Below are 108,484 nucleotides of genomic sequence, written 5' to 3'. Positions count from 1 at the left end.
GTCAGGGGAGAGAGAGGGGGCGAGGACGGGGTGCAGGGTGGGGTCAGGGGTCAGGAAGGGGCAGAGAGGGGGCCGGGACAAGGTCCAGGGAGGGGTCAGGGGTCGGGAGGAGAGAGAGAGGGGACGAGGACAAGGTCCAGGGTGGGGTCAGGGGTCGGAAGGGGAGAGAGAGGGGGCGAGGACAAGGTCCAGGGTGGGGTCAGGGGTCGGAAGGGGAGAGAGAGGGGGCGAGGACGGGGTGCAGGGTGGGTTCAGGGGTCGGGAGGGGAGAGAGGGGGCCAAGGACAAGGTCCAGGGAGGGGTCAGGGGTCGGGAGGAGAGAGAGAGGGGACGAGGACAAGGTCCAGGGTGGGGTCAGGGGTCGGAAGGGGAGAGAGAGGGGGCGAGGACAAGGTCCAGGGTGGGGTCAGGGGTCGGGAGGGGAGAGAGAGGGGGCGAGGACGGGGTGCAGGGTGGGGTCAGGGGTCAGGAAGGGGCAGAGAGGGGGCCGGGACAAGGTGCGGGCGGGGTGAGCGGGCGGGAGGGGCCGGGGGTCGCGGCCGGATTACGGCCCCCGGGTGGGGGGTCCCGGCTCCCTCGTTCTGCCCGCCGTGCGCGGCGCCTTCCCCCCCGGGGCCGGAGGGGTCGGCACTGACCTGCCAGGCGGTCCTTGGCGAGGCGGCGGGGGCCGTCCATCCAGGGGCAGGCCGGGCCGGGGCCGGGTGCGGATCCCGCGGCGGGGGCGGCCAGGGGCCGGTGGGCGGGCACGCGGATGACGCCCCCGGGCCCCGCGCCGGGCGGGGCGCTCAGCGGGCAGGCGGGGCCGCAGGCCGGGGGGCGGCCGAAGGCGGGGGGCCCCCCGCCGCCCCCGAGGATGCGGTCGATGCCGAAGGGGATGGGCCGGGGGGGAGGCCCGGCGGGGCGGCCCGGCCCCTCCGGGGGGTCCATGGGCGGGGGGCGTCGGGCCGCTGTCGGCGGGGCTCTCGGCGGGGCGGGGGGCGCATCCCGCGGCCCGGACCCCCGGACGCCCCCTCCCCCGGGCCGAGCGGGGGGCAGCAGCTGGGCCGGCCGGGGCTCGCACGGACACTGACCGCTGCCCGCGGGGGGCGGGGGGGGGGCGGGGCCGCCACACTCACACTGGCACGGACACGCCGGGGGAGGGGCGACGACGCCCCGCAGGAGCCGCCCCACCGTCTAGCACAGGGCAGCGGCCCGCAGGACCGCCCGGGCGTCGCCCTCCGCCACTGCCGATAGTCTTATCGATTATCACCCCCGCGGGCCAGACCCCGCCACCCCCCCCCCCCCATCGTGGCCACGGCCCCACCGGGCCTCTCGCCCCGCCCCAGCGTCCAGCGCAGCGCCGGACCCCAAGTGAGCGCCTCGCACACGCCCTCCGCAGCTGTTGCCGTTCTTCTGGCCGTCGCTGCCCGGCTCCCTGCTGGCTTTTGGGCTCCGTCTCCCCCGTCGTGGGCGGGGAGGGCGTGCGTGGACTTGCCGGGCGCTTAGTACGGCGCCCCAAACCCCGGCCGAGCTCGATACGTAGGATGGGACCATCGGGATGATGATTATTCGGGATCGGGCCCTCCCCTTCCCTGCACAGCGCTTATGGAAGCATCGTCTCGTTGCAGTTCTCTCTCTCTCTCTCTCTCTCTCTCTCGGCGTCTCTTTATTTCTTTCGACGTCCGTCCCCCCGCCGCCCCCGCCCCGGTCCTCGACGCTCAGTACGGTGCTCTGCCCTGGCTCGAGGCTCACCATCACGCCTCTCGTCAGGGCGATCCGCCCCAGCGCTTGGCACGGTGTCCGCCGCCGCGATCATTGTCGCCACCGTCCTTATCGTCTGATCGGCCTTACCGGGGGAGGCCCAAAATGAAGGCCCGGACCCGTTGTCTTTAGCTATTATTTGGGCCGGCGCCGCCCGCTCCTCGGTTTGTGGCCTGTCCCCCCCCACCCCCCTCCCCTTTTCATCCCGCGACCCTCCGGGCCGGCAGGTGCCCCACCGTAAAGGGGGAGCCCCATCGCCGATCGCGACATCACGATATATATATATATATGTCGATGGGTGCATCGCGTCGGGTGGCGGGGTCCCCCACCCCAAACCCACCCATCGCCCCACCCTTCCCCCTTTTTCTTTCGCTGGCACCTAATAAGCGCTCACTCTGTGCCGGACACTGTCCTAAACGCTGGGGCGGGTCCGAGCCGAGGGGGTCGGACCCGATCCCTGTCCCCCGTGGGGCTCCCACGCTCCGTCCCCATCTTCCAGAGGAGGGAAAGGAGGCCCAGAAGACTGAGGCGAGTCGCCCCAGGTCGCCCAGCAGGCCGGGGGAGGAGGTGGGATTAGAACCCAGAGCCTGCAGATCCCCCCCCCCCCAACTCGTCCCCAAGGTCAGATCAGGGGAGACCCTCCCCCGTCTCCCCATACACACACACACGACACCCCTCGTTCCTAAAGTGGCGGTCAACCTCCTGTCCTGGCGGGGAGGGGGGGAGGGACCGGGGGCGGCCCCTTGGGGGGAGGGGTCGCTTAGTACAGTGCTCTGCACATAGTAAGCGCTCGATAAATACGATTGAATGAATGAGGGTCCGGGGGCGGCCCTGAAATGGGGGAGGGTCCGGGCCCGGAGTGGGGAAGGGTCCGGTCCTGGGGTGGGGGAGGGTCCTGGTCCGGTCCCGGGGTAGGGGAAGGTCCTGGTCCGGTCCCGGGGTGGAGGAGGGTCGGGTTCTGGGGTGGGGGAGGGTCCTGGTCCGGTCCCGGGGTGAGGGAGGGTCCGGTCCCGGGGTGGGGGAGGGTCCTGGTCCGGTCCTAGGGGGTGGGGGCAGGTCTGTGTCGCGGTGCCCTCCCCCCCTCCTGCCGGCCTGTCTGTCCGTCCCGGGCCGGCCCTGGGCCTCCGTAATGGCATTAGCGGCGCCGGTTGGCATCGGCGGGGGCCCCGCCGCCCCCCGGGCACTGCGCCTCACCGCCCCCCACCCCGGCCCCCGGCCCAGCCCGGGCTCCCGAGACCCCGGAGACCCCCGGCCTCCGCCCCTCGAGGGAAACCCCGGCCGGGGGCGGGGGGAGGAAAGGGTCCTCGGTAGCCCCCCGGGGGGCTCGGGGGCCACCCGAGATGGCAGGGGGCGAGCCCAGGGCCTGGGTGGGCCCCTCGGGCTGCCGGGACTAGCGGGGGGCGCCGGAGCTGGGGATGCGACCCCTCGGTGGGCCCCTGGGTGGGTGGGCGGGCATCAAACCTAAATGCGTGTGTGCGGCCGTGGGTGGGCATCACTGCCCGGGGGTCGGGGGAACCGTCGGCGGGGCTACGGGTGAGTGGCTCCGTGGCCAGTTGGGCATTTCCATGGGTGACTGTTTAGGGCAGGTGAGGCTCCCCGTGGACGGGGGTGAGGGTAGAGGGCTGTGGGTGGGTGTCCAGAAAACTGGAGTTTTCCTGGGGAGCCTCTGTGTGTGTCCCTGTGTGTGTCTGGGCCCAGCTGGGTGGTCCTGTGTGTGCCCATGGCGGGGAGCTGTGCCCTACCCGGCTCCCCGGCCTAAAATGTGCCCTTCCACCCGGGGGAGCGGGCCTTTGGGGCAGCGAGTGCCCGGGCCCGTCTCCGGTGGGCGTGCAGGTGCCCGCACCCCTCTGTGGGCAGGACGGAGGGCCCTGCCGGTCGGGGGGTGAGGGGCTCCCCTGTGGGAGTTGGGGAGAGGGCCGGATAGTCTGGGCAGAAGGACCCCCCCCACCCCCAGTTGTGCAGGGCCCTCCCTGCCTCCCCTTCCCCCCCCCCCAGCCCTGCCCCTCACCCACCCACCCACCCACCCATCCTGTCCCCTCCCCCAGCCCCTAGCAGCTTCTGCTTTGCATTAGGCCCGGCCAGGTCCAGGCCGGCGCCACTGATTAAATCACTGGCCCCATTAGCCCCGGATAAGCGGGGGGGAGGGGGTGCTGGGGGGGGGGGGGGGACCGGGGGCGGGGGGACGGGGGAAGGGCGCACGACCCCCCCCTCCCACCCCCTCGCCCACCCCTCTATTCTCAGGGAGCCGGCAAGGGGGGGGGAGGCGGTTCGGGGGCAGACCCCAGTGCCAACCAGGGGGCTGTGGACCGGAGGGGCGGGGGGGTTATGGCATTAGTAGTATTATTATTATCGCTATTATTATTAATCCCGGCTCTCCCACTCGTCTGCCGGGAAAGTCGCTTGGCCGCCCTGCGCCTCGGAGAGCAGCACGTCTGCGCGCTGTGCGCGTCCAGGCCGGGGGACGCGCAGGCCTTAGCCCGCCCGTCCCCCGCGTGTACCGGCGGGGACCCCCGGCGTGGTTTCTTTCTCGTGGGTTCGCCGGGAGAGCCCCGGCCTGGGAGTCGGAAGGACCTGGGTTCTAATCCCAACTCCTCCCTCCGTCTGCCGGGTGACCTCGGGGGAGTCGCTGCGCTCCTCCGGGCCTCAGTTACCCCATCCGCCAAATGGGGCTGAGGACCGCGGGGCCCGTGTGGGACGGGGACCGTCTCCGACCCCATCGTCTTCTATCCCTCGCCGGCGCCTAGTACGGTGCCCGGCCCCGAGTAAATGCTTGCCGTTATTATTATGTGCAGAGCGACGAATCAATCGGAGGCATTTATGGAGCACTTACTGTGTCCCGGGCAGTCGATCAAACGGAAATATTTATTGGGCACTTACCCTGGGCAGAGCGACCGATCGATCGGTGGCATTTATTGAGCTCTTACTCCGTGCGGAGCAATTACTCAGTGCTATCTATTGAGTGCTCACTCTGTGCTGACCAGTCAATCGATGGATGGTATCTATCGAGTGCGCACTCTGTGCAGACCCACCGATCGATGGATGGCATTTATCGAGTACTTACTATGTACAGAGGAATTAACGGTATTTACCGAATGCTCGCTTATGTGCAGAGCTATCAATCAGTGGCATTTATGGAGGGCTTACCACGTGCAGAGCACCGTACTAAGCGCTTGGGAGAGGACGACGAAACAGAGTTGGCGGACGCGGTCCCTGCCCGCAACGAGCTTGCAGTCTCGAGGGGGAGGCGGACAGTGCTATAGGTAAATAATTTATAATCTCCAATGTAAAGATTAAAGCGCTTACTATGTGCCAGGCACTGTACTAAACCCTCGGGGGGGAGAGGGGGGGAAATACAATCAAATCGGGTTGGACACGGTCCCAGCCAAGCGCAGTGGGGTTGGGAGCGGGGCGAATGTCAAATGTCCAGAGGTCACGGGTCGAAGCGCAGAGATGACCATTTTTGTATATATATCTACAATTAAAGATGTAATAATAATAATTTTGGTATCTGTTAAGCACTCACTATGTGCCAAGCGCTAAGATATGCACATAAGTGCTGTGGGTATGCGGGGCAGGTGAGGCCTCGGGTTGGAATCGCGTCCCCAGGGAGCCTTCCCCGCGCTATTTCCCCTGCCTGTCCGTCAATAAATTAATCGATGGCATTTCATTCATTTATTCAGCCGTTCATTCAGCCGGATTTACTGAGCGGTCGCTGCGGGCCGACCACTGCGCTCAGCGCGCAAGAAAGACCCGGGACATTTCCCTGCCCTCGGTGAATTTAGAGTCCAGAGGCGGGGAGACCGATCAATAAAATGACAGAGAAATCAAATGACAGATGTGGATCTCCAGCGATGTGGGGCTGGGACCCGGGGGGAGGAGCGGAGGGGGCGGGTCGCAGAAGGGCAAGGGGAGCAGAGGGAGAGGGGGGCTCGATCTGGGAAGGCCTCCCGGAGGAGGTGAGCTCTCCGGAGGGCCCGGAAGAGGGTTAGTTTGGCGGAGGTGAGGAGGGAGGCCGTGCCAGGTCAGCGGTAGGACGGGCGCCAGCGACGCGAGGCGGTGCCGAGTGCTCGGGCGAGGACGGTAGAACAGAGTGGGTAGACGCGTTCCTTGCCCACGACGAGCTTGCCGTCTAATGCGGGAGACAGACATTAAGAGAAATAGAAGCAGCCTGGCCCAGCGGACGGAGCCCGGGCCTGGGAGTCAGAAGGTCCTGGGTTCTGATCCCCGCTCTGCCACGTGCCACACCTTGGACCAGTCGCTTCACTTCCCCTGGGCCTCAGTTCCCCCGTCTGTAAAATGGGGATGAAGACCGGGAGCCCCGTGGAGGGGCAGGGACGGTGTCCAACCCCATTTGATCGTATTCCCCCCCCCACCCGAGGTTCAGTACAGCGCTTAACACGTATCACGGCTGTTGTTATCGAATAAATGAATCAAGGCTACGTATTAAGTGCCGTGGGACTGAGGGAGGGCCGAATGAAGGGCGCAAATGCAAAGGAAAAGGGGAAGGCAGAAGGGAGCGGGAAAAGAGGGAACGAGGGCTTCGGCTGGGAAGGAGAAGCCGGGTGGTCGAGTGGGTAGAGCGCAGGACCTGGGTTCTGATCCCGGCTCTGCCACCTGACTGCTGGGTGACCGGGGGGCAGTCGCTTCACTTCTCTGGGCCTCAGGCGCCTCCTCCGGAAAATCGGGCCGAGGACTGCGAGCAGCACAGGGGACGGGGACTGTGCCCAGCCCGATCATCTCGCCTCCACCCCAGGGCTTGGCACAGTGCCTGGCACCCAGTCAGTGCTTTAACATGCACCGTTAAATTTAAAAAAAGTGCTTTCAATAAGGTTTTGCCCTCTCCCAAGTGCTTAATATAGTGCTGTGCACGTAGTAAGCGCTCAATAAATGCTAGCTTCTCTGTGCCTCAGTGACCTCATCTGTAAAATGGGGATGAAGACCGTGAGCCCCTCGTGGGACAACCTGATGACCTTGGAACGCCCCCAGAGCTTAGAACAGGGCTCGGCACACAGTAAGCGCTTAACAAATACCATCCTCATTATTATTCTTATCACCCCAGGGCTTAGAAGAATGCTTGGCACATAATAAGCGCTTCACAAATACCATCATCATCATGACCGCCGATTGACTGCAGGCTTGTTGTGTCGAACTCTCCCAGGCGCTCAGCTCATCTCCGGACTGTGAGCTCGTTCATTCGATTGTATTTATGGAGCGCTTACTGGGTGCAGGGCACCGTACTAAGCGCTCGGAAGCTCACCGTGGGCAGGCAGCGTGCCTGTTTATTGTTTCATTGTCCCAAGCGCTTAGTTCGGTGCTCCGCACGCAGTAAAGCGCTCAATAAATGCGACCGAATGAACGATTGAGTGGACAGAGTAAGCACGCGATAGACCCCACTGATTGATTGATTTCCATGATTTAATTTAACGTCCATCTCCCCCTCTGGACCGTAAGCGCGCCGTGGGCGGGGAACGTGTCTACCAAGTCTGCCGTGAGGGACTCTCCCAACCGCTCGGTCCAGTGCTCGGCACCCGGTAAGCGCTCAATAAATACGATCGATGGATAGATTGATTGATTGTCTCTGCGTAGGCGGTCGGCACCCTCGCGACTGTCTCCTTGGGCGACACGCTGCGGGACGCACCCCTCCGTGGACGGGGAGAGGATAGGGTAGGATAGGATCGGGCATGGACCTGAGGGACCCGGGTGCTAATCCTGTCTGCTGTTTGACCCTGGGCACGTCACTTCACCTCTCTGGGCCTCAGTTACCTCATCTGTAAAATGGGAATCGAGACTGTGAGCCCCACCTGAGACCGGGAGTGTGTCCAACCTGAATTGCTTGTATCCAGCCCAGTTCTTAGTACAGTGCCTGGCGCAAACTAGGGGCTTAATAAATGCGGTAATTATATTATTATTGTTACTATTGTCATTATTAACAGTGCTTGACACATAGTAAGCGCTTAACGAATACCAGAATTATATTATTCTTATTTTTCCCAGTGCCTGACACATAGTAAGCGCTTAACGGATACCACTCGGGGAGAAGCAGCGTGGCCCGGTGGCTAGAGCTTGGGGCTGGGAGCCAGAAGGACCTGGGTTTCAATGCCACCTCTGCCCCTTGTCTGCCGGGTGACCTTGGGCAAGTCCCTTCCCTTCTCTGGGCCTCCGTTCCCTCATCTGTGAAATGGGGATGAAGACTGGGAGCCCCACGTGGGACAGGGACTGGATCCAAACCGATTTGCCTGTATCCACCAGGGCGCTCAGTACAGTGCCCGGCCCGTACTAAGCGCGGGACCAGTAGCATAACAGAGAGGCAGCGGGGCTTAGTGGCAAGAGCCCGGGCTTGGGAGTCGGAGGTCGTGGGTTCGAATCCCGCCTCCGCCGCTTGTCTGCCGTGTGAACTTGGGCAAGCCACTTCACTTCTCTGGGCCTCAGTCACCTCATCTGTCAAATGGGGATGAAGACTGCGAGCCCCACGTGGGACAACCTGCTGACCTTGTCTCTGCCCCCGCGCTTAGTACGGTGCCCGGCCCATAGTAGGCGCTGGACCAGAGGCAGCGTGGCCTAGTGGAAAGAGCCGGGGCATGGGAGTCAGAGGTCCTGGGTTCTAATCCCGGCCCCGCCGCTTGTCTGCTGCGTGACCTTGGGCAAGTCACTTCACTTCTCTGTGCCTCAGTTACCTCGTCTTTAAAAATGGGGATTAAAAAGTGTGAGCCCCACGTGGGACAATCTGATGACCCTCTATCTACCCCAGAGCTTAAAACGGTGCTCTGCACATAGTAAACACTTAACCAATGCCATCATCATTATCCTTATTACTATTAAGCAGTGTGGCTTAGTGGCAAGATTAGGGGCTTGGGAGTCAGAGGTCATGGGTTCTAATCCCGCCGCCGCCACTTGTCCGCTGTGTGACCTTGGGCAAGCCACTTCACTTCTGTGGGCCTCAGTTCCCTCATCTGTCAAATGGGGATGAAGACAGGGAGCCCCACGTGGGACATCTTCTCATCTTCCCTCCCAAACCCGGTCCTCTCCCAGACTTCCCTATCACCGTGGATGGCACGACCGTCCTTCCCGTCTCTCGGGCCCGCGATCTCGGTGTCATCCTTGACTCGTCCCTCTCGTTCACCCCACGCATCCTATCCGTTACCGAGACCTGCCGGTTTCACCTCTACGATATCGCCAAGATCCGCCCTTTCCTCTCCACCCAAACGGCTACCTTACTGTTACGGGCTCTCGTTATATCCCGGCTAGACTACCGTGTCGGCCTTCTCTCTGACCTCCCTTCCTCCTCTCTCACCCCGCTCCGGTCTATTCTTCACTCCGCCGCCCGGCTCATCTTCCCGCAGAAACGACCTGGGCACGTCACTCCCCTTCTTAAACAACTCCAGTGGTTGCCTGTCGACCTCCGCTCCAAACAAAAACTCCTCACTCTAGGCTTCGAGGCTCTCCGTCACCTCACCCCTTCCTTCCTCTCCTCCCTTCTCTCTTTCCACCGCCCACCCCGCACGCTCCGCTCCTCCGCCGCCCGCCTCCTCGCCGTCCCTCGGTCTCGCCCGTCCGGCCGTCGACCCCCGGGCCGCGTCCTCCCGCGGTCCCGGAACGCCCTCCCTCCTCACCTCCGCCAAACTGATTCCCTTCCCCTCTTCGAAACCCTACTTAAAACTCACCTCCTCCGAGAGGCCTTCCCAGACTGACCTCCCCTTCTCCCTCTAGTCCCTCTACCACCCCCCCTTCACCTCTCCGCAGCTAAACCCTCTTTTCCCCCCATTTCCCTCTGCTCCTCCCCGTCTCCCTTCCCATCCCCTCAGCACCGTACTCGTCTGCTCAACTGTATATATTTTCATTACCCTATTTATTTTGTTAATTTTGTTAATGAAATGTACATCGCCTTGATTCTATTTAGTCGCCACTGTTTTTACGAGATATTCTTCCCCTTGACTCTATTTATCGCTATTGTTCTCGTCTGTCCGTCTCCCCCGATTAAACCGTAAACCCGTCAAACGGCAGGGACCGTCTCTATCTGTTGCCGACTTGTTCATTCCAAGCGCTTAGTACAGTGCTTTGCACATAGTAAGCACTCAATAAATACTATTGAATGAATGAATGAATGACAACCTGCTGACCCTGTATCTCCCCCAGCGCTTAGAACAGTGCTCGGCACATAGTGAGCGCTTAACAAATACCCACATGATGATGATGATTATTATTCATTGGGCCTCAGTGACCTCATCTGTCAAATGGGGATGAAGACGGGGCGCCCCACGGGGGACAACCTGCTGACCCTGTATTTCCCCCAGCGCTTAGAACAGTGCTCGGCACATAGTCAGTGCTTAGCAAATACCCACGTGATGATGATTATTATTATTCCTCTGGGCCTCAGTTCCCTCATCTGTCAAATGGGGATGAAGACGGGGCGCCCCACGGGGGACAACCTGCTTACCTTGTATCTCCCCCAGCGCTTAGAACAGTGCTCGGCACATAGTGAGCGCTTAACAAATACCAACATTATCATTATTATTATTCATTGGGCCTCAGTGACCTCATCTGACAAATGGGGATGAAGACGGGGAGCCCCACGGGGGACAACCTGCTGACCCTGTATCTCCCCCAGCGCTTAGAACAGTGCTCGGCCCATAGTCAGTGCTTAGCAAATACCCGCATGATGATGATTATTATTATTCCTCTGGGCCTCAGTTCCCTCATCTGTCAAATGGGGATGAAGGCGGGGAGCCCCAGGGGGGGCAACCTGCTGACCTTGTGTTGCCCCCAGCGCTTAGAGCAGTGCTTGGCACGGGGCAAGCGCTTAAGAAATCATGTATCAGACCTCATTATCATGTACTGTTTTATTAATTTTATGATTATGATCGTTATTATTTATTCTCCTTCTTCAGGCCACGGACGTGCACGGGGGGAGAGGAGGAGCGTGGCAGGTGAGAAGCGGGGGGGCGGGGCCGGAGGGGGGCGGGGGCGCCTCGACCAATCAGCGGCGCCCGTCGCCCCCGTTGCCTGGCGACGGGCCCCGCCCCCCGCAGGCGGCACCGGAAGTGGCCGGCGGAGCTCGCCCTTTTAAGATGGCGTCTCCTCAGGGGGGTCCGATGGCCATCGCCATGCGGCTGCGGAACCAGCTGCAGTCGGTGTACAAGATGGACCCCCTGCGGAACGAGGTGCGGGGCCCCGCGGGCCGAGCGGACCGGGGACGGGGCGGCGGCGGGAGCGGCGGCGGCCACCGGCCGGGGCTGAGGGCGACGGGGCGGGGAGGCCCGGCCGGGCGGCCCGGTGCGCCTGCGCCGAGGGCGGGGCCGCCGCGCATGCGTCCGGGCGGGCGGGGGCCGGGCGCGAGGGCGGGGCCGCGGCGCATGCGCCCGGCGGGCAGCACGTGCGCCCCGTCGACGCCCGGCGGAGGGTCCTCACCGCCCCGCGCCGGCCGCAGGAGGAAGTCCGCGTGAAGATCAAGGACCTCAACGAGCACATCGTCTGCTGCCTCTGCGCCGGCTACTTCGTCGACGCCACCACCATCACGGAGTGTCTCCACACCTGTGAGTGCGCGCGACGCCCCCGCCGAAATCCCGACCTGCAGTACCGGCGGCCGGCCGCCAGGTGGCGCTGCCGCCTAGACCCCGCCCCGCCCCCCGGGGGGGGGGGGGGCGTTCAAGGCTAATCATGATCCCACCGAGTCCACGTGAGACACATAAAAATGCCATATAATCGACATAAATAAACTATATAAAAGGCAATAGCATTGAGTAACGCGGCAGCGGCGCGGCTCAGTGGAAAGAGCCCGGGCTGTGGAGTCGGTGGTCATGGGTTCGAATCCCGGCCCTGCCACCTGTCAGCCGGGGGACTGTGGGCAGGTCACTTCACTGGGCCTCGGTTCCCTCATCTGTAAAATGGGGATGAAGACTGCGAGCCCCACGTGGGACGAGCTTTCATTCATTCATGCATTCAATAGCATTTACTGAGCGCTTACTCTGTGCAGAGCAGTGTACTAAGCGCTTGGGATGAACAAGTCGGCAACAGATAGAGACAGTCCCTGCCGTTTGACGGGTTTACGGTCTAATCGGAGGAGACGGACAGACAAGAACCTGACTGACAGACAAGAACCTGATTCCCCGGTGTCCACCCCAGCGCTTAGAACAGTGCTCGGCACACAGTAAGCGCTTAACAGATACCCACATTATTCATGCTAATTATAATAGTGCACACAATATACGTAATAATGCAATATAATACAGGTCCATTACGTGAAATAATACGTAATGGCATTGAGGAACGCTAATGATAAGAGCGCTAAAGTAGTACACGTAATAATGATCTATTTGTATCGTTTTTGTCCGTCTCCCCTGATTAGACCGTGAGCCCGTCAGTGGGCAGGGATGGTCTCTATCTGTGTCCGAATTGTCCATTGCAAGCGCTTCGTACGGTGCTCTGCACATAGTAAGCGCTCGATAAATAGTACACATTATAATAATAATAATGAGGATGATGGTGTTGGGTAAGCGCTTACTATGTGCAGAGCACTCTTCTAAGGGCTGGGGGAGATGCAGGGTCATCAGGTGGTCCCACGAGGGGCTCACAGTCTTCATCCCCATTTTCAGATGAGGGAACTGAGGCCCAGAGAAGTGAAGAGACTCGCCCAAGATCCCACAGCAGAGTCAGGATTAGTAGCTATAACCTCTGACTCCCAAGCCCGGGCTCTTTCCACCAAGCCACGCTGCTTCTCATGATATGGATGATAATATGATATAAATAAGTAATATAAAATATGTCATGGCATCGAATAATGCTAATTCTAATAATGCTATAATACACGTAATATGCATGATGCAATATAATAAAATATGTGATATAAAAACGATACCAAATAATATGTAATGATAGCATTGAATAGTGCTATTTCTAGTAGTGCTGTAATAGAAAACGCGATATACATGGTGGTGTCATATAATAATACAGTATAAGTAATATAAATAATATAAAATGATACATAATAGCATTGAGTAATGCTGATCATAATAGTGCTATAATGTATAATATACTGCGTGTCATACAATAATATGCAAGTAATATAAACATATAGGAAATCACATAAATGATGTAATACATAATAGCCTTTTGTAATGGTAGAATATATATGGTGTGTAGTATGAATATATCAAAATAAGTAACATTAATATGTAGTGGCCTTGAATAATGCTGATGATAATGTTATAACATGTCATAATGTTGGTATTCGTTAAGTGCTTACTGTGTGGTAAGTACTGTTCTAAGTGCTGAGGTAGATACAATATCTACCCCAATATCATGTCTACTATATGATATGTAGTGTAATATAAATACATGAAAACAAATATAAATAATATGATCATATGAAATAGCATCGAATGATGCTAATTATAATAACCCAGATAATACTGGAATCTATTAAGCAGTCTCTGTGGGCCAAACACTGTTCTAAACACCGGGGTAGAAACAAAGTAGTCACGTTGTCCCGCGTGGGGCTCCCGGTCTTTCATCGACTGTGATACGCCTCAGTGAATTAATCCCCACTTTGCAGATGAGGGAACTGAGGCACAGAGAGTACTGTAGTAATCATGGTATTTGCTAAGCGGTTACTGTGTCCCAGATGAGAGGCAGCGTGGCTTAGTGGGAAGAGGCCAGGTTTGGGAGTCAGAGGACTTGGGTTCTGATCCCGGCTCCGCCCATTGTCTGCTGTGTAACCTTGGGTAAAACCCCTCAACTTCTCTGTGCCTCGGTTCCCTCATCTGTCAAATGGGGATGAAGACTGTGAGCCCCACGTGGGACAACCTGATCACCTTGTGTAATAATGTTGGTGTTCGTTAAGCGCTTACTATGTGCAGAGCACCGTTCTAAGCACTGGGGTAGATACAGGGTCATCAGGTTGTCCCACGTGAGGCTCACGCTCTTCATCCCCATTTTACAGATGAGGGAACTGAGGCCCAGAGAAGTGAAGTGACTCGCCCACAGTCACACAGCTGACAAGCCACAGAGCCGGGATTCGAACCCATGACCTCTGACTCCCGAGTCCGGGCTCTTTCCACTGAGCCACGCTGCTTCTCACTTGTATCTACTCTAGCGCTTAGAACAGTGCTTGACGCATAGCGAGCACTTAACAAATACCATTATTATTATTGCCTCATACCTACCCCAGTGTTTAGAACAGTGATTGGCATATAGTGAGCACTTCACAAATAGCATAATAAAAATAATAATAATGGACACTGTACTAAGCACCGGGGTGGATACAAACAAATTGGACACAGACCTTATCCCATGAAGGGCTCAGAGTCTTAATCCCGAATTGACAGATGGGGTAACTGAGGCACTTAAGTGACTTGCCCAAGGCCACCCAGCAGACAAGTGGTGGGATTAGAACCCGTGACCTTCTGACTCCGAGGCCCGGGCTTTGTCCGTTCGCTGCACTGTCACATTGGTGACAGGTGTAACTCTCTCCTCCTCCCCCACCTTCATCTCTGGCAATCAGCGGTGTGTATCCAACACTTACTGTGTGCAGAGCACTGTACTAAGTGCTTGGGAGAGTGCAGTATAAGAGTTGGTACCCTCGTTCCCAGCCCCCAAGGAGCTTAGTCTAGAGGAGTAGACAGACATTTAAATAAATCGTGGGAATCAGTCAGTGGTATTTATTGACCACTTATGGTGTGCAGAGGCCTGTACTAAGCGTTTGGGAGAGTACAGTATAACCGGCACCTTCCCTGCCCACAAGGAGCTTATAGTCCAGAGGGAGAGACAGACACGGATGTCAATAAATTATGGATGTGTACAAAAGCGCCTTAAGATCCAAGCTTGACACCTTCTCCTTTCTCTCTGTCTTTCTCTGTCTCTCTGTCTCTCTCTTTCTTTCCCTTCCCCCTCTCCTCCCCGAACCGCCCCCAGTCTGCAAGAGCTGCATCGTTAAATATCTCCAGACCAGCAAGTACTGTCCCATGTGCAACATCAAAATCCACGAGACTCAGCCGCTGCTCAACCTCAAGCTGGACCGGGTCATGCAGGACATCGTGTACAAACTGGTGCCCGGCTTGCAGGACAGTAAGTGGGGGCCCCCTCCTCTCCTCCTCCCAGGCGACAGGAGCGGGTGGTAGGCGGGCCTGGGACCCAAGGAGAGGGCAGGGCTGGGGCCTCCTAGAAACTCTCTTCTCCGTTCCCCAGGTGAGGAGAAGCGAATCCGTGAGTTTTACCAGTCCCGAGGCCTGGACCGGGTCACTCAGCCCAGCGGAGAAGGTATTTGGGGGGAGCCGGGTGGGGGGCGAGCAGCCTCTCGGCTAGTCTTGACCGAGCACTGACCGTGTGCAGAGCGCTGGACTGAGCGCCGGAGAAAGGCCGCTGGAGCGGACGCGGTCCCCGCGCGCGCGCGCGGCGAGTTCTCCGTGGAGAGGGCAGGTGTCCGGTGGGCGCGGAAGGGTGACGACCCCGACCCCGTGTGTCCGTTCCTTGTCCACTGTGTCTTCCCCAGAGCCCGTGGCCGGCAGCTTGGGTCTGCCCTACAGCACCTTCGACCACTCCCGGGCCCACTACTACCGTTACGATGAGCAGCTGAGCTTGTGTCTGGAGAGGTTGAGGTACGGGGGAGGGGACGGGGCGGGGGTCTTGGTCTGCAGACCCCCGGTGGTCCGGGGAGCGGGGCGACACCCGTCCGGGGAAGGAGGGAGCGCTCGGGGGGCCCGGGCCCCCCCCCCCCCCCACTCCCATCTCAGTCTCACTCCTCTCGCCCCCAGCTCCGGCAAAGAGAAGAATCGAACCGTCCTGCAGGTGAGGAGTCGGGGCCGGAGAGTCGCCGGGCGGTCCTGGGCGAGCGCTCGCCGGGCGCTGAGCGGTGGCCCGAGCTGTCTTTTTAGGGCATCAAGCGCGGTGTCGTCCTAAGGGCTGGGGTGGATCCGGGGCCGACGCCGTCCCTGTCCCACGCGGGGCTCCCGGTCTTAACCCCCGTCCCACAGAGGCGAGGACCGGGGCCCCGAGACTCGCCCAGGGTCACCACGGTCGTCCTGCCGCCCGGGCCCTACCCGTTAGGCCGCGCTGCTTGTCTTTCTCCGCCCCCCGCCGCTCGTGTAACGCTCCTCTCCACCCCCGTCGCAGCACAAGTTTGTCCGATGCTCCGTGCGGGCTCAGGTTCGGCAGCTTCGCAGCGTCCTGTGTCACCGGCTCACCCTCAGTCCCCAGCACGTGAGTCCTTGGGGCCGGGGGGTGGTCCCAGGCGCCCCGTCCCCCAGCCCACCCTCGCTAACGCGGTCGCCTCCACCTCCCCCTGCCCCCCCCCCCCCCCCCCCCGAGCAGGTCCAGCTCCTCTTCGACAACGAGGTCCTCCCTGACCACATGACCATGAAGCAGATCTGGCTGTCGCGCTGGTACGGGAAGGTGAGTAGGGGGCGGCCCGAGCGGGGAGAGGGAAGAGGTGGGGGTGGGCCCAGAGACGACACGTCCCATCTCTCTTCTTCTCCCCTCCCAGCCAGCACCCTTGCTCCTACACTACAGTGTGAAAGAGAAGAGGAGGTAGAAGAGGAGGCTGTTTTGCGTTGCGTTGCGTTGCGTTTTCCCCCCCCACCGCCTTCCCTCCCACCCCTACCGAACAGGGTGCCAGATATTTATGCAGCAGAGCAAACCCGCCGTGTTATTTTTAAAATAAAAACAGGTAAACCAGGGTTCCGACAGTTCGACGTGTTTGTCCCTCTCCCTTCCTTGCCTAACCCAACGGACTCCACTCCGTCCTCGCTCAACCTGTTAGCGTGTTCCACTCCCAGGGAGAGGCTCTTGCTAATTAACGGGGCGGGGGGGGGGGGGGGGGCCGGGAGTTGTCTGGGGTTTTTTCCCCCAGTTTTTTGTTGTTGTTGTTCTTTAAGATTATTTGTTTAATACCCACTGTGGGCCAGGCGCTCTACGAAAGGCTGGAGTAGATACAAGGTAAGGCAGAGCGGACCCTAGTCCCTGTCCCACGTGGGGCTCATGGTCTTCATCCCCGGTTTCCAGATGAGGCAAGTGAGGCACAGAGCAAGGACTTGCCCGAGGTCACCCAGCTGACAAGCGGCGGAGCCGGGATTAGAACCTGGGTCCAGGTCCTCCTGACTCCCAAGCCCGGGCCGTATCCACTAGGCTTTGCTGCTTCTCGATCTGCTTGGTTCAGCTCGTACTGTTTTTGCCTCCCCTGTACCTATTTTTAGTGTCTTTCTCCCTCTACAAGAGGGTGGTGATCGTGTCCACTCCCTCTTTCATGGTCCCAAGAGTTTAGTGCAGTGCTCGGCACAGAGTGAGGGCTCAAATATTGGTGTTCGTTGGTTTGTCAGACTTCCCCCAATTTTCCTAGTACCTCCTCCCCTCTCCACCGCCCCCTCACTGTCTGTCTCCTGATTCCACGCTGGCTTTGATGACGTCTCCCGCCTTTTAAAAATAGTACTTAGGCGCTTACGCTGTGCCAAGCACTGTCCTAAGCACGAGGGTAGAGACAAACGAATCAGGTGGGACACAGTCCCCTTCCCACGTGGGAATCACAGTCTTCATCCCCGTTTCTCGGATGAGATCACTTAGTACGGTACCTGCACAGAGTAGGGCTTAACAAATGCCACAGTTGTTCTGAGTTGGTAGATAAACTCCCTGCCCCCAAGGAGCTTAGAGGGTGGAGGGCCAGGTTTTAGTCAATCACTGGTGTTTACCGAGCGCGCCCTCTGTGCAGAGCACTGTCCGGAGCGCGCGGGAGAATCCAGCAACAGAATAAGCAGACAGGCTCCGTGCCCGTAATGAGCTGACAGACTAGAAATGGTGGTATGAAGCCCTCAGAGAAACATAAAAGGTCAATGCCAGGGCCCAGAGTTCAGGGAAAGACCCCGCCTTGGACTTCCCGGTTGCCAGGCGCACGTTGGGCCCCTGGAGAACACAAGCCGTGTTCTGCAAGACACACACACACACACACACCGACACGCATGTTGACGCCGCCCAGCAGTTCCTCGGGTGCCCTTCTCCAAATTGTCTCACCTCCCTTCCACGGTCAGTCGGGGTTAGGGGGTGGGTTCATTCACTGGGGGATTTACTGAGCGCTTACTGTGTGCGGAGCGCTCTACTGAGCAGGGGGGAGAGCGCAGCAACGAACGGACACGTTCCCTGCGCACGAGTTGATCTCTGCGCCTCGGTCTCCCCATCGTCCCCTCCCCCCGGCTGCCGCGCCCGCCCAGCCTCGTGCAGCTGTCCCGTCCGTCAGCCCTGGGACAGCTGCCCCTGCCCGTGACATGCGCCGGCCGCGGGGGCCGGAGAAACCACGGGGAGGGAGATTCCCCGGGGGGGAGACCCCGGCCCCAGCCGCCGTCACGGTCTTGGCCGGATTAGAGGAGGGGGGCGGAGGGCGGCGGCGGCTCCGAGGCTCGATGAAGCCGTCAGGACCCCGGCCCTGTCAGCGAGGCCACCCCCCTCCCTTATCCCTCCCCCACTTTGGAGTTGCGGTCACGCCCCCTCCCTACCCGGGAGAACCCCCTCCTGTCTGTGTGTGTCTCTCCTTCACACGCACACATTCATGTCAACACGCACCAGTCTTTCTTCCCGCCCGGTTCAGGTCTGGGAGAGTAGAATTAAGAAGCAGCAGCGTGGCCTAGCGGGTGGAGCACGGACCAGGGCGTCAGAAGGTCAAGGGTTCTAATCCCCGCCCTGCCACTGGTCTGCTGTGTCATACTGGGCGAGTCACTTCACTTCTCCCGCCCTCAGAAGTGCCTCATCTGTAAAATGAGGATTGAGACGGTCAGCCCCATATGGGACAGGGACTGTGTCCAATCCGATTTGCTTGTGTTCACCCCAGGGCTTAGGACGGTGCCTGGCAACTAGTGAACTCTCTAACAAATACCAGTAATTATTATTATTAGAGCCGGAGCCTGGGAGGCAGAAGGGCCTGGCTTCTGATCCCAGCTCCGTCTCTTGTCTGCTGGGTGCCCTTGGGCCGGTCACTTGACTTCTCTGGGCCCCAGTGACCTCATCTGTAAAATGGGGATGAAGAGTGTGGGACAGGGATTGCGTCCAACCCGATGAGCTTGTCTCTACCCCCAGGGCTTAGCACAGTGCCTGGCATGTAGTAAATGCTTAACAAATACCGTAATTTTTTTTTTTTTTTTAATGGGAGTTCTGGACACGCACCCACACCTGCCCCGTAGACTCTCTTCCAATCAGTGGCGCTTACTGAGCGCTCACTTTGTGCAGAGCACTGTAGTCGGCTCTTGAGAGAGTCCAATACAACAGAGGAGGTGGAAACGGTCCCTGATGGTTTATGGTCAATCCATGGTATTTGTTGAGTACTCATCTGGGGCAGAAATCTGTACTGAGTGCTCCAGAGAATCCCCTACCAAGTTGGGAGACACAATTCCTGCCCACAACGAGCTTCCAATCCACCCCTCCCTGGGGCTCCTTTTGGGGGGTCCGTTCTCAGGCTGGGTGAGGGGTCGAAACTTTCGGGCCCGAGGGAGGGGGCGGTGGCGAAGGAGGAAGGCGGGTTGAGGGTGGCAGATCCAGGGGTGTTGGGGAAGCCCACCCACCTACCCCCTTCCTCCTAGACTCAAGTGGGGGGATCCCCACCCCTCCAAGTTCCCACAGAGGTGGCAAATTCCCCTTTGTGGTCTCCGCCTGGTCCCTGCCTCCCGCTAGCCCTGGGGGTCGCCCGGTCTTGGGTTGGGCAGGAGGCGCCTTTGCCAGGGATTCCGATCCCACCCTCCCAGCCTGCCCCCTCCCCAACCTCCCGGTCCAGCCCTCGACTCCCACCCTTCGCCCGCAGCCCCCCCCCCCACCCCGTCTCCACTCCCGAGGGGCTTCGGTCGCTCTTCGGGGCGCCCCGTGCTAATGGGGGAGGGGGCGGGCCCTGTGGTCAGCAGGGGAGGGGCCGGCGGCCAGAAAGCAGGCTGTGGGGGGGCGGGAGGTCCCGGCCCGGGCCCCCGTTTCCCGTGCGGGTCGTTAATCACCATGCCCCCGCTCGGGTTCCTGCAGGGGGCCCGGGGGGGAATCGGATCTGAGGGTCGTCCGGCCGGGAGACCCCCGTTACCGTCCGTCTGTCCGTCCTTCCGTTCCCAGCTTAGCCACGCGCTTCTCCGACCCGCCGCCCCCCACTCCGAGACTGGCCTTCTGTCCACCCTTCCGTCCCTCCATCCTTCCTTCCACCCGCCCGTCCATCCCTGCTCAAGGCCCAGTCTGCCCTGAGTGCAGGCCTGTGAGCGTGCGAGTCGGCCGTGGCTTTTTAGGACTTCTCCTGGGAGACTAGGCCGTGCCTCCGGCCCTCAAGTGACCAGTCCGTTCCGATGGGGGCGGAGGGGCAGGAGGGCGCAGCGCCCCGGCCTCCTGGGCTTGGGGTCAGCCCCGTCGCAGCCGTCGCCCCTCCTTGGGGGTGGCCGAGGGGCGAGGCGGGGGTTCTTGATGGACACAGAGAGCCCAGGCCTGGGGGACGGGGAGGGATCGAAGAAGCTGACCTCCCCGGGCAGCACCCCCAGCCCGAGACCCTGCCTTCAGCCCCTTACTAGGGTTAGGGCTTGGGCTACGGTAAGGGTTGAAGGTTAAAGGTTAGAGTTGGGGTAAGGGCTAGGGTTAAGGCTAGGGTTCGGGTCAGGGTGAGGATTAGGGAGAACCGGGATAGGAACGGTCTCGTCCGGGATGTCGGCACTGGCTCCCGGCTGACCTCTTCTCCGAAAAGCCGCCCGGGCCGCTGGTTTGCCTCGTCCTGCTCTCGCCCAGCAGTCGGGGTGCGAGAGGAAAGGGCGGGAAGAGGAGAGACACAGAGACGGGGGACCGGAGGAGAGACGGAGACCCTGAGAGGTAAGGAGAGGCCGGCGTAGAGAGGCGGGGACGGGGAGAGACAGGTGGGGAGGACAGAGATCCGACAGAGACGGGGAGAAAGAGACTTTGAGAGGCGGAGAAGGGGAGGACAGAGACAGGAGAGGGATGGGGAGGAAGAGAAATTGTGAGGCAGAGATGGAGGGGAAGGACAGAGACGCACATGGAGAGATGGGGACGGAGAGACTCGGGGATGAGGAGAGGCAGAGATGCAGAAGTAGGAGGACAAAGGCAGAGGTCATTTTCACATAAAAATGAGGGTGAGGGCAGAAAACTAGTTTCTAGGGACCAGTGAGAAAAGGAGAGAGAGACAGAGCCCTAAACCCACCTTTGTCTTCCTTTCCTCTCTTCCCTTTTTTTAAAATGGTATTTATTAAGCACTTGCCATGTGCCAGGTACTGTACTAAGCTCTGGGGGGAGAGGCCCCCAGTTAATCCGTTTGGGACACAGTCCACATCCCACTTGGGGCTCACAGGCTCCATCCACATTTTACAGATGAGGCACAGAGAGGAGAAGTCACATGCCCAAGGTCACCCAGCACACAAGTGGGAAAGCCAGGATTAGAACCCAGGTCCTTCTGACTCCCAGAACCGGGCTCTATCCACTAGGCCACACTACTTTTATTTCCCTCCCTCTCTCAAGGGCAAGGGTCCTTTTACTTGGCTTTGCTCCCTTTATTCACCCCTCCTTCAGCCCCACAACACTAGTCAGTCAATCAGTGGCCGTTATTGAGGATTGACTCTATGCAGGGCACTGTGCTAAACACTTGGGAGAGTCCAATACAGCAGAATTAGCGAACACATTCCCTGCATATAAGGAGCTGTGTTTGCCATTGTGAAAGGAGTCCTGTTCCTGAATCAGGGTCTCTCAGTGGCTCTGGTTCTTGTTTTAGATTTAAAACTTTTGTGTGTCTGTGTGTGTTGCTCTGATTGTCAGGGGGTTTCACTGTTATTACTTTGTGTGTGTGTGTCGTTAAATTCTCCATTCCGGGGTTCCACATTCCCCTGAAATTATTGTCATCGGGCCCTTTCCTCTTCCTTGATTGTAATGTTTCGTCCGCCTCCCTGGCTCAGCAACGTTGCACAGATACCCTTCTCATCAGCTCGTCCTCATCCTCTTCGTGAGGATAAAAAAAGAGGGGAGGAGAGAGAGAGAAAGAAACAAAAAAAACAACAGGAGGGAGAAAGAGACGGGGAGAGGGAGAGAAAGATGGAGAGAGGGTGAAGCGAGAAATAAGAAAAATAAGGAGAAATGAGAGACGAAAAATAGGGGAGAGAGAAATGAGAAGAATAAGAGGGGAGGGAGAGGGAAATAGGAGAAAAATAGGGAGAGAGAAGAGAGGAAAAGCGGGGGACGATTGCTAACTGTAAAAACGGAGATGGAGAAAACAGGGAGAAATGGGTGGGAAGGTCGCCGCTGCAGCCCTCCTTCATCTAAGCCCGTCCTTTCCCACTTTTCCCCCTTCTTTTCTTTCTCTGGGTCTCTCTCTTTTTCTCACTCTCCCTTTTTCCCTTTCTCTCCTTTTGTCATTCTCTTTCATTCTCCCATTTCCTATTTCTGTCTTTTTCTCTTTCTCCCTTTTTCTATTTCTCATTGTCTTTCTCTCTCTTTTTTTTTCTTTCCTTCTCTCCGTCTTTCTGTGTGTGTCTGTGTCTCTCTCCCTCTTCCCTTCCCGGAGTTGGGATTCCGAGACAAAAGGTGAGAGAAGGAGCTCCGTCTTGGCTCCCGGAGGGCCGGGAGGGGGGCGTCCAGGTCGGGGTGTCCGGGGGGGGGGGTGGCTATTGTCTGGACGTCTTCCCCCCCCTCCAGCCAGACGGGGTCGAGCAGGGGCGGCGGCTCCTGAGGGGGGGGTGGAATTTCACGGCAACGAAATCCGCGTTGCCCCGGGGCGGCGGCGCCAGTCTGGGGGCTCAGAGGTCCCGGGTCATTCCGGGGGTCCCCGGGGAGGGGGTGGGGGGCGACCCCTCCCTTAGGCCCATCGGGACCCCCGCCCTTCTTGCCCCTAGGCGACCCCTCTTCGGTACTACGCGGGGAGGATTGATTTTTGTGTGTGTGTGGTATTGGTTAAGCGCCTCCTGTGTGCCAGGCACTGTCCTAAGCGCTGAGGCAGAGCCAGTCGGGTTGGACACAGTCCCCGGCCCACATGGCGCTGGCAGGTCTCCATCCCCATTTTCCAGAGGAGGGAACTGAGGCCCAGAAAAGCGCCGGACCCCCCACCCCCCCGAGAAGGGGCGGATCAGGATTAGAACCCAGGCCCCGGCTCGCTCCCCTAGGACCCGCCTCTCTGCGTGGACCTGGGTGGGAAACTGAGGACATGCGGAAACGTAGAGTGCTGTTCTTTGGGGGCCTGGGGGACCACCGAACCGGGTTCGTTGTGGGTAGAGAAGGTGTCTTGCGATTCTCTCGGATTAGAATAATCCTAACGGCATTTGCTGAGCGCTTACTAAGTGCCAAGCACTGTTCTGAGCGCTGGGTCCTCTCCCAACTGTTTGGTACAGTCCTCTGCAAACAATAGGTGCTCCGTATCGTAAACTCGTGTGGGCAGGGTGCACGTCTACCAAGCCCGGCGTGGGCAGGCGGGATCGTCTCGCTTTATTCCCTAACCGTCCTTTCCGAGCGCTCAGTACAGTGCTCTGCGCACAGTGAGCGCTCGATCAATGCGACCGGATGAACGAACTCCCACCGTTCTCTGCACCCAGTGGATGCTCCTCACTGTAAATCCGTTTTGGGTGAGGAGCGTGGTCTTCCAACTCTATTGTATTTATCCCCTCCCGACCGCTTAGTACAGTGCTCTGCACACAATGGATGTTTTAGGCTGTAAACTCGCCCTGGGCCGGGGGCGTCTACCAACTCTCTCGTGTGGCCCACTCCCGCACTAAGCGGCTCTGGCCTGTAAACTCCTAGCCAGTCTCCCAAGCGCTTAGCCTAGTGCTCGGCCCAGAGGAAGCGCTCAGTAAGTAACCGCCGATGGGTCGCCTGGGGGCAGCTAAGGGGGGGTCGGGGGGGGGGGGAATGTGCGTATACCCGGGAATCGTTGTGTGAGTCCGGGGCTGTGCAGCCGAGCGTGTATGTGTGCGTTTGTGCCCTCGAGTCCGCAAGTGTGCATTTGTGCGGGCCATTTATTTATCCGTAGCCGTGCCCCGTCTCCCCCTCCGGTCTGCCGGCTCGTCTGCTAATTCGGTCGTGTCGTGCGTTTAGTGCAGTGTCCCGTCATTCATTCCGTGGTATTTATGGAGCAAAACCTCGACTAAGCGCTTGGGAGAGCGCAATAGATCCACAGGCAGACGCATGCCCCGCCCGCGACGAACTCGCAGTCTAGAGGGGGAGACAGACGTTAATATCGATCCGCGATCAATCAGAAGATCAATAAATAGATGACAGATCGATACGTAAGTGCCGTGGGAGAATTCCTCTCTTATGGAAGGCCACCTCCTCCCAGAGGCCTTCCCTGACTCGGCCCCCCCTTTCCCCCTCTCCCTTCCGCGTCGCCCTGACTCGCCCCTTTCGCTTTGCCATCCGTTTTACTGAGCGCTTTTTCTCGAGTTTTCCTGGGTGATTTGCTGAGCGCCGACTGCGTGCGGAGCACCGGGCTAAGCGCCGGGGAGAGGACGTCGCGACAGTAAGCGGGCACGGTCCCCGCCCACAGTCTAGAGGAGGGGGGAGGCGGACATCCCCGCGAAGAAATAGAAATGAAGAGATCCGTATGGGCGTGGGCTCACCCTCTGGTCTTTTTATTGTTGTCCTGTGCTCTCCCAAGCGCTCACTACAGTGCTCTGCACAATATCACCAGCTCCCTTCCCCTCTTCAAAGCCCTACGGAGGGCTCACCTCCTCCAGGAGGCCTTCCCAGGCTGAGCCCTCCCTCCCCCTCTGCCCTTCCTCCCCATCGCCCCGACCCCCTCCCTCCGCTCTACCCCCCTCCCCACAGCACTTGTGTCTATTTCTGTATATTATCTAGGATTCTATTAATTTTATTAACCATGTGTCCCCTCTCTAGGATTCTATTGATCTCTTTTGACGGCAGTGAGGCCTGTCTACTGGTTTCGTTTTGTTTTATTGTCCGGCTCCCCGCTTCCAGACCCTGAGCCCCTCGTTGGGTAGGGACGGTCTCTATCCGTTGCCCCATTGTCCTTTCCAAGCGTTTCGTCCGGTGTTCCGCACCCAGTAAGCGCTCCAACAACCCGATGCCATGAAAACGATCCAACGAAAAGGAAAGGGAAGCCAGGGAGGGCGACGCTGAAGGGAGTGGGAGAAGAGGAATGTATTATTATTATTATTTTTGGAGGGGGGAGGATCCGGAATTTCGTTGGGAATTTGTAAGAACGGGGTTTCGGACCCCGAAACGGCGCGGTCCCTCCGTCTGTGTGTCTGCGTGGCTGTCTGTGATTCCGGCCTCGGCCTTGAAATAATCTTCTTTTTTCCCCCCCCCCCCCCCCCCCCGCCTCCGTTTCCGCGGGCCTCTCGTTTGCCCCCGCCCCGAGGCCCCGGGCGGCGATTTCGGTCGCGACAGACGAGGGCCCGGCCCGGTCCCGACAGAGAGGTAAGTGTCGCCCCCCCCCCCCCGCCCCGACCTCAAACCGTGGGTTCGTTCGATTCCTCAACCGTGGGCGGGAGCCTTCACTCGGGCTGTCCTATTTACTGAGCGCTTACCGTGGGCGCAACCCCGGACTAAGCGCTCGGAACAATAGAACGGACAGAGGCCTCGCCCCCCGGCCAGGTTGTCGTCTAGACGGGGCCATAAATTTCGAGAAATACCAAGCCTAAGAGGGCGATGAGTAAAGTCCGGCCGAGGCAGAAGACCCAGACACACACCTATACACACGCACAATCGGTGATATTCGTTGAGCACCCACTATGGGCAGAGGACTGTACTAAGCGCTTGGGGGAGTCCAACGGAACGATAGAGCGGACCCATTCCCTGCCCGCAGCGACCGCACCCGCAACGAGCCTCACAGCGAGAAAACGAGCACACAAACACACACGCAATCGTATTTATTGAGCGGCAGGGCACTGGACTAGGCGCTGGGGAGCGTCCAGCAGAACAATAGAAGAGACCCATCCCCTGCCCACAACAACCAACCGCGCCTGCAACGAGCCACACAACGCGGGGACGAGCACACACACAAATATTCATTCAATAGTACTGACTGAGCGCTTACTGCGTGCAGAGCACTGGACTAAGCGCTCGGAATGAACAGGTCGGCAACAAATACCCAGACGCGGTCAGTCGGTCGTATTTATTGAGCGCTTACTGGGTGGCAGGGCCCCGGCCTCAGCCCTGGGAAGAGTCCAACAGAACAGACCGGCGCTTAGGACAGCGCTTCGCACGTAGTGAGCGCCTAACAAACACCATCCTTATCAGCAAGGGAACAGACGCATCGTCTCAATCGTAATTATTGAGCGTTTACTGGGTGCAGAGCACTCTGCCAAGCGCTCGGGACGTGCGCTTCATTCCCTGCCCACGACGATCCCACACGGGCACCCATTTCGTATTTATTGAGCGCTTATTGGGCGGCAGGGCACCGGACTAACCGTTGGGGAGAGCCCAACGGAACAATAGAACGGACACATCCCCGGCCCCTCACAACCCCGCACACAACACACGCAGACGCCGGCGGTCCGTCCTCTGTACTGAGCGCTTAGTGGGCGGCGGGGGCCCGGCCTGACGGCTTGGGCGAGTCCAACGGGACCCAACGAGCGCGCCCACACACGTATAGGCCCAGAATCTCTCTCCCCATCTAGGGCTACTATTTAATACTATCGTATTTCTGTCTCCCACCCAGGCTCCCAGACGTCTGCGGTGCGGGGGGACACCAGCTCAGCCCCGATTCCGCCGTGGGACGCTGTTGCCGGGGGAGGGGGGCGAAGGGGAAGACGACCCCCCCCCCCCCCCCGACCCCCAGCCCCAGTGCGAGGAGGAGAGGGGTCCTGTCCGGTCCTGCGTGGAGGTCAGGTCGGCGGCTCCTGGGGGCGGGGACTCGGGGGTCCCTTCCTCGGGGCTGGGTGTAACCCCAGCCTCCCTGCGCCTCATCAGCCTCCCTAATCCCTGCCAGCCGCCGCCCGGGCGACTTTGGGGCCGCGGACCGGCCCGGACCGAGCCCAGGGTCCTGGCACGGCCCCCTGCCCCCCTCCGAGCTGGCACAGCTGGCCACCTTCTTCGCGACGCTGCGGCACAGCTGGGCCTCCCTCCCTCCCTGGCCCAGCCGGGGCTTCTCCTCCCAGTCCCCGGCCCAGCCGGCCTCCTCCTCCTCCTCTTCTGCTTGCCCGGCCCAGCTGCCCCTCCCGGCCTTGGCAGAGCTGCCCGCCCCCTCCCTGGCCCGGTGCCCGTCCGTGCCCTCGCTGACCGGTCCGTCCCTTCCCTTTCCTCCCGGCTCCCGCCTCCGGGCTGCCAACTTGCAGAAAGCCTCCGGAGGCCCAGCGGGTCCTTCTCCGTCTCCAGCGGGTGGAGAATTCCCAGGGTGGGGGTCTTCGGGCGGGGTGGGGGTGGGGGGGGAACCACCCTTCCCGACCCTGGGGGGGTCTGGGGGGGGTCTCTCCCGCCCCGTCCGAGGCGCGCCATCCCCGCCCCCCCGGGGGTCTCCACTTCGGGCCGGGGGGCTTCCGTCGGGGGAGGAGAGGAGCGGGAGGGAGGGGAAGAAGGGGCGGGGGCAGAGGGGAAAGAAAGGGAGGGAGACAGGAGAGGGGAAGGGGAGGCCGAGGAGGGAGAGGGGAAGGAGGGGAGGCCGAAAGAGAGGGGAAAGAAAGGGAGGGAAAGAGGGCAGGGGAAGGGGACCTAAGTCGGGGAGAAGGGAGAGGGCAAGGGGAAGGAGAGAGAAGAAGCCAAGGGGAGACCAGAGCGGGGGAGAGGGGAGAGGGGAAGGGGAGGGGAAGGGGAGACCGAGGGGTGGGGAGAAGGGAAAGGGGAGGCCAAGGGGGGAGAAGGAAGAGGGGGAAGGGAAGGGGAGGCCAAGGGCAGGAGAAAGGCGGGAAGAGAAGGGGAGCGGGGGGAAGGCGAAGGAAAGGGGGGGATGATGATGATGATGATGGGGAGGAGGGGGAGATGATAGGGGAGGAGGGCGAAGGGAAGAGGAGGGAGAGCTGAGCGGGGAGGGGGGAAGGGAAGGGAAGGGGCAAGGGGGGGAGGGGCCCAGGGCAGGGGGAGGGCCAGGCCCGAGCCCCCGCCCCCCAGGCCCCCCAGGCCCCCCAGGCGCCCCCGGCCCCCCGCGCTGTCCCCATCTGGCCTTCCCGCCCCGCCACCCCTGGAGGCTGGGGGTCCGCTGGCTGCTCACCGTCCGGGGGTCACTGTCCGGCGGGTGACCGTCCGGCGGGTGGGCGGGTTGGCTCCCCCGGGGGTCCGGGGCCTAGGGCCCCCTCGGTCCGGACAGAAGGATTGGGGCCCCCCGGGCCCCCCGGCCCCCGTCACCATGAGCCGCCTTCCCGGCCCTGCCCACCGGCCGCCGACCCCCGCCGCCGCCGCCGCCGCCGCCGCCGCCACGGCCCCCGGAAAGCCGCTGACCCCCTTCGGCATCGCCGACATCCTGGGCCGGACCCCCGCCCCCCGGACGGGCCCCCGGACGGGCCCCCGGACGGGCCCCCGGACGGGCCCCGCCTCGCCCCTCTGCGCCCTGGAGGAGCTGGCCACCAAGACCTTCCGAGGGATCGAGGGCGGCGCGCTGCACGACGGCCCAGGTACCGGGGGGGGCGTCTCCCCCAGCTCCCTTTCCGCTCCAACCCCCCGCCCCGGCCCTGTCCCCTTCCCTCCCCACTGCCCGGAGCCCCCCAGAAGGGACCTGCGGGCCGGTCCCGGCTGACCGGCCCGGGGCCCCGCCGGACAGGGCGGCCCCCCGGTTTTTGCTTCGGTTTCATGACGGCGATGAGGGGGGTGGTACCGGTGGAGCGCTCACTACGTCCCAGGGGCACCCTACTGGCATCCGTTCAGCTGAATAGCCCTCCGTCCCGCCGGACATCCGAGGGCCTTGGCTAAAAAAAAAAAAATTCTTTGGAACCACGACGAGGATGAGGTGAAGGTGTTTGTGGAGCGCTCGCCCCGTCCCAGGGCCGCTCTAGCGGTATCTGTTCGGCTGAGTTATCCCTCGGTCCCGCCGGACACCCGACCACCTTTGTTCAAAAATCATCTTTCGAACCGTAATGAGGAGGGTATTTGTTGAGCGCTCACTACGTCCCAGGCACCGTAGTGGTATGTCCTGAGCTGACTATCCCTCGGGCCCGCCGGACGCTAGAGCAGCTTTTTTGAAAAATACTTTTGCACCACGATGATGCACGATGATGATGGGGGTCCGTTGAGCGCTCACTACGTCCCAGGGGCACCCTACGGGTGTCTCTTAAATGGAATATCCCTCATTCCCGCCGGACATCTGAGCGGCTTTTTTCAAGAAATTCTTTCGATCCGTGAGGAGGATGGTATTCGATGAGCGCTTACTGCGTGCCAGGGATCACTGTACTGGTAGCCGGTAAGGGGGACAGCCCTCAGTCCCGGCGGACATTTGAGCGGCTTTCTAAAAGAAATGTCTTTTGAACCATAATGATGATGAAGGTGCCCGCTGAGCGCTTACTACGTCCCAGGCACTGTAGCGGTACGTACTTAGCTGAATATCCCTCAGCCCCGCCGGACACCGGAGCACCGTTTTGAAAGGAATTCTTTTAAACCACGAGGAGGGTGGTATTTGTTGAGCGCTCACTACGTCCCAGGGGCGCCGCGTCGGTTTCTGTTCAGCTTTGAGTATCCCCGCGTCCCGCCAGAAATCTGAGCGGCCTTTGTTAAAAATCCTCTCAAAATGATGATGCCGGTGGTATTTGTTAAGCGCTCACTACGTACTAAGCGCTGGGGTCGATCGAAGCTAATCGGGTCGGACCCCCCCACCCCCGGTCACCGCCCCCCCCCCCCCCGACCCTGGGGGTCGCAGACTTCGGCCCCATTTTAGGGATGAGGGAACCGAGGCCCGGAGAAGTGAAATGACTGGCCCGAGGTCACCTCGTCGATGACCGAGGTCGGGGGGGGGGAAGACGACGGTCATATCGCCACGGCCGAGGCCGACCGGGAGGGGAGGGGACACCGTCGTCGCGACCGGGGCGTCCCCCCCAGTCCCGCCACCCCACGTCAGCCCGTTGCGTCTGCTGCCCAAGTGTCCTTTCCAAGCGCTCCGCACGCAGTAGGCGCTCAAGGAATACCATAGAGTGAAGGTTTCTTGCTGTCTTGGCGCCTAGTACAGTGCTGCGCACCCGGTAAGCGCTCAGTAAATACGACTGAATGAAGGCAAGGACGGTCGGATGGACTCCCAGGCCGGGACCCCGTTGAGGCCCGGCCCAGATTAAGTTTTAGTTGAAGTTTAGGCCCAATCGCAGCCGTCCCCCCCAACCCCCAAACTGCGACATTTGTTTCACCGCCCCCCGCGGGGCCGTTTGTCCCGAGAGCCGGGGGGGCGGGGGGGGGGGGGGGGAGGTGGGCGAGTCCTCCCTCGATCCCGTCTGCCCCTTATGGGCCCCCTTATTAGCCGTCGTCAATCAGAGGTCTCCACAGAGGGGGGATGGGTGCGCAGCCCTGGGCTAAGCGCTTGGGAGAGTCGGCTGGAGGCCGCCCTGCTCCTTGTGGGCTTGGAATGGGTCTGTTGTTCTATTGGACTCTCCCAAGCGCTCACCACAGTGCCCCGCACCCAGTAAATAGGACCGAGTGAACGGACGAATACCGTTCCGCCGTTCCCCGCTCCTCGTGACCAAGGGAACGCGGCTACCCACACTGTTATACCGTCCTCTCCCGAACGCTCGGCACAGTGCTCCGCACACAGTTAGCGCTCAGTAAACAGGATGGACCGAATGAAGGAACCAATACCGTTCCAGTTGCCTGCTCCCTGTGGCCTTCCCGCGCCGTTATACTCTTCGCTCCCAAGCGCTCAGTAGGGTGCCCTGCACCCAGTAAGCCCGGGGCCCGGGAGTCGGGAGGTCCTGGGTTCTAACCGGGGCTCCACCACTTCTCAGCCACGTGGCCTCGGCCAAGTCACTTCTCTGGACTTGAGTTCCCTCACCCGGAAAACGGGGGTTGAGACGGTGAGCCCCACGTGGCCCGGGGACTGGGCCCAACCCGCTTGGCTCGCATCCACTTGAGCGCTCAGTACGGTGCCTGGCCCACGGTAAGCGCCAAACAGATAAATACCACAATTATTATCAGCGATAAGGTCCCGACACCCCGGTGGGGAGAGCGTGATCCCCACCCCGTCCGGACGGACGACGGTCTCTGTTATCTGGCAAATCCCAGGACCCCCGGGGTGGGTGGTCCGGGGTCCCCTGGCTCCTCCGGGTCGATCGGCCAACTGTATCGATCGAGCGCCGAGTGCAGAGGACTGTCCTGAGCGCACGGGACAAGGGCACGGGAGATACTCGCCCTGGGCCCGACGAGCTCAGGGTCTAGAGGCAGCGTGGCCCGGTGGCGGGAGCACGGGCCCGGGAGCCAGAGGACCTGGGCCTTCCGACCCCGGCTCCGCCGCCGCGTGACCCCGGGCAGGTGGCTTGGCTCCCCTGGGCCTCGGTCGCCTCCTCTGTAAAATGGGGAGGAAGACCACCACCCAGGGACTCCGCGTCCGGATCTCGTCTACCCCGGCGCCGGCCCTCAGCCTCCGAGGGGGAGAGAGCGCGGTGGGGGGCGAGGGGGAGGCGGCCCCGGCCCCGAGGACCCTCCCCCTCCACCGGCCCGCCGCCGGGCTCTGTCCTTGTCCCCGCAGGCCGGGCCCCGCCGAACGGGCCGGGCGCCCGCCCGGCGTCGAAGAAGAGGAGGAAGACGCGCACGGCGTTCACGGCGCAGCAGGTGGTGGAGCTGGAGCGCCGCTTCGTCTTCCAGAAGTACCTGGCGCCGGCGGAGCGGGACCGGCTGGCCGCCCGGCTGGGCCTGGCCCACGCCCAGGTCATCACCTGGTTCCAGAACCGGCGGGCCAAGCTCAAACGCGACCTGGACGAGGCCAGGGCCGACGTGGCCTCCCTGGGCCGCCTCGCCCTGGCCGGCGGGGGGGCCGGGCCCCAGGGGACCCCCGGCCCCGACCTCTCGGACGAGGAGATCCGGGTGGACGACTGAAGCCCCCCACGGCCCCCTTCGCCTCCTCCCCACGACCCCGGCGGGAGCCCAGCCCGCCGCGGGCTCCCCCGGCCCCGGAGACCCGGGCGGACGGCCGGGGGAGCCCGGCCCGGCCGGCCCTGGCGGGCCCTGACGCCCCCCGCCTCCTCTCCCCCTCGCGGGGACCCCCGACCCCCTGGACCGGGAGATCCGGGCGGACGGCCCAAGGACCCTTCCCCGGGCCTCGGCGGCGGCGAGGCCTCCCGGACCAGGAGATGCTGGCGGGCGACCCAAGGACCCTCCCCCGACACCCCCGGTGGACACCTCCGCCCTCTCCCCCCCCCCCCGGCCCCCCGACGCGGGGCCTCAGAGGACGTTGCCGGGGTGGGGGGGCGAGGAGGGGGCCGCGTCCGTCCACCCCCGACCAATAAAGCGGAGCGCCTCGCCTCGCCCGGGCCCCCGCCGGCTCATTCCGGGACCGCGGGAGGGAACTGGCGACGCCGGGGGGGGGGGGGAGGGGGGCTTTCCTCTTCGCCCCCTCCCCAAATGGAGACCCCCCCCCAACAAGCCGGCTCCGCGGGGGGTCGCCCCATTTGTCACTAGGCCCGGGCGGGGGACACGATGTGCCTTTGATCTGCCGCCCCCCCACCCCCCTGCCCGCCGGCGGATTTAGTAGCTACGTGCAAGGTGAGACCCCCCCCCCCCGCCCCACCCCCTCCCCCCACCTCCCGCGGGGACCCACACAAGAGAAGCTGGGCCGGGGACGGACCCTCCCCCTCCCCGGCCACAGAGACGGACCCCCCCTACCCCCGGCCCGGAGGAGGGGGGTCGCGGGGCGGACCACGAGCCCTGATTTCCCGGGGCCGGGGGAGAAGCCCCCTCCCCGCTGGCTCCTGCCACCTCAAACGGCAACCCCCAGGGTTCATTTAGCTGGGGTGAATGAACGGGGGCCCCCGGGGAAGAGGTTTGGGGGGTGGGGGGCGCTAAGGACGACCCCCACCCCCATAGGGCTGCAAGGTACGCGTCCCCCGGGGGCCCCGGCCAGGGCAGCGGGCCCGCGCCCCCGCCCAGGACCGGACCCGGCCCACCGCCGCGCGGGTTTTTCCTTCACGGTATTTGTTGAGTGCTCGCTACTACTACAACCGCTAAGATTTCGGGTCTTTGTTGCGCGCCGGGGGGGGGATTCGAGCCGATGGGGTGGGACCGCCCCCTCCCCGTCCCCCGTGGGGCTCACGGTCTTCATCCCCATTTTACAGACGAGGCCGCTGCAGGCCCTGAAAAGGGAAGTGACCCACCCAAGGTCACACCGCAGACAGGTGGCGGTCCCGGGGTCGGATCCCACACCTTTCCGACTCCCAGGCCGGGGCTCCGTCCACCGGGCCACGGGCCAGGTACCGTATCACACGCCCGGGTGGATACGGGTGCGTCGGGTCGGACGCAGCCCCCGCCCCACGGGGGGGCTCGCCGTCTGCCGGGTGCCCTCGGGGGAGCCGTTTCCACTCTCCGGTTCTCGGTCACCCCGTCGGTAAAATGGGGATCGAGGCCGGGGGCCCCGTGGGGGACGGGGACTCCGTCCGACCCGATTAGCCTGGACCCACCCCGGCGCTTAGAACGGTGCTCGGCGCGTACCCGCCGCTTAACGGACGGCGCGGGATTCGCCGCCACTCGGCGGACGAGGTCACCGAGGCCCGGGGGGGCGGGCCCCGGTCGCCGGGCAGACGCGCGGCCGGGGTCCGAGTTCAACTGTTTTATTGAGTTCTTAGGTGTGGAGCTTCCCTAAGCCCCTCCCTGCCGGAGGTGGAACTGACGGCCGGGGAGAGTCGGTCCCAGCCTGAGGTAGTATAAAGTGTCACCGTTTCAGGCTCCACGACGGCGGTGGAGGTGGAGGAGAGAGGAGGGAGGGGGCGGCGCCGGTTGTGGGTGCGGGTCACCGTCAGGACCGGAAGCGGGGCGGGGGGAGGGGGCCCCGAGGCCCCCGGCCAGGCCCCGGGGCCGGGGGGCCGGCGGGAGGCAGGATTCGGTCCGGGAACCAGCGGGAGGGTCCGGCGGCTCCGGGGGAGGCCAGTCTAGAGGAGGGGGTCCCTGGCGGGGGGGGGGGGGGGGAGACGGGGAGAGAGGGGCGGCTCAGCGTCGGCCCCGAGGAACCCAACCCCCGCCCCCCCGGACCCGAGCGAGCGGCGGAGCGCCGTACCGAGCGAGCGGCGGCCCGCCGTCGCGGCGGGAGCCGGGGCCTGCGCGTCGGCGGGTCACGGGTTCTAATCCCGCCGCCGGTCCGCCGGGCCACCCCGCGCCACTCGCTTCCCTCCTCTGGGGCCCCGGCGACCTCATCTGGAAAACGGGGGTGGGGACGGTGACCCCCGCGCCGGGGGACGGGGACCGCGTCCGACCCGACTTGCTCGTATCCGCCCCGCTGCTTGGTGCGGTGTCCGGCGCGCTTTGTAAATACGGCCGCTGTTATTATTTATTGAGCGCTCACTAGGTGCGGGGCACCGCAGTCAGCTCTCAGGAGTGGACGATACGACAGAGTCGGGGGACACGTTCCCCGCCCGCGGCAAAGGCAGGGGCGGGGGGGCGGTCAGTCTCCTCTGGATCGGAAGCTGGTGGTGGGCGGGGAACGTGCCGGCCCACTCCGTCGACCCGTCCTCCCCCAGGCCCGGTGCTCTACGCGCAGTGAGTGCTCAAAAAATACCCCTGAGTGATTGCTCGGTCCAGCGCTCCGCGCATAGTAAGCACTCAGTATATCCCGTTGACGGACTGCTTCGGTACAGTGCTCGGCACGTGGGAATCGACTGCTTACTACAGTGCTCTGCCCAGGAACCGACTGCTCGGGACCGCGCGCCGCACGTAGTAAGCGTTCAATAAATACCCCCGATCGCTCGGTGCGGTGCTCTGCGCGCGGTAAGTGTTCGATAAACCCCACCGACCGTTGAGGCCGGTGCTCCGCGCGGCGTCAACGCTCGATGGATATCACCGACCGACCGACCGCTCAGTCCAGCGCTCCGCGCACACCGAGCGCTCCGTAAATGCCGCCGACCGACCGCTCGGTCCGGCGCTCCGCCACGACCAGCGAACGATCGGGGGTGGCGACCCGTCTCTGCCCACCTCCCCCCCAGGCCTGTAAGCTCCTTGCCGGGCGGTCTCCCCGCGCGTTCCCGTCCCCAGTGCTCCGCACGGCGCTCCGCCCCGGGGGAGGCGCCCGACGGGGACTCCGGAGCGAGGGGCCGGACTACCTGACGATCCAAAGTCCCAAGGGTGGCGCCGAGCCAGGAACTGCGAGATGGAAGAGGTGGGGCTGGAAGAGGAGGTGAGGGGAGGGGGGACGGGGGACACCGAGGCAGTCAGAGGAGGAGGAGCCGGAGCCCCTCCCCACCCCCCTACTCCACCCAGTTCCTGACGCGGGGGGGTGGGTGGGGGTCGCCCCCCTCCCCCCATAAACAGCGGGCCCGGGAGTCGGAAAGGCCTGGGTTCTGACCCCGGCTCCGCACCCCCCCCCACCCCGTCTGCTGCACTGTCTCGGGCAGAGCACTTCCCGTCAAATGAAAAACGACGATCACGGCGATAATGATGGGCGTCAGGCGCTTACTACGTGCCAGGCCCCGTACTAAGCGCCGGGGTGGATACCAGCCAAGCGGGTTGGACGCAGTCCCGGTCCCCTGGAGGGGGCTCATCTGTAAGGGGGGGGGGGGATCATCTTCCCGATGAGGGAACTGAGGCCCGGAGAGGTGAAGCGACCCGGCCAGGGTCGCAGGGCAGACGAGCGGCGGGGCCGGGACGAGAACCCGGGACCTCGCGCCTCCCGGGCCCGGGCTCCGCCCGCTACGCGGCCCTGCCTCTCGGGGCCTCGGGGGGGCCCCGTGCGTACAGCGGGGAGGGAGGCGGCGAGACCTACGCGGAACGGGGACCGTACTGACCCGGCACTAGCCCGGCCGGCCCTCGGTACGGTGCCCGGTGGATAGCCGGCGCCCGACGGGTACCGCGGAAACCGCCCCGGCCCGCCCAAACTCTCACCTGGCCGCCGAGGGCAGCAGCTGCGGGGGCTGGGGACCCAGGAGCCCCCTCCCCTCGGCCGAGGGGCCGGCGAGCGGGCCGGCCCCGTCGTGGGCCGGGGGCGCGGGCCAGAGGAGGGGGCCGGGCCGGGCCCGGGGGGGCGGGGGTCGCCGCTGGGGGAGCGGGAGGGGCAGGGGAGGGGCAGCCGCGGGAAGGGCAGGAGGCTGGGGCTGTGGGGCGGGGGCGGGAAGCGGGGGGGCCCCGAGGGGCGGGCGGGGGCGGGGGAGACCGGGCGGGACGGCGTCGGGCCTCGGCCCCCCGCCCCGGGCCGCCCCCGCCTCGGCCGGGGGCGGGGCCGCGGGCCGGGCCGGGGGCGCCGCGGGGGCGGGCGCCGGGGTCCGGGCGGACGGCCGATCCTGCACTGCTCCTGCGGGGGCGAGCGGGCGGGCGTCACCCTCGGGCCGGGCCCGGCCCGGCGCCCCCCCCGCCCGGCCCCGGCCCCGGCCCCGGCCCCGGCCCCCCCGGGGCCCCCGGGACTCACCAGGGCGAGCTCCAGGTGGCAGAGCTGCAGTTCCCTGGCCGCGTCCGGCTCCGACCCCTCGACGAGCAGAGCTTCCCGGAAGGCCGCGGCCGCCTCCCCGTAGCGCTGGCGGGGGGCGGAGGGGCGCGGCTGGGGGCTCCTCCGGGGCCCCCCGAAACCTCCCCCTGCCCGCCCCCGGGCGGCCCCGCCCTCCCCCGCCCCGGGCCCGCCGTACCTACCCTCAGCCCCCTCAGGGCCTTGCCGAGGCGGAAGAGGCCGCGGGGCCAGCGGGGCCGGAGGGCCAGGGCGATGCGGGCGTCCCCCAGGGCCCAGCCCAACTGGCCCAGCCGCTCGTGGCAGAAGGAACGGTTCCCGAACAGCCTGGGCGCGAGAGGGCGGCGGGGTCAGGGGCCGGGCCGGCCCCCCGCGCCCCCCCGAACCCGGACCGGCCTCGGGCACCTGGGATCTTTGGGGTTGAGGGCGATGGCCTGGGTGAGGAGCAGCACCGCCTCGTGGTACAGGCCCCTCTGGGCGGCCGCGGTTCCCAGCTCTGCGGAGGGACGGGGAGGACGAGGAAGGGGAGGAGGAGGGAGGGGAGGAGAGCACTGCGCGGGAGGGAAACCGAGGCCCCCTCCCACCTCGCCCGGCTGCCCTCCTGCCCCGACCCAGCCCACTCGCTCGGCTCCTCTCACGCCGATCTTCTCGCCGGGCCTCCATCCCGTCCACCTCGCCACCGGCCCCGGCCCGCGTCCCGCCTCTGGCCTGGAGCGCCCTCCCTCCTCGGACCGGTCCCCTCCCCCGAAGCCTTCCCCAAGGCCCGTCTCCTCCGAGAAGCCTTCCCTGACTGAGCCCTCCTTCCCTCTTTCGCCCGGACTCGCTCCCTCTGTTCGTCCCCCGGCTCCCGGCCCCACGCCACTTAACGCTCCTATCTCTCATTTGCCGAATTGGACTAATGCCCGCCCCCGCCCTCCAGGCCTCGGAGGTCACTGCCGGCGGGGAAACGCGGGTCCCTATTGTTCCGCCGTCCTCTCCCGAGGGCTCATTCCAGCGCTCTGCACCGGTAAGCGCCCGATAAATCGGACCGAGTGGGAGGGGATGTCCGCGGGGTGGCCGTCACTCACCCGCCAGCTCCAGGCTGCGCTTCAGGGCGGCCGCCGGCACCCCCGGGGCCGCCGGACACCGGACGCGTCCCGGCGTCGCCTCCCGGATCCCCGAGGTCTCTTCCGTCCCCGGGGCCGCCGGACACCAGACGCGTCCCGGGGTCGCCTCCCGGGCCCCCGGAACCTCGGCCGTCCCCGGGGCCGCCTGACGTCGGACACGTCCCGGGGTCACCCCCCGAGCCCCCGAAACCTCCTCCGCCCCGCCCCCGGCCCGATGGTCTCCGGGGTCGCCCCCGGGGCCCCCGAGACCTCGCCCATCTCCCGGACCCCCGAAACCCCTTCCGCCCCCGCCCCCCCCCCCCCCCCCCGGCAGATCGTCCCCCCGGCGGTCCCGCCCCGTGGCTCCCCCCGGACCCAGCTGACCTCGGGCCACGGGGTCCGGCTCCCGGGGCCGGGGTCCCGACTCCCCGGGGCCGCCTCGGGGCCCGGGCCTCGCTCTCGCCGGGCGGTGGGGGGCCGCTCCCCGACCTTGCGCCGGGCCTGAGACACGAACGTGCTGAGCAGGTCCAGCTCCTCCTCCTGGGGACGGGGCCGAGACAGAGGGGAGACGGGGCTGAGGCAGAGAAGCGGCGCGGCCCGGCGGGTGGAACCCGGGCCCGGGAGCCGGAAGGGCCCGGGTTCCAATCCCGGCTCCGCCACTCGTCTGCCGGGTGACCCGGGGCGGGCCGCCCTGCTTCTCTGGGCCTCGGTTCCCTCATCTGCAAAGCGGGGATGAAGACCGTGAGCCCCACGGGGGACGGGGGCACGGCACCCCACCTGACGGTCGCGAATCTCCCCCTGCGCTTACTGCGGTGCCCGGCACGTAGTAAGTGCTCGACGGGTACCGCGGAAAAGAAAAGCGTCGCTTCACTTCTCTGGGCCTCCGTCACCTCATCTGCAAAGTGGGGGCGAAGACCGTGAGCCCCGTGTGGAACGGGGACGCTGCGTCCACCCCGACGATCCTCCGACGTCCCCCAGCGCTTAGCGCGGTGCTCGCCGCGCGGTAAGCGCTGAACCGAGCCCATTAAAAAAGTCACCTGGCTTCCCTGGGCCTCAGTTTCCTCATCTGCAGGGGGAAGACGGTGGGCCCCGCGTGGGCCCCGGAGCCCGTGTCCACCCCGATTAGCTCGGATCTCCCCCAGCGCTCGGTACGGTGCCTGCCACGCCGTGAGCGCTCGACACACACCACGAGAACACGACACGGTCGGGGGAGCGGAGAGGAAGGAAGGAAGGAAGGAAGGAAGGGGAGGCGGGGGTGGTCCTCACCTCCTCATCTTCCTCCTTGAGGCTCTGGGTCCGGCTGGGAGTCCCCGGCGGGGTCGAGCTGTCTCGTCCCGAGGCCGCTCCCTCGCTCTGGTCGGGTTGCGGGGGGGACGTGGCGGGGTGGGCCAAGCCGGCACCTCCTCCCGCCCCCTCCCCGGCACCCGCCCCTTGGCCCCAGCTCCACTCACCCTCACGCTTCCATCCTCCCTGCTCCCGTCAAGCTTCTCCTGACGCCTCCGCTCCTTCTGTCGCTGCAACGGACCCCCTGCGGGTGAAGCCCCCCGCGGCGCCCCCGCCCCCGCCCCGCCCACCGCCCCGCCCGGACACCTTTTTCTTGGATCGTCTCTTCTCCGCCCGCCGCTTTGCCCGCTCCTCTTCCGCCACCAGTTCCTCCGCCAGGCGGTTAGCCTCCTGGAGGACGCGGTAAGTTGCTTTTTCCTTTTTCGAGGTGTGGGTGAAGCCCCCCCGAGGCGGCGGGGCCCGCGCCGCGGTCGAGCCGAGGTGGGACACCGTCCCCGCCCCTCGCGGGGCCCCCCCGTCTTCACCCTCTAGACCGTGAGCGGGCGGGGAACGTGCCCGTCCGGCGCCGGGCCGTCCTCTCCCGAGCGGTCGGCACGGCCGCCCCGCGCACAGCGGGCGCTCGCTCGGTGCGACGCAACGCCCGACTCCCCCGTTTCCCGGACGAGGGGCCGGGGGGCCCCGAGAAGCGAGGTCGGTGGCCCGGGGGCACGGAGGGGACGAAGCGGGGGAGCCGGGACGGGCGTCGAGGACCGTCCGGCGGCTCCCCGGGCCCGGGCTCTCCCGAACGGGCCGCGCCGGGGCGAGGGGTGACCGGTCGTTACCTCCGCCGACACCTGCACCCTCTGGGGCATCTCCAGCTTCAGCTTCCAGGGGTCGAAGGGGCCGCGGGCGGGCCCGGGGGCGCCGGGGACGGGCCCGGGCCGGGGGCACAGGAACGATTTCCGGAAGCCGCAGAAGGTGCGACGCCCGGGGCCGACCGCCCCCGGGTCCTCCTCCTCCTCCTCCGTCCATCGTGACCCGGCCGGGCCCGGGCCCGGGGGGCCGCGGGGCGGGGGGCCGAAGAAGGGGTGCCCTCCGGCCGCCGGGGACCCCGCGTCCCGCCCCGCGGCCCTCGCGCCCATCTGCGGCGGCCTCCGGCCGGCGGTCTCCACGAGGTGCTCCGACAGGTCGGCCGGCTCCTGGGGAGAGAGGGGGACACGCGCTCCCAATCGCACGACGGCCCTTCGGCCCTCCCCGGGCGCTCGGGACGCTGGCGGGCGCGGAGTCAGCGCACACCCGCCCTTTCTTTATCTCCGCGTCCGTCACTGACCTCTCCACCTGCCATCGATTTATTTCCACATCTGTCACCTCCTTACGTCCTTTTCCGTCTCAGATGTCTACATCTGCCATTTCTTTGTATCTACGTCGGTCGTTTTCATTCAGTCGTACGTATCGAGCGCTTACTGTGTGCAGAGCGCGCTCGGAACGTACAGTCCGGCAACAGATGGGGACCGTCCCTGCCCGGCGACGGGCATTTACTTATGGACCTATCTGTAATTAATCTGTAGACGCCGCTGACGTGTTTCTGTGCCTGTCATCGACTTACGTACCTCTCGGCGATTCATTTATCGGTATACCTGTCCTTTATTTATGTGGGTCACGTCTACGCCTATCGGTAATCTCATCTATTGTCACCGTTAATATTTTCCTATCTCTATCATTTACTAATGTACACATCTGTAGCTCATTTATACGTATACCCGTCAGTGACTTCTATACTTGTCACCTACTTAGGTGCATAGCTGTAATCTAGTCAGTTACATACCTGTCATTCATTTATATATTTGCCATTTACTTATGTACACATCTATTAATACATCTGCCACTTGTGCACGTACCTGTAATTTATTTCTAGATGTCATTTATCTATCAATCTATCATTTACTCCCGTGGGTATCTGTAACTTATTTACATACCTATTATGGATTTATAAGTCTACCATTTACTTCTACACATATCTGTGATTGATTTATTTGCATACCTCTCACTTATTTATATATGTGCCATTTACTTATGTACATATCTGTAACTCACTTATATACCTGTCACTTTTGCCCACAATCTGAAATTTATTTATTTCCATACCTGTCATATCTGTCGTTTGCTTAGGTACCTGTCTGTCACGTATTTATGTGACTGTCACTTATTTCTTTCTGTGCCTGTCATTTACGTGCGCACCTCTCTGTAATTCATTTATTTCCCTAGCGATGATCTATTGCTTGCCATTACCGTCTGTCTCCCCGTCTAGACGGTCAGCTCGCTGTGGGCGGGGAATGGGTCCGTTCCGTCGGACTCGCCCGGGCTCTTCACAGAGCGCTCTGCACACGGTAAGCGCTCGATAAACAGGACTGGACGGACGAATGAATGCCTAACGAATGCCACGGAAAGCAAACGACAGTAACTTCGGTAGGTGTTAGGCGCTGGCTATGGGCCGGGCCCCGCCACTGGGGGGGAGATGCGAGTTTGGACACAGGTTCCACGTGGCGGCTCACCGCCTTCTTCCCCATTTTACGGAGGAGAGGGCTGAGGGCCAGAGAAGTGAAGTGACTCGCCCAGGGGCACCCAGCAGAGCCGGGATCAGAACCCAGGTCCGGGCTCTACCCACTGGGCCACGCTGCTTCTCGAGAAAGAGGAGCCACCCTGGAGTCCGCAGGCTGACTCCTCCAGTCTTCCGTCCAGCTGAGACCCAAGAAGCCTTCCTGAAAACCCATCTCCTCCAAGAGGGAGATAGATAGATATATGTGTATATATATACGCACGTGCACGTAAACATACATATATATATATATATTTGGAGGGGGAATTTGGCTATTACGCGCCGGACGCCACGCTAAGCGCTGGGGGAGATGCGAGCTAGTCGGGTTGGACACGGTCGGCGTCTCTCCCGGGGCTCACGGTCTCCGACCCCACTTTCCAGATGAGGGAACTGAGGCCCAGAGAAGCCAGGTGACTTGTCCAAGGTCACCCGGCAGGCACGCGGCGGAGCCGGGACTAGAACCCGAGTCCTTGTGGCTGTCCGGGCGGGCTCTGTCTGCTGGGCCGCGCCGCTTTCCCAATTCCGGGGTTAAGGATCACCCGCCCCGGCTCAGAGGGGCACCCCCACGGTCCAGCCGAACGGAAGCCGATATTGACTTCCACCTATCTCTCCTTTTTATACTTTTCCTGGGCCCCACCCGCCTCTCTCAAACTAACTGTCCTCTCGCCTCTCCCCTTTGGCCGCCCACGCCGCACCCTTCTCCGGGGTTCCCTCCCTCCCCAGATTTAACGTCCTCCTAAAATTCCACCTCCTCCCGGAAGCCTTCCGCGATCAATCCCCGGCATCCCCCCCCCCCCCCCCCCCCCCCCCCCCGGGGACGATTTCCCAACTTGTTCCAGCTGGGCCGCTCTACCCTCCTCGAGGGCTTTGGTTTCATCCGGTCTGTCTTGGCACCTGCAGTGATCCGTGCCGACCGACCGCTCTCTCCGCGGACGTTTCTAGGTCTGCCTGCTTCTGCGTTTTGCCTCTCCCGGGCACCTCCCGGGTTCTCGACGAAGCCCGCAACCACTGTCGATCAGTCGAGGGAGGGTACCGGGTGAGCGCTTACTCGGTGCGGAGCACTGGGCTCGGGAGAGGCCCGTGGAGCTGGCAGACACGCTCCCCTGCCCGCGGGGAGCTGACGGGCTTGAGGGAGAGGCAGACGTGGGCAAATAAAGACGGAAAGGACAGAGACGGTCCTTGGTGCTGTGGGGCCGAGGGGGGAGTCAACGGAGGGAGCAGAGTCGAGTGCAAGGGGGACCCGGAGGGGCCGGCTACTCGGAGGACTCGGTCCGGCGCTTGGCACCTAGTAAGCGCGCAACAGATTCCATTACTATCGGCAGTAATACCAGGACTATTCTTAACCGGCAGCGGCATGGCCTGCGGGCCGCCTTCAAGCCCTCCACCTCCCCCGTCTGACTAAGAGCTCCTTTCAATCGGGGCTTGTACGTCTGAATTTTTCTCCCCCGGGTCTGCGCCGGGCGCCGTACTGAGCGTGGGGGGTCGACGCGACCCCGCGCGTTTCCGCGCAGTGTCCCCGTCCCGCGTGGGGCTCAGGGTCTTCCCGTTTCCCAGGCGAGGGAACCGAGGCCCAGAGAAGTGACTCGCCCGGGGTCACCCGGCAGACGAGGGGCAGAGTCGGCGGTAGAACCCAGGTCCTCCCGACTGCCAGGCCCGGGCTCGCCAGGCCACGCCGACCGAGAACCTCATCTGTAAAATGGGGCCGGAGGGGCCGCGTCCCGCCCCATTAGCTCGCGTCCCCCCCGACCCCGGCGCTCGGTACAGCGCCCGGCACGTGGCGAGCGCTTAACCGACGCCACGACTGTGATCGCCGCGGGAAGACGGGGCTTCTCGGTAAGCGTGCGTCCTCTACCGTCGGTTCTGCGTTTGGTCCTTTCCCTCCGGCCGTTATTTCCCTTCACCGGGTGGGGCGGCTTCTCTCGGTTCTACTCCCGGCCGGCGGCCGGTAGCGCGTTCAGGAGCACCGTTCGGTCGATACCGGGCGGCGGGGCTCTCGGGGGACCGAATCCCCCGGCCCCCCGTGCTCCGGCCGAGGGTGGAAACGCACGCGATAAGCGAGAGGGGGAGGGGCGGCGTCCGGCCTGGACCTAACCCGCCCTCCACCCCGGGCCTCCCTGTTTTATTTCACCGTGCTCCTTAGGCGGCACAGACGAGACTAGGCTGTGAGCCCGTGGTGGGCAGGGGACGTGCCGGTCGGTGGTTGCGCCGTCCTCTCCCACGTGCTCGGTTCGGTGTTCCGCGCCCAGGAAGCGCTCGGTAGACGCGACCGATCGAAGGGCAGGGAGGGCGCTAAGCGCCGGGGCGGATCCGACGTGATCGGGCGGGTCCCCGTCCCACGTGGGGCTCACCGACCTCATCCCCGCTTTACAGACGAGGGATAGAGGGAAGTGACTCGCCCGAGGCCACGAAGCAAGAGGGGGAGGCAGGATCAGAACCCCGGCCCGGGCTCTAGACCTCGTTGCCCCTCTCGATTCCACTCTCTCGAGCACTCAGTACGGTGCTGGGGACCCCCTCTTTGTCGACCCCAAACCCCAGGGCCAACGGTCGCCTAGGTCAAGGGTGGAAGAAGGGTGCCCGACCCACCCCTCTTTTTGGTTTTCTTTAAATGGTACCTATTACGCACTCGCTCTACGCCAGGCGCCGTACCGAGCGCGGGAGCAGACGGTAATCGTGATAGTATCCGCTAAACCCCACGTGCCCGGCACTGTACCGGTTTCTGGGGTGGACGACGGTAATAACAGTCACTGTGTTTGTTAAGCGCTCACTACGTGCCAGGCGCCGCACTCGGCGCTGGGGGGGGGGGGGGGGATAAAAATAACGGCAGTCGTATTTGCGAAGCTGTACTAAGCCCCGGGGAGACGACGATAACGGGAACCGTGTCCGTCAGGCGGTCGGGGTGGACACGAACAGAGGGGGTCGGACGGGTCCCCGTCCCCCGTGGGACCCACAAATCTTAACGCCCGTTTTAAGGGCGGGGAAACTGAGGCCCAGAGAGGGGAAACGACTGGCCCGGCAGAGAAGCGGTGGAGGGGGGATTAAAACCCACCACCTTCTCACTCCCGGGCCCGGGTTCTGATCCCGATAATGAGGATTTCTGGGGGTGGGGGGCGCCTCTAATTGGCCCAGGACCGTCCTAAGCGCCGGGGCGGATAGACGATAATGTCGGTCTTGGTTAAGCGCTTACTAGGTGCCGAGCACTGTGCCAAGCGCTGGGGGGAGACACGGGAATCGGGGCGTCCCACGTGGGGCTCCCAGTCTTCATCCCCATTTTACAGATGAGGCGACTGAGGCCCAGAGAAGCGACGCGACTCGCCCACAGTCACCCAGCTGACAAGGGGCCGAGCCGGGATTCGAACTCATGACCTCTGACTCCCCAGCCCGGGCCCTTTCCACGGAGCCACGCCGCTTCCGACCGGACTGTGCCCCGTGGGGCTCCCAGGCTCCGTCCCCGTTTTCCAGAGGAGGAAACTGAGGCCCGGGCAGGCTTCGGGGGCCGGCGGGGCTCCGTGGCAAGGGCGCGGCCTGGACGGTCCCAGGGGGTGGGTTCGAATCCCGGCTCCCCACGCCCGTCGGGGTGCGTGACCTGGGGCAGGCCCCTTCGGGCGGCCGCCTTGAATAACCATCAAGGGGGTATCGGATTCGAACCCAGCCCCCCCGCCCCCGGCCCCCGCTCACCCCGCTCCGGCCGCCCCCGACTCTTTCGAACCGGTGACATCTCCCGCCTCCGGGGACCGGAAGCGGAAGTGGCGCCGCACCGGAAGGGGCTCGGCGGCCCCTCCCCCGCCCCCCCGAGGCTGCTTGACCCGGAAGGGCATCCCGCCCGACAACCGCCCCCGGGGCGAGGAGGAGGAGGAGGAGGAGGAGGAGGAAGAAGAAGGGCTGGGCGTTGCCGGGGAAACGGGCTGGGGGCGGGGCCTCCGGAGGCCGAGCGGAAGCGGGCGGGGCGTTGCCAAGGGAACGGATTGGGGGCGGGGCCTCCTGAGGAGAGGAGGAAGTGGGCGGGCGGACGGGGCGTTGCCAAGGGGACGGATTGGGGGCGGGGCCTCCTGAGGAGAGGAGGAAGTGGGCGGGCGGACGGGGCGTTGCCAAGGGGACGGATTGGGGCGGGGCTTCCCGAGGCCACGAGGCAGTGGGCGCGGCTAGTCGCCATTAGCGAAAGGGCGGGGAGTCAGAGCGTTGGCAGGGGAACGGGCTGGGGGCGGGGCCTCCTGAGGAAAGGAGGAAATGGGCGGGCCTATGGGCCAATCGCGAAAGCGGGGGAACAGGGCGTTGCCAAAGGGGACGGAAGGGGGCGGGGCCTCCTGAGAGGAGGAAGTGGCCGGGGCGGACGGGGCGTTGCCAAGGGAACGGATCGGGGCGGGGCCTCCTGAGGAGAGGAGGAAGTGGGCGGGCGGACGGGGCGTTGCCAAGGGAACGGCTCGGGGCGGGGCTTCCCGAGGCCACGAGGCAGTGGGCGCGGCTAGTCGCCATTAGCGAAAGGGCGGGGAGACAGAGCGTTGCCAGGGGAACGGGCTGGGGGCGGGGCCTCCTGAGGCGGGAAGGGAGTGGGCGGGGATATTCGCCATCAGCGAAGGGGCGGGGGACAGGGCGTTGCCAGGGGAACTGACGGGGGGCGGGGCTTCCCGTAGCCAGGAGGAAGTGGGCGGGGCTCGGTGATGGGCAGGGCGGGACTCTATCTGTTCCCGAATTGTCCATTCCAAGCGCTCAGTGCAGTGCTCTGCACACAGCAAGCGCTCAATAATTACGATTGAATGAATGAAGGGGCGTTGCCAGGGAAGCGGGCTGGGGGCGGGGCCTCCCGAGGCCACGAGGAAGCGGGCGGGGTCATCGTCCCGCGCGAGGCGGGGCACGAGCGTTGCCGAGGGAACGGGCGGGGGGCGGGGCCTCCAGGGGTGGGCGGGGCCGGGGAGGGGGCGTCGCCGGGGGGGGGGAACGAGCCGGGGGCGGGGCCTCCTGAGGCAAGGAGGGAATGGGCGGGGCTATGGGCCAATCGCGAAAGGGGGGAGAACGGGGCGTCGCCAAGGGGACGGAAAGGGGCGGGGCCCGCGCGAGGCGAGGCACGAGGGTTGCCAAGGGAACGGGGTGGGGGCGGGGCCACGGGCCGATCGCGTGAGGAGGCATAGGGCGTCGCCATGGGAACGAACTGGGGGCGGGGCCTCCGGCGGCGGCGGCGACAGAGTGGGCGGGGCCGGTCGCCGCGAGGGAAGGTGCGGGGGAGAGCGAGAGAGAGAGCGAGAGAGAGAGAGAGAGAGAGAGAGAGGGGCAGGGCGTTGCCAGGGGAACGGAGGGGGCGGGTCCCGCGCGTTGCCAGGGGAACGGAGCGGGGGGCTAGGGACGGATCACGGCGGAGGCGGGAAGCGGGGCGTTGGCAGGGGCTCGGGGCGGGCGCGGGGCGGGCGGCGGGATGAGCGGCGGGCCCCGGGCGGAGCGTGCGGAGCGGGCGGAGGCCGGGCCCCTGCTGCGGGCGGGGGCTCGGCTGCGGGCCCTGGAGGCGGAGCGCGCCTTGCTGCTGCGGGCCCGCGCCCGCGCCCTCGCCCGCGCCCGCGCCCGCGCCCTCCTGGGGTCGGAGGCCCCCGGACCCCCGCCGCCCCGGCCCGGGGCTGGCGGCTGGTGGCGACGGAGCGGGGGCGGCGGGCGGCCGGGCGGCTGTGGTTGGCGCTGCGGGGGTCGGGGTCGGGGCCGGGGTCGGGGCCGGGGCCGGGCGACACGCTGCGCGCCCTGTGCGCCCAAGAGCGGGCGGCGCCGGGCCGGTGGCCCGAGGGGCTCCCGGGGGCGGCCCGCCCGGCGTCGGGCCCGTACCGGACGCTGCTGTGGTCCGCCTGCACCCGCCGCCTCCGCCGCCTCCTGGGACCCTGGAGGGACCCCGAGGAGGCCGCCGGGCAGCTGAGCGGCGCCGTCCAGAGAGGTGCGAAGCGGGGGGCCGAGCTCGACGCCCCGGCGCTCGACGGGGGCGGGGGGGCCGCCTCCTCGGTGCAGAGGGGCCCGAGGACCTGACCCCCGCCTCGCCCCGCAGCCCCGCTGCCCCCGGAAGGCCAAGCGGCGTTGGAGGGCCTGGTCCGTCGCCTGCGCCGCGGGAGCCAGAGCCGCGCCTGGGACCGAGGTGGCGCGGGCCGGGCCGGGCCGGGGGACGGGACGGGACGGGCCGGGCCGGGGGACGGGCCGCCCCGGGCTGGAGGACCCGGGCCCGACCGCCTCCCCCCCTCCGCTCGCCCCCCCGCAGGGTTCTGCCGGGTCCTGGGGGTCCTCCCGAGGGGACCCCGGCGCCCGGCCGCGGGGCTCCTGCTGCAGCTCTGCGCCCCGCTGCGCTCGGCGCTGGCGGACCGGGCCGCCCCGGGCCGCCCGCGGACCCTCGCCCGACTGCGCTCCACCCTCCAGACGGCCGCCCGCTGGCTCCTGGGGCAGACCCAGCGACACGTCAGCGGCTGGGCCCCGGGCCCCCTCCTGCGGCTGGCCCACCGGGACCTGCCCGTGAGTTCCCGCCCGGCGGGGCGCCGCTCGACGGCGACGGACGGACGGGTGGCGCCGGGCCGAGCGGCCGGAGAGGCCGACGGGCCCGGAGAGGGGCGGGCCGACGCCGGCCGGCCGGGGACGTGGGCCACGCCGGGGGGGGAAGAGAGGGAGAGGGTCGGGCCTCGCGGGTCGGGGTCGGGTTCTATGGACCGGGCGCCCGCCGCGGGCCGGGGACCGGACCGGGCGCCGGGGCGAGGACGGCGGGCCCGACGCGTTCCCCGCCCTCGACGCGCCGAGGGTCTAGCGGGGACGACGGGCGGGGGCCGGCCCGGTCGACGCCTCGTCCGTAAGACGGGGGACCCGGGCCCGGGGAAGTGACCCGGGTCGGAACCCGGGTCCGTCCGTCGTCCCCCGCCGACGGGCCGGCGCGCGGGCTCCGGCCCCTCGGCCCGGCTTCACCGTCCGCGCCCGGCCGCCCCGCAGCTCCTCCTGGCCGAGGCGGAAGCCGTGGCGGCCCTCCTGCGGGGGACGCCCGGCCCAGACCCCGAGGGTCGGCTGACCCGGGACATCCGGACCCTGGTGGGGCGCCTACAGGTGGGCCCCGGGACGGGGGGGGGGGGACGACGGCGGGCGGGGCGGGGGGGGGTGGTCCCGGCCCCGGGGATCCCGCCCGGCCTCCGTGACCTCTCACCCCCGGCGGGCGGGCGGCCCTCCGGGCGGCGGGGGGCCCTCGGGGAGGCCCGGCCGCCCTCGGTGACCCCCCGGCCCGGCTCCCGCGGCGCAGGTCCTCCCGGAAGAGTGGCCGGGCCTCTTCTCCCGCGAGTGCGGCCGGCGGGCAGCCGAGGCCCTACGGGCCCACGTCCCGCGGGGTCCCTCCTGGAGCCTGCGCCTAGGTGATGTCGCCCCCCCCGGTCCCCCGGTCGCCCCCCCGGGGGTCATCCTTCCCCCCCGGCCTCCCGCGTCGCCCCCGCCCCGCTGAAACCCCCCCCCCCCCCGGACGGCTCCGTCCCCCAGGGCCGCCCCGCGGAGCGGGCGAGAGCGTGGACCGGGCGGCCCGGGAGGTCCTGGGCCCGGTCCTGCGGGGGCTCCGCCACCTGCCCGCCCCCGCCCAGAGCGCCCCTTTCAAGCTGGCCCTGACCGCCTTCCTGGGGGCCTGGCTGGACCACGTCCGGAGTCCCCTCAGGTAGGGGGGGAGGCGCGGGGGGGGGGGGGGGGGAGCGGCGGGGGCCGGGCCGGGCGCGCCTGACCGGCCCCCCCTCCCGCTCCCCGCCCTCCCCGACGGCGCAGCGTGCGGCTCAGGCGGGACATCGGGGCCCTGCGGGGGCTCCTGGAGCGGAGCGGGGACCTCCCCCCGGAGCTGGGCCGGGCCCTGCCGGCCCTCGGCCTCCTGCGGGGCCTGGAGGGGGCTCCCGGCCTCGGGCCCGCCCCGCCGTCGCCGTCGCCCCCGCCGCCGGCCGCCGCCCCCGACGACCCCCAGGGAGAGCCGCCCTGCTGCTGTGAGTCCCCGTGCCCTCCTCGCCCCTCGCCCTCCCGCCGGCCCGCCCCGGGGACCCTCAGCCCGTCCGCCGTCCCCCGGCCGAGCCGCCTCCCCACGCGCCCGCCGTCGCCCTTCCTTCCCTCCCTCCCAGGTGCCTGGATCGGGGCGCGGCCTCCCGGCGCGTCTCATCGCGGGCTCCGCACGCCGTCCTCTCCCCGGACGCCGAGGGGCGAGGCCCGGGGACGGACCGGCCCGGGGGCCTACGCCCCGGGGGACCGGCGGCCCGACCGCCACCCGGACCCCGCCCCGCCCCCGCGCCCGGCCGCGCTTCAGAACCGCCTCGCGCTCCGCAGCGATGACGCCGGCGACGACGACGGGCGCGGGATCGGTGCGGTCCATCCAGCGGCGCCGTCGATGGCGCGCCTGCCGCGGGTGGGAGACGAGGAAAGGGGGCGCTTAGTCGGGGAAGGCCCCCGGGAGGAGGCGGGCTCCGACGAGGCAGGGCACGGTCCCGGGCGCTCGGCACCGGACGGCCGAACGGAGTCGCTAGACACCTTCCCCGCCCGCCGGGAGTCGAGGAGACAAGTCGGTACGGGACGGAGGCTCGAGGTCTCCGTCCCGAAACTCGAAATACGGTAACGACGAAAATCACGGCGTCGGTTCGGTGCCTCCCGGGTGCCGGGCGCCGTGCCGAGCGCCGGGGCGGAGGCGGGCCGATGGGGTCGGACGCGGTCCCCGTCCCCCGTGGGGCTCACGGTCTCCGTCCCCATCTTCCGGCCGAGGGAACCGAGGCCCGGACAAGTGAGGCGACTCGCCCGGGGCCGCCCGGCGGGCAAGCGGCGTTCGTTCGAGAGTATTTATCGAGCGCCTGCTAGGTGCAGAGCGCTGGACTGAGCGCTTGGAATGGACAGCGGGGCGACAGATGCAGACGAGCTCGCGGCCTGATGGGGCGGAGCCGGGCTCTAGAGGAGAGGGAGGATGGAGATTTTTTCCCCGGGGGGGGGGGGGGGGCGGGGTCGTCTAGCGGGTGGAGCCCGGTCCCGGGAGTCGCAGGATCCGGGTTCCAGTGCCGGCACCGTCCCGGGTCCGCCCCGTCACCTCCGGGCGAGTCGGCCGGGTTCTCGGGGCCTCGCCCGCCTTGGCCGTCGAGCGAGGGTCGGTCCCCCACCCCTCCGACCTGGGGCGGCGTCTAGCGAGCGCCGACCGCGCGCGGGGCACCGTCCCGGGCGCTCGGGACGGACGGCGTCCGGCTCCGTCAACCCGGATCCGCCCCGGCGGTCGGGCGGAGGATACGAGCCGACGGGGTCGGCGCTTCCCGGATACCCTCGCTCTTGTGGCCGCCGCCATCATGAACAGAGAGCGTCGCTGTTATCGTCGCCGGCGTCGTCGTTTTAAAAATCCCATCGGCCGTATCGAGCGCCCAGCAGAGTGGCCGGCGCCCCGTCAGTACGTCGGGGCGCCGGGGAGGGAGGATCCGGGGAAATGGGGTTCGGCGCTTACCGCGTAGCATCCCCGTTGCGGTTACGGACGGATACCCTTACGATGGTTATTATTTTTAAAAATCCCATCCTCCCTATCGGGCGCTCGGGGAGGATACGAGGAGGTCGGGTTTAAGCGCTTTACGGGTACCATCGCTTTATTCTTAGCATTCGTAGTGACAGATACCGTCCTTCTTATCGTCCTTATCGGCACGAACAAATAAACGCCATTATTTTTAATAACAAATACCGTCATCCTTCCCGAGCGCTCACGACAGCGCCCGGGCACGTGATCGGACGGAGCGCCGGGGAGGATGCCGGGAAACCGGATTTAGCGCTCAACACGGACCGTCGCCGTTATCGTCGTTAATGACAGACGGCATCGCCGTGATCCCTAACCAACACCACCCCGCTTCTCGAGCGCCGGGCACGGCGCCCGGCCCGTCGCGCCGGAGCGGATACGAGGAAATCGGATCGAGCGTCTGACGCCTGCCATCGTTATCGCAGTCAGCACGATTAACGACCTCATCGGTCACCACCACCCTCCTCCTCGAGCGCTCGGTACGGCGCCCGGCCCACCGCGACTACGACGGACCGTCGGGGAGACCGTGAGCCCCACGTGGGACAAGCTGATGCCCCTGCGTCTCCCCCGGCGCTTAGAACAGTGCTCTGCACGTAGTAAGCGCTTAACACGTACCGACATTGTTACAGAAGGCAATCGGACGCCTACCATCATTATCACCCTAATTATCACGATGAATATTATCAGTAAACGCCACCCCCCTCCTCGAGCGCTCGGTACGGCGCCCGGCCCACCGCGACTGCGACGGGGCGTCGGGGAGGATGGCAGGAAAGTGGGTTTAGCGCTGGACAGATGCTATCGTTATCACTGTCGTTATCACTGAGCGATAGCATCCTCCTCGAGCGCTCAGTACAGCGCCCGGCCCACCGCGTCTACGACAGAGCTCGGGGGGGGGGGATCCGAGGAAGTTGGGGCCTTGTCCTCCTCATCGACACCAAACGGCATCCTCGCGGGGGTTACTTTTTTTTTCCTTGCGAGAGCAAACGGCCCCGTCCTCGGGCGGCCAGTACAGTGTCCGGGGGGAGAAGGGGCCCGGGAGGAAATGGGGGGGGAGGGGTGGCCGCGGGCCCCTCCCCCTTCCGGGGCGGGGACTCGTCCGAACGCCCCCCGCCCCGGCTGAGCATGGCCGCGACGTTTCGGGGCGGCGCCTTGAGCCTGCGCTCCGTCCGCCGGATCCTCGTCCGCTTCTGCCCCTTCGGGGACCGCGTGGAGTCCACCAGGTAACCGCTTGACGCCCCCCCCCCCCCCCGGGGCCTGGGTTCGAATCCCGCCGCCGCCGGCCCGCCGGAGGGGAGCCCCACGTGGGACGACCCGATCGCCTCGGACCCCCCCCCCCCCCTTCCCAGCGCTTAGAACAGTGCTCGGCACACGGGAGGCGTCCGAGACGGCGCTCTGCACATAGTAAGCGCTCAGTAAATACTGTCGAACGAGTGTGCGAAGGGCAGGGACCGGCTCCGTCTGGCGCCGATTCGTCCATTCCGAGCGTTTAGTACAGTGCTCTGCACCTGGTGAGCCCCACGTGGGTCAGCCTCGTGACCCCGCCCCCCCCCCCCCCCGGCGCTTAGAACAGGGCCTGGCACGTAGTAGGCGCCTCGGGTAATTACGATGATTAGGGACGAGTAGGCCGTGCCCCAGGCCTCGTTCCCAGCTCTGGGGGGGCGGGGGGGGCCAGACAAGAGGACGGTCGTAACGCTTAGGACAGCGCTCAGCCCCTAGGAAGCGCTTAATACGTACCATCGGGATTACCCGCCGGGAGAAATAGGAGGTGATCGCTTGGACGCCCGGCGCTCGGCGACGATGACGACGATGGTACGTACGAGACGCTCGCCGGAGGAGGAGGAGGACGGTTGCGAGCGCCGGGGGAGATCCGAGGCCATCGGGCCGTCCCACGGCCGGAGAGGTGATCACAACGATAGCGATCGTACCGTCGGTTTCCGTCGAGCGCTCGCCAGGTGCCCGGCGCCCGAGGAGATCCGGGGTCGGCGGCCCGGCCCGCGGCCCGGCCCCGTTCGACGGATGAGGGAACCGAGGAGGCCCGGGGAAGCGAAGGCGACCGGCCCGCGGTCGCCCGGCTGACGGGGGGCAGAGCCGGCACCCGGGGCGTGACGACGAGGGGGTCCGCGGGCCGCTCGCCCGGTGCCCGCCGCCGTTCTGAGCGCCCCGCGGAGAGCCGGGGGCATCGGGCTGTCCCCCGTGGCGCTCCCGGTCTCCGTCCCCGTTTGACAGAGCGGGGTCACCGGGGCTCGGAGAAGGCAGGGGACCGGCCCGAGGTCGCCCAGCAGAGACGGGGCCTGGGTTAGAACCCGGCTCCTCCTGACTGGCGGGCCCCGGCTCTGGTCGCGCGGTCCGCCCGCTCCCCTCCGTCCCGTCCCGTCCCCCCCATCCTTTTCTGTTTTAATTCCATTTGTCGAGCGCTTACCGCGTGCCGGGCACCGCGCTAAGCGCTGGGGGAGACGCGGGGTCGCCCGGACCCACAGAGGGCTTACGGGCTGACTGATGAAAACGGTAACGCTATTCGTTAAGCGCTCACTGTGTGCAGAGCACCGTTCTGAGTGCTGGGGGGACGCGAGGTGATACGGGGTGGGGCTCACGGTCCTCACCCCCGTTTTCCAGAGGAGGTCACCGAGGTCCAGAGAAGTGAGGCGACGCGCCCGGAGTCACGCCGCTGACAGGCGGCGGAGCGGGGATTCGAACCCGCGCCCTCCGACTCCCCAGCCCGGGGCTCTTTCCACCGAGCTCCCTCCAGTGGGAGGGCGGAGTGGTCTGGAACCTCGCTTGAGGGAACCCGAGGCCCGGAGGGGCGACGTCACCCAGCAGACGGGCGGGGGGGGAGCAGAGATTAGAACCCAGGTCCCCGTGACTCCCGGGCCCGGGTTCGACCCGCCAGGCCGCCCTGGCCGCCCCCTTCCCCGCCACGCGTCTGTTTTCTCTGGCGCCTGTGAAGCGTTTACTACGCGCCAGACACTGTACTAAGCCTCGGGGGGCAGGTCCCGGCTGATCGGGGAGCCCCGCCCCCATTCTGCGGCCGAGGAAACTGAGGCACAGGGAAGTGGGGCGGCGTTCACGGGGTCGCAGAGCAGGCAGATGGCGGAGGCAGGGAACCCAGGGGCCTCCGCGCTCGGTGCGGTCGGGCCCTGCTCCTTGGGGCCGGCGCCCACCACTCGTCTTCCTCCCTTCATTCGTTCATTCGGTAGTACTTACTGAGCGCTTACTGTGTGCGGAGCGCTGGACCGAGCGCTTGCAAAGTACAGTTCGGCGACAGGTTCATTCGATGGTATTTATCGAGCGCTCGCTACGTGCACGGCACCGGACTGGGCGCTTGCGAAGTACAGTTCGGCGACAGACTCGTTGGATGGTATTTATCGAGCGCCCGCTACGTGCGGAGCACTGGACCGAGCGCTTGGAAAGTACAATCCGGCGACAGATTCAGTCGGTGGTATTTATCGAGCGCTCACTACGTGCGGGGCACTGGACTGAGCGCTTGGAAACTACAGTTTGGCAACAGATTCGTTGGATGGTAATTATCGAGCGCTCACGACGTGCGGAGCACTGGACCGAGCGCTTGCAAAGTACAGTCCGGAGACAGATTCAGTCGATGGTATTTATCGAGCGCTCACGACGTGCGCGGCGCTGGACTCGGCGCTTGCAAAGTACACTTTGACAAAAGATTCATTCGATAGTATTTATCGAGCGCTCGCTACGTGCACGGCACCGGACTGGGCGCTTGCAAAATACAGTTCGGCGACAGATTCATTCGATGGTATTTATCGAGCGCCCGCTACGTGCGGAGCACTGGACCGAGCGCTTGCAAAGTACAATCCGGCGACAGATTCAGTCGATGGATTTATCGAGCGCTCACGACGTGCGCGGCGCTGGACTCGGCGCTCGCCCAGTACGGTTCGGCAGCAGCTCCCCCGTGTCTCGCTCGCCGGGCGCCGTACCGAGCGCCGGGGCGGGGAGAGGCCCATCGGGTCGAGGGCGGGCTTCCGTCGTCACGCCCGTTTTCCAGGCGAGGTTCCGTGAGGCCCGGGGAGGTGACTTGTCCGGGCTCGCCGGGCGGATGTGGGATCGGAACCCAGGTCGGGGAGGGGTCGCGGGAGCCCCCCCGGAGCCCCTAAACCCCGCGCCCCCCGCCCCCGCCCCCGTTCGGCCCCTCCGGTCTCGCAGGGCCGTGCTGCAGACGCTGAGCGGGGAGAAGGTGCGCGCCTCCAACCTCAACTGCTCCGTCCAGGTGGACGTGAGGCACGACGGCTCCGCGCCCCAGGTGGACGTGCTCTTCGGTGAGTCCTCGGGCCGGAGGATCCGGCGGGCGGTCGGGCGCGTCGAGCCAGTCGCCGGCCCCTATCTGTTGAGCGCCCGCCGGGGTCCCGGGACCCGGCCCGGTCCCGGCGGGCTGACGTGGGAGACGGACGCGACTGGAGGTGGATGAGCGACAGAGCCGGACACGCGTTGGTGCATCCGGTCGTGTTCGTCGAGCTCTTGCTACGTGCCGAGCACTGGGGTGAGCGCTCGCCGTGCGTGGCGCGCCGGGCCTGGCGCCCAGAGGCGGTGAGGGGCCGGCAATCAAGAGGGCGATGCAGAAGGGGGAGGGGGAAGGAGGGCCCAGGAGCGCTTACTTCCCGAGCGCTCGGCGGGTGCGGCGCCCGGGGCTGAGCCCTTGAGAGAGGCCCCCGGCGCAGAGTCGGTAATAATGTTGGTATTTGTTAAGCGCTTACTATGTGCCGAGCACCGCTCTGAGCGCTGGGGTAGACAGAGGGGAATCGGGTCGTCCCACGTGGGGCTCACGGTCTTCATCCCCATTTTACAGATGAGGGAACTGAGGCCCAGAGGAGTGAAGTGACTCGCCCACGGTCCCACAGCCGCCAAGTGGCAGAGCTGGGATTCGAACTCATGAGCCCTGACTCCAAAGCCCGTGCTCTTTCCACTGAGCCACGCTGCTTCCTTCTGCTTCGGGGGGTAGACCCACCCCCCCCGCCCACGGCGCGCTCCCGGTCGAGCAAGGGAGGCGGACGGGCATCTGACGGAGAGGCGGCGAGGCCGCGCGGGCAGAGCCCGGGCTTGGGCGTCGGAGGTCCCGGGTTCTAATCCCGGCGCCGCCACTCGTCGGCCGGGCCGCTCGCTTCGCCTCTCGGGGCCTCGGTTCCCTCATCTGTAAAAGGGGGGTTAAGGCCGTGAGCCCGGGGGGGGGGGGGGGGGCAACCTCACTTCTTCGGGACAGTGCTCGGCACCTAGTGAGCCTTTAGCGAGTACCGTGATTATCATCGCCCTTGCTCGTTTCAATAAATGAGTCGTTTATAACGGATGATTCTTTAAAGGCCTGTACATAAGTCCAGAGGAGGTTGCGGATGATGATAAAATAATAGCATTAAGCGCTTACTAGGTGCCAGGCACCGTACTGAGCCCCGGGGCGGACGCGGGCCAACGGGGTTGGACACGGTCCGCGTCCCACGTGGGTTCACGGTCTCGATCCCCGTCGTACTGGGAGTCGGAGGGCTGGGTTCCGATCCCGGCTCCGCCGCTCGTCGGGCTGGGTTGACCTCGGGCGGGCCGCTTCATCCCCCCCGGGCCTCAGTGACCCCATCCGTCGAACGGGGATGGAGGCTGGGAGCCCCACGGGGGACGGCCCGACGCCCTCGGATCTACCCCCGCGTGTAGATCGGTGCCGGGCGCACGGTCAGTGCGTCCGGTCGTGTTTACGGAGCGCCTGCTGGGTGCAGAGCACTGCGCCGAGCGCTGGGAATGGACGATTCGGCAAGAGAGAGGGACGGGGGAGACGGGCGGCGAAACCGAACACCGCCGTTAATATTATCATTACTGGGAGGTCAGCGCGGCCCGGTGCCCAAGGTCGCCCGGCAGACGGGGGACGGCGGCGGGATTAGGACCCGCCGCCCTCTGGCTCCCGGGCCCGGGCTGTCCCGGCGAGGCCGCGCTGCTTTCCCGCGAGGGGAGAGCGATGCTCTCTGACGCTGTTCCTCGGTGCTCTCCCGCGCAGGGGACGGAGACCGGCTGATCCTGCGCGGTGCCTACCTCACGACCCAGGAGATGCTGCGGGCCCTGGTCGCTCGAATCCGGGCCAAGGAGCGGCCCGAGGCGGACCAGAAGCCGGAAAGGAAGAAGCCGTGAGGCGAGAGGGGGGCCGGGCCCGACGCCGACCCTCCCCACCCCAACCCCCGACCGGCGGGGACGTCCCGGGGGTCGGGGGGCTCCGTCGCCCAGGTTCTGCCCCCCTCCCGCCCCCGGGGGGCCCGATTCCCCCGTCGCCCCTCGAGATAAATAAAGGTCTGCGACCGTGGTCCGGCCCGGGATTTGGACGGTCGCTCGGCGCCGAGTGGGTCCGTTCAGCCGCGTGCGTCGAGCGCTCACCACGCGCCGAGCGCGCTCCCCGGCGGCTCGGAGCGTGCGGCTCGGCGGCAGGGACGGATCCCCGCGAGTTGCGAGGCGGAGCGGCCTCGCGGAAGGAGCGAGGGGCCGCGGGGGTCAGCGGACCTGGGTTCCGAGCCCCGCGCCGCCGCGCGTCTCGCTGTGCGACCCCGGGGCCGGCCGCCGCCCCCTTTCCGGGCCGCGGTCCCCTCGTAAAACGGGGAGGAAGACCGCCAGCCCCGTGTGGGACAGGGACTGGCGTCGGCTCGCGTCCAGCCCGGCGCTCAGGACGGTGTCGGGCACGTAGCGAAGCCTTCCCCGATCCCTTGGAAAACGATTCATCTCGGCTCCACTCCAGCGTGAAGAACAGCGGCACGTAGTAAGCTCTCAACAAGCGCTGTTGAAAAAGAGGAAAAGATCAGTGTGTATCCACCCCGGCGCTCAGTACGGCGACGTCGCTCAGTGGAAGGAGCCTAGGTTGGGGAGTCAGAGGTCACGGGTTCTAATCCCGGCTCCGCCACTTGTCAGCCGTGCGACTTTGGGCGAGTCACCCCGCTTCTCTGGGCCTCACTGACCTCATCTGGGGGTCGGCGGGGATGAAGACGGTGAGCCCCACGTGGGACAACCTGATCGCCTTGCGTCTCCCCCCCCCCAGTGCTTAGAACAGCGCTTGGCACATAATAGTAATGACGGTATCTGTTAAGCGCTTACTGTGTGCTAAACACCGTTCTCAGCGTTGGGGGGGATACAAGGTGATGAGGTTGTCCCACGCGGGGCTCACCGTCTTAATCCTCATTTGACAGATGAGGGAACTGAGGCACAGAGAAGCGACTTGCCCCAAGTCACACCGCTGACGGGCGGCGGAGCCGGGATCGGAACCCGCGACCTCTGACTCCCAAGCCCCGGCTCTTTCCACTCGGCCACGCTGCTTCCCTACGTAGCAAATGCCTAACAGATGCCATTATCATCATTGCAGTGCCTAGCACGGGGCAGGCGCCTAGCAAGTGGCATTAAATAAATGATGTTCCGCCTACTCGGAATTCTTAATTCTGTGTTAGGCTCCTAGTGAGCACTTAATGAGTAGCATTGGCCAAAGAAAGGGTCTCGTATCTACCTCACCACTCGGTACGGTGTCTGGCGCGTAGTAAGCGCCTAACAGATACCATTAAGAAGGTGACGCTCAGTCCATCCCAGCGCTCAGAACTGCGTGTGGTGCGTAGTTGGTCCTGGTTAAAATTAAAATGCGCTCGCATCCATTCCAGCGCATGATACCGATGCCGCCGGCCTGCGCTGAGCGCTGCCTGCGCGCCGAGCGGCGGGGACACACCCGAGGCGACGAGGCCGTCCCGGGAGGGGCTCAGTACAGGCCGGGAGGCGCTCAACCGGCAGCCCGCAAAAGAGACCATCTGCTGGCGTCATTCATGCAATAGTATCTATTGAGCGCCGACGCTGTGCAGAGCACTGTGCTAAGCGCTTGGAATGAACAAGTCGGCAACAGATAGAGACAGTCTCATCGAGGTCACTCAGTCAGTCAGTCATTCATTCAATAGTATTTATTGAGCGCTTACTCTGTGCAGAGCACTGTACTGAGCGCTTGGAATGAACTAGTCGGCAACAGATCCGGTCCCTGCCCTTGGATGGGCTTACAGTCTAATCGGGATAGAGGGACAGACAAGAACAATGGCGATAAATAGAGTCAAGGGGAAGAACGTCTCGTAAAAGCGATGGCGACTAAATAGAATCAGTGGGGCCCGCGGGGGGGGGGGGGGGGGCGGACTACAATTCCCAGCATCCCGCGCGGGGCGGCGCGCGGGGCAGGCCGGGAGAGGGGAGGGAGGGGGGCGCGCGGGGCAGGCCGGGAGAGGGGAGGGAGGGGGGGCGCGCGCGGGGCAGGCTGGGGCGGGGGCGTCGCGGCGCGATGACGTAGAGGGCGCGCGGCGTCGCGGCGGGGGTGACGTAGAGGGCGCGCGCCCCGGCTGCGGGCGGAAGCCGCCCGGGACACGTTGCGGGGAAGCGCGCGAGCGCCCGACTGCGCGCCACCACTCGGTACCGCGCGCCCGCCCCTCCCCCTCCCCCTCCCCCTCCCCCTCCCCCACCCCCGCCCCGTCTCTCCGTCTCTCCGTCTCTCCGTCTCTCTCGGGTGTCTCCCTGGGTCTCTGGGCCTCTCTCTTTATCTCTGCCCGTCTCTCCCCTCGTGTCTCTGCGTCTCTGTCTCGTCCCTGGGGGTCTCTGTCATCTCTGGGTGTCTCTGGGCCTCTCTCGTTATCTCTGCCGGTGTGTCTCCTCGTGTCTCTTTATAATAATGTTGGTATCTGTTGAAGCGCTTACTATGTGCCGAGCACTGTTCTAAGCGCTGGGGGAGACACAGGGGAATCGGGTTGTCCCACGTGGGGCTCACGGTCTTCATCCCCATTTTCCAGATGAGGGAACTGAGGCCCAGAGAAGTGAAGTGACTTGCCCACAGTCACACGGCCGACAAGTGGCAGAGCTGGGATTCGAACCCATGACCTCTGACTCCCCAGCCCGTGCTCTTTCCACTGAGCCACGCTGCTTCTGTCTTTAGCTCTGCCTGTGTCTCTCCTCGTGTCTCTGTGTCTCTCTGTCATCTCTGGGTCTCTCCCTATGTCTCTGGGCCTCTCTCTTTATCTCTGCATGTGTCTCTGCGTCTCTCTGTCATCTCTGGGTGTCTCTTTATCTCTGCATGTCTCTCCCCTTGTGTCTCTGGACATCCTATGTCTCTGTCATCTCTGAGTGTCTCTCTGTGTCTCTGGGCCTCTCCCTTTATCTGCATGTCTCTCTCCTTGTGTCTCTGCATCTCTCGGTCATCTCTGGGTGTCTCCCTATGTCTCTGGGCCTCGGCCTCTCTCTATCTCTGCATGTCTCTCTCCGTATCTCTCTATGTGTCTCCCTATGTCTCTGGGCCTCTCTTTATCTCTGCATGTCTCTCTCCTTGTGTCTCTGCATCTCTCGGTCATCTCTGGGTGTCTCCCTATGTCTCTGGGCCTCGGCTTCTCTCTATCTCTGCATGTCTCTCTCCGTACCTCTCTATGCGTCTCGCTCCTTGTGTCTCTGCATCTCTCTGTCATCTCTGGGTGTCTCCCTATGTCTCTGGGCCTCGGCCTCTATCTCTGCATGTCTCTCTCCTTGTGTCTCTGTGCCTCTCGGTCATCTCTGGGTGTCTCCCTGTGTCTCTGGGCCTCGGCCTCTACCTCTGCATCTCTCTCTCCCCTTGTGTCTCTGTGTCTCTCTCTGGGTGTCTCCCTATGTCTCTGGACCTATCTCTGCATGTCTCTCTCCTTGTGTCTCTGCATCTCCGTCATCTCCGGGTGTCTCTCAATGTCTCTGGGCCTCGGCCCCTCTTTATCTCTGCATCTGTCTCCCTATGTCCCTGGGCCTCGGCGCCTCTTTATCTCTGCACGACTCTCTCCTTGTGTCTCTGCGCCCCTCTATCATCTCTGGGTGTCTCCCTATGTCTCTGGGCTTCTCTGTCTATCTCTGCATCTCCCTCTCTCCTTGTGTCTCTGCATCTCTCTGTCATCTCTGGGTGTCTCCCTATGTCTCTGGGCTCCTCTCTCTATCTCTGCATCTCCTCGTGTCTCTGCACCTCTCCATCTCTGGGTCTATCTCTGCATCTCCTTCTCCTTGTGTCTCTGCGCCTCTCTATCTCTGGGTGTCTCCCCAAGTCTCTGGGCCTCTCTTTATCTCGGCATCTCTCTCCCCTCGTGTCTCTGCGCCTCTCCATCCCTGGGTCTCTCTATCTCTGCGTCTCCCTAGCTGTGTGTCTCTGCGCCCCCCTTATCTCTGGGCCTTGGGGGGGGGTCTGTCTTTATCTCTGTATCTCTCTCCTTGTGTCTCTGCGCCTCTCTGTCATCTCTGGGTGTCTCCCTGTGTCTCTGGGCCTCTCTATCTCTGCATGTCTCTCTCCTTGTGTCTCTGCATCTGTGGGTGTCTCCCTATGTCTCTGGGCCCCTCTCTATCTCTGCATCTCTCTCCTTGTGTCTCTGCACCCCCCATATCTCCGGGCCTCGGGGTCTCCCTTTACCTCTGCGTCTCTCCCTGTATCTCTGGGCCTCGGCGCCTCTCTTGATCTCTGCATCTCTCTCTCCTCGTGTCTCTCTGCCTCTCCGTTTCTCTCGGTGTCTCTGCATCTGTCTCTCTCATCTCCGCCTCTCTCCCTGTGTCTCTGCGCCTCCCTGTATCTCTGGGGGCTCGGGGTCGTCTCTTCTCTCTGCCTCTCTCTCCCCTTGTGTCTCTCGCCTCCCTCTCTGGGTCTCTGCCTCTCCCTACCTCGGTTGTCTCTGCGTGTCCCGGGCCTCCGCTCGCCTCCGCGTCCCTGCCTCTCGTCCCCCGGGCGTCTCTCACGTCTCCGCGTCCGTCCCCCCCCCCCGGCGCGTCCCTCCCACCTCGTCCTCTCCGCTCTGTGTCTCCGCCCAGGATGGGACGCCGCCGGGGCGAGGCCGGGGGGGCCGGGCGGGCGCGGCCCCCGGACCCCGACCGCGAGAAGGAGCCGCCGCCGTCGCCCCCCCGGCCCGAGGAAGGACCCGCGCGGCCGCGGGCCCCGGGGGTCCGGCGGGGGTGGGGGCCGTGGGGCCGGGCGTGGGGCGGCGGCGGCAGGCGGCGGCCCTGGCGCTGGCGCTGGCGCTGGCGCTGCAGCGGCGGCGCGGCCTGGCGCTTGGGCCCTGCGCCGGCAGCGGTGGCAGCGGGCGGTGACCCTCCACCCGGCGCCCCCCGCGCTGCCCCCCGACGCCGCCGACCCCCGCGTCTCCCCCGACCTCTTCTGGGGCACCTACCGGCCCCACGTCCTCTTCGGCATGAAGACGCGCAGCCCCCGCAGCCTCGTCGCAGGTGGGACCCCCTCCCCCCCCCCCCCGCCGGCCCGCCGGCTTTCCCGGTCTCCTCGCCGGCTCCGTCCCCGTCTCCCCGGTGGGTCCCGGCCGGCGTGACCCCGCGCCTCCCCGCAGGGCTGATGTGGCTGGTGCAGGAGCCGGGGGGCGGGTTCGAGCTGCGCCACACGTGCGAGCAGAGCGAGGGCCTGGGCCCCTTCACCTGGGAGCGGCACGACGGGCACACCTTCGGCCGCCAGCTGGTCCGCGACGGGCCGCTGCGCCTCACCACCGAGTTCCTCAAGCGGCCCGGGGGCCGCCACGGAGGCGACTGGAGCTGGCGGGTCACGGTCCGCACGCAGGTGAGCGCCCGCGGCGGCGCCCGGCCGGGCCGGGGGCCGGGGGGCCGGGGGCCGGGGGGCCGGGCCGCCGCCGACCGCCCCCGACCGCCCCGCTCTCCCCTCGGCAGGGCGCGGGGGCCCCGACGCTCCTGTCCCTCTTCTTCTACGTGGCCACCGACGGGCAGGGCCGGCTGCGGCCCGAGCCGGCCGAAGGGGACGGGTCGCGCCCGGCCGGGGTCCGCGGCCGCACCGAGGAGCTGGGGGACTTCTACCTCACGCTGCTGCCCCCGACGGACGCGGAGGGCTCCGGGCCCCGCCACGCCAGGTACTCGGCGCCCGGGGCCGGGTCCCTCCCCGTCCCCCGCCGCGCCCCGCCCCGCGTTCCCCCGCCGCGGCCCCCGGGAGGCTGACGGGGCCCGTGGCTTCTCTCCCCTCCCCGTCCCCGTCCCCGTCCCCGTCCCCGTCCCCGCAGCTACGACGTCTTCTCGGGTCCCAGCCCGGGGCTGCACCTGCTGACGGAGGCGGTGAGGAGCCGGCTGGTCCGCCGGGCGCGGCACCGGCCCCCCGGGGGCCCGGCCCGCCGCTACGTGGGGCTGGCGGGGGGCCCGGCCGGGGAGGGGGGGGGGCCCGGCCCGCGGCCGGCTGCTGGTGCAGCAGGTGACCCTGGCCCCGCCGGCCCGCGTGGAGCTGGCCTTCGAGTCGGGCAGCGCGGCCGAGGGGCGGCGGGGCCGGCTGGCGGGGGCGGCCCTGAGCGAGGGCCTGGCCCGCCGGGAGGCCGCCTTCGAGCGGCGCTTCGAGGCCGCCTTCGGGCTGGCGGCCCGCGGGCTGGGCCCCGCCGAGCGCCACCTGGGCCGGGTGGCCCTCAGCGGGCTGCTGGGCGGCGTGGGCTACTTCCACGGCCCCGGCCTGGTCCTGCCCGACCCCGCCGGGGAGGAGGCCGGGGGGGAGGCCGGGGGGGAGGCCGAGGGGCCCCCGCTGCCCTTCCCGGAGGCGCCCCTGTTCACGGCCACGCCGTCGCGCTCCTTCTTCCCGCGGGGCTTCCTGTGGGACGAGGGCTTCCACCAGCTGCTGGTGCAGCGCTGGGCCCCGCGGCTGAGCCGCCAGGTGCTGGCCCACTGGCTGGGCCTCCTCAACGCCGACGGCTGGATCGGGCGCGAGCAGGCCCTGGGCGACGAGGCCCGGGCCCGGGTGCCCCCCGAGTTCCTGCCCCAGCGGGCCGCCCACGCCAACCCGCCCACCCTCTTCCTGCCCGTGGAGCGCATGCTGGAGGAGGAGGAGGACGACGGCGACGGCGACGGCCGGGAGGGCGGGGACGAGTTCGGGGCGGGGGCCGAGGAGCGGGAGGACTTCCTGCGCCGGGCCTTCCCCCGCCTGCTGGCCTGGTTCTCCTGGCTCAACCGCACGCAGGCCGGCCCGGGGCCCCTGTCCTACCGCTGGCGGGGCCGCGACCCCGCCTCCCGCCGCTTCCTCAACCCCAAGACCCTGCCGTCGGGCCTGGACGACTACCCGCGGGCCTCGCACCCGTCCCCCGAGGAGCGCCACCTGGACCTGCGCTGCTGGCTGGCCCGGGCGGCCGAGGTGCTGGCCCGCCTGCGGGCGGCTGCGGGGCGGGCGAGGCGGCGGGGCTGCGGGCCCTGGCCGCCGCCCTGAGGCGGGAGGACGGGCCCCGCGGCCTGGCCGCCCTGCACTGGGCCGAGGAGCTGGGCGCCTTCGCCGACTTCGGCAACCACACGCCCACGGCGCGGCTGGTCCCGGCCCCGGCCTCGGCCCCGGGCGGGGGCCCCCCGCCGTCCCCGGGGCTGGTGCGGGTGGCGGGGCCCACGCCCCCGCGGCCGCGCTACGTGGACGCCCTGGGCTACGTCAGCCTGTTCCCGCTGCTGCTGCGGCTGCTGGAGCCCGGGTCGGCGCGGCTGGGCCCGCTGCTGGACGCCGTGGAGGACGGGGGCCGCCTCTGGACGCCCTACGGCCTGCGCTCGCTGGCCCCCGCCAGCCCCCTCTACGGCCGGCGCAACACGGAGCACGACCCGCCCTACTGGCGGGGGGCCGTGTGGCTCAACCTCAACTACCTGGCGCTGGGGGCCCTGCGCCACTACGGCGGCCGGGAGGGGCCTCACGCCGCCCGCGCCGCCCGCCTCTACGCCGCCCTGCGCGCCCGCCTGCTGGACAACGTGGCGCGCCAGTACCGGGCCACCGGCTTCCTGTGGGAGCAGTACAGCGACCGCGACGGCCGCGGCCAGGGCTGCCGCCCCTTCCAGGGCTGGACCAGCCTCGTGCTGCTCATCATGGCCGAGGACTACTGACCGCCGCCCCCGGCCCCCCGCCCAGAGCTCCTCTATTTTTCTACAATAAAAGGGGAGGCGGTCCCGTCCCCCCCCCCCGGCCCCGCCGCCCGCTCCCGTGCGCCCGTCTCGGTGTCGGAGTGCGGGGGCGGGACGGGCCCCGGGACTGCGGACCACGGAGGCTGGCTCGTTTCTCTTTAATAAGAAAGCGGAGACTAGAGGGGGTGGGCCGGGCCGGTCCGGGCTCCCCCCGCCCCCCGGGCGGTCGCGGGCCGCGGTCGGCGCCCTCTCGGAGACGGTCCGAAGCCGGAGCGGGCCGGCGGGGCTCGGGCGGCGGCGGCGGCCCCCTCCCGCCCGCGCCGCCTCAGGGCGACGGGGCCAGGGGGCCCGCCTCGGCGGGGTCCGCGTCGGGGGAGGGGCAGGGACAGAGCTCGACGCCCGAGTCTCCGGTGGGGTGGCGGCGGCGGGCGGGCCCGGGGCCCTCGGCGCCCGGGTTCCGGCCGCGGCCCTCGGCCCGGGGCGGCGGGGGGGACGCCCGGTCCCGCCCTCCCTGGCCGTCGCCCCCGCCGCCGCCGGACGGCCCCGAGGCGGGCGAGGGCTCGGGGGCGGTGCGCGGCGAGAGGCGGGGGCCGCAGCCGCGACTCGGCGAGGGGAGGCGGCCGGGGGCGCGGGAGCGGCCGGCGAAGTCGGGGGAGGCCGGGGCCGGGGGGGCCGCGCCGTAGGGCGGGGGCGGGGTGCCCGGCCGCCGCGCCACGTCCTCGTAGGCCGGGAGCTTGCAGGAGGCCAGGAGACCTGCGGCGGGAGGCGCGAGACGGAGGCGGGTCGGTCCGGGGAAGACCTCGGGGGGCCGGCAGGACCCGGGTTCCGATCCCGCCCCCCGTCTCTCGGGCCGGGGGAGAGAAGCGGCGCCGCTCGGCGGACGGGCTCGGGCGTCGGAGGGCTCCGGGCCTTCACTCTGGGGAGCAAGACCGGGAACCCCCCGCCGCCGACCCGGCCCCTCCCCCCGGCGCTCAGCACGGCGCTCGGCCCGCCGTGGGCGCGCTCGCCTCTCGGGGCCCCCGCGACCTCGCGCCGCCCGCCGGGCTCCCCCGCCGCGGGGCACTCACGCAGGTCGAGCAGCGAGGAGGCGGCGGCGGCGGCGGCGGCGGCGGAGGCGCGGCGGGCGCCGTGGTAGACGAGGAGGTTGATCTCGCGCTGGCGCTGCTGCTGCTGGAGGCGCAGCTTGGCCCGGCGATGGCGCGCGGCGCAGCAGCAGCCGAACAGGACCAGGACGGTCCACAGGAGCCAGAACCCTGCGCCGGGGAGGCAAGCAGGCGGGAGGGCGCCGGTGGGCCGGGGCGGCGGGAGCGGGGCGGGCGCGGGGCGCGGCGCGGCGGGGCGGGGCGGGGCGCGGCGGACGGGGGGCACTCACACCACAGCTCGTAGTAGTAGGTGCAGCAGCCGGTCTCCCCGCAGCAGTGTCCGCTCTCGCAGACGTACGGCCGGTCGTCGGCCCCGGCGCACAGCTCCCGGACCTGGCCGCCGGACGACGGACCCGAGGACGCGAGGTGAGGGGCACGCGGCGAAGCGCCCCGGCCGGGACCCACGCGCCGCCCCGGGCCGCCGTCGGCCGCCCTTCCGGGCTCTAAGGTCACCGCGGGCCGGGGTCGCGCCTCCCCTCCCCCCGGGCCTCTCCGCGGCGCTTCGGGCCGTGCTCCGCACCCCGGGGCGGGTCGCTTTTCGACCTCGTCGTGCCCCCCGCGGGGGGCTGCGGGCCGGTCGTCCGGCCTGTCGCGACACCCTTCCCCCCCCCCCCCCGTGGCGATAGCATGTCGCGATAGGCGGGGGAGCTACCTGTCGGTGCGGGGCCGGGCCGGGCCCCTCCATGCCGGCGCCTCCTACGCCTCCGGCCTCCGGCCGCCTCGGCCCGGCCCGGCCCCCTCGTCGTCGTCGTCGGCCCCGGCCTGGGGTCCGGCCCGCTCCTCCGCCATGGTGGCCGCGCCGCCCCGCCGCCCGGCCTCCCCTGCGGCCGCCATGCCCGGGGCCCCGGTCCCCGCCCGGCCCGGCCCAGCCAATCGCCGCCCGCCCGGCCCCGGCGCGCCGCCCCGTTGGCCGCCCCGCCCGTCCGTCACTCGCCCGGCCCCGCCCACCCGCCCCGGACAAAGGCCGCGGTCCCGCCCCGGCCGCCCGCCAATCGGCTGCCCCGCAGGGCGCCGGGCCGCGCCTCATTGGCCGGGACCCCTAGGCAACAGGGGAGGCGGCGGCCCGCCATTGGCTGCCGCCGCGGGGGGCGGGGCTATCCCTCCTTCCGGCAGCGCCCGAATCGAAGCCGAGCCGAGCCCGAGCCCGAGCCGAGGCCGAGGCGAAGCCGAAGCCGAAGCCGAGCCCGAGCCGAGGCGGAGCCGAAGACGAGCCGAGCCCGAGCCCAGGCCGCCAGTTTAATGGGATGGTGTGCGGGGAGGGGACTGGTGCGGACCGGTGGGCGGGCCGGGGCCGGCGCTCCTAGGAGACGACGGCGGGGAGCTGCAGGTTGCGGCGGTAGCACTGGAGGCTGCAGAGGGCCCGGCCCGTGCGGGCGCAGGCGTAGCGGCGGGGGTTGGGGCAGCCGGGCACGGCGCAGCGCGGGGCGGGGGGCGCGGGGGCCGGGGCCCAGGCCGCCGGGGGCCGCGTCCCGGCCGGGAAGGAGAGGCTGGCCCCGCGGGGCCCGCTGCAGTAGCGCACGGAGGGGGCCGGGGCGGGGGCGGGGGCGCGGCCCCCGGGGCCGGGGCGGCGGTGGGGGTGGTCGCCGGCCGCCCGCCGCGGGCCACCCCCCGGCCGCGGGCCCCGGCCGGTCCCGTCTTGGTCAGGGCGCTCGATGGCTGGTTCTTGTGCTCCTCGGCCCGCCGGGCCGCCTGCAGGCGTCGCTTCCGGGCCCGCTCCTCCCGCTTCAGCAGCATCTCCTCCGTCAGCGCCGGGCCCGGCCCCCGCCCGGGCCCCGGGGGACCCCCTCCGGCCCCGGGCGGGGGCGGCCGCGGGGGCGGCGACGCCCGGCTCCGCGCCTTCTGCAGCAGGGCCCTCTGCGGGGCGGGCGGACGTTGGCGCGGGGCCGCCCCGGCGGGTGCCCCGCCGCCCGGCCCGCCGCCGCCTCCCCGCCCCGCTCACCTGCCGGGCGGTGAGGAGCCGCTCGTCGATCTCCTTCTTCAGGTCGCCGTTGTCGTCCAGTTCGCCCTTCTCCAAGGCCTCCAGCCAGCGCTCCTCCTCCTCCTCCTCCTCGCCCCCGGCCAGGCCCCCGGCCAGCTCGCGCAGCGGGGAGGGAGACAGGTTGCTGTCCTCGTCTACGAGACACGAGCGCGTCGTCGGTCCCCTCCTTCCCCGACGCTCGGCGTCCGGGCGCTCTACGGCGCGCCGGACCGGACGCCCGCGGGGCTGGCGGGACGCGGTCCCTCTTGGGCCCCGCGGTCGTCGGCCCCATTTACGGATGAGGGAACTGAGGCACGGAGAAGTGAGGTGACCTGGCCAAGGTCACACAGCAGGCAGATCGGGGATGAGAACCCAGGTCCTTCTGACTCCCGGGCCCGCGCTCTAACCGCCGGGACACGCTCTTTCTCCAGAGATGCCAGCGATTCCACTGTCACGTAGAATTCTTTGAGGTTATTCATTTACCTTAATGTCCGTCTCCCCTTTCTGAACGCCCAGTTCCCTCTGGGCAGGGAAGGTGGCCGCGAAGCCTGTCGTTGGGTCCTCTCTCACACGCTCAGCGCACACTAGGTGCTCAATAAATACCACGCTAGACTGGAAGGTCGAGGAAGGGACGCGTCTACTGACTCTGTTGTACCGGACTCTCCCCAACGCTCGGGACTGGGCTCTGCGCACAGTGGGCGCTCAATAGATACCGGCGATTGACTTGACGGATGGCGGCGGGGGCGGGGAAGGTTGCGAGCGGCGGACCCTACTCCGGGGCCAGGGTGCGGCCCGGTGGAAAGAGCGGGGGCCTGGGAGTTGGAGGACACGGGTTTGGCTGCGCCGCCTGTCTCGATCCCTCGCTGATTAATCGATGAATCGATGGTATTTATTGAGCGATTCCTGGGTGCAGACCGCCGTGTTCAGCGTCGGGAAGGGTACCGTCAAGTGGGTGGAGACGATCCCTGCCTCGGAGGAGTTCGCCATCTAGTAGGGGAGGCGCGGTACGCTCGATCACCTCGAGGAAGCGCGGCAGCGGATAATCGATCCCTCGGGGGTATCTACTGAGTACTTACTACGTCCCCAGCACTGTGCTGAGCATTCGGGAGAGGATGACGGAATCGCAAGACACGTTCCGTCCACGTGTACCGCGTACCTAAGTGCTGTGGGGGTGGGGATCGAACTGCCTGACGGGGGCACGCGATCGAGCGCTTCGACGACGCAGAAGGGAGGGCCGCTAGGGTGGGGGGAATGAGAGGTCAGTCGGGGAAGGCTTCTTGGTGGAGAGAGGATGGGAGGAGGACCGGGACTGTTGCGGGACCTCGGGCGGGTCACTCGACCGCTCTGTGCCTCAGTTTCCTCATCTGTAAAATGGGGATTCGACGCTCCTTCACCCTCCCGCTGAGACCGTGAGCCCCATGTGGGGCGGGGGCTGCGTCCAACCTGAGGACCCTGTATCCCCCCCGGCGCCGAGAGGGGCGCCTCGCCCGTGGCAAGCGCTTAAGCCAGCGCCGCGGCCACGGTTATTACGATCGCCACGTCCCTCACCCAGCCAGGCTCGATACTGCTCAATGGGGACGCCCTCCACGGGCTCGTCGTCGTCCAGGACGTTGAGGGGAGAAGGCGAGCGGGGTCCCCCGGGCATCACTGTGAAGGTGGGCACGCTGTGGAGGACCCAAGCAGACGGAGGAGTCAGGTCGGCCGGGTGTCCTAGCCCTCGGGGCTCCGGGCCGGCCCGCCACCTCTGACCTCTTCCCCAGACCGACCTCTCTCTACGGAGCCTCCTCTCTGCTTCCTACCTGAGTGTTCAGAATGGAAAAACTGCCCCTTACTAGCCCTCTTGGGTCCTTTCTCCTCCTCCTCTCCCACTCCTACTCCTTCTCTTCTTCGCCACCCCCCATCCTCTGTCTCCTCCTCTCCTACCCCTCTCCCCTTCCTCTTTTCCTCACCCCCCCCCCCTTTCTCTCTTCTTCTTCCTCCCCCCTCCATCTCCTCCCTCCTTTTCTCCTCCTCCCCCCTCATCTCCCTTTCCTTCTCCTCTCCTCTTCCCCTTCTCCTCTTCTTCCTCTCTTCCTCCGCCTCCCATCTCCCTTCTCCTCCTCTCCCCCCTTCTCCCTCTTCCTCATCCCCTCTCGCCCTCCTCCTCTCCTTCTACTCTCCCGCTCCTCGTCTCCCTTTCCTCCTCGTCCTCTTCTTCCCTTTCTCTTCCTCCTTTCCCTTCCTGTCCTTCCTCTGCATCTCCTCTCCCTCTCCTTTTCTGCCTCTCATTCTCCTCTCCCTCTCATCTCCCTTCCTCCCCCCTTCTTCCTCCTCTCCTCTCCCTCACTTCCATCTCTCCCCTCTCCTCCTCTTCCCCCTTCTTCTCCTCTTCTTCGTCCGCATCTCCCTCTCCTCCTCCTCCTCCTCCTCCTCGGTGCACCCTTCGGCCTTCCGATACTCTGGCGCCCGCCGCCGCCGGCCTCGGCCCGCCCCGCGGCCCCGGCTCACCTCTTGGTGCCCAGGATCTGCCCTCCCAATTTGATCTTGAGCTTGAGCTGGGGCTTGGCCGGACCGGCCCCCGGCGACGCCACGGGGAAGCCGCGCCCGGGCCCGGCCTCGCCGGCCGCTCCCGCCTCCTCCTGGTGATGCTTCTTCTTGTGCTTCTTCTTGTGCTTCTTGTGCTTCTTCTTGTGGCTGCCGCCGTGGCCGCCGGACTCGGGCTCGTCTGTGGAGGGGCGGGGGTGTGAGGGTGGGGGGGACGGGGGGACGGGGGGACGGGGGGACGGGGGGACGGGGGGACGGGGGGACGGGGGCCTCTCCCGCTTGCCCTGAGCTGCTCCGCCCTGGGGCCTCGACCCCATCCGCCGGTGCTATTTCCCGAGCGCTCCCCGGGTGCGGAGCACTGTTCCAAGCGCTGGGGCGAGTGCAACGGAGTTAGGAGACGCCTTCCCCGGCCCCCGAGGAGCTGGCAGTCCGGAGGGGCGCTCTCTAGGCAATCGATCGGTGCTCTTTACCCAGCGCTTAGTATGTGCCCGACCCCCTCTCCCCCCACCCCCAACCTGCTGCTGGGGCGGGGGCCCCGGAATGAAAGGGAGAGGGGCCGGGGCTCCCACCCTCCTCCTCCTCCTCCTCCCTCCCCTCTTCGCCCTCCCCCTCCCCTTCGTTCGACCTGATGCGTCTACTCCCCGCAAAGCACTGTACTGAGCGCTTGAGAGAGAGCCACGGACCCCTTCCCTGTCCCCGGGGAGCTCGGGGTCTAGGGTGTGACTTCACCCTCCTCCTCCCCTTCCATTCATCCACTCGATCGCCTCGGCCGAGCCCTTGGCGGGGGCAGAGCACTGGACTAAGCGCTGGGGAGAGGCCGATCTCCCAAGAGACGGACCGAAGTCCACGCCCACAAGGGGCTCCGGGCCTAGAGTGCGACTTTGCCCCGCTCCCCGCCCTCCCCGCTTCCCCCCGATCCTGTGTCCGTACCGGGCTGGGGCCCCTCCATGGCCCCGCGGCCTCCGCCGCGTCGCCACAGTTTACTCATGTGTGCGGCGGCGGCGGCGGCGGCAGCAGCAGCGGGAGCAACAGGAGCAGCAGGGAGTGGGACCGGAAATCGTGACGGACGGGGCACTTCCGCTTCCGGCTGAGGCCGCCCCCTCGCCCTCACGCCGGCGTTGGAGGCGGGCGCGGCGGCCATCTTTGTGCGGGGCAGGTGCACCGCCTAAAGCCTTCCCCCGCACAACCCGGGCCGGGCGCTCGGAGGGCCGCCCGCCTCCCTCTCCCTCTCCCTCCCTGGCCCACGCCCAGGGCCTCGGGGACCCCCGGGACCCCCGGGACCCCCGGGACCCCCGTCCCCTCCTCCCCCCAGCCCCGGGGACCCCGCTGGGCCCGCCCCGCTGCCCCCGCGCCGCTCCCTTCACCTAGGAGAAGCAGGGAGGCCTAGCGGCCGCCGGCCGGCCTCACGGGTCTCGGTGCCGATGCCGCCCCCGACGCTTCACAATAACTCATTCGGGAGGATTTAGTGAGCGCTTACTATGTGCACGGCACTGTGCTCGGCGCTCGGAAGGGGCAGTTGGGCGGCAGGGGGAGACCGTCGCTGCCCGAGGAGGGGCTGGCGGTCTAAACGGGGGAGACGGCAAAACTAGAACGAAACCACACGGCATCGTCAAGATCCCTAGAATCAAGGGGACGTGCACCTCACTCGCCATAGAAATAGGGTGATCAATCATATGTAAAGGAGAGCGCGGTGCTGAGGGGAAGGGGGCAGGGCCGAGGGATAATAAGGATGGTAGCGGTGAAGCACTTGGTAAGCGCGCACTTGGTAAGCGCTGGGGTAGATACGAGGTCGTCAGGTTGCCCCCCGTGGGGCTCACAGTCTCCATCCCCGTTTTCCAGAGGAGGGAACTGAGGCACGGAGAGGTGAGGCGACTCGCCCAAGATCACACAGCGGACGACTGACGGAGCCGGGGTCAAAACCCACGACCTCTGGCTCCCAAGCCCGGGCTCTTGCCACCAGGCCACGCTCTCCTATCGGCTGGGTGACTCAGTCCCCTCATCTGGAAAAGGGGGATGAAGACTGGGAGCCCCGCGTGGACCAACCTGATTACCCGTATCTATCCCGGTGCTTAGAACGGTGCTTGGCACATAGTGCGTGCTCGACCAGTACCGTCATTATTATTCTCTGGGCCCCCGGCAATCAATCGTATTTACGGAGCGCTCGCTGTGTGCAGAGCGCTGGCCTAAGCGCCAAGTTCCCTCGCCCGTAAAAGGGGGGGAGGTGAAGGCTGGGAGCCCCACTGAGATAATAATGTTGGTGTTTGTCGAGCGCTTACTACGGGCCGAGCGCCGTTCTAAGCGCTGGGGGAGATATCGGGTTGTCCCTCGTGAGTCTTAATCCCCATTTTCCAGATGAGGTCACTGAGGCCCAGAGAAGTGAAGTGACTTGCCCAAGGTCACCCAGCTGACCGGTGGTAGATCCGGGATTCGAACCCATGTCCTCTGACTCCCAAGTCCGGGCTCTTTCCACCCTGTGATGAAGTGGATGGGGGGCGCAGAGGGTGAGGGGCTCAGGGGGTGGGAGACGAAGTGGATGGGGGGCTCATGGGGGGCGGGGGCAGATGGCGGGGGGCGGGAGACCAGGCGGTCACGGGCGCAGGCGGTGAGGGGCCGAGGGGGTGGGAGATGAAGCGGATGGGGGGGGCGCAGATGGCGAGGGGCACGGGGGGGTAGGAGACAAAGCGGTTGGGGGCGCGGGGGGGGGGCGGAGGACAAAGTGGGTGAGGGTCGCAGGCAGTGAGGGGCAACTTTTACTCATTCGGTCGTATTTATTGAGCGCTTGCCGTGTGCCGAGCGCTGTGCTGAGCGCTTGGGAGAGGACAGGACGACAGTAAACAGGGACATTCCCTGCCCACAGCGAGCCCACAGCCTAGAAGCGGGGAGGCAGACCTGCTTCGAAGCCCATCAAATGAGAGACAGGGACATAGGTGCTGTGGGGCCGGGAGGGGGGATTCTGTCCCAAGGGCAATGCTCTGCGCACCGTGAGCGCTCAGTAAATACCATGGATCGATTGGAGACCGTCACTGTAGACCATCGGCTCGTTGTGGGCAGGGAAGGCGTCTCACCCACTCTGGTCCCAGTGATGATAATCGGAAGAATAACGATGTCGTCTGGTAAGCGCTTACTAGGTGCCAAGCACCGTTCTAAGCGCCGGGGCAGATACAGGGTCACCGGGTTGTCCCGCGCGGGGCTCACGCTTTTAATCCCCATTTCCCGGCTGAGGGAACTGAGGCACGGAGGAGGTAAGTGACCTGCCCAAGCGCTCAGTCCGGTGCTCTGCGCAGAGGAAGCGCTTAATAAATACCAGCGACTGCTTGATTGATCCATCCTAGACCGTCCCGCTAGAGCGGGGTAGATGATCCAAACCAATCAGGTTGGGCACAGTCCCTGTCCCGGTCTTCGCCCTCATTTTGCGGAGGTGGCCACTGAGCCAGAGAAAAGCTCAAGTGGTATTTGTTAAGCGCTTACTTAAGCAGAGCACTGTACTGAGCGCTGGGCGAGGTAGAGGCTAATCGGGTCAGACGCAGACCTGAGGCCCGGAGAGAAACGGCAGTCACGGTCGGGGGCTGTTCGTTAAGCGCTTACTACGCGGCAGGCACCGTACTAAGCGCCGGGCTCGACAGAGGCTAATCGGGTTGGATGCACCACAGAGGCCCAGAGACGAACAATAATAATAATAATAATAATAATAATTGGGGTATTTGCTAAGCGCTCACTCTGTGGCAGGCACCGTACCGAGCGCCGGGCTACACACAGGCCAGGCAGGTTGGGCGCAGAAGCGGGGCCCGGCGAGGTGATCATCGTGGAGGGGCGGGAGGATTTGCTAAGCGCTTACTCGGTGGCAGGCACTGTGCTAAACGCTGGGGTGGAGAGAAGGCTCCCGGCCCCCTTTGGCAGATTAATTCATTAATTAATTAATTAATTCATTCATTCATTCATTCATCCCGCCGGCGGCGAGGCTCAGTGGCAGGAGGCCGGGCTGGGGAGTCGGGGGTGGTGGGTTCTAATCCCGCTCCGCCAGCCGCGCGACTTGGGGCCGGTCGCCGCCGCGTGGCTCGGAGGAAAGAGCCCGGGCTTGGGAGTCGGAGGTCACGGGTTCGAACCCCGGCTCTGCCCCTTAATAATAATAATAATAATAATGTTGGTATCTGCTAAGCGCTCACTAGGTGCCGAGCACCGTTCTAAGCGCCGGGGTGGACACAGGGGAATCAGGTCGTCCCACGGGGGCCCCACGTGGGGCCCATTTGACAGATGGGGGAACTGAGGCCCAGAGAAGCGAAGCGACTCGCCCACGGTCACACAGCCGACAAGTGGCAGAGCCGGGATCCGAACCCATGAGCCCTGACTCCAAAGCCCGTGCTCTTTCCACGGGGCCACGCTGCTTCCCCTGTCAGCTGCGTGACCGTGGGCGAGGGGCTTCACTTCGCTGGGCCTCGGCTACCTCCTCTGTAAATTGGGGTTTAAGACCGTGAGGCTCGGTGGAAAGAGCCCGGGCTTTGGAGTCCGCGGTCGCGGGTTCGGATCCCGGCCCCGCCCCTTGTCGGCCGTGCGACCGTGGGCGAGTCACTTCGCTTCTCCGGGCCCCGGTTCCCTCATCTGGAAAACACGGGGGTTAAAAAGCGTGAGGCCCCACGTGGGGACAGCCGAATTCCCCCGTTTCTCAGGCGAAGGGGGCTCTGCACGGAGTCAGCGCTCAACTCTGCCACTGGGCCTCAGTTCCCCCATCTGTCAAATGGGGATGAAGACCGTGAGCCCCCCGTGGGACGACCTGATTCCCCTGTGTCCACCCCGGCGCTTAGAACGGTGCTCGGCACCTAGTGAGCGCTTAGCAGATACCAACACTATTATCATTAACGAATGAACGACATATTCTGGGGGGCCTCGGTTGGGGACTGGGGGACGAAGACCGAGTCCCACGTGGGACAAGGCGACGACCTCGCCTCCACCCAGCGCTTAGAAACAGGGCAGGGTTGGTATCGGTGTTGTTGCTGAGCGCTGGGTGCGAGGCACTGGGCTAAGCGCTCGGGAGGGACGAGGGGGCGACGGAGGACGGGCCGGCGGGAGCCCCTCCCCCCGACGGGGACAAAGACCCCATTCAGCCATCCCTCTCTCCCTCCCTCCCTCCCTCCATTCGTTCATCCGGCCAAAGTCCCCAGGCCTGCCCCGAGCGGGGCTGGGCCGGGGCTGCGGGGGAGGGGCTGCAGGGGCGGGAGGAGGGGCCGCAGGGCTGCAGGGGCGGGGGCTGCCCCAAACAGGCCTCTCTCCTCCCCAGCGTCCGGGCGGAGCGGCGGGACCGGCCCCGGGGACCCCCCACCCTCCGGCAGCCCGGCCCCACCCACCTTCCCCTCCCCTCCCCTCCGGGGAGGGGGCCGGAGGGAGGGGGTCCCCGTCCCCCACCACCCCCGACCTCCCCCACCCACCCCCTGCCACCGGGGGGCCCGGCCCCTAGGGACGTGGGGGGGGGGGGGTCCCCAGCGGGAAGGGGGTCGGCGGGCCCGGGCCGGACCCCGAAACGGGAGATGCAGGACAGACTCCACATCCTCGAGGACCTGAACATGCTCTACATCCGACAGTTTGCCCTCAGCCTCGAGGTAAAGCCCCCCCCCGCCCTCGTTCCCCTACCCCCAAAGCCCCGGCCCACCTCTCCCGGCCCCCAGAGGGGCGACCGACCCGGCGCTTACCCCGCGCGGGGCGCTGGGCCTGGCCCCCGGACCCCCAGACCCGTCTCCCGCCTCGCCCGCCTCTCCCCGCCCTCTCCATCCATCCGGGGGGCGCGACCCACCCGGCGCCTACTCTGCGCGGGGCGCTGGGCCGAGCCCCCGGGCCCGGGCCGCCTCGCCCCGGGGCCCGCTCGTCCCGGCCGGGGCCGGGGCCGCCGCGGTCCGTCCGTCGACGGGGCGCTCGCCGTGCGCGGAGCGCCGGGCCGGGCCCGCCGGGGGACGGGGCCGGCCTCACGAGGACGACGGCGACGGTGTCGGTGCCGGGCACCGTGCGGAGACCGGATCGATCCCGGGGATGGGTCGTCCCCGCTCGGGATGGAGTCGCTTCGCGCCGTCCCGTCTCCCCCGCCCTCCTCTCGGCCCGGTTCGGTCGATCCGTGGTGTCTGTCGAGAGCGCTGACTACGTGCAGAGCGCCTGGACGGGGTGCCCGGGACGGTCCGACGGAGGCGACGTGGCTTCGGGGCGAGGGCCCCGGGCTCGGGAGGCGGAGGATGTGGGTTCTGATGCCGCCCCCGCCACTTGTCCGCCGTGTGCCCCCGGGGAAGCCGCTTCGCTGCTCCGTGCCTCGGTTCCCCCCCTCTGGAAAATGGGGACGAAGACCGAGAGCCCCACGTGGGCCGGACCCGGTGACCTCGTATCCACCCCGGGGCTCGGGACGGTGCTTGGCACGGGGGAGGCGCTTGACAGATGCCGTCCTTCTTCTTCCTCTCCTTATTTTCGGCGATAGGATCGACAGGCACGTCCCCTGCCCGCAGAAGGGCCGTTAATCCGTCGACGGTAGTGATTGAGCTTACCGGGAAGCGTGGCCTAGCGCACGGAGGCCGGGCGCGGGAGTCGGAAGGTCCTGGGCTCGGATCCCGGCTCCGCCACCCCTCTGCTGCGTGACCTCGGGCGGGTCACGTCGCTTCTCCGGGCCTCAGTTTCCCCATCTGCAAAAGGGGGGGGTCGAGACCCCGAGCCTCACGCGGGACGGGGCCGTAGCCGACCCGATCTGCCCGGGGCCGCCTCAGCGCTCAGTACAGCGCCCGGCGCGTAGTCGGCGCTTAACGATAATAATAATTATTATTATTATTATCGCGGCGTGCGGAACACTATATTGGGAGAGCCCAAGAGCTTACAGTCCAGAGGGACAGTCTGCCGTGAATAGATGGTATTCACTAAGCACTTACCGGGCGCCGAGCGCCGCGCTGAGCGTTGGGGAGAGGCCAGCGGATCAGAGCCGGGAGACGCGTTCCCTCCCGACGAGGAGCCGAGCGTCGGCGCGCGGAAGGCGCCTGATTAATACCGAGATGATTAATTGTTAAGGAGCGGAGAGCGTAGGGGAGCGGAGCCGGCAGCGAAGGTGGAAGGGGGTGGCGTTTACCGGGGAAAAAGAACCCGTTTGCGTTCAGTCATTCCTTCAACGGTGTTTATTGAGCGCTTACTGTGTGCGGAGCACTGTACTGGGCGCTTGGAGCGTACAACTCGGCAACAGTCTGCAGCTCGGCCTGGCGCGAGGAGCCCGGGGCCGGGAGTCGGAGGACCCGGGTTCTGATTTGGGCCGCGCCGCCCGTCTGCCGCGGGACCTCGGGCCAGTCGCGTCACTTCTCCGGGCCTCCGTTCCCTCCTCTGGAAAATGGGCATTCGATCCCCGTTCTCCCTCCTCTTTCGACCGGGAGCCCCAGGCGGGACGGGGACTCCGTCCCACCCGATGCACTCGGGCCTACCGCGGTGCTTGACACGTAGTTAAATACCGAAAAAGAAACCCCGACCAACCCAAGAAAGAGCTGGGGGTTTGTCTCGGGGAGGAACCCGGGCGCCTGTCTTCTGGGTGGAGCGGGAAGCGGCGTGTCTGCTGTGGGAGAGGAGGTTGGGGGATGCTCCCGGGCCGGCGGGGAACACAAGCGGCTGCGTTTATTGAGCGCTTACTGTGTGCGGGGGCACTGTCCTGAGCGCTCGGGGCGGGACGTGTCGTCGTGACCGCGGATTCCGTCGTACTGTCCTCTCCCAAGCGCGGAGTCCGGCGCTCCGCGCGGAGTCCAGGCTTGGTAAATAACGATAATTCAGAATATAATAACGGCATGTCTTAGGCGCTCTCTAGGCCCTGTCCTAAGCGCCGAATGCCATTCGTGGATCGGTCTGCTCCCTCCGCCCCGTCTTCCAGGAAGCCAAGCCCCAGACCCCCGAGGCAGCGTAGTAAGCGCTTTGCAAATCCCATTAAGAGGTCAACGATTTTATTCCCACCGATCTCCCTGACATTTTTTTTTTTGATGGTGTTTGTTAAGCGCTCACTCTCGTCAGTGGTAGCGAGCGCTTCCTGGGCGCAGAGCGTTCTACCGAGCACTTTGTTTCTGGTCTTCGTTAAGCGCTTACTCTGCGCCGGGCACTGCGCTGAGCGCCCGAGTGAAGCACGGGCCGATGGGGGCGGACCCAGCCCCCGTCCCACGTGGGGCTCACGGTCTTCATCCCCATTTTACAGACGAGGGAACCGAGGCTCCGAAAGGCGGAGCGAGCCGCCCGAGGTCACACGGCGGGCGAGCGGCGGAGCGGGGATTAGAACCCGGGTCCACCGACTCCCAGGCCCGGGCCTCTAGTCAGTGGGCCACGCCGCTGCTCACTTGGGGTCACCGACGAGACGACACATTCCCTGTCCGCTGAGAGTCTCGGGGCGGGAGACGGAGAGGAATAGAAATCCGCAGTTTAGAAAATCTGATTTATCGATGCGGACACGCGTGGGGATGGGCTCGACGGCCCAGATCCCTCTCCCCTGCGGTGTAGACCGCAGAAGCGACCGTGTTCTGGGTACTGTAATAACGACAGGGATCTCAAATAATAAACAGAGAAGCGGCGCGGTTGGAGGCCGGGAGTCGGAGGGCCCTGGGTCCCGATCCCGGCCCCGCCGCTCCTCGTCCGCCGTGTGATCTTGGGCAAGTCACTTCACGTCTCTGGGCCTCGGCCGCGTCCCGCTGTGACGTGGGGATTAAGATCGCGAGCCCTCCCGTGGGGCAGTGATTTTTTGTCTAACCTGATTATCCTGTATCTGCCCCAGGGCCCGGCACACAGTGAGCGCTTAGCCCACACCCTAAAGAAACCGAAACAACCCAAAGAAACCAAACAGTTTACAGTCTAGAGGGGGAGATGGGCACATATCTTGAAATGATATTCTCTAAACTGCGTACTGAGATCGATGCCTGAGCGCCTCTCGGGGAAGAGGGCGGGGCGAACAGCAAGCGTCCGAAGGTCGCAGATGCCTTCATTTCGTTCACTGGCGAATTTTTTGGGCGCTCACCGCGTGCGGGGCACTCTCCTAAGCGCTTGGAAAGTACAGCCGGGCAACAGAGAGGGCCGATCCCAACCCGGCGAGGGGCTCCAGGTGTAAAAATGCCACAGAGGGGAGGGGGGGGGCGGCCGGGGAAGAGAGGGGAAGGCCCCCGGGAGGAGGCGTGACCTCAGTAACGGTTCCAAGGCGGAGAGGGCGGCGGGCCCCGGCCGTAGACGGAGGACGGGGCGATTCCGGGACGGGGCAGGACGCGGGAGACGGGTCGGCGGCGAGATGGAGGAGATGGGGGAGTTGGCGCTAGAGGAGCGGAGCGTGCGGGCCGGAGTGGCAGGGCGGGGGTAGAACGCGCCGCCGCTCTCGGCGAACCCGTTCACGCTCCGTGAGGGCTGTCGCTCCGTACTCCCGGGTCCGCCCTGCCCTCGGTCTCCGAGATACGGACCCAGATCCTCACGCCTCACGGGCGAACGCCCGCCTCACCGACGGTGGTATTGGTTGAGCCCGTCAACCAACTAGGCCCGTCAACCAACTAGGTGCCGGGCCCCGTTCTCAGCACCGGGGTAGCTGGGCGCGGTCCCTGCCCGCCGTGGGGCTCACGGCCTTCGTCCCCCTTGGACAGGCGAGGGAACGGAGGCCCGGAGGAGTGAGGTCGCTCGCCCCGGGTCACCCGGCAGGCAGGTGGCCGAGGGGGGATTAGAACCCGTGACCTTCTGATGTGGCGAGCCAGGTTAACAAGAACCACTGCTATTGGACGCTTAGCTCACCGTGGGCCGGGACCCCGTCCCGTGATTCTGTCGTAGTGTCCTCTCCTGCGCGTTTAGTACGGCGCAGCGCACGGAGTGAGCGCTCGATAAATACCACGCGTCGAGCGATCGGACGATCGCGCCCGGTGAGCGCTCAGGGGAGGCCGGGCGGCCTAGTGGGCCGAGCCCCGGCCCGGGAGTCATATGCGTAGGCGCGTGCGTGTGCGGAGCACTGGGCCACGGTGCCTGGCCCACGGCGAGCCCCCGCCAGACACCGTCGCGACGCAACCGCCGCCGACGGCCGGGTCGCTCCGCAGGACACGGAACTGCAGCGGAAGCTGGAGCACGAGATCCGCATGCGGGAGGGGGCCTGCAAACTTCTGGCCGCCTGTTCCCAGCGGGAGCAGAGGCTGGAGGTCACCAAGAACCTTCTGGTCTGCAACGGTCGCATCCTCAGCTACATGGGCGAGCTGCAGCGGCGCAAGGAAGCCCAGGCGCTGGGGAGGACGGCCCGACGGTGAGGAGGCCCCGGCCCGGGGTGGGCCGCGGGGTGGGGGGGGGGGTCCCCCTCCCGTCCCGTCTCTGGTGCCCGGCCCCCCCCCCCCGCCCTCCGACCCCAGCGACCTCGCGCCGTCCGCGACCCCCGGCCGGGAGATCGGGAGAGCCCCGGGGCGGCGAGGTGCCGGGGTCGGGGCACGACGACGACGACTCCTCTCCCCGCAGCCCCTCGGACGCGGGAGCCGTGGAGGAACGCGTCCCCTGCCGGGGCCGAGTCTGCGTGTCCGGTGAGAAGCCCCCGCCGGGGAGGTCTGCCCCGCCGGCCCCTTCCCCGTCGGGGCGACGCCGAAGGGGGCGGGGGATGAGGAAAAGCGGGGCTTAGTCTGGGTCGAGAGGCCTAACGCTGCAGGCTCCCGGGGGAGACCCGGCCCCGGGGTGAGGGTGAGGGCTCCGGCTCCGGGTGGGCAGCGCCACCGCCAGCCAACCGTCGACGGGGGCCGCGGGCAGGGTCCCCGGGGGGAGGGTCGGACCTGTTCTCTGGCCGGCGGGCCCCCCGGGGCCCCCCGCACCGCCGGGCCGGCCGCCCCGAGGGCTCGTCTGCCTCCCCGGCGGGCGCCGGTCCCGTCGCCTCCCGCCGGCTCAGCCCCCCGTCGCCTCCCCGCAGATCTCCGGATCCCCCTCATGTGGAAGGACACGGAGTATTTCCGGAACAAGGGAGGTACGTGCAGGGGGGAGACGGGAGGGGGTGGCGTCGGCGGTTTGGAGGGAGCGGGCCCCGCCTCCCTCCGCCCCTCCGTCCTTCCCTCCGCAGACCCCCGCCGCTGGGCCGTCTTCCTGCTGTTGCGACTGGGCGAGCAGATCCAGGACACGGAGATGGTGCTGGTGGACCGCACCCTCACCGACATCTCCTTCCAGACCAGCGTGCTCTTGTAAGATCCCGCCCGGGGGTCCCCGGCCCCCCCGGTCCGGCGCGGCCCCGGGGCCGGCGCCCGGGGCCTCGCCCGCCGGCTGGGCGGCTCACTTCTCTGGGCCTCGGTTCCCTCATCTGTAAACGGGGGATGAAGACCGTGAGCCCCAGGTGGGACAAGGACGGTGTCCCACCTGATGAGCTCGGACCTCCCCCCCGCGCTTAGCGCGGCGCCCGGCACACGGTCGCCGCTTAACGGACGGCGGGAAGGGCAGCGGGAGGCCCGCGTCCTCCCTCGGGACGGGGGGAGGGCACGACCCGGCAAAGGCAGGAAGTGGGGGCGCGGGAGGGGTCCTCCGGCGGCCCGGGCCTCCCCCCACCCGCCGGGCGCCTCCGCGGCCGTCTCGGTTGGCGGCTGAGGGGTCCCCCGGGGGCCGGGCGGGGGTCCTCCCGTTTGTCCACAGCGCGGAGGCGGGCCCCGACTTCGAGCTGCGGCTGGAGCTCTACGGGGCGTCGGCGGAAGAGGAGGGGGCCCTGTCGGCGGCCCCCCGGCGCCTGGCCACCAGGCTGACCAGCTCCCTGGGCCGCTCCTCGGGGAGGCGCGTCCGGGCGGCCGTGGACGCCGCCGGCGGGGCCGGGGGGGCCGGCCCCGCCCTGCTGCCCGCCCCTGCCGCCGGGTGAGTGTCCGGGGGGAGCCCCGGGGCGCCCCCCCCCCCCCCGCCGTCCCATCGCCCCTCGGAGTCCGGGGGGCGGGGAGGGGCCCGGGCTACGTCCGGGGAGGGTCTCGCGGGCCGTGGGAGCGGCGACCCGTCCCTCCCTCGGCAGGCCGGACGAGATGGCCTCTGTCACTCGGCGGTCGGTCGGTCCAACCCTCTTTATCGAGCGCTCACTGGGCGCGGAGCGCCGGACCGAGCGCTTGGGAGAGGTCGAGGGAACGAGAAACGGACACGTGCCCTGCCCGCGACCAGCCGACGGTCCACGCGGGGAGAGAGACGCGATGAGAAAGCAATAAGAGCACGGCACCGTCCTAAACACCTAGGAGAGTACGCTGCATCAGAGTTGTGCTGTGATGGGGATGAAGCCCGGCAGCCCCACGTGGGACGTAGGCAGCGTCCAGTCTGATCAACTCGTTTCGATTCTGGCAGTCAGTACAGTGTCTGCCCAGAGTGGGCGCTTAACGGATACTGGTTTTTTTTTTAAAAAAAAAAAAGGGCCGGGGAGGGACGCGTGGTCGTCTGACCCCTTAGGCTTCTCTCTGCCTGATGCCTGTTTTGGGGTTTTTTTTTTAAGGTATTTGTTAAGCGCTTACTACGTGCCAGGCAGCGTACTAAGCGCCGGGGGAGATCCCGGCTGATTTCTCTGTTTCTCTGACTTCTCCCCTGCCAGAGGTCCTCGTTACCACCTACTAGCCCAGACCGTCCTTACTCTGGCCGAGGTACAGGACGGGTTTCGCACCCACGACCTGACCCTGACCAGCACCGGTGAGTGGGGATGGGCGGGGGTCTGAATGCGGGGCGGGGGGGGGGGGGGGGGGCGTCCTGAGCAGGCTCACCCCCCACCTCCCCGGCCCCCCTGTCTGCTCTGTGACCTCGGCGAGGTCACCTCGCTTCTCTGGGCCTCAGTTCCCTCATCTGGAAAACGGGAGCTGGGTCCGTCAGCCCCACACGGGACGGGGGGCTGTGCGCGACCCGATTCGCTTGCATCCACCCCGGCGCTTAGCACGGTGCCTGGCGCAGAGTAAGCGCTTGACCGACGCCACCGGTATTATCGTCGCAGTGCTGTGACAGAGGAGGCACTCAGGAATTGCTTTGGAACGTCCGTCTCCTCCTCTAGACGATAAGCTCACTGTCGGCAGGCGGCACGTCTGATAACGACGATGATGACGATGATGGTATCTGTTAGGCGCCTGCTATGGGCCGCGCACCGTTCTGTGCGCTGGGGTAGATGCAGGGTCATCCGGTTGTCTCCCGTGGAGCTCACCGTCTTCATCCCCATTTTCCCGCTGAGGGAACTGAGGCCCAGAGAGGTTAAGCGGCTCGCCCCAGGTGCCTTGTCAGCAGACAAGGGGCGAGGCCGGGATTAGAACCCACGTCCTCCGACTCCCCAGCCCGGGCTCTTTCCCCCGAGCCGCGCTGCTTGTTCCACTGGCGCGGAATTTCCCGAGCGCTTAGTCCGGCGCGCTCTAAGCGCTCGGTAGATACCACCGACGGCTCGATTGACGGTAGCCTGTCCCTGGAGACGGTCAGCTCCTTACGGGCAGGGAGCGGGCTTACCGACTCCGTTCTGTCAGACTCTCCCGAGCGCTCAGAACAGTGCTCCGCACACAGCGAGTGCCGCCGACGGATCGCCGGACCCGAGTCTGTCCCCGGGGACCGTGGGCTCCTGAGGGGCAGGGAGCGTGCCCGCCGATTCGGTTGGATGGGGCTCCCCCCCCGGGCGCTTGGGCCGGTGCCGCGCACACCTAGCAGGCGCTCAGTAAGCAGCCCGAGTCGATCGCTCTCCCGTGTGCGCAGAGGAGAGCCCGGCGTGGCTGCCCTTGTACGGGAGCGTCTGCTGTCGCCTTGCGGCCCAGCCCCTCTGCATGACTCGGCCCACCATGAGCGGCCACGTCACGGTGCAGGTGAGGAGCGGCGGGGGTCGCGGGGCGCCGGAAGGGGAGACCATCGAGGATGCGGGGACCCCGGGGGGCCGGAATCTGCCATCCTTTATGCTATGGGGTAGGACGACGACGAGTTAGGGGCAGGGGACGCGTCTGTTTGGGTTGCGCTGGGCTCTGCCCGTAGCGAGCGCTCGGTAGACACCCCTGCCGCTTAACGGGGTCAGCACCGGCACCGAGGGGACTCGGGGGTCCCCGACGCCTGCCCCGGCGCCACACGGGCTCTCCCCGCGACACGCCGAGCATCCCGTGGCAAGGGAGAAGATCTGGGACGTGGGCGACAGCACGGCGGGCCCTTCTCCGGTTTTGATGACATTCGTTAAGCGGTCACTCTGGGCCCGGCCCTGTACTAAGCGCTGGGGTAGACGCGAGCTCCTCAGGTCGGTCTCAGTCCACGTCCCACGTGAGGCTCGCCGCCTCCATCCCCATTTTACAGACGGGGGAACCGAGGCACAGAGGCGACTCAGCCCCGGTCACGGGGCAGACAGGCGGCAGAGCCGGGATCAGAACCCACGTCCCTCTGACTCCCGGGCCCGGGCTCCACCCGCTCGGCCACGCCGTTTCTGCTCTAGGCGCGGCGTCCTCTCCACTGGGCCGCCGACTCCGTCGGGCCGTACTCTCCCAACCGCTTCGCGCGGTGTGCCGCCCCCAGGAAGCGCCCCGGGAATAGGATCGATCGACTGCTTCTCCGATCGATCGCCGGATTGGGGGCGGGGAGCCAAGCCGGGCTCGGGGGGGGGGGGGGGGGGGGACGGGGACGACACTGGATCTCTGGGGCAGCGGAAGGGTTAGGAGTCGAGGCGATGGGGCCGGCCTACGGATGGAGAGGGAGTGGGTTCTAATCCCGGCTCCGTCTCGTGGCTGCTGGGCGGCCCCGGGCAAGTCACTTCACTTCTCTGGGCCTCGGTTCCCTCATCTGGAAAACGGGGATGAAGACGGGTATCGTACTCCCCCAAGCACCGAGCCGAGTGCCGCGAGGCCCGTCCGCTCGCGTTTTGTCGCCCGTCGCCCCGCCGTCTAGACCGGGAGCCCGTCGTCGGGTAGCGACGGCCCCTCCGGGGCCGCGTCGCACTTTCCAAGCGCTCGGTACGGGGCCGTGCCCGCAGTCAGCGCCCCATAAATACGACGGAAGGAATGAACGTGGGACGGGGACCGTGTCCAACCTCGTTAGCTCCTCGCCACCCCAGCGCCCAGTACGGTGGCTGGGACGCAGCCTAAGGAAAACGACGCGTCGAGGGGCGCGGGGGCCGGGTCGGGGGTGCGGGGTTGGGCGGGGGCCCCCGGGCGACCGGGCCGGGGGGGCTCGTGTCTCCTCTCCCCCCGCCCCCGTCGACCCTGGTTTTCCGCAGCGACAGGGCGGCCAGCGGCGGAGCCGGGGCCGGATGTACGCCGTCCTGCAGGGGACGAGACTCTCCTGTTACCGGCGTCCCGAGGAGGCCGAGGGCGGGGAGGAGCCGGCGCTCACCATTCCCATCAATAAGGTGACCCCCGCCGCCCCACCCCGGCCGTCAGCCCCCCCGCCGCTATTTACCGAGCGCCTCCTCAGTGCGGAGCAGGGACGGGACCGTACGATGGCGTCGGTGAATCCCTGATCCCGGGAGGGCCTCCGTCCTCGTGTCCCGCAGATGACCGCTCTCCCCCCGTCTTCAGAGCCTTACCGAAGGCGCGCCTCCTCCAGGAGGCCCTCCCAGATTAAGCCCCATCTCCCCCCTTCTCCCGCTCCCTTCCGCGACGCCCTGACCTGCTCCCTTCCTTCACCCCCCCCCGCCCGCCTCCCAGGGCCCGACGTCCATATCGGTCATTTTTCATTCTGTACGCTAACGTCGGCCTCCCCTTCTCGACGGCGAGGTCTCCGCCGCGGGCAGGGAACGTGTCCGTTGACATCTCGGGGCCTCTCCCCCGGCGCTCCGTCCGGCGGGCCGCACCTAGCGAGCGCTCCACAGATAGGACGGTTTCTCCACGTCCGCCCCTACCGCCTGGTGCGTCCGCTTCTCTGCGTCTGTCTCCCCCGACTCGGTCTCTCCTCTTCCCCTTCCTTCCGCTCCGCTCGGCGAAGAGAGCGAAGGAGCGCCGGTGAGAATCCATCGGGCTGGGGGGCGGTCGGCGGCGGCGCCGCCGGCTCCGTCCGGTCGTAGTCGTCGAGCGCTTACCCTGTGCCGAGCGCCGGGCGAGAGAGGACGGCCGGGCGAGAGAACGATAAACGGACACGTTGCCCGCCCGCGGCGAGCTTACGGTCTAGACAGATGCCAACCGAGAGAGATAAATGACGGAGAGGGACGCCGGCGGCGTGGGGGCCGAGAGGAGGGAACGGGGAGAGGGGGCAGCGTCGGGGCGACGCAGAAGGGAGCGGGAGGAGAGATGGGGCTCAGTCAGGGGGGCCTCCTGGAGGAGGGGTGCGCGTGGTTATCGCCTGCGGGGTCGGGAGGGGGGCGAGCGCCAGGACCCACCACCCCCACCCGCCAGGATGGCTCTCCGTCCCGCCCTCAGGAGACCCGGATCCGGGCCGGGGAGCGGGCCGGGGGCCCGGGCGGCCCGGCCCGGCTGAGCATCAGCAACCGCTGCGGGGGAGGCGACGTCACCTACGTCCTCTGGGCCGGGGAGGAGGAGGAGGAGGAGGAGGAGGAAGGCCGGGCCGCCCTGCGGCCTTGGATGGAGGCCTTCTGGCAGCTCTTCCACGACATGGGTAGGGCCCGCGGGCCGGGCGGGAGGCGGCGGGGCCGCTCCGTGTCCGCGTGCGGGCGGGGGGGGGAGGCCGGGAGGCGCCCGATTTTACGAGCCCGAGGGGGAGACGGGGGGCAGACGGGGGCGGCCGCTGTAACCCCGGTCCGCCCCCAGGCCAGTGGAAGCAGTGCTGCGACCAGCTGATGAGCATCGAGGCGCCCGCCCCCCGCAAGCCGCCCGTCCCGCTGCCCAAGCAGGGCTCCCTGTACCACGAGATGGGTAAGGGAAGGGGCCCGGCGGGCGCCTACCGGCCGGCCCCCGGAGGCGGCTGAGCTCCGCCTCCCCTCTGCGCCCCCCCCCGGCCCCGTGCCCGTCGCCTGCCCTCACGCCCCCCGACCTCAGCCCGCACCCCGTTCCGCTCCGGGGGGGGGGGGGGGGGCCGCGGCCGAGGCGGAGGGGACCCCGGGGCCCGGCTCACCCCCCCGCCCCCGTCCCGCAGCCATCGAGCCCCTGGACGACATCGCGGCGGTGACGGACATCCTGGCCCAGCGCGAGGGGCCGCGGCGGGCGGACCTCCCCGCGGCCTGGCTGGCGCTGTTGGACCCGGGGGGCCGCCCTCCCCGCGGCTCGTCCCCGGCGCCCCCCGGCTCGGGCCCGCCGGCCTGGGGCCGGCCCCGCACGCTCTCGCTGGACGACGCCACCCGGGGACGCCCCCCGGCCCCCCGCCCGCGGCGTCCCCCGCCTCCTCGCGGGCCGCCCGGCCTCCGCGGGGAACTGGGGCCCGGCCCCTGGCTGCAGTCCCCGGTGTGAGGGGGTTGGGGCGGGGTGGGGGTCCCCGCGATGCTGTCCGGCGGGGGGTGGGGGCGTCACGGGCGGGACCGGCCACCCTCCCGACCCCGGTGGGGCCCGCTGGGCTCCCCGCCTTAACCGGATGTGGCGGGGCCGGGGGCCAGGATGGCGGGCTGCCCGCTTCCCGGCTGGGGTGGGCGATGAAGCGCTGCTTTGAGGCAAAAGGCCGTCGCCACGGCGACCGGGGGCGGGCGGGGGCGCAGGACCCCTTTCCCTGGGAGCGAAACTGGAACGGCCGCTGGCCTTCCCGGCCCTCTCTCCCCCGCACTAACCCGCTCCGCTTGGCCCGGGCGGGAGGGGCCCGGAGGGGCCGCCCCGACGGGGTCGCCCCGTGGGCTGGGGCCGGGCCGCGTCCCCCTCCCCCCCCGCCGGGGGGGCGGGGGCGTCCGCTCATTAAACGACCATTAACCCTAGCACCGCCTCATCGACGTCTCGGCCGGGTCGCCGCGGGCCGGGGGGCCCCCCCGGTCCACCCCCACGGAAGGCCAAGGCCGGGTGCGGAGGAGAGGTTTTATTCCCGGATCGGGGTGGGGGGAGGGACGGGGTGGTCCCGGCCTCGGTAGGGGCGGGGGGGGGGGCGGAGGTCGACCGGTCACCCAGGCGCGAGGCGAGGCGGGGGTCAGTTGGGCCCGTAGAGGAGGATCTCGCCCAGGTCGTAGCCGGCCACGGCGAAGGAGCTTCCCGCGGGGTCGCAGAAGCGGGCGCCGCACACCTGCGTGTCCGTCACACGCTCCGAGTGGCGGTGCCGCACCTGGGGGGGCGGAGGGGAGGGGGGAGCGTCGGGGGGCGTCCACCGCTCGGTCCCCGGGGGCCCCTTCGCCCGCCCCCGCCCCCGGCCTCGCACCTCTATGCCGCCGTCCCGGGTTCGGCTCAGCTGCCAGACGTGCACGAAGGAGTCCTCGGCCCCGGACAGCAGCTGTGTGGGGGGCGGGAGGAGGATGAGGAGGACTGGGGGGGGGGGGGGGGGGATCTGTGCCCGGGGAGGAGGAAGGCTGAGGGCGGGGGGGGGGGGGGGGGGCGGGTCTGACCTTTCCGGCCTCGGGGGCCAGGTCGAGGGCGCAGAGGGCCCGGGCGTGGGCGTCTATCTGGACGCGGAGGGCACCCGTGGCCGCCTCGTAGACGCGGATCTGCCCGTCCCCGAAGCCGGCCGCGACCACGCCCCGCCACAGCCGCACCGACGGGCACGGGCACCTGCGGGAGGGCGGGGGGGTGCTGAGGCGTCCCCCCGCCCCGACCCCGGAGCCGCCGCCCCGTGCCCCTCTCCCTCGTTTGTCCGCAGGGGGGGGGGGGACACACGACCCCAGTCCGGGCGGGGGACCCCGTCCGCCACCCCCCCGGGGCCACACGGCAGACCCCCGGGCTGGAATCCGTGTCAGCAGCTCGAACTCCGGGCCCGCCTTCCAGACGCACAGCTGCCCGTCGTCATCTGCGGTCACCACGTCCTCAGCGCCGCCCTGGGGGGGGGGGGGAGACAGGAGAGGGGGCACCTGGGGTGGGGGGGGGGTCAGCGGCCTTCCCGCCGGACTCCTCAAACTCACCTCCCTCCCGCGTGTACGTCCCCAGAGAGCTCGGCTAGTCTCCATCGGTCAGCGGTATTTATTCTTATCAATCATCGTCACGACGACGGTATCTGTTAAGCGCTTACTATGTGCCAGGCACTGGACTAAGCGTGCGGGTGGACCCGGGCAAAGCGGGGTGGACGCGATCCCTGGCCCACGTGGGGCTCACGGTCTCCCTCCCCCTTTGACCGATGAGGGAAACTGAGGCCCGGAGAGGTGAGGTGACTTGCCCGAGGTCACGGAGCAGACAAGTGGTGGAGCGGGGATGAGGAGCCGTGACCTTCTGACTCGCGGGCCGGCGCTCAGTCCACTGCGCGACGCCGCTTTACTGAGCGCTCCCTGGGCGCCACCAACGCGACGCTCTAAGGGACGCCTCCCCATCCCGCAACCAGCTTACTGCCCGGATGCCCCGCGGTGAGGCGCGTCCGAGGGGGAAGAGGAGGATCCGGCGGGGGGCGGCGGCCCCGGGCCGGGGCAAGGGCCGGGCGGCGGCCAGCGACTGACCTGTCCGGGGCCGGCCTCGGCCGCGACGTCGGTGACCGGGGCCCGGTGCTCCCGGAGCTCCTCGCTCAGCGTGACGTTGGGCCCTCTGGGGGGCACGTCGAACACCAGCACCCGGCCGGACCCCGTCCCTGTGCGCCCGGGGACGCGGGCCCGTCACCGGGGCGGCGCCCCCGGTCGGGTCGCGTATCCGGGAGGACCCCCCCCCCCCCCCCCCGCCACCGGTGCTCCGTCCCTCGCCGCCTCCCCCGGACTCCTTGGCGGGGGACGCTTTTCCGGACGGGTCCCCGGCCCCCTCCTCACCCACGCAGATGAAGTGACCGCAGGCGGCGATTCCTCGGGCAAACGTCGACTGGCCTTCGCAAGCGGGGCGAGAGAGGTGAGTGGGGACCCGCGCTCCCGCCCATTCGCTCATTCACCCTTACCGGGTGCCGAGCGCTGTGCCGAGCGCTCGGAGAGTACAATGCAGCAGGGCAGAGAGACGATCCCCGCCCCCGCGGGGCCGACGGCGTCTCCGAGCCGCCCGTCCCCGCCCTCGACACGCTGTCCGCCGAGGCCGGGCCGCGGCCATTTCGCCCCGGCGCCCCAGGGTACCTGGAGGGCTCTCTCCGGGGTCCAGCGCGTGCCAGTAGACCATGATGGACCCGTCGGTCTCGTAGATCTGGTGGGAGGAAAGGGTCCCGGCAAATCCAGGTGGGAGCGGGAGCCTAAGCCGGGGCGGCCGCCGACGGCCGGGGCGGGAACCGAGACGACCAGGCGGACGGAGCTTCGGGGAGGGGTCGGGGAGGGCGGCGCGACGGCCGAGGCGAAAGGCCAACTTGGGAAGCCCCGGGGTAGGGCGTGGGCCTGGGAGTCGGAGGGTCTGGGTTCTAATTCCGCCTCCGCCACATAAATAATAATAACGGAACCCGTTTAGCCCTCGCTGACGTGCCAAGCACTGCTCTGAGCTCTGGGGCAGATAGAAGGTGATGAGGTCGGACGCGGTTCCTGTCCCCCGTGGGGCTCCCGGACTGAGGAGGAGGGAGTAGGATTCGTCGGCTGTGCCGCCTCGGGCCAATCGCTTCGCCTCCCTGGGCCTCGGGTCCCTCGTCTGTAAAATGGCGATTGAGGCTGTGGGGCGTAGACCCTGCCCATCCTACCCAGCTGGGATGTCCCCCAGCGCTCGGCTCGGTGCCTGGCCCGTAGCTTAACGAATACCCATCGAAAAGCAAAGGAGAGGCAGGGGACGGAGGCGGGAGGCAGCGGCGAACGGGAACCGGGGCCGGGGGGAAAGGGACGGAGGTGCGGCCCGTTCTAGGCGTTCAATCCAGTGCTCTGCACGCGGTAAGCGCTCAACAGGGAGCGTCGAATGCAGAAAAGACTACGTACCTGGATCCCCTTCTGGGACGTCAGCACCAACAACAGCCGGCCGGGCAGGGCACACCAGTCAACCTGGACAGAAATCAGTGCGTTGCCCATCAGTGGGCACGTCTTCACACCTCTACCTCCCCCACCCCGTGCCTCTCTCTCTTCTCTCTCCTACATCTCTTCTTTCTCTTCTCTCTTCCCTCTCACCTCTAATCTCTCCCCTATCTCCACTTACCCGTCTTTTGTCATCCCTCATCTCTCTCCCTGCCTTTGTCTCCGCTCCGCTCTCTTCCGTCTCCTCTATCTCATCTTTCTCTTCCCTCTCCCCTCTCCCTCTCCCCTCCCCTATCTCTCTTTCCTTTCCTCTCGTATAGCTCCACTTTCTCCTCTCTTTTCTTCCCTCGTCTCTCTCCTTCCTCTCCTATATCTCTTTCTCCTCTTCCCTCACCTCTTTCTCTGCTCTCTCCACCTCTTTCCTCTCTTTCTTCTTCTCTCTCCTCTCTCTCCCCCTCCCTCTTTACCTCTCTCTTTCCTCCCCACTCTCTTCTCCATCTCCTCTCCTCTTCCCTCTCACGTCTCCCTCTCCCCACCCCTCCTCCCCGCTTCCTTCCCTTCTCCGAAGGAGGCGTGAGGTCCCTTCCCTTGTGCAGCTCTGCACCTCCAAAATGCACTCTGACCCAACTCCCCCTCTCGCCACCCTCCCGCTTGGGCAGTGCCGGGCGAGCGCGGAGGACGATAGCGTCGTCCCATAAACGATACGGCGATATTGCCGTACGGCACTCTCCCGGAGCGCTCGACGCGGGGCTCTGCCCGCGGTAAGCGCTCACTAAGTGTGACGGACCGATCGAGAAGGAAGCCGGCCCTCGTCTGGTCCTACCCTCCCTTCCAGAGCTGTTTTGACCGGATGAGGAGAGAACTGGTGACAGGCGACAGAGGAAGATGACAGGAAGGTTCAGATTAGGGGAGAGGGACTCCTGCCCCTTTCCCTGTAGACCGTCAGCTCGTTGTGGGCAGGGAATGTGTCCGCTTTTTGTTCTTCTGTCCTCTCCCGAGCGCTCAGTCCAGTGCTCTGCACACAGGAAGCGCTCGGTAAATATGACTGACCAAATGCACGAAAGGGTTGAGGCGCTCCCTCCATCTCCGGCTCCCCTTCCCTCCCCCAGCCCTCTCACTCCTCTCTCTCGCCCCGGAGCTGATCGGCGCGGCCTAGTGTGACCAGCCCAGGCCCGGGAGGGAGTCGGAGGAGCCGGGTCCTGATCCCCGCCCCGCCACGGGCCGGCTGCGCGCCCTCGGGCGAGTCACCCCCCTTCTCCGGGCCTCGGTTCCCTCACCCGGGAAACGGGGATGGGGGCCGGCGGGGACGCGGTCCAGCCCGACGTGCTTGGCTCTCAGCTCGGGTCGGTGCCCGGCACGTGGCACCCCTGCCCACAGCGAGCTTGACTGCGGGCCGGGGGGGAGGGTGGCGGGGAGACCTGTGTGACGAGGGAGGGGCCGAGGCTGACGGCGGCGCCCCCGTCCTTGGCCGTGAGCTGGCGCCGGCACAGGGGCTGCCCGTCGGGGGTGGCGCTGAGCAGCTGGGCGGCGGCGCCGTGCACGACGCCGTAGCAGGTGAGGCCGCGGGCGGGCAGCGCCAGGACGCTCAGGTTGTTGTAGAGCGCCGACGGGCTCCCGGCCAACGCCACCGAGCGCTCCCGGCGGTACATGCTGGGGGCCGCGGGCACGGGGGAGGGGAGGACCGGCCGGACGCCCCCGGACCTCCGGCTGCCTCTCGTCCCCCTTGGCGGCTCGGCCCCGGGCCCCCTCAGACCCCCACCCTCTGCTTCTTCGGCCTCCCTCGACCCTCCACCCACTCGGCTCCCCTCAACTCCCACTCCGCTTCCTTTTGCCACCCGCCTGCCTCTGACCCCCTCGGCCCCGACTCTGCTTCCTTAGCCTCCCCTTGACTCCCCCTTTGCTTCCTCAGCCCCCCCGACCCCCACTTTGCTTCCACAGCCCCCACCTCGACCCCCCCCCCCGACCTCCCACTTTGCTTCCTGAGCCCCCCTCGACCCCCCACTTTGCTTCCTTAGCCCCCCTCGACCCCCTCTTTGCTTCCTGAGCCCCCCTCGACCTCCCACTTTGCTTTCTGAGCCCCCTTCGACCCCCCACTTTGCTTCCTTAGCCCCCCTCGACCCCCTCTTTGCTTCCTGAGCCCCCCTCGACCTCCCACTTTGCTTTCTGAGCCCCCCTCGACCCCCTCCTTGCTTTCTGAGCCCCCCTCGGCCCCCCACTTTGCTTCCTGAGCCCCCCTCGACCTCCCACTTTGCTTTCTGAGCCCCCCTCGACCCCCTCCTTGCTTTCTGAGCCCCCCTCGGCCCCCCACTTTGCTTCCTGAGCCCCCCTCGACCTCCCACTTTGCTTTCTGAGACCCCCTCGACCCCCTCCTTGCTTTCTGAGCCCCCCTCGACCCCCTCTTTGCTTCCTGAGCCCCCCCGACCTCCCCCTTTGCTTTCTGAGCCCCCCTCGACCCCCACTATGCTTCTCCCGCCCCCCCCTTTCGGCTCCCCGTCCGGCTGGGGCCCAGGCCGGGGTCAGAGGTCACGGAGCCCCCCGGCCTGACTCTCCGTCCGGCGTCACCGCATCCGCTGCAGCCATAGAGACGACGCACGCCGGTGACGTCAGCGCGCTGCCCCGGGCCCTCGCCCTCCCCCGCCCGGAGCCCCCGCGCCTGCGCGTTGGGCTCTCGCTCCCTCCCCGCCTCGGCCTGGAATCCCCGCGCATGCGCGTACTTCCTTCGCTCCCTCCCCGTCTCGGCCTGGAATCCCCGCGCCTGCGCGTTCTTCCCTCGCTCCCTGCCGCCTCGGCCTGGATCCCCGCGCATGCGCGTTCTTCCTCTCGCTCCCTCCCCGCCTCGGCCCGGAATCCCCGCGCCTGCGCGTTCTCCCCTCGCTCCCGCCCCGCCTCGGCCTGGAATCCCCGCGCATGCGCGTTCTTCCCTCGCTCCCGCCCCGCCTCGGCCTGGAATGCCCGCGCCTGCGCGTTCTTCCCTCGCTCCCTGCCGCCTCGGCCCGGAATCCCCGCGCATGCGCGTTCTTCCTCTCGCTCCCTCCCCGCCTGGGCCCGGAATCCCCGCGCCTGCGCGTTCTCCCCTCGCTCCCGCCCCGCCTCGGCCTGGAATCCCCGCGCCTGCGCGTTCTTCCCTCGCTCCCGCCCCGCCTCGGCCCGGAATCCCCGCGCCTGCGCGTTCTCCCCTCGCTCCCTCCCCGCTTCGAGCCAGAGCCCCCGCGCCTGCGCGTTGGAACCCTCGCGCCCTCCCCGCCTCGGGCCGGACCCGCCGCGCCTGCGCGTGGGCCCCTCCCCGCCGGCGGCGTCCGTTGCCATGGGAACGGAGCGCGTCGACCGTCGTGACAGGAGCGGGGCGCGGCCATGGCTCACGAAGGCTCGGTGAGCGGGCGGGGGAGCCCCGGGCTCAGGGGTCAAGGCGGGGGTCAAAGGACGGGGCGGTCAGAAGAGCTCGGCGCGGGAGGTGGGATGCAGCGGGTCAGTGTCGGGGGGTCGCTTAATCCTAATCGGGGTGTTGGGTAGGCGCCTCTTCGGGGCCGGGCCCCGTACTGAGCGCCCAAAGCGAGCCGGGCGCCCAGCTCCCCCGGCTCCAGCCCCATTTTCCAGACGAGGGAACTGAGGCCCAGAGAAGGGAAGTGGCCCGCCCAAGGTCGCACGGCACACCCGCCGAGGGGCGGCGGGGTTGGAACCCAGGACCGGCCCAGGCTGCAGCCGCGACGCCACCTGGATAATAATCATAATAATCATCACAGGCGTGATAATGCTCGCCAGCCATTCAGTCAGTCGCCTTTATAATAATAATGGTAGTGATAAGGGTACCGTTCATTCAGTCAGTCGTGTTTATAATAATGATGATAATGATAAGGGTACCATTCGTTCATTCAGTCGTGTGTATAATAATGATAAGAGTACCATTCATTCAGTCGTGTTTATAATAATAATAATGATAGTAGGGATAAGGGTACCGTTCATTCAGTCGTCTTTATAATAATAATAAGGGTAGTGATAAGGGTACCATTCATTCAGTCAGTCGTGTTTATAATAATGATAATAATGATAAGGGTACCATTCGTTCATTCAGTCGTGTGTATAATAATGATAAGAGTACCATTCATTCAGTCGTGTTTATAATAATAATAATGATAGTAGGGATAAGGGTACCATTCATTCAGTCGTCTTTATAATAATAATAATAATAATAATAATAACAATAATAAGGGTAGTGATAAGGGTACCATTCATTCAGTCAGTCGTGTTTATAATAATGATAATAATGATAAGGGTACCATTCGTTCATTCAGACGTGTTTATAATAATGATAAGGGTACCATTCATTCATTCATTCAGTCGTGTTTATAATAATAATGATAGTAGTGATAAGGGTACCATTCATTCAGTCGTGTTTATAATAATGATAATAATAAGGGTATTGATAAGGGTACCATTCATTCAGTCAGTCGTGTTTATAATAATGATAAGGGTACCATTCATTCATTCAGCCGTGTTTATAATAATAGTAGTGATGATAGACCATTCATTCAGTCGTGTTTATAATAATAATAATGATAGTAGTGATAAGGGTACCATTCATTCAGTCGTGTTTATAATAAGAATAATACTCATTCAATAGTATTTATTGAGCGCTTACTATGTGCAGAGCACTGGACTAAGCGCTTGGGATGAACAAGTCGGCAACAGATAGAGACGGTCCCTGCCGTTTGACGAGTAGTGATAAGGGTACCATTCATTCATTCAATCGTGTTTATAATAATAATAGTAGCGATAATGGACTATTCATAATAATAATGATAGTAGTGATAACGGTACCATTCATTCATTCATTCATTCAGTCGGGTTTATAATAATACTAGTGATAATGGTACCATTCATTCATTCAGTCGTGTTTATAATAATAATAATAGTAGTGATAAGGGTACCATTCATTCAGTCAGTCGTGTTTATAATAATAATAACAGTAGTGATAATGGTCTCCAGTCATTCCTTCAGTTCATTCAGGCGCATTTATCACATTTATCGCGCGCTTACTGTGTGCAGAGCACTGGACTAAGCATTTGGGAGGAGACAAGACAACATTAAAGAGACACATTCCCTGCCCACGAGGAGCTTGCATCCCAGTCTGGTACTTTCATTCATTCAGTCGTATTTATTGAGCGCTTACTCTGTGCAGAGCACCGTACTAAGCGCTTGGAATGGACACTTGGGCAACAGAGAGAGACAGTCCCTGCCCAGTGACAGGCTCACAGTCGTCCTTTCATTCGGTTCATTCATTTAATAGTATTTATTGAGCGCCTACTCTGTGCAGAGCACCGTACTAAGCGCTTGGAATGGACACTTCGGCAACAGAGATAATCCCTGCCCGATGACGGGCTCACGGTCTAATCGGGGGAGACAGACGGCAAAACAAAACAGAAGAATTGTGGTCACCTACTTTGAAATATGAAAGACGTCCATATGAACGAAAGTAGACTACATGAATACACACCCTCACGTAGGCATAAATGTGATTTGTTCAGCGCTTAGTATGTACCAAGCACTGTTCTAAGCATTGGGGTAGGTCCAAGTTGATCGGGGGGAGGGGACACAGTCCCTGTCCCCGGTGGAGCTCGCATTCTTAAACCCCATTTTACAGGTGAGGCAACTGAGGCCCACTAAAGTTAAGGGACTTGCCCAAGGTCACACAACAGAGAGGTGGCAGGGCTGGGAGTAATAATAATGCTATGTGTTAAATGCTTACTACGTGACGGGCACTGTACTAAGCGCCGGGGTGGATCCAAGCCAATCAGGTTGGACACAGTCGAGCTCACAGACTCAATCCCCATTCTACAGCCGAGATGACGGCGGCCCAGAGAAGTGAAGCGGCTTGCCCAGGGTCACCCAGTAGACAAGTGGCAGAGGCGGGATTAGAACCCATGACCTTCTGACCCTCAGGCCTGGACCCTATCCACTACGTCACGCTGCTGCTGCTTATGTGCCAGGCACTGTACTAAGCGCTGGGATGCCTACAAAATGGGGTTGAGCCCCCCAGGGGGCTCACAGTCCCAACCCTCATTTGACAGATGAGGTCACAGAGGCCCAGAGAAGTGAAGAGACTTGCCCGGAGTCACCCAGCAGACAAGTGGCAGAGGCCGAGCGGCGGAGCCGGGGTCGGAACCCCTGGACCGAGCGCTCGGGAGGGTCCGGTGGAGCGGAGGTGGCTCACGTTCTCTGCTCTCCTCTCTCCCACAGAGGCTTTCCCGGGACCGGGTGGGGCAGAGCCGCTCCCGGGCGGAGAAGGGGCGGCCTGCGGTGACATCCCTGCCCCACGTGGACGTGGTCCCCGGCCGGCTGAGCGAAGCCGACTGGGTGGGGCTGGTGCAGAAGGAGGAGGGAGAGGATGCCGTGGGCGACCTGTTGGCTCAACTGGTCCAGCGGGTCACCGAGGACGCCTTCCAGGTCTACCTGAGCCGGCAGGTAATCCCGCTGCCCTGTCTCTCCCTCCCTCCCTCTCTGTCTCCCCTTCCCGGTTCCCTCGCTGTGTCCTCCCTCCCCGTCCCCCTCTTTCCTCCCTCCCTGCCTCCCTCCCTGTCTCCCTCTCCCTTCCTGCCTCCCTCCCTCCTCCTCCCTCCATCTCTCTCCGTCCTTCCCTGTCTCCCTCCCTCCATCTATCTCCATGCTCCCTTCCCTGTCTCCCTCTCTCTTCCCGAGTCCCTGTCTGTCTGTCTGTCTCCCTCTCCCTCCCTCCTTCCCTGCCTGAGCTCCTCTTCTCCCTCTACTCCCTCTGCCCCCCCCCTTCACCTCTCCGCAGCTTAACCCTCTTTCCCCCCCATTTCCCTCTGCTCCTCCCCCTCCCCCTTCCCATCCCCTCGGCACCGTACTCGTCCGCTCGACTGTATATATTTGCGTTACCCTATTTATTTTGTTCATGAATTGTACATCGCCTCGATTCTACTTAGTTGCCATTGTTTTTACGAGATCTTCTTCCCCTCGACGCTATTCATCGCCATCGTTCTCGTCCGTCCGTCTCCCCCGATCAGACCGTGAGCCCGTCGGACGGCAGGGACCGTCTCTATCTGTTGCCGACTTGTTCCTTCCAAGCGCTTAGTCCAGTGCTCTGCACATAGTAAGCGCTCAGTAAATACTATTGAATGAATGTCTCCTTCCCTCACTCCTTGTTTTCCTCTCTCTCCCTGTCTCCCTGTCTCCCTCCCTCTCCTTCCATCTCCCTACCTCTTTCCTTGTCTCCCTCCATCCCTGTCTCCCTCCCTCCGTCTCCCTCCTTCCCTCTCTCCTTTCCCTCACTGCTTGTCTCCCTCTGTCTCCCTGTCTCTACCTTCCTGCCTCCTTGTCCCCCTCCTTGTCTCTCTCTCTCCCTCCCCGTCTCCTTCCCCCAATCCCTCCCCCAATCCCTCCCCCCACAGCCCTCAGCCACCCTCCATTTATCTTCTCACCGTGTTGGGGCGGTGGGTCAGCGGGGATACGGGCCACGCCTGGCCCTCCCTGCCCGTCGGGTCTTCAGGAGGTGCCTGCCCAAATCCATCCGGGGATCCCCGCCCTGGGCCCGAGGAGATGACCCGGGCCGCCGGGTTCGGGCTCTTCTTCCCAAGAGGGGCCTGCAGGGAAAGGGGGCTCTGTGGTGGGAGCGGGCCCCCTTCCTCCCCCACGCCCCGTGGCGGGCAGCGGGGGTTCGCCCAAACCCCCGCGGTGCCCCGGGCCGAGCGGTCCGACGCCCGTCCGCCCGCCTCCGCAGTGCGTCCCCTTCACGGTGAGCCAGGCGCAGGAGGCCCTGCTCCAGATGGTCGAGTGGCGCTTCCTGGCCCGGGACGAGGGGGAGACGGCGGTGGACGGCGGGGGGACGGCCGCCCTCGGCCCCGGCTGGGAAGAGGACGAAGAGCCGCGCACCTGTGCCACCGACGCCTGGGCCCAGGGCGCCGTGCCCGTCCTGGCTAGCCCCGGCACGCTCCCGCCGCGGGACCAGGTACCCGGCCCACCGCCCGCGGCCCCCTCAGCCCTCCCGGCCGCAACGGGTCCGACTTTTCACTCACGCGCGCCCGCGCTCTCTTTCTTTTTCACTCTGTATCTCTGTGTTTCTCTCTCTGTCTCTCTGCGTCTTTTTCTCTCTCTCTGTATCTGTGACTTTCTCTCTGCTTCCTCCCTCTCTGCCTCTCTTGGTCTCCGTCCCTGGCAAAGACCCAACGTCTTGGGGAGGCGTGTTGTGTCTGCTGGTCCGAGGGCCTAGCGGACAGAGCCCCGGGCCTGGGAGTCGCAGGACCGGGAGGCTGTGCCGCCCCTTGACTGTTGGGTGACCCCGGGCGAGTCGCTTCACCCCTCCGGGCCTCAGGTCCCTCACCGGCCAGATGAGATTCAAAGCCCGTTCCCTCTCCTTCCTAGACCGCGAGTCCCGTGTGGGGCCCGACGATCCGGTGCCCACCCCAGCGCTCGGTACGGCGCTCGGTCCGTAGAGAGCCTGTGACGGATACCGCAGTTAACGTTATTGCCATCCTCGCCCTCGGGGAGTTGACGGTCCGACGGGGCGGGGGGGGGCGGGGGACACGGGAGCGAGCGCCCCAACCGGGGCACGCTTTCCTTTCTTTTATTTTTTTGAAAGGTACGTGTTAAGCGCTTATTCTGTACCAGGCGCTGTAGCGAACGCTGGGGTAGACACGAGCTAGTCGGGTTGGGCACGGTCCACGTCCCGCCTGGGGCTCGGAGAGCGGATGAGGTGACCGAGGCCCAGCGGAGCACAGCGGTCAGACGGAGGCCGAGCGGCGGAGCCGGGGTCGGAACCCGGGCCCTCCCGACTGCCAGGCCGGGCTGTAACAGCTTGACCGCGCCGCCCCTCCGGCCTCTTTCCCTTCCATCCCCGAGGGTGGCCTCTCCCCGACCGTCCGTCCGTCCCCGTCCTCTCTGTCTCCAGGAGTCCAGGAACGCCGACGGCACGACCCCGGAGACCCCGGACTCGCCCCCGGCTTCCCGGGGACCTCCCGAGACCCCCGGGAGCTCTCCCGCCTCGTCCGGGTCCGACTCCTCCCCCGGGCCCCGGACCCCGCCGGCCGCCGCCCCCCGGCCTCCCCCGGGCCCCGGCGCCCCGGCGGCGCGGGCCCCCCGTTCCGGCGAGAGGCGGTCGGGCGGCCGGCGCCCCCGCGGCCTCGGGGTCCCGGCCCCCTCCCGGGACGCGCCCGCCGGCCCCTCCCAGCCGCGGCCCGGCCCCGGGCCGCCGGGCCCGGGGGACCGCCCCTGGATTTTGGGGGCCCCGCGCCGGCTGGACCCCGCCCGGCTGCCCCGCCACCTGCACCGCCCGCCGGCCGAGGTCCTGGACCCCGACCTCGGGCGGCGGGGACCGGACAGGGGCCCGGCGCGGCCCGGCTCCCCCAAGGCGGCCCCCTCCCGGCCCGGGGTCCCGAGGCCCGGCCCCGACGGCTCCGGCTCCAAGTGGCCGCGGGAGGTGGAGGAGCTGGCGGGGCCGCGGAGCGGGCGGGGGCCGGGCGCCGGGGCCCGGGGGCCCAGGGGCCGGGGGTCCCGGGGCCGGCGGCGGGGGGCGGCCCCGGCCCCCGCGTCCTGGCCCCCCAAGGCCCGCTGCTCTGGAAGCCCAGCGTGCTGCTGCACTCCGTGGAGCTGGCCGACGGCGTGGCCGTCCGGGACCCCAACACGGGCGCCAGGCGCGCCCGCCCCGCCCCGCCCGCCGGCCCCCCCGGCCCGGACCCCCTCCGGTGGCCCGTGCGGCCCCTCGTCCCCCGGCCCCGCCTGTCCGTGGCCCGGCTCCTGGGCGGACCCCCGCCCCAGGTGTGTCCGCTGCCTCCCCTGGCCTTCCCCTTCCAGCCCCTCGGCCCCTCGTGACGACGGGATCCTCCCCCGCCGCCCCCTCCCGTCGCGTCAATAAACCCGAGACTCTTCACCCGTCCACGCGTGTGACCTCCCCTTCCCCCGGGACGGCACCCCGTCCGGTCCCGCCTCCCCCTCGGCCCGCCCGGCGGCACGGGGCGGACCACCCCCTCCCCGTCCCCCGTCCCGCCTCGCCCCGCTCCAGAAACTAGAGAGGCGGTCTTCCCCGCCGCGGGGGACCCCCTCGGGGTCAGAGGGGACGGGCCTCCCACCCCCGGGCCTGCCTCCGAGCGCCCCTCTCCGTGGCCCACGCCTCCCGGAGTGTACACGGAACCGGGCATCGTACGCGTGCGTACACGGGGAGGCAGGCGTCTTTCTGGAACCAGACAGCCCTCCCACACCCGCGGGCTTCTAGAGGGAAGCGGCTTGGTGTCGGGGTTAGGGCCCGGGCCTGGCAGGCAGAAGGTCACGAGGTAGGGATCGTCTCCATCTCTTGCCCAATTGCACTTTCCGAGCGCTCGGTACGGTGCCCTTCCCCGCAGTAAGCGCTCGGCACATCCGGTCGAACGAGTAATCCCGGCTCCACCGCCTGTCGGCTGCGTGGCCGTGGGAGAGTCGCCGCGCTTCCCCGGGCCTCAGTCGCCTCATCTCTAAAATGGGGATCGGGACCGTGAACCCCAAGGGGGACGGGGGCCGCGTCCGACCCGATCCGCTCGTATCCGCCCCCGTGCTCGGTACGGTGCTCGGCACATGGCGAGGGCTTAGCAGATACCACGATCATTATATGAGACCAGACGACACCCCCGCGCGCCCAGCCGCGGGCCACGTGTGCGGAGCCAGGCAACGCGCACGTAATCAGAAGCAGCGTGGCCTAGCGGATAGTCAGAAGGCGACGGGTTCTAATCCCGGCTCCGCCGCCCGTCTGCTGCGTGACCTCGGGCGAGTCGCTTTACCTCTCTGGGCCTCGGTTCCCTCATCCGTAAAACTGGGGATCGAGACCGGGAGCCCCCCGTGGGCCAGGGACCGTGCCCAACCCCGTTTGCCTGGATCCACCCCAGCGCTCAGTACGGCGCCCGGCGCGGAGTAAGCGCTCGACCGGCACCGTCGCCGTCTACAGAGGCTGGCTCGCTCTCCGAGGTGCGATGGGGTCATCTCTGGCCACCCAGTGTCGCCCTCCCGTCACGAGAGTGTGGGTGGACGCAGGGGGAGGGGCGGGACGGGGTGAGCGACCCGCCCCGCCACGCGTCCAGAGGGAGCCGGCCGGACCAGGGCGGCGGGTGACCCCATGGAGCCGTGGCGGGCGTTGAGGCCGGTTGGCCGGGAGGCGGGCCCGCGGCTGCTGCTGGCGCTCTTCGGGCTGTGGTTCTACTTCTGGAGGGGCAGGATTGTCCTCTGGACGGTCAGGTCCCTGCTCCGTCAGCTACGATTCCAGAGGTCCTCGCCTTGGCACCCCAGGACCTGCCCCACCGTGCTGACCGGCATGACCGCCGTGGTCACCGGGGCCAACTCGGGTGAGACGCCGACCGGACGCTGCCTCCTTGCCGCCCGCGCCTCGGTCCCTTTGTCCCTCTTGGGGTGGGGGGGGGGGGGGGCACGGGTCCCGCCGCGCTGACCTCCGTGGAGGGAGGGACGGGGGGGCGGGGCCCGGGGGGACGTCCGGCCGGGCCGCAAGGCGATCCGTCGTCGATCCCGGCCCCGTCACCTGTCTGCCGGGTGACCGTGGGCGAGTCGCTTCGCTTCTCTGGGCCGCCGTCATCTCGTCTGTCGGACGGGAATCGAGACTGTGAGACTCAGGCGGGACGGGGATCGCGTCCCAACTAAGAAGAAGAAGAACATGGTATAGGTGAAGCAGAAATAGCCGGCGAATTCCCCGCTCCTTAATGAGCCGATGGCCCGGAGGGGGACGGTCAGAGGCCCGAGGGGTCAGAGTCCGGTATTTGCGGTCAGTCAGTCATAGAGGGAGCGTTCACCGTGTGCGGGACGGTGCAGCATGTGGTTGGGACAATAGATCGGTAAAAGAGACACGTTCCCCGCCCCCCGGGGCCTTACCAGTGGAGAGGCCCGTAGGAATCCGGGGGGCCCCGGGCTCGGACACCCCGGTCGATCGATCCGTCGACGGATCCATCGGGGAGGGATCTGACAGTGAAGTGGGGTTCGGCCACCGGGAGGACGGCCTCTTCCGAAGCCGGCGAGGGGGGTGTCCGGAGGGGCCTGAGGATGGGGAATCCTCTCCCGGCCCCTCACCGGGAGCCGGCGACTCTCTCCCCCAGGCCTCGGGAAGCAGGTGGCGCTGGAGCTGGTCCGGCGCGGGGCCCGGGTGGTCCTGGCCTGCCGAGACCTGACGCGGGGCCAGGAGGCCCTGGACGACATCCGGGCGGCCACGGGGTGCGGTCCGCAGCGCCTGCTCCTCCGGGAGGTGGACCTCAGCTCCCTGGCCTCCGTCCGAGCCTTCGCCGCCCGCCTCCTGGCCGAGCTGCCTGAGATCCACCTGCTCGTCAACAACGCCGGCATCCCAGGTGCGACGCCGGCCGCTGGTTCCTTCACTCGACGATAACTGCGGTGTCGGGGTTGCGCTTGCTCTGTGCCGAGCGCTGGGGGGGGAAGACGAGGCCATCCGATCGTCCCCCGCGGGGCTCACGGTCCTAATCCCCATTTCACGGATGAGGGAACTGAGGCACAGTTGGGCTGTGGGTGGGCTGCCCGACGTCACGCAGCGGAGCCGGGATTGGAACCCACCGCCTGTGACTCCGGAGCCCGGGCTCTTGCCGCTAAGCCCCGCTGCTTCTCAGATCGGGGCGGACGCCGTCCCCGTCCCACGCGGGGCTCACGTCGATCGATCGTATTGGCTGTTAACGATAACGGTCATGAAAACGATGATGGCTTCTGTTAGGTGTCTCTTAGGTGCCGGGCACTGGACCAAGCACTGGCGTGGATACAGACCAATAATAATAATCGTCACCGTGGTATCCGTTAAGTGCTTGCTGGGCGCCCAGAACTGTACTAGGCGCTGGGGTGGATCCGGGCAAACCGGGTCGGACCCGCGGCCTGCCCCACGAGGGGCTCACGTCAGTCGTATTTATTTTTCTCATCGCTACCAGTGACGGTAACGGTATCTGTTAAGCGCTCGGTATGTGCCCGGCACCGCACTGAGCGCTGGGGCGGATACAAGCGGATCGGGTCGGACGCGGCCCCCGTCCCCGTTTTACAGACGAGGTCTCCGAGGCACGGAGGAGTAGAGTGACCGACCCGAGGTCACGCGGCAGGCGGGTGGCGGAGCCGGGATTGGAACCCGTGACCCGCCCACTCCCAGGCCCGTGCTGAGCGCTCTCTGTGCGCGGAGCCCTGCGCTAAGCACTCGGGAGAGGACACCGCACCGACCCGCAGACCCACTCCCTGCCCACCACGAGCTCACAGTCCAGACCGCCCCCACAGCCCGGACCCCCACCCACGCCTCCCGAGGGCGCGTCGGTCGGTCGTATTTAGTGAGCACTCGGGTGCGGAGCACCGTACCCAGCGCTCGGGAGAGGACAGGAGAACGGAAACAGGCGCATCCCCGGCCCACGACGAGCGGCCACCCGAGAGGGGAGACAGACGGTACTGGAGTTCAATACGTAGTGTAAATAATAGACTGTTAATATAGATAGATGCCCCGCGGGCCTGGGGGCCTCCGATAGCCTGGGGCCCTGGCCCCCGACCCCGCCTCTTTCCCCTCTGATCTGTGTCCGTCCCCCCCGCCGCCCCGCAGGACTCCCGGCCAGGACACCAGATGGTCTGAACGTCACCTTGGCCACTAACTACCTGGGACCATTTCTCCTTACCAACCTGCTGCTGAGTAAGGTCCCCCCCCCCCCGACACCCCATCCTCCCTCCCGGCCCCCTGTCTTCCCCCCGGCCCCCCCATCCGACCCCCCATCCTCCCCCTGACCCCCCCATCCACCCCCCATCCTCCCCCCGACCCCCGTCATCCCCTCTGACCCCCATCCGTCCCTCCGTCCTCCCCCCGATCCCCCATCCGTCCCACCATCCTCTGCCCTGCCCCCCGTCCTCCCGCCAAGCCCCCGTCAGTCCCCCCATCCTCCCCCCGGCCCCATCCGCCCCCCTCCACCTCCCCGACCCCCATCCCTCACCCCTGACCTCCCAACCCCCCCCCCGACCCGTCCCCGCCCTTCCCGCTCCTCCAAACCTCGGAGACGATGCGGGCTCAAGGGTTTGCGTGTAGAAATAGCAGCCGGAACAGTGGGGAGCGTCTGTCTTTTCAGGGCCTCCGCTAAGCGCTTCAGAGGTAGCGGGGACCGTATTGAGCACCGGGATAGATACAGGGTAATGGGATCAGAGGCGACCCCCCCCCCCCCCCCCGTGGGGCGCAGAGCCCGCATCCCAGTTTACGGTTGAAGTGGCCGAGGCCCCCGAGAAGCCGAGTGACTTGCTCGGGGTCACCCGGCGGCAGACGGGATTAGAACCCGGGCCCCTCCGACTCCCGGGCTCTAGCCACTGGGCCGCAGCGCTTCCACCCGACGCGGTGCGCCGTGTCAAGCCTGGGAAAGCCCCCGAGGCCTAGCGGATAAAGGGGATGGGGGCGGCGGGGGGAAGGGGCCCGCGCCGGTCCGTATCTGAATCTCGGTCGTCGCAGAGGGTCTGCAGCGGGCGGGCTCCGCCCGCATCGTCAACGTGGCCTCTTTCCGGCACAAGTTCGGCTTCGTGGACGAGGAGCACCTGAGCCGGGGAGGCGTCCAGCTGACCACCTCGCAGTCCTACGACTGCAGCAAACTGCTTCTGGTCGCTTTCACTGCCGAGCTCGGCCGGCACCTGCAGGGCACAGGTCTGCCCGCCCCCGTCGATCTCCGGTCGGGTTCCCTGCACCCGGTCGGCCCCTGGTATTATTTATTGAGCGCTCGCTGGGTGCGGAGCACTGGACTGAGCGCTCGGGAGAGTCCAGTTCAACCGCATTAGCTGGTACGTTTCCTGCCCGGAAGGAGCTCGATGTCATTTACTGAGCGCTTTCCGTGCGCGGAGCACTGAACCGAGTACTCGGGCGAGTCCAGTACCCCCGAGTTGCTAGTCGTGCTCCCTGCCCCCAGTGGGAAGCGACTTGGCCGAGGTCAAGGGGCGGGTCCCGGGCGGGGCCGGGATTAGAACCCGGGTCCCTCCGATTCCCGGGCTCTATCCACTAGGCAACACTGCTTCCCTTTCGGCTCCAGCCTCTGTCCTCCCTGTGCCGTGGCTTCCGGCAGCCCCCGCCCCAGACGCCCGGCCTTGCTCCTCCTCCCCGTTTCTTCTCTTCTTCCTCCTCCTCCCTTCATCTTCCTCCTCCCTTCTCTTCCTCTTTCTCCTTCCTTCTCTGCCTCCTCTTTCTCCTCCTCCTCCTCGACATCCTTGTCCTCCTCCTCTTCCTCCTCCTCCTCCATTTTTCTCTTCCTCCTCCTCCTCCCTTCCTTCCTTCTTCTCTTCCTCCTCCTCCTCGTCCCGCTCGTGCTCGTCCCCCCGGGTTGTCCGGGCTCGGGCGAGGCGTGCCTCTTCCCACAGGCGTCACGGCAAACTCGGTGGACCCGGGCGTGGTGGTGACCAACATCACAAAAAACCTTTCCAGGACCTGGAGGCTGTCCTTCCAGCTGCTGAGACCCTTATTCAAAGTCAGTATGCCAGACTGCCCCCGACGGGGGGCTCCCGGGGTCCCCCGAGCGGGGGACGGATGGCCTTCCCCCTGCCCCGGGCCTGGGGAAGCCGTCGGGCCCCGGGCGGTGACCGGGCCCCCGGCGTCCCCCACCCCACCGATCCTCCTCCTGTCTCCCCGTGTCCCCCCGACAGAGTCCCGCCCAGGGCGCCCGGAGCATCTTGTACTGCTGCTTGGCCCAGGAGGTCGAGGGGGTGACCGGCAAATACTTCGCCAACGACTGCACCCTGCAGCTGCCCGCCGCCCCCGCCTGCGACCCCGCCCTCGCCCGCAGCATCTGGTCCATCTCCTGCCGCCTGACGGGCCTCGGCCCCACGCCGTCTTGATGGGGCGGTCGCTCGGGCCGCTGGCCGGACCCCTGGGCCCTCCCGGCTCCCCGGCCCGCCCGTCGGACCCCGCCGTGGAGCAGAGCGTGAAAGAAGAGAAACCCCTCTGGAATCGCCCAACCTGGCACCCCCGGCGGGGCAATAAATGATACTAGCAATAATAATTGGGACTCAGCTTGGCTCAGCGGAAGGAGCTCCGCCACTTGTCGGCCGGGTGACTTTGGGCGAGTCACTTCACCTCTCTGGGCCCCAGTTCCCTCATCTGGAAAATGGGGGTGAAGACCGGGAGCCCCGCGTGGGACAGCCTGATAGCCCCGTATCTCCCCCCCCGCCCCCCCGCGCTTAGAACGGTGCTTGGCACAGATACCAGCATCATTACTATTACGATTCTATTTATTAGGCGCTTACTATGCGCCAAGCCCTGTTGTGATGGGTCAGCCGATCGTATTTATTGAGCGCTTCCCCCGTGCAGTCCGCTGTACTAAGCGCGAGGAGGTGGGCCTCCGGGAAGGCTTTAAAGAGAGCGAGAGGCGGCGGCGGACACGGTGGGGGGGGCGGGGGCGTCGCGGACCGGAGGCGGGACGCAGGCGAGAGGTCGGCGGCGAGACGGATGAGACGCAGCGAGGCCGTCGACATTAGAGGGGTGAAGTGCGCGGGCTGGGTTGGAATAAGAGGAGCGAAAGTAGAGACCGGAGCGGGGAGAGACGGGAGGCCGGGAGGTCAGCGAGGAGGCCGATGCGGTCGTCGAGGCGGCGCAGGAGAAGTGCTTGGATTCACGGGGGAGCGGTGGCGATGGAGAGGAAAGGGCGGGTTTTAGCGACGGCGGGAAGCGGGGGGGAGTGACGGGATTTCGTGACGGATGGAATACGTGGGTTGAACGAGAGAGTCGAGGACAACGCCAAGCCGGACGGACGGTGGTGCCGTCCACAGCGATGGGGAGGACGGAGCACCGTGGAAGGATAAGAAGTTCACCTTGGGCCATGTTCAGCGCGAGGTGACGGAGGACATCCACAGAGAGATATCTTGAAGGCCGGAGGAGATCCTGGACCGCGGAGAGGGAGAGAGATCGGGGCTGGAGATGTAGATTTGGGTACTGTACTGTTCGCTCCCAAACGCTTAGTACGGTGCTCTAAACACAGTAAGTACATGGTGCTGCCTCTCCATAAGCTCAGTTCGGCCAGAGAACTGCCGACTCGATTGTGCTCTCCCAGGCGCTCAGTACAGTGCCCTGGACGCAGGAAATACGATGGATTGACGCTGAGCCCGAGGTGGCCAGGGCGCGTGTCTACCGACGATTACACTGGACTCTCCCGAGCGCTCAACGCAGTACGCGGCCTAGCGGCTACAGCCCGGGCCTGGGGGTCAGAGGGCGGTGGGTTCGAATCCCGGCCCCGCCTCACGTCCGCCCCGGGACCCCGGGCAAGCGTCTGGGCCTCGGGTACTTCAACTGTGAAACGGGGACCGAGACTGCGAGCCCCACGTGGGACTCTGGCCGACCCGATATTCCCGTGACCGCCCCGGCGCTTAGTACAGTGCCGGGCACAGGGGAAGCGCCCAAGTGCCACGATTCTTCATTCGATCGTATTTATCGAGCGCTTTCTGGGTGCAGGGCGAACTATTAAAGGCTCGGAAAGTATTCGTTCATTCATTCCGGAGGATTTATTGAGCCCTTACTATGTGCAGAGCACTGGACTAAGCGCTCCGAAGGCACAGGTCGGCAACGAGTACCATTCAGCAACAAATGGACAATCCCTGCCCAACAACGGGCTCACAGTCTAGTGACTGTTATTTATATAATATACATATATATGTATATATATGTATATATCCATCCACTCGTATTTATTGAGTGCTGATTATGTGCAGAGCCCTGTGCTAAGCGCTT

At 66.4% G+C, this 108,484-nt stretch overlaps 14 protein-coding genes and 2 long non-coding RNA genes across 20 annotated transcripts in view; 9 read left to right on the top strand and 7 right to left on the bottom strand.

Moving 5' to 3' along the window:
- Positions 1-927, bottom strand: part of TLX2 (T cell leukemia homeobox 2) — a 7,491-nt gene extending 6,564 nt beyond the window's left edge. Inside the window, exon 1 of the mRNA XM_029062694.1 lies at positions 636-927. Coding sequence (XP_028918527.1) covers positions 636-927 — 292 coding nt within the window. The remainder of the gene's footprint in view (positions 1-635) is intronic.
- A 9,846-nt stretch (positions 928-10,773) lies between these two features.
- PCGF1 (polycomb group ring finger 1) lies at positions 10,774-16,407 on the top strand. Its single transcript, XM_029063193.2, has 9 exons — positions 10,774-10,898; positions 11,165-11,270; positions 14,647-14,799; positions 14,920-14,991; positions 15,224-15,329; positions 15,486-15,519; positions 15,844-15,930; positions 16,042-16,122; positions 16,214-16,407. Exons 1-9 carry the CDS (start codon positions 10,806-10,808, stop codon positions 16,259-16,261), a joined length of 780 nt encoding a protein of 259 aa, XP_028919026.1. The 5' UTR covers positions 10,774-10,805; the 3' UTR covers positions 16,262-16,407.
- Positions 16,408-27,952: 11,545 nt separating this feature from the next.
- LBX2 (ladybird homeobox 2) lies at positions 27,953-31,652 on the top strand. The gene is made up of 2 exons (XM_029062693.1): positions 27,953-28,217; positions 31,262-31,652. The coding sequence occupies exons 1-2, from the start codon at positions 27,953-27,955 to the stop codon at positions 31,606-31,608; spliced, it is 612 nt and encodes a 203-aa protein (XP_028918526.1). The 3' UTR covers positions 31,609-31,652.
- Positions 31,653-33,319: 1,667 nt separating this feature from the next.
- Positions 33,320-35,690, bottom strand: LOC114811208. The gene is made up of 3 exons (XR_003758881.2): positions 35,596-35,690; positions 34,818-34,879; positions 33,320-33,669 (listed from the first exon to the last, which is right to left on the bottom strand). It is a non-coding gene; the product is annotated as an uncharacterized LOC114811208 (long non-coding RNA).
- A 334-nt stretch (positions 35,691-36,024) lies between these two features.
- Positions 36,025-44,829, bottom strand: TTC31 (tetratricopeptide repeat domain 31). Its single transcript, XM_039911964.1, has 11 exons — positions 44,768-44,829; positions 39,339-39,695; positions 38,824-38,907; positions 38,685-38,747; positions 38,500-38,586; positions 37,582-37,773; positions 37,216-37,399; positions 36,554-36,644; positions 36,334-36,475; positions 36,112-36,220; positions 36,025-36,029 (listed from the first exon to the last, which is right to left on the bottom strand). The coding sequence occupies exons 2-11, from the start codon at positions 39,636-39,638 to the stop codon at positions 36,025-36,027; spliced, it is 1,257 nt and encodes a 418-aa protein (XP_039767898.1). The 5' UTR covers positions 39,639-39,695; positions 44,768-44,829.
- Positions 44,830-46,496: 1,667 nt separating this feature from the next.
- Positions 46,497-49,768, top strand: CCDC142 (coiled-coil domain containing 142). The gene is made up of 9 exons (XM_039911963.1): positions 46,497-46,617; positions 46,662-46,997; positions 47,106-47,201; positions 47,268-47,560; positions 48,026-48,136; positions 48,327-48,435; positions 48,557-48,725; positions 48,830-49,038; positions 49,171-49,768. The coding sequence occupies exons 1-9, from the start codon at positions 46,497-46,499 to the stop codon at positions 49,656-49,658; spliced, it is 1,932 nt and encodes a 643-aa protein (XP_039767897.1). The 3' UTR covers positions 49,659-49,768.
- A 252-nt stretch (positions 49,769-50,020) lies between these two features.
- On the top strand, positions 50,021-51,013 carry LOC114811210. The gene is made up of 2 exons (XR_003758882.1): positions 50,021-50,465; positions 50,764-51,013. It is a non-coding gene; the product is annotated as an uncharacterized LOC114811210 (long non-coding RNA).
- Positions 51,014-51,668: 655 nt separating this feature from the next.
- On the top strand, positions 51,669-56,895 carry MRPL53 (mitochondrial ribosomal protein L53). Its single transcript, XM_029063194.2, has 3 exons — positions 51,669-51,799; positions 54,747-54,859; positions 56,572-56,895. Exons 1-3 carry the CDS (start codon positions 51,702-51,704, stop codon positions 56,700-56,702), a joined length of 342 nt encoding a protein of 113 aa, XP_028919027.1. The 5' UTR covers positions 51,669-51,701; the 3' UTR covers positions 56,703-56,895.
- A 4,774-nt stretch (positions 56,896-61,669) lies between these two features.
- On the top strand, positions 61,670-64,479 carry MOGS (mannosyl-oligosaccharide glucosidase). The gene is given in 6 exon segments (XM_029063178.2): positions 61,670-61,784; positions 61,901-62,124; positions 62,232-62,428; positions 62,576-62,735; positions 62,737-63,715; positions 63,718-64,479. Coding segments are annotated over 6 exon segments (2,280 nt in total). The 5' UTR covers positions 61,670-61,750; the 3' UTR covers positions 64,404-64,479.
- Positions 64,480-64,746: 267 nt separating this feature from the next.
- On the bottom strand, positions 64,747-66,386 carry WBP1 (WW domain binding protein 1). The gene is made up of 4 exons (XM_029062691.2): positions 66,216-66,386; positions 65,794-65,896; positions 65,489-65,674; positions 64,747-65,174 (listed from the first exon to the last, which is right to left on the bottom strand). The coding sequence occupies exons 1-4, from the start codon at positions 66,246-66,248 to the stop codon at positions 64,747-64,749; spliced, it is 750 nt and encodes a 249-aa protein (XP_028918524.1). The 5' UTR covers positions 66,249-66,386.
- Positions 66,387-66,757: 371 nt separating this feature from the next.
- Positions 66,758-71,061, bottom strand: INO80B (INO80 complex subunit B). Its single transcript, XM_029063191.2, is given in 6 exon segments — positions 66,758-67,148; positions 67,151-67,417; positions 67,503-67,675; positions 69,069-69,184; positions 70,008-70,224; positions 70,974-71,061. Coding segments are annotated over 6 exon segments (1,116 nt in total). The 5' UTR covers positions 71,032-71,061; the 3' UTR covers positions 66,758-66,863.
- Positions 71,062-75,498: 4,437 nt separating this feature from the next.
- RTKN (rhotekin) lies at positions 75,499-87,747 on the top strand. Of its 2 annotated transcripts, none has more exons than XM_029063180.1 (12): positions 75,499-75,634; positions 80,081-80,280; positions 80,487-80,548; positions 80,926-80,979; positions 81,073-81,190; positions 81,633-81,845; positions 82,555-82,649; positions 83,682-83,788; positions 85,180-85,305; positions 86,312-86,507; positions 86,660-86,764; positions 86,985-87,747. In XM_029063180.1, exons 1-12 carry the CDS (start codon positions 75,563-75,565, stop codon positions 87,293-87,295), a joined length of 1,659 nt encoding a protein of 552 aa, XP_028919013.1. In that variant the 5' UTR covers positions 75,499-75,562; the 3' UTR covers positions 87,296-87,747. The 2 variants fall into 2 exon arrangements, with proteins under 2 accessions (XP_028919013.1, XP_028919012.1); XM_029063179.1 differs by having other exon boundaries at positions 85,174-85,305.
- An 83-nt stretch (positions 87,748-87,830) lies between these two features.
- Positions 87,831-92,726, bottom strand: WDR54 (WD repeat domain 54). The gene is made up of 9 exons (XM_029063192.2): positions 92,214-92,726; positions 90,763-90,825; positions 89,989-90,055; positions 89,698-89,751; positions 89,398-89,525; positions 88,688-88,788; positions 88,363-88,525; positions 88,179-88,250; positions 87,831-88,085 (listed from the first exon to the last, which is right to left on the bottom strand). Exons 1-9 carry the CDS (start codon positions 92,442-92,444, stop codon positions 87,954-87,956), a joined length of 1,011 nt encoding a protein of 336 aa, XP_028919025.1. The 5' UTR covers positions 92,445-92,726; the 3' UTR covers positions 87,831-87,953.
- A 627-nt stretch (positions 92,727-93,353) lies between these two features.
- On the bottom strand, positions 93,354-94,101 carry LOC114811150 (octapeptide-repeat protein T2-like). The gene is made up of 2 exons (XM_029062690.1): positions 93,652-94,101; positions 93,354-93,365 (listed from the first exon to the last, which is right to left on the bottom strand). The coding sequence occupies exons 1-2, from the start codon at positions 94,099-94,101 to the stop codon at positions 93,354-93,356; spliced, it is 462 nt and encodes a 153-aa protein (XP_028918523.1).
- C4H2orf81 (chromosome 4 C2orf81 homolog) lies at positions 94,049-100,660 on the top strand. Its single transcript, XM_039911962.1, has 7 exons — positions 94,049-94,164; positions 97,030-97,254; positions 98,531-98,758; positions 99,698-99,828; positions 100,006-100,252; positions 100,369-100,439; positions 100,600-100,660. The coding sequence occupies exons 1-7, from the start codon at positions 94,147-94,149 to the stop codon at positions 100,658-100,660; spliced, it is 981 nt and encodes a 326-aa protein (XP_039767896.1). The 5' UTR covers positions 94,049-94,146.
- Positions 100,661-101,624: 964 nt separating this feature from the next.
- On the top strand, positions 101,625-106,763 carry LOC100078778 (retinol dehydrogenase 12-like). Of its 4 annotated transcripts, XM_029063183.1 has the most exons (7): positions 101,625-102,113; positions 102,873-103,118; positions 104,348-104,434; positions 104,862-104,922; positions 105,233-105,421; positions 106,126-106,232; positions 106,408-106,763. In XM_029063183.1, the coding sequence occupies exons 1-7, from the start codon at positions 101,888-101,890 to the stop codon at positions 106,746-106,748; spliced, it is 1,257 nt and encodes a 418-aa protein (XP_028919016.1). In that variant the 5' UTR covers positions 101,625-101,887; the 3' UTR covers positions 106,749-106,763. The 4 variants fall into 4 exon arrangements, with proteins under 4 accessions (XP_028919016.1, XP_028919017.1, XP_001509785.2 ...); XM_029063184.1 differs by lacking the exon at positions 104,862-104,922 and having other exon boundaries at positions 105,292-105,421; XM_001509735.5 differs by lacking the exon at positions 104,862-104,922 and having other exon boundaries at positions 106,408-106,702.
- Positions 106,764-108,484: the final 1,721 nt, after the last annotated feature.

The sequence above is a fragment of the Ornithorhynchus anatinus genome, chromosome 4 (genome assembly GCF_004115215.2).
Source record: "Ornithorhynchus anatinus isolate Pmale09 chromosome 4, mOrnAna1.pri.v4, whole genome shotgun sequence".
In the NCBI taxonomy this organism is placed as follows: domain Eukaryota; kingdom Metazoa; phylum Chordata; class Mammalia; order Monotremata; family Ornithorhynchidae; genus Ornithorhynchus; species Ornithorhynchus anatinus.
The sequence above is the reverse complement of the archived record's forward strand: the minus strand, read 5'-3'. Positions and strand labels throughout refer to the sequence as shown.

Excerpts from the sequence above, each read along its gene's own strand:
- PCGF1 (XM_029063193.2), top strand. The coding sequence starts at position 10,806 with ATGGCGTCTCCTCAGGGGGGTCCGATGGCCATCGCCATGCGGCTGCGG. Across the intron at positions 14,992-15,223 it reads CACTCAGCCCAGCGGAGAAG|AGCCCGTGGCCGGCAGCTTG; the intron begins GTATTTGGGGGG and ends TGTCTTCCCCAG. Across the intron at positions 16,123-16,213 it reads TGTCGCGCTGGTACGGGAAG|CCAGCACCCTTGCTCCTACA; the intron begins GTGAGTAGGGGG and ends CTCCCCTCCCAG.
- LBX2 (XM_029062693.1), top strand. The coding sequence starts at position 27,953 with ATGAGCCGCCTTCCCGGCCCTGCCCACCGGCCGCCGACCCCCGCCGCC. Across the intron at positions 28,218-31,261 it reads CGCGCTGCACGACGGCCCAG|GCCGGGCCCCGCCGAACGGG; the intron begins GTACCGGGGGGG and ends TTGTCCCCGCAG.
- TTC31 (XM_039911964.1), bottom strand. The coding sequence starts at position 39,638 with ATGGGCGCGAGGGCCGCGGGGCGGGACGCGGGGTCCCCGGCGGCCGGA. Across the intron at positions 37,400-37,581 it reads GGGAGCCACGGGGCGGGACC|GCGGCCCCGGGGACGGCCGA; the intron begins GCCGGGGGGACG and ends GTCCGACGTCAG. Across the intron at positions 36,645-37,215 it reads GCGCAGCCTGGAGCTGGCGG|AGCTGGGAACCGCGGCCGCC; the intron begins GTGAGTGACGGC and ends GTCCCTCCGCAG.
- CCDC142 (XM_039911963.1), top strand. The coding sequence starts at position 46,497 with ATGAGCGGCGGGCCCCGGGCGGAGCGTGCGGAGCGGGCGGAGGCCGGG. Across the intron at positions 47,561-48,025 it reads TGGCCCACCGGGACCTGCCC|CTCCTCCTGGCCGAGGCGGA; the intron begins GTGAGTTCCCGC and ends GCCGCCCCGCAG. Across the intron at positions 48,436-48,556 it reads CTCCTGGAGCCTGCGCCTAG|GGCCGCCCCGCGGAGCGGGC; the intron begins GTGATGTCGCCC and ends TCCGTCCCCCAG.
- MRPL53 (XM_029063194.2), top strand. The coding sequence starts at position 51,702 with ATGGCCGCGACGTTTCGGGGCGGCGCCTTGAGCCTGCGCTCCGTCCGC. Across the intron at positions 51,800-54,746 it reads GACCGCGTGGAGTCCACCAG|GGCCGTGCTGCAGACGCTGA; the intron begins GTAACCGCTTGA and ends CCGGTCTCGCAG. Across the intron at positions 54,860-56,571 it reads CCAGGTGGACGTGCTCTTCG|GGGACGGAGACCGGCTGATC; the intron begins GTGAGTCCTCGG and ends TCTCCCGCGCAG.
- WBP1 (XM_029062691.2), bottom strand. The coding sequence starts at position 66,248 with ATGGAGGGGCCCGGCCCGGCCCCGCACCGACAG. Across the intron at positions 65,897-66,215 it reads GCCCGGCCCCGCACCGACAG|GTCCGGGAGCTGTGCGCCGG; the intron begins GTAGCTCCCCCG and ends TCCGGCGGCCAG. Across the intron at positions 65,675-65,793 it reads CTACTACTACGAGCTGTGGT|GGTTCTGGCTCCTGTGGACC; the intron begins GTGAGTGCCCCC and ends TCCCCGGCGCAG.
- RTKN (XM_029063179.1), top strand. The coding sequence starts at position 75,563 with ATGCAGGACAGACTCCACATCCTCGAGGACCTGAACATGCTCTACATC. Across the intron at positions 85,306-86,311 it reads TCACCATTCCCATCAATAAG|GAGACCCGGATCCGGGCCGG; the intron begins GTGACCCCCGCC and ends TCCCGCCCTCAG. Across the intron at positions 86,765-86,984 it reads CTCCCTGTACCACGAGATGG|CCATCGAGCCCCTGGACGAC; the intron begins GTAAGGGAAGGG and ends CCCGTCCCGCAG.
- WDR54 (XM_029063192.2), bottom strand. The coding sequence starts at position 92,444 with ATGTACCGCCGGGAGCGCTCGGTGGCGTTGGCCGGGAGCCCGTCGGCG. Across the intron at positions 88,526-88,687 it reads ACACGGATTCCAGCCCGGGG|GTGCCCGTGCCCGTCGGTGC; the intron begins GTCTGCCGTGTG and ends GCCCTCCCGCAG. Across the intron at positions 88,251-88,362 it reads TGGCCCCCGAGGCCGGAAAG|CTGCTGTCCGGGGCCGAGGA; the intron begins GTCAGACCCGCC and ends CCCCCCACACAG.
- LOC114811150 (XM_029062690.1), bottom strand. The coding sequence starts at position 94,101 with ATGGCAACGGACGCCGCCGGCGGGGAGGGGCCCACGCGCAGGCGCGGC.
- C4H2orf81 (XM_039911962.1), top strand. Across the intron at positions 97,255-98,530 it reads AGGTCTACCTGAGCCGGCAG|TGCGTCCCCTTCACGGTGAG; the intron begins GTAATCCCGCTG and ends CCGCCTCCGCAG. Across the intron at positions 98,759-99,697 it reads CGCTCCCGCCGCGGGACCAG|GAGTCCAGGAACGCCGACGG; the intron begins GTACCCGGCCCA and ends CTCTGTCTCCAG.
- LOC100078778 (XM_029063183.1), top strand. The coding sequence starts at position 101,888 with ATGGAGCCGTGGCGGGCGTTGAGGCCGGTTGGCCGGGAGGCGGGCCCG. Across the intron at positions 104,435-104,861 it reads CCTTACCAACCTGCTGCTGA|GGCCTCCGCTAAGCGCTTCA; the intron begins GTAAGGTCCCCC and ends CTGTCTTTTCAG. Across the intron at positions 104,923-105,232 it reads AGCACCGGGATAGATACAGG|AGGGTCTGCAGCGGGCGGGC; the intron begins GTAATGGGATCA and ends CGGTCGTCGCAG.